Raw genomic sequence first — 105,569 nt, forward strand, 5'->3', positions numbered from 1 at the left:
ATTTGTTTAATAAATAATAAATAAATTTCAGCATGTTGAAGAAGTTCTCCTGAATATGAAAGCAAAGCAACACAAAAATATGAGGAGCTGAATAAACAAGAGTTATTACAGACTTTTGTGCAGCTTTGTAAATCATCCAGCTTGAATACATATACACAAATACAGTAGTTTTGCCATTACTATAACGGCCTTTAAGTAAATATAAAAAAGAAGTCACCATTAGAGACAATACGTAACTTTAGCACCTTTCATCACAATACAAATGTATTTGTTCCTTCCAAAGACAGCTATACACAACCACTTACCACCCTCTTTATAGTTAAAACTATAAAACCGGGTTTTACAGGACAGAATATCACCTCATCGCATGGCCTGGGCTCTAGAACGAGCCTGAGGAAGTATTCCTTCCTCAGGCCCTCCGTAACTGACCTCCGACCTCCGTAACTGAATTGAATTGAATTGAACTGAATTTAGTTGAATTAAGTTGAATTGAATTGAATTGAATTAATAGCAAAGAAAAGTATTCTCTAACGGTGGTGCTGTAACTTGGCTTCATCAACTGTGGGACTGCATGAGGAAATTCAGGAATGGCAGAAAAGTATTGTGCGGGTAGTGGGGGATATGCATGAAGACAGGGAAACAGTGGTGAGGTGTGCGGTAGGAGTGACAGATATGTTCAAGGTGGGAGTGGAATTACATTTGAGCCACTTCTTGTTTGGAATACTGATGGACAGGTTGACTGACAAGGTCAGGCAAGAGTCTCCATAGACTATGATGTTTGCAGATGGCATTGTAATCTGCGGTGAGCCTAGGAAACAGGTCCACAAGTGTCTGGAAAAGTGTAGATATTCACTGGAGAGAGGATGCATGAAAGTCAGTAGAAGCAATGCAGAATATGTGTTTGAATGAGAAGTGAAGTTACTATAGTTTAAATACAACAGCGGTGAAGAAGAGAGTACAGACAGGTTTTCATCTGAAGTGAGCTGGATGGACAAGATTAGAAATTAGTATATCAGAAAGACAGCTCAGGTTGAGGCTTTTGGAGACAAAGAATATTGAAGATGGAGCTGCCATCCAGGATGTCAGAAAAGATTCATGGGTGTTGTGAAGGAGGACATGCAGAGAGCGGGTGTGACAGAAGAGTATGTTAGAGATAGACTAAGGAAAAACCTCCAGAGCAGAAAAATTAGTGTTGAAAGTTCCAAAAACTGCAGTTCTTCTAGTGGTCACTTGGCTGGTTCCAAAAGTTGCCATGATGCATGTTTCTATATGTGACAAAAATAGCTTTTTGTCACGAACTATTTTTTTGTCACTAACTATTTTTGTGTGACAGCTAACTAATAATTAATAACCTTGCACTCCCACACTCTTGTACAAATACGGTTACGTTTTGCTCATAAATGAATAAACAAATAAACCAAATAACCTGACTGAAAAGGTAAAGGTGATGTTTCTAAATGCAGAGATGACTACCTCTATCTTTTAAATGCAGTCTGTGGTTTAAACTATCAGAGAAATATGTCATAAACGAACAGTGTGTAAACTCATTTCATGATTCAGTTGAATTATTAATACCAACAACAAAACACACAAAATGATTCCATCCATCAAATCACTTGTGAAATATTGTTATAAAGTGCTATAATGATGTTTCAGAGAGAATCCGGTCTGGTCACCGACAGGTACTAGAACCGGATGTGGTGTGGCTGATTATTTTTTCGGCCCCAGCAGGGCATGTGTAAAGCGGCAGAGTATATAAAGGTATGAGCCAGCGTGGCCTCTGCCAGCTGAACATCACGGTTAGAAAAGAGGGGGCTTGCTTTGGAGCTTTCAGCTGTCCGGCGGCACTTCCTGTGAGAATTTAACGAGCTACAAGGTGGGTGTTTGTTTGAAATGATACGCTGCGGCGTCTGTAGCGATAAAATTTGAAATGACGACAATATGAAGGCAAAGTTCTGATCCGCTAAGTGTCTGCTCTTTTGACACGATATCTGCAGGAAAGTTTGCGTGGATTTTTAATCGGGATTTGACTGCAGCATGAGGAACCTTGAGCCAAAAGCTGTAATTCCCCATTATATGTTGTTTATTAAAGCCCATTCTGCTAATATTAATCCCTGACAAGTCAGCAGAACAAGTGAGGCTAAAATGAATCACGTGGATGTTTTAAACAAGGATGTGTAGTTCAAATAAAATGTACAGAAACCATCTTTTTGCGCATGTTGTTCGTGTTGTGGCGCTTTCTGCTTCTGCTCCTTTCATGATTCATCCAGGGACAGCCGGTTGTTCAGTGGCCGGGATAAATGCATTGTCACGGGGTTGGCGGCTGCCCAAACTCTTCTGTCCACCCAGCCACTGTTTCTACTGAAACACTGCAAGCTACAACAGGATCTCTTCCTCTCCAGCTTTGATGTTGTGGTGTGTGTTGTTTTTTTTGTTTGTTTTTTTTTGTTTTTGTGTTTTTTTCATAGCAGTGTGGAGCTCAATATGGTGCAGCTATCTCCTTCACCTACCCTGGATATCACCTTTCCACCTGAGAACTCAAAAGGAAGAGAAGAGGACTCGGTCACTGATGGTATCCTGAAGATGGGCTCACCTGCTGGGTTGAACACTCTGCAGCTCAACATGGAAATCTCCACTGCTTACTACGGCTATGAAACCTACATAGAAGATGGCCTCATCTGCCTCAAACACAAAATTCGCAACCTAGAGAAAAAGAAGGTAAGTTTCTGACAGAGTGCTGTAAAAGTGGGCGACTGCTGTTTGTGACGCGTATTGTCCCCGCAGCTGAAACTGCTCGGCTACAGGAAGAGACTGAAACAGGGTGAGGTTCTAAACAAAGATCAAATGGTGAGTCCAACGAGTTGTGATTTCTTAAATGAGCTCTGTCTCTAGAACCTGCACTGGTGATTTGATCTTTCGATTTCCATTTTAGGCGGCTGTGGAAAAGTATGAGGAGGTGCTGCACAACTTGGACTTTGCACGAGAGCTCCACAAAACCCTGGATGGCTTGACTCAGAATGTAAATGTCTCTTATGCCCTGGGTATTAGGTTGCTTGTGCTGTGTTTGGCTCCAGTGCATTAGACAAGAATATCCAAAATTACACCTGGTAATTTAATGATATTGGTGGGCTGTAGGCTGCCCACCCAGTTAGAAGTTAGAAATGTAACCTGTGCTTTTTCTTTTGGTTTTGTCTTTCCTTTTGTTTTGATGTCGATCTGGTCTAAAACTCCAATTGAACTGTACTTTGTAAATAAATGCACTTTCATGACTTCATATCCATTATATAAATTAAACTGTTGTATAGTCAGAAGTCTCATAACTAGCTATAGAATTTGAGAACTCCTTTAATCTTCCCCTGCAGCTGATTAAGGCCCAGAGGAAAGCCATGAAGAAGGAGCAAGTAGCTAAGGTGGAGGAAGAGAGGCGACGTTTGGCCACTGTACTCCAGGTCCAGCACCTCCTTGCTAGCCTGCAAAAGGAGCATGTCAGGAGAGACCTTTTGGCCGGCCAGAATCAGGCACCATGTGTTCCAGGCCAGCAGCTACATAGTCTGAGCCAGCTCACCACCTTGCTTGGAGTCAAGAGAGATAACAGACTGAGGTGAGAGTGACCGTAAGATGGTTAACTTCCATCTTTGAAGATGACGTAGCAACTGCAATGACTAAAACTTCTGACCCAAGTATTTCACTTCTCATTGGTTATGTCACAATATTTTCAGGAGGCCACAAATTCTGAGCCAAGTTTTCTGCCCTTCTTGAGTGAAAGTTGAGTGTTGACATAGAATTTTTCTAGTTAGTCAGGCATAGGGTGGCTAGAATTTTAGGATATAGCTACTGACATCTCTTTTCTGTTTGCTGTAGTTTACAAGAGCAAATGGAGCAGGCGGCTCTGGCCTACATGGACCTATTGGAGGGAAAAGACAAGCCGGTGGCTGGATCCTCATGTGAGTGCAAAAACCAGAAAGATCTTTAGAGCTCCTATAATTCTAACATATTAGACCCAAAGCCCTACAACCAGCTGCAAAAAGCAATGTCTGCAATTCAAAGAACAGCAAGGAAAAACTCAGAGCAAAATATTCATAAACCTCCACCTCAGCCTGTTGAAGGCGTTTGGAGTTTTTTTTTTTTTTTTTCTCTAATCCACAGCATTTCAGTCTTTCCGTTCAGGGTATACATGGATATTCTTGATTCAATGAGACTTATTACTTCACTCCAAGAAAGGATCTCGATATAGTTTGAAGACAGTTTTGACCAAGAATTGTAGGGCTTGACTGACGGATGATTTGTTTGAAGTACCTGCATTGACACGGAGTGTGAATGGCAACCAAGCAAATGAGTTTTTCCTTTCACTCTCAGGATTGACACTCACACAGGCTACCTCCCAGTGAGTCAAACTGAGTGTACGTCTATAAAAATGAACTATTTTGACCATAAGACCGTACGCTTACTGACTGTAACACTTTTTTTTTCATTCTGGTTTTAGCCAGTTGGTTTCTGTGCATATAGACTTGCCTTACTAAGAATATCTTCCCTACTACTTGCCTCTTTTTTTCCTTTTCAGTTAAGCAGTTGAAAGCGGAGCTCACCAGGCTGTTGAACTGCGAGTACTTCAATTGTCTTCCACCTCCTCCAAGCAAGACTCCGGAGGTGGTCCTGAGCCCAGCCAGCCACACTCGTAAGATTCCAAAATTACATTTCAATAGCAACTTTTCAGCCATGAAAAACCTTGCATGTGTTACAGGATCAGTGTTTTATGTTTTTATTTTGTAGTTTCCTACCAGCAGGTTGACCAAGTTAGTGTTTTGGTGGTCCTTGACATTGTTTTGGTGCTTCCTGAGTTTCCTGTCCAGGAATTGAATCAAACTGTACTGTCTTGGAGATGCCCGTGCTAGTCCTTGTTGTGTTGTCTGTAAGCTAGAAGGATTACTCCAACCAGAAGCTGTAGCAGGCAAAGAACAACTTCATGTGCTGAAAAATGAGTTTGAGTCGATCTGCAATATAAGACTGTATAGAGAGGGAGCTGAGACATTTCAGACTACGGCACCTCCTGGCTTTGATTTCTTGCTTGTTTAGACTGCGACTTGTGGCCGTCTACATTCCTTTTGTGTAGTTATATTGTCATCAGGTGTCCCACCTAGGCTCCTGTTTAACAGTTCTGAGGGACGCTGCAGTTTGAGTTTAGAATGCACAGCTCCGAGGTTAGTTTTGACAGTGTTGTGATCCCACTCCCACCCTGTTTCTGCAGCCTTAAGCTGAGCTTTAAAAGGCATAACTACATGAAATGTATTTCTGTAACTGCCATATCTTCCCTGAAAAAGTTGACTTCCATATTTCTTTTTCTGTTTTGCCCTGTCAGCCATACTAAAGTCAAAATCAAATGAAGTTTCAAAGGAGGTAAGCCCAATATTCATTTAGGGTCTCCCCCCCCCTTTTCCTTCGACTGCATTTCAGTGCTTTATATTCAAACAGTTCCCAATCCACTGCTGTCGGTTGTATGACAGTTTTTCAATAGACTATATGTGAGTGAGACGGAGAAGGAGCAGGACCCTCCTGACTGCTGGGATACGGAGCTCCCAGATGAACCTTCATCACCGCAAACTGCAGTCCTCAAACCATGGAGAGGAGCTGCCACTTTAATACCTAAAGTCATTCCATCCACCACGAGGAAGCCGTCTGCAGACTGCAAACTGGTAAAATATAGTCAAACATTTTTGCTCTGCAGTTGTCATTGCAGATGACGAGTAAAACTGGGTGACTTGAAGACGACTATTCATTATATTAGTATCCAGAATGAATCAAACGGAAGTATAACATGATTTATGCATTCCTCTTCTCGTGGTGAAGAACAGGCTGTTTGTGAATAACAGCTCAGTAGTTGGAGAGAATAAAACGAAGCACTAATGCTGTAGTTTAGCAAAGGTAACATTCCAGTGACTGCATTACTTTGGGGGAGGGGACAGCGAAGACTTGCTATTATAAGGCAGGACTGCAGATATACTGTAATTCTCTGGGGTGAGCGCACTTATTGAAAGTAGTCAGTTTATCTTAAATTACAATAACTGATCTGCCAGTATTGGCTCAAAAGCTCAGGTGATTAAAATCATATTCTTCCCAGAGGAAAGAGAAGAAGGCCAAACAAGAGCAAAATTCAAAGTTGGTGAGTATAACAGTTGATCTTCACCAGACACGTGCATGATGCTCTGTAAATATTTTTAGGTGTACAAATGATCCCCTTGTAATTCCTGACAGGTAGTTGGCATGGATATACCTGTGGAAGTTTTCAGTTCTGCATCTGCCTTACCTAAAGACCCCATCCTGAGAAAACAACACCTCGAGGAGCTCATGACAAAGATCCATGGCTCCTTTAGTTTTATGCAGGTGGACTTTGGTTTGCAAATTTGTGTGTGTAAATGGTGGTACTATTGTATAGTGGGGGGTTTTTCAGCTTTGCCAGTGACTGAAAGTTTATTGCTCTGTTGTTTTGTTTTTTTGTTTGTTTGTTTGTTTTTTGTTTGTTTTTTTTTAAATGCTGTCCTGTTCAGGACTCTCTCCTAGATGGTGAGAGCTCGCCTCCAAATGACCAGCTCAGACTGAAGAGACAGCCTTCTGGATCTCCCTCTATTCTGGGTAAATTGAGGAAAAAATTAACAAGATCTATAATCCTCAGGTGTCCCAAAGTGCTTTATCATATAAAATGCAACCATTGAAATGGCATAGATAAAAGCAAGACTGCACAGGTGGGGCTTACCTTTTTAAAAGAAGCTTATCAAGAGTCAACAGAGCTTAAGTTCAATGGAAGGAAGTCCTGTTGTCCTTGTCTAGGCAAAGGCACCACCAACAAGCATTGACCAACACAGCTTTGCACTCTGGCAAGATCTCTTATAGTTTTCAAAGTACTCTTTAATGATAAAGGTATGTCTTTGCTGCATTGGCTGTGTGTTTGGGATCATTGTAAAGCTTGCTAATGCAGCGGCGATTATATTACATCATGAGAACTATCAAAGATCAATTTGGAAGGACTGGGTACTTAAAGAGAAAAATTAGAACTTTTATTCTCATTGTAGGGTTGCTTGCACAGCGAAATAAGGTAGCAAGACCACAAAAGTGCAAAAGTAAAGAAAAAATGATATAAGAACACTACACGATGTTTGTCTTCCAGGAAGCATTGTGGGGGCTTTGGTCACAAAGGATAGGGATGGAAATTGCACATCTGCCGAAATATTGCACAGGGAATGTAATGAATTGCAGCAGCAGCAGAGTGATTGTATGAGAGAGGTCTGCTCACTCTTAATTTGCATTCATGGTTGTCACAGCCCACGGGGAGAAGCTGTGTGTGTGTGTGTGTGTATAGATAGATAGATAGATGTTAGGATGGAGGTGGTCTTTTATAATAGTCTAGTCTTGTATAATTACACCAACCTTATCTAGATTGTGTACAAAAGATCCAATATAGTTTTATTTAAATGTAAAAATTAAAACAAAGAATCTAAATTGAAAGAAGCAAACCTGGATGGGAAAAATCTTGGTGGCTGATGATCTGGTGTCACTAGTGAGAGGGGCCGGTGTAGTAATCAACTCACTGAGAGAGTTTCAAGGATGACTACATGGAATTCCATTTTGTCAGGGTTGAAATGGATGAACTTGACTAGTGTTGGAAACGTCACCGAAGGGAGGCTTTTCGAGTGTGCTGGACCTTACCAGGTGTACAGGTGATTGTCATCGTGGCTGGCTGTGGCTCAGGGGGTATAGCAGGTTGCATTCTACTTGGGTCAGTGGTTTGACTTCCCAGCTCATCTAGTCTCCACATCTATCCTAGGGCTAGATGCTGAACCTCAAATTCCCCCGATCCAGTTGGTGGTGGTGTGATAAAAAGCCATTTGAGTACTCGGTAAACATGTGCTCATCATTTAGCGTGGCAATACTACTATGAAGGTGTTGAGCTGCTCTAGGGAGGTGAGGGATTAAGACAGAACGGTGAAATACACTGAAAAAAGATTCAAATCTATTCTAAACGTAATATTCAGAAAAGCTCTTGCTGGCCTGGGTGTGGCCTATAAATGTACTAGCAGTATATGCAAATGTGATTTGTGTTATGTTTTAGCAGTTTGTCTGTCTTTGAGTCATAAAAAGAGAAATATTGCTTAGATTTTTGGAATAAATTTCCTAATATTTATTTATTTTTTTTTGTTGTTGTTGTTTTCCATCTCACCTAAACAGCTAAAGCAGGTTTGAGAAGCCCAATTGATGTCCTACCCAAAGCGATGCATGTAAGGAGCTCTTTTCCTTTTTAACAAAGCAGGTGTGACTAAAAATGAGAACCATTTTTAGTTGTGACATATCCACCTTTCCCATATTCAGTCCACTCCACTGCCCTCCAGGCTTACGGAGCGCAGAGTCAGTCTGACCAATGGAAATCAGAGCCTGGAGACCTGTGACATAGAACTTTCACCAAAGGACCTACCTCATGTAAGGAGCCATTCGTTTCAATATAATGTTATGCTCTGCATTCTGTGTGCCTCTCTAAAGCTTTCTTGTCAATCTAGGAGTCACTCCAGTTGGCTGAAAAAGAGATTTTTCCTTCACCGCCACTGTTTCGCCAGGAGTCGACTGTCTCCAGCAATCTGGAGGAAAAGAGCTGTCCTAGGGTAAGTGAGCTCAGTTCAATTCAATTTTATTTATATCACAACAAAAGTCGCCTCAAGGCGCTTTATATTGTACAGTAGATCGCTCAGCCATCATCAGAGAGAACTTCTTCTGTGAAGTGTTGCCAGAATACTTCATTTTGTTTCTTTTAACCTTCCCAGACACCAGTAACAGATTCAGGGAAGCAGTCGCCCTGTAATGGGGTAACATCCTGCACTTCCACCCCCCCTCAGGGACAGACTTTCTCTACACCGCCCACCAGGCGATCTCTGACCTCTGCACAGTTTCAGAGCATCCAGTCAGTAAGTTTCATCAAAGTGTCATTCTGACTTTGATCATTGGTGGATAAAGTCAAAGTGCAGGGCTGCAGCTCCCTCTCTGAGATGCGATCCAGACAGTGTTCATATAAAAAGAAATGAGGTGAGATAAGATCTCCCTGTATGCAAGAAATAGAAGAGCTGAGACTTCTCAAACATGGTGCAGCTCAGGATAAGAGATTCTGATTAAAGATCTTGTGGCTTCAGCAAATGGGTCAAAGGCTATTAGTGGGTATTATATCTCCATTTTACTGGGTGTCTGAACAGGTGTAGCTGTTCCAGCTGTAGTCTCTGGGTGTTCACAAACTTCAAGTTGGTGGAAGTCTTAAGATGGAGTAATTTTTTAAGAACCATGTGCATAAACCATCATATTTAAACTTAAAAATTGACATCTCATCTAAAATATTTTTGTGGTTCAGTTCTGGAAAGTAAGATTCTAATATTTTAATAGTTTGTGGTACTATTAAACACCCATACAGCTTATGGATGTATGAATGCTAAACAAGCTCATTAGCCTACATCTTCTCAAAATGTCTGTTTTGTGACTTCCAAAAAACCCAGCTCCTCAAGGTGTTTTTTGTTTCTTTTTTCCTCAAGTAAAGAGCTTTAATGCATCTGGAGACGATCTGACTTCAGTCTAAATCTGAATGGGACCTTCAGTTTGTTTGGTGTCCATTTTCTGCTTTCTGTAGGTCTTCAAAGTGAGCACCTCCTTAACTCAGACGGGGGAGGTGAACTATAAACCAGATTCTGTTTTCACTGAGCCCAGATACACCACTGCCAGCACCCAGACACCACCTGAGTTTGCTCTCTCAGAGGAGGAGGCACAACCAGGTATGTTGAGTTTTGCATTCTTGGCTTTGTCACTGTTAGACCGGTTGTCATCATCTGAGATGCATTTTCTCTAGTGTACCAGTCGGATTACTTGGTGGGTAATGGTGGACAGATCTTTCAGTCTCCAAGCCAGTCGGGTGGTGTGAATCGACCTGGCCAATCATACTACACCAGAGGCTCTGTGAGAGGTATGGCACGTGGTGGCAAGGCACTGGCTCAAACCTTTCGCTCCTCTGGGTGGCAACGAGGTATTGGTCTTTTGTTTTTGTTTTTTTGTTTTGTTTTTGTGGTATTTTTTATTTTTTGTTGTGCGTTTCCTCACCCCACCCCAAGCTGTGGCTGTGCCTCTGTGCAGAAGGGCTCGTCCTGTTAAAAGGGAGTTCTTCTTCCCTACAACCACAAAATGTTTGTGTGAATGTTTTCTTTAATATTGTGGGGTTATGACCTTCTCATCAAGCATCTTTGTGAACTGGCACAATTTAAACTGAGGTTTTCTTAAACTGGTTTCTGATTACCAGGAGGATCCTACATCTCTCCAACTCATCTCAGGGACTCTGGTCCCCTCTTCTATGCTGCTAGAGTAAGTCAACCTTCTTCTTTTTTCTTTTTTTTTTTTTAACATATGTTTTATAATCCCAGCACAAATGATGGATTAAATACGGCCATAAACCAAAAAGGCATTTCATTAAATGACCCAAGCAAAGGATGGGGAAACCTACTTGACAAGCAAATCAATTTATTTACAGAATTGAAGCTGCTCACTAAGTAAAAGCACAACTTATTCAAGTCCTGCAAGTTTTATACTAATCTGTTCATGTGGAAAGGGAACGAATTGTTTCTATATGGGGGGCAGTTTCTTCTGTAAGCACAACCTGTTCTGAGGAAGTTTGCAGCTTTAAAATTCATAATCAAGTAGATCATCAGAAGGGGGTGGGGGGGTGTGTATACACAGTAGGCTGCAAAATTGCAAACAGTTGTGGGATATGTTGACTATGTTGGTTGCCATAACAAATAATCATCAGCACTCACCAAAAGCTTTCAACAATGCCTGACTTGGTAAATTGAGCAACTCTTGTGTTCAAAACGATGTACGACATCATGGTTGTCCTTTTTGTGTCTGCGTGAGTCACTGTTGTGCTTCTGTGGCCATTTTTCTCAGGATTCAGGGTACCAGCACAACTACAGGCGAGGAGGGAGACATAACAACAGTGGTAGGAACCAATGATTGTCTTTTCTGCTACAGCTTCCATTTGTGAGAGACATGTTGGTTTGACCTTTAACCTTTGACTTGTCCACTTTGGTGTCATCTGTCCAAAGGACATTGGCCCTTATCAATTGGGCGTAAACACAAGTCTGGGTGTTAAATCATGTTTACAAACATTCAAGCACAAATCTGTGTTTCAATATTTTCATACCTGAATTTGTTTGAAGTTTACAAACAAACTTAGAGCCTCAGACCAGTAATGATGGTAGTGCAGCTCCCTCATGGATGCAAACGGGTGACACGAGTTCCACCAAAGTGAAGGCAGTCCCTCTCTTCACATCTGTTTTAATTGATTTCCATTTTTAGATTTGGGTAGTCGAGCGCTGCTCATCTTGCTTGTTGTAACGGAATGCCTGGCATTTTTTTTTTTTTTTTTTTTTTAATTTGAAGTTTGGTGCCACCAACATTTCCACACCAAAATTCTCAAATTTGGGATTTGATATGTTGTCTTCCTACAGTTAATAATTATCTGCATTTAAAAGAAGGAAATATAAACATGGCATTCTGTTAAGTGTAGTTTCAACTCCACAGCAGCCTGGAGTGATTCTTCTCAGGTGAGCAGCCCAGACCGGGAGGGAGCATTCACAATTGTGGACTCGGGTCATGGGGATTCCCTGTCTGTTTCCACTGTGGAGGTCCCACTCACTCCACATGGACACCACCACACCGCCTTGCTGCCTATGCAGCTCTACCCGCTCTCCCAACCCTCCCAACCTCTGCGAGTGGCCTTCACTGCCTCTCGCACTGCCAACTTCGCTCCGGGAAATCTCGACCAGCCGATTGTATTTGACCAGCTCCATAGCAACCTAGGGGAGATGTACGATACCCACATTGGCCGCTTTACCTGCCCTGTGAATGGAACCTATGTCTTTATCTTCCACATCCTGAAGCTTGCCATCAATGTGCCGCTCTACATTAACCTCATGCGCAACGAGGAGGTGATGGTGTCGGCATACGCCAACGATGGAGCCCCAGACCATGAAACAGCCAGCAACCACGCCATTTTGCCGCTTTTCCAAGGAGACCAGGTGTGGCTCAGGTTGCATCGTGGAGCCATCTATGGCAGCACTTGGAAGTACAGCACCTTCTCTGGGTTTCTGCTGTACCAGGATTGAATAGCAGTCAGCCTGGTGGCGTCTTCTTCCAGTGTGTGGACTGTTTGCTTTGCATTGAATGGTGACTGCACTGACGTTTCAGTATTGTGGTAAGGCTGCATGCTAATGCATAAAACTTGTTCACAACATGGGTGAGAGTATAGATTATACACTTTGACTACTTACACAACTTGCCTGTTTTCAAATGGAGTCTGTTACCAATTGACAAACCAGGCAGATGGCCTTCTCCTAAAAATAAAAATCATTGTAATGACTTGTGATGATCTACCACTTTGACTGATACAGTTACACCATCTGCTGTAAAGCGTCACCTGCGAGAATGGAACTATTTTGTGCCTTTTTGTTCAATGAATGTTTGCATTGACCAGATGCTAACCTCCTGTTGAACTAAATGAATGACTTATCAGGTGAATTGACAAACTGTATTTGCAGCACTTTGCTTGATGCTGTGCTCCTATGCATTCATTCTTACTGAGGAAAAGATTGTTCTTGGTGGTGGGTGTGGTGTCAAACACTAAAGGCAAAATTGTAGCACTAAGTCTACTGTGAAGGTATAAAAGAGGTCTCTTGATGAAATAAAAGATGAGCAGTGAAGTGTCATGTTTTGTTTTATTTGTTTAATTTAAGAAAAATTCTTGTCATCTTCATACTACAGTTTGCAGGAGATGCATTAAAAGGCAACATGAACCCAACATTGGAAAACTGAAATTGCCTCAAAGCCACAATTCACAAAAAAATGATCACTTTATTTAGATAAACCTTGCATTTTGTACACCCAGTTTCAGACCTTTCCTCATAAACCCTGTAGAAAGCTGTGCAGGAACATCCCGGTAGTTCTGCAGTTTGTATAGCACCAACACGTCACCTTCTTTTCCCATTAGGATGGTCTGTTTTTAAACTTCAGCAGCTTGTGTTGTCCTTTTCTGTGGACTTGCTGCCATGTGATTCGCTCTTTATGCTGATGTTCAGATCTCTTTGGTTACATTACTTACTGGCTCTTAAACAAACCTGTGTTACTCGTACCATCAGTTCTCCAGTTCAGAACTGAAGAAGCCTCCTGGGTGAGAGATGAAATGTCTTCACAAAACTTAAAAAGGTCCAGTCACTTTCTTTAAAAGCCCTACTCAAGTACAAAGAAAAATGCTCTATACAAACCATTCCAAACATGAGTATTAAGTGCCTCATTAAACACAAAACCACTCGTGAGTGGTTGTAAAGTTGACGCTTATAAGCCTTTCACAACAAAATCAGCTAGCAGGCCACAGCCAGGATCCACCATCAGCTAGTTGGCCCAGCCAGCAGACCACAACCAGGCTCCACTATCAGCCACCAGGCCCAGCCAGCACCAGCCCCAGCCATCAGGCCACAACCAGGCTCCACTATCAGCCACCACGCCACAGCCAAGATCTACCATTAGATAGGTGGCCCAGCCAGCAGACCACAACCAGGCTCCACCATCAGCCACCAGGCCCAGCCAGCAGGCACCAACCAGGCTCCACCATCAGCCACCAGGCTACAGCCAGGACCCACCATCAGCTAGCAGTCACAGCCAGGCTTCACCATCAGCCACCAGGCCACAAACAGGCTCCGTCAAGAGCTAGTGAAGGTACAGGAAAAGGCAGGCCCAGAGTTAGCAAGCCTCAGGACTGATTGAGGCTGCAGTAAAAAAGGGGCACAAGTATTGAGAAGATGCCGCCTAGAGGAAGTAATACCAATGAGGAGGAACTGGAGGACATAAAGAAATCTTTGAACTTTATGTCAGAAGAAATAACCATTGCAAAACAACAAAAACTGATAATCAACTTAATTGAGGATATTAAAGTATTAAGAAGGCAAAGTGAGGAAAAGGACAAGAAGATTGCTATGTTGGAAGTACGAGTGGCAGAGTTGGAACAATATTCGAGAATAACAGATGTAATAGTAACGGGTCTGGGAACCAAGCACCAGACATATGCACGGGCAGCAGCAGAAGAGAGAGGGGAGCCGCCTGAGCAAGAGTTGCGCTCCCTGGAAGAACAGGTAATGGCCTTTTTCAATAGTCAAGGCACTGAAATGGACAGAAAGGACATTGAGGGGTGCCATACTCTTCCAAGGAAAAACAAGAATCAAAAACCTGCCATTATTATAAGATTTGTTAATAGGAAGCAGAAAAAAAAGCTACTGAAGCAAGGAAGAAAGTTGAAAGGAACAAATGTGTATGTTAATGAACACCTAATCAAGAAAAACGCAGATATTGCAAGACAAGCAAGATTATTAAGAAAACAGAAGAAAATACAGTCAACCTGGACATCAGATTGTAAGGTGTTCATTAACTTAAATGGAACACCGGAGCAGGCAAAGGTCTTAGTCATTAAAGAACTGACAGAATTAGAAAAATACGGCTGATAAAATGTAAGGCAAAGCATTGGGATGGTCGATGATACTTTCAATGAATTGTCAAATTGGTTGGTACTTGGCTTAGACAAAGTATTGTTAAAGATGATGGTGTGTGGATAATATATATAATAAAGTCAGATGTCTGACAGATTTCAAGTAACAAATCAAATGGATGTTGAAAGGGGGACACTGGGGTATGATAGCAATATAGATCCTGACTGTAATAGTTTTACCAAAATGTTAAAGGACTAATTATTATACAATGGAACAATTTAATAGGAACATAGAGCGGGGTAAGAATATAATCATGGTTTATTTTAATAGTAGAAGTCTATATGCAAACTTTCAATTTATTAAAGAATATATAGCACAGTTTAATCAACCATTTGATGTGATAGCAATATCAGAGACTTGGATAAACACTGGAAAAGAAGAAGATTTTGAGATAGAGGGATATGAATTCCTTCACTTAGATAGGACTAATAAAAAAGGAGGTGGGGTGGCACTCTATGTTGATAAAAATTTAAGGTTTGAAAAAATGAGAAGAATGACGAAGGTGGTAGATGGAGTGATGGAATGAATAACAGTGGAAATAAATGTGAAAAAACAGAAAAATATGATTGTCAGTTGCATATATAGAACACCAGGGTCAAAGATTGAGACTTTTAAGGACATTATGGAGGACTTATATACAAATATCAATCAGAAAAAAATGTTTGTTTGTGGAGACTTTAATATTGATTTATTGAACCCAAATCATAATAAGAGCATTGAAGAATTTATTGATTCAATGTATTGTATGGGATTATTTCCCCTGATAACAAGACCGACGAGAATAACCACTAATGGTGCAACTCTATTAGATAATATTTTTACAAATGTAATGGAAGAAAATATAAAAAGGGGGATATTGATAAATGATATAAGTGACCACTTACCAGTTTTTGTAACTTATGACTGTTGTTATAAAGTTCATAGAAATGAATGTAAGATGATATATAAAAGAATTAGAACAGAAAAGATAATACAGTGTCTCAAAAATGAGTTAATAAAACAAGATTGGACTATTGTATATAAACACAAGGATGTCAATAAAGCCTATGAGGCATTCTTAAGCATATTCATGGCCAATGTTCCCTCTAAGCTGCGCACGTGCGCAATTGCGCACTGCTGGCACGGTCTCTGCGCACAGAAAATCTGCGTTGCGCACAAAACAAATCTAACCTGAATTGAAATTAGAATTAAAACTTTAACAATTCTGTTTTGCAGTGTTAGTCAGTAAGTGACTGGCTGCTCCTGTATGAGATTAGAACGATGCCACCTTATCCTATAGTCCAACCAATAATGCGATTTACATTCGTATATATGCAGCCAATCAACGTCGCTGACAGGCTATGACAGCGTCCTTATGTGCCGACACCGGTGTTTTAGCTAGCAAAGCGGCGTGGCTGATGTGCAGTGAAGCCACGTTAATGACAACGTGTCCAACCATTGGAGATGTGAGCAGGACAGACGGAACAACTGACGGGAAAAGTGTGGACTTTATACCAGTTTTTAAATTGTGTTGATCGGCCACGTAAAACCAGAGTTATGATAAAAATATCTGCAATGTTTGGTTTTCTTCCTGAATACTATCGTTGTTTATATTTACTGCGGGAAGAAACGGTAAAAACGGCGTTTTATAAGGAAAACGCTCGAAAGCCTGTGAGCAAAACCAAAACACCCCCCCCCCCAGCCTTTCCTATTCGTCGAAAAAAGTACCGTGTCGACCAATCAAAAAATGATATGGCAACGTGGCATCTAGTTGTTAAGAAACGGGGGGAAGTTTTAGGAGTGACGGCGGTGTTCTGAGATGTGAGAGATTTGAGACGGTTAGCGCAAATCTTGTGTAGTTAGTGTGTAGTTAGTGTGTAGTTAGTGTGTAGTGTAGTCAATAGTTTTGTTGTGTGTGTCAGAACAATGAGGCGGCTGCTGAGTGTTACAGGTGTTACAGCAGTGATACATCTCCTGTTGTCAGGCCTGCAGGTATCAGGCTGTTGTTCTCCTTCATCTCATAGTGGACAGAAATGATTTTTTGGAGTGGCACAAATAATTTGTGTGGCATCAGATTTGATGCAGAACAGCTGATTGTTCTGTAAATAGTTTGAAATGTTTGTTTAAAAACGCCTTGGCTGCATAAAAAAAAAATAGCTGCAAAAAACTTTGTTGTTTGCCAAACTGAGTTACTTTTTTGAAGAAGTAACTATATAATTAATTGCCCAACATTGGTCATTATATACTGTATTTGGCAGACAGAGTTACAGACTCTCTCCCAGACCACAGACTCATAATACAAGTCAGAGCTTTATTTAAAAAGAAAGAAAGTTGTGTTTTCAAAATTGGAGTTCAAGTTATTTTTACTTCCAATAGTGTTAACATCCTACACAGGTCATGAACAGGATTTTTTACATTTTCATTGTAAGTGGGCTAAAGCAGTTAATTAAAAGTAGTCTAACATAAATGTAAATGCTGTGATTTGATTATTTTAATAAACCATGTAACTTGGATGGATTAGATGCTGGCGTGACCACAGTGCACACGTCTGATGTCGCTCACAGTGGTCCAAGGGACGCTCAGGGAGTTTGTGTGTTCGCTCAGACACGTGAAACATTAGAGGGAACATTGTTCATGGCCTTACTAGAGAAAAACAGCCTAGTCATTGAAGTGAACAGGAAAGATAAGTATGCAGGAAGACCATGGATGACGAAGGGACTGCAAAATGCCTGTAAAAAAAAAAAGAACACCTTATATAGAGAATTCATTAAAAAGAGAACTATAGAATCTGAAAAGAAATATAAAAAGTATAAAAATAAATTAACTAACATAATGAGAACTTGTAAAAAAGAATACTTCATCAAAAAGTTAGAAAATAATAACGATAACATGAAAGGGAAATGGAATGTATTAAATAGTATAATAAAAAATGGACCAAGGACTAATGACTACCCTGGGTATTTTATGGAAGGGACAAATACTATTAGTAAAATGAACGAAGTAGTAAATGGATTTAATGAATTTTTTGTAACTATAGGGCCAAAACTGGCAGTGGAAATAATTCAATTCAATTCAATTCAATTCAATTTTATTTATATAGCGCCAAATCACAACAAAAGTCGCCTCAAGGCGCTTTATATTGTACAGTAGATAGCACAATAATAAATACAAAAAATAAATAAATAAATAAAGGTTGATATGATAGAAAGGGAGACTGGAGGAAACATTGAAAGGAATGCAAGTTCAATGTTTTTAAGAGCAGTGGAAGAGAAGGAGATATATGATATTGTCAGTGGACTTAAGAACAAAACGAGTACTGACTGTCATGATATTGATATGGTAACGGTAAAGAGAGTAATTGATGGTATTGTAAAACCGCTACAATATATTTTTAATTTGTCTTTCCAGGAAGGGGTTTTTCCACAAAAAAAGAAAGTTGCAAAAATTATTCCCATTTATAAATCAGGTGAAAAGCATTGTTTTACATATTATAGACCAGTGTCGGTACTACCCCAGTTTTCTAAGATACTGGAAAAACTATTTATAAAAAGATTTGATAGCTTTGTGGATAAACATGGATTGTTGGCGAATTGCCAGTATGGGTTTAGAAATAATAGATCAACAGTTTTGGCATTAATGGATTTAATGGAAGAAATAATAGAATGTGTGGATAACAAGAAGTATGCACTTGAAGTCTTTCTAGATCTAAAAAAAGCATTTGATACTGTTGACCACAAAATTCTAATAATCGAACTAGAAAAATATGGGTTTAGGGGTGTGGTACTGGATTGGATAAAGAGCTATGTGATGAATCGACAGCAATATGTACAAATAAGTGAGTTTAAATCTAAACTGATGGATACTGAATGTGGAGTACCTCAAGGATCAGTATTGGGTCCGAAAATGTTTATTATGTATATAAATGATATTTGTAAAGTATCGAAGATACTAAAGTTTGTAATTTTTGCAGATGATACCAATATACTTTGTTCAGGTGTGGAATTTCAACAGGTTTTGGAGGTGATCACACAGGAGTTAGATATTAAAGAAGTGGTTTGATAGAAACAAATTGTCATTAAATTTAAATAGAACAAAATTTATGTTATTCGGAAACTATAAGAAAAACATTAACATTGAAATTTGTGTTGATAATGTATATCTCGAAAGGGTTAACACCATAAAATTTCTTGGTGTGATCATTGATCTTAAGGCCTGTTGGAAATCACACATCACTTATGTGAGGGGAAAGTTAGCTCGGGGCAATGCTGTCTTGGGGAAAGTAAAACAATTTCTGGATAGGAAAACATTGTATATGTTATATTGTGCTTTACTATTACCATACATGAGTTATTGTGTAGAGGTTTGGGGAAATACATATAAAAGTAATATTCAGACTATAATCATAATGCAGAAAAGGGCGTTGTGTCCTTGGGCAAGACACTTCACCTACCACCTACTGGTGATGGCCAGAGGGGCCGATGGCGCGATATGGCAGCCTCGCCTCTGTCAGTCTGCCCCAGGGCAGCTGTGGCTACAACTGTAGCTGCCTCCACCAGTGTGTGAATGTGAGAGTGAATGAATAGTGGAATTGTAAAGCACTTTGGGTGCCTAGAAAAGCGCTATAAAAATGCAATCCATTATTATTATTATCATTATTATTATTGTTAGACTAATAAATCAGGAGGGGTATAGGACTCACACAAACACACTTTTTATTAAGACGCAAGCTATAAAATTCCAGGATCTGGTGAAGTTTAAAACAGTGCAAATAATATATAAGGCAAGGAAAGGGATGCTCCTAATCCAATGTAGTGTAGTGATATAAACCAGTTTAAAATAAAACTCAAAAAACAAATTTTAAATAAGTATAAGAATGAAGAAAATGCAATTAACCCAAGACAGCAGTCAAAGTGATGTTTATTTTTTTCTTCTGCAAATTAGCAAATCTAAATACAGTTTTAGTTGAATATGAGAAAATATTTTTTTGTGATGTTATGTTCTAAGTTAAAGGCATTGTATACATTTTTGTTGTTCAAATTTAGATGATGAGGATGTAATCCTGAGGGGGTAGGGCTAAATAAGTATATACTTCTGCCTACTCCTTTTCAAACAACTGCATGGAAAGATTTTATGATATGTTGGTGAATGTATATGTTTGAAATAAAAATGAACTGAACTGAAATTGTGTTGTCCTGCTCCAGAATCCACAGAACTGATCTCCATTGCTTATGACATTCCACACTTACCAAAGATGTCATCTCAAACAGGTGGTGATATAGAGCTACACGTGAAGTACACTTCTCAAACAAGTCAGCTAAACTTGGAGGGTACCAATCTGTCCAGTTAAGAAGCATAAATTAGCATTTTACTTGAACGAGTCTGAGGAGTCAACATTGTGCAGCCAGTAACATCATCCAGTATAATCAGTTTGGTTTGGGACAGTTTGCCAAAAAGTACTCTGTCTGCTGTTAGATACCAGGAAGAAATCCTGAGATGTAGACAGACAGGAACTCCATGACACACACACAAAAAGCTGGTTATGGAATTTAACTTAGTTTTATGCTGGGACCAGTGCTTTTCACATGATCAGAGTTTCCCGTACACAGAACAATGAAAAGACATATCAAATGTTTTTTACTATGGAGGTGATACACACATCCAGATGACACAAATCAACTAGTTAAACTACAGGCATCCATAATTTGCTACTTTTAAATTCCGACAACTCTGAGTTTATTGCACTTCGGCCTAAAAATCTTTTAAACATGATGTCTAATGAGTCTCTCTCTTGCAAGCAGGTAAAGCACTGCATGTGTTATATAACTATCTGTGAAGCTGAAAAAAACCCTCCGGAGAAATTCATTAGCTACAACAGGATAACAAGATTACAAAGAGGATTTTTGGCAACATTTTTGACTGACATGAGATAAATACTTTATTTATCCAATAAGCAATACACATGCAAAATAAAATAAGCAACAGCCAGTGTAACCTCTACTAAAACTTTGCTCAAGATTAGCAAGCAACTGAGTCTAAAAGTGGTGCCTTCCTGGCTTTAAATATATTTTATTTTATAATATTATTATATTTCAAAATTATACATGTCACACACACATCTTAGACTTGGGTGTTTTATTGAGGAACAATAAATATCAGTAGAGAGCAGTCAGTCTCAATGCTGACATGAAATGCGACTACTAGGGTGGATGGTCATCTTCCACATGTCGTCTCTGGTGCCGCCAGAAAAATAGTCCGTACATAAAGAAATCCAGGAAGAGGTGGAGGAATCCACTGCTGTGCTTTGGAGCTGTCAATAGTCCCACAGGTTAATTACCAGGGGCACATTAATGAGATATAGTGGTTACTTTAAAGGTGCATAGGATGCATCGACTTACTCCACAGGTTTGTCCGCCATAAAACACCAGTGCTACTGTCAGACAGTCAAAATCAATATAAATTAAAAACACAGGAAGGCAGGATGTGTTGCCCATCACATACTCCGTTCTGGAAACAGCAGAAATGCAACCGTGTCCACATTTTGTCGTAACAAAGCAGATACACTCCACTGCTATTTATAATCCATTAGAGTGCCACATGAATACAGCTGAGGCTTAAATGACATCATGCGTTGACAACATGTACACCAGAAAGTATCCATTTAGTAAGAGGCAACACTTGCAAAACTGCTAATGCTGCAAAAGTTCAAAGATAAGACATCTGCCCAAAATACACATTTCTAGACATTTTACTCTCTGCTGCCAAAAAATATTTAAATTTTGAACACATTTAGAGGAGGTGAAACAAAAATATGGCGCGTTCCTTCATGACACATTTATGGACCACAGAAAACAAGGTTAACAATTCTAATTGTGAAATTCATCCATTTATGACAAGTCTGCGGTTTACATAAAACCCCCTTTTAACAATTAAAGAACATTTAGCTTAGCATGAATACTGGAAGAAGGGACAATTGGCTAGTTTGCTTTATTACAAAGAATAAAATCTAGATTTTAAAAAGTGTATAAACAGCCAGTGCTATTGGGGCTGTTACACAGGGACTAAAAACGTAACCTGTGACTGGCTTGAAGTGGGACTTTACGGGGAATCATGACACATACACAAGCATGAAAGTTGTTAAGACCATAAACCTGCTACTTCTCGCTTCCTATGCTTTAGTACACACGTCAAAGATGGTACGATACTTTTATTGCTATTCTGTTACTTTTTGGGTAGATGAATAAATAAGTCATAAAAACAATAATCAATACTAATTTGTGACAAATGGGTACTATTACATCAGTCGTGTTTATAGTAACGTCATTTTGTGAAGTAAACATTCTAAAATTTCAGGTTATTCCTGATGTATGATATGAATTATGCAGTGAACTGTGTATACTGATTATTGTTTTTGTTGTTTTGTGGAAAAGTTTAATAACTGCCAGGACTTTAATTCATTAATGTTATGCTTGAATTAATTTCTGTCGTATATTGTTAATGTGTTAGGTATCTCCATAGTGTAGGGGTTCACACTTTTGGCCCACACACGCTGGTTTCAAGGAAAAGGCATAAATCCCTTGGAGTGCATCAGGAAGAGCATCCAGTCTTTATAAAAAACAACAAAAATCTGCCAAATCTAATATGTGTTTGCAACTCTTTCTGAATAAGGGAGCTTTATATTGTTATACGTTTCACAAGATTCCAGGCTTCAGCCTACTCATACTTTCACAACGAGCTGACATCAGCCTGTTTGTGTAGGCTCCATAGAGCTTATGCCCAATTAAAATACAACGGACAAACAGGAGTCAAAAGGCTCATTTCACACACTAGATTTAGCAAGGGATCTACACAGAAGGGTCAACATAAGACAATTGAAAACATTTTCTTTTTTAAATGCTATTAGTAAGCCTCAGAATAAAGACACAGAGCTGGAAATGAGAAGAATAGGTCTACTTTAAGATGATTGGATAACAACCATGAGGAACGGCTGAAATTCATTTTTCATTCTTAGATGAGCCTGTATGTTACAGTTTAGCTGTTACTTAGTTGTTGAAACTGGCAAACTGGCAAGAAATCATAAATGAATTTGTGTGTAAGCAGATAGTGTAAATGAGTTTGTAAGGCACACAGCCTTAAAACTTGATCTTAAATGCGTACATCTGTGAAGTGAGACGTAGATGCATAATGTAGGTAGGAGTTTAGCCACAGGTTAAACTCTTAAAACTGAGTCTGTCATTGAAAAAATCCTTATTCTATTGTGTCAGTGATCCCTCAGTCTCTTCATGGCATCGTATTCTTTCTGTGCACAAAAGCATTCTCGCTCACGCTAACAACAGTTAGGTTGATGGTACTATAACCAACAGCTACAGGTAAGATAATGCATCTACTCGTACCAACTGAAGGGGGCTATGCTACACACAGCTGTTACATGTCTGCTGCTACAGTTATGTTTCTATGCTGTCATTTCAGCATGCACTCAATTTTTTGTTTTTCTTCCAAGCAGCCATATTTCAGTACATCAAGAGAATCGATAAGGCAGAACGATGCTGTGATTCATATTAGCAACGACAATCCTGCAGCCTAGAAAAGACCTTAAAGCAAAAACAATATAGAAAGTATTTTGATGCATGCTCAATCATCAAGGTAAGGAAATCCCACAAAGCGGATTCTGTTCATCTGGACGTTTCGTCACTCATCCAAGTGACTTCTTCAGTCGTACGTTTGGCCACCGCTACGTCCAGATGAACAGTTTTTGGGAATATAAAAAGTAGTTCCCTCAAACATGACAGTGAATAACTGCTTTGCAAAAGTCTTTTTGAAACAGATTTTTGACTTACAGCTTGAGTTTTATATGAGCAGGAAGCCAAACAGTCATTTTCCAAGTGTACTGAAATGACATAGGATACATGGAAGGCAGGAAGTGCTTCTAAAACCTGATATGTCTGCAGAAACTTGTGCACTGTGATGAACAGTATTAGTTTATCAAGTAAAAAACTACAGATCCTTGGTCTGGCCTTAAAAAGTCTTTGAAATTCACAGGAAGAGTGGAAATACTGCATCCAAGCTCATGGCTCACCCACAAATTTTAGCATCTCCCATGAAGAATCAAGCAACATGAGAACATGTGGAACTTTGGTTCCCAAATTGTCCTTTCAATTTAATGTCCTCCAAACCCTATCATCCATCTAATCCCAAGGCCAAGGAGCTAACAGTTAGACGGACAGAGTGAACTGAAGAGGAGGACAGAAAAATAACCGGAGTCCTGTGGAGCTAAAGGTTGATGCCTTTGACCAGTGAGGCTTCCAGTGTGATGGAGAAGTCGTGCAGTGTCTCAAGGACGCTTATAAGGGTATTGAGAGTGGAAGGGTCTCTGAGCATTGCTGTGTCCTCATACATTTGCAGGATCACTGGACATTCCACAAGCAGGGGGAGCCACTGGGGCAGCAGGCGGTCTCTGTGGGGCAACCAGTGAAGAGAAATGAAGCAAAATTACTATTAACTGAATTATTGCAGATCAGAATTATTAAAACTTCACAGTTTATCACAGTTTAAATTTCAATTTTTAATTCAATTTAGTTTTTAAAAAATGTTAGTTTCAGTTTGGTTTGATTATTTTTATTCATTATGTCACAAGATAAAGTGCCTCGAGGCGACTGTTGTTGTGATCTGGCACTATATAAATACAACTGAACTGAATTAGTTTCAGCTTGAGCTACACAAAGCCTCCCATTGCTGGGGTGACAATCTTGACCACACTGACAGAGACTCAACCCAAGGACATCTCCTGTTTATTGTTTAGTTTAGTTTTAGTTGAACACACAATATGATTTGGTTTTGTCTTATTCAAGAGTCCAGTTTAATTTTCATTTCAGTGAACAATATTTTTCTGCATACCGACAGTAGTTTTAGCTTTAGTTTTAATTAACTGTAATAATGAGACAGACAATTTAATATGTGTAGTGTGAACTGAATTAACAAATAGTAAATGTGTGTGCTTATGCTATAACAATATGATAAGTAAGCAGTTATGTAAATACGTGTAGAGTCTGTGTCAGTTAAATGTAGTAAGAGTTAAATCAACTTAAATGTTAATCAGTGGTGAGACTGCAGATTTTCAACAGGACTAAAAAGATAAGCAATGTGGATTACTGGGTCTGGTATTGAGATGAAGCATGACAGGTGGAATTCTCCGGAGGCTCAACAGAGGGCCGGCAATGAAGGCAGAGACTTGGAAAAGAGGCCAGAAGCAGACAAGCTGAAGCCCCTCTGGAGAACAAAGGAAACCCTCAGGAGTCTTGAGAGCAGGCTGTCCATAAGAAGACAGAACAGGAGCCCAGCAATGAAGACGGTGGACTACCAGAGATGACTTGGCCGGCGATGGTGAGGCAAGGCAGGGAAGCAGCAGCTACGGCAGAGGCCATCTGGTGGCCAAGCGGGAGGCCAGCAATGCTTGGGAGGAGGCCGAAGACAAGGAGAAAGGCCAGGAGACTGGCAGCTGAGGGACAGCCGAGCTGGTAGCTGAATTTAAAGCAACTGATGGTGAAGCACAACAATCTGCTAGTTTTGAAAGTAGCAGCCATCTGGCTCAGACAACATGGGACCCTCTGGCTCGGCTTCTGGCTGCTCATGTTCAGACTGTGCAGGACCCACTGAAGGTCCCCTCCCTGGCTCCCTGGCTCAAAGTACTATATCATCTCAAAAGAGCACTTTGCGCTTAGACTGTGGGATTACTTTTAGTTCCGAGGGCATTAAAAGTAGAATGGGAGGCAGAACCCTCAGCTTTCAGTTTGGATTCAGGAGAAAAACAGGCTTTCTACTTAGATTAAGCTTAAAACTTTCCTTTCTCATTAAAGTTGTAGTTGGGGCTGTATCAGGTGACCCTTCTTTAATTATGATGCTAGGCTCCTAGGGGCTTCCCATGATGCATTGTGCCTTTCTTCTTCACTCACCATGTATTTATACACCACTTTGCATTTAATTATCATTAATTTCTGCCTCTCTTCCACAGTGAAGAGAAGCAAAGTAAAAAAAAGAAAACAGGCTAAGTGTCACGGTGCTGGGCCTGTGACCCAGTGTTTATGTGTGCTTTAGTTATATTCTTTAATTATTGTAATTCATGGGTTTTGGTTCTGCTGTGTTATATTTTTAGTCCTAGGATTTTGGTTTCTGTCATTTTGCCTGTCTCGTGTTCCTCGTCTTGTCACACTTGTCCTCATGTTCCCTCTGTCTTCCTGGTCAGCCATGTCTCTCTGTCTCAGTCCACATCTCTGTGTTATACTTCCTGTTTTATTTTGGCGGTCCCTTGTCTCATGTCAATGTATCTAGTCTTGCTTCCTTTCTCTTGTTATGGCTAATTAATCCCGTTTCCCGTTCCCTGATCACTCTGGTGTGTGTTTAAGCCCTGTGTTTTCCTTGCTCTGTGTCATGTTGTACCCTCACCATGCTGGTGGTTTCCCGTCTGTGTTCCTGACTAAATCTTAGTTCATGTTTCTTAGTATTTAGTTCTGGAGTCCAGTTTAATTTCTAGTTTTGAGGTTTTGTTTTTTTTTGTTGTGAATGAAAGCTGCTATTTGAGTTTCACTCTTGACGTCTGAGAGTCCTGCATTTGCTGCCAGCCACACAGCACTCTCCTCGACAGTGAGCATTTATTCTGTTCTGTCTCCCCTCCCCTAGATGAAATCCAGGACAAATGAAAACTTCTGACCACAATCGTGACATGTTTTTAATATGTCAAATTTCTGATCAAATAATCACATATCAAAATATGCTATTAGAGTCCACACCTGAGCAGTTCACAGTTCACTGACCTGGCTCCGAGGCAGACTAACAACTGGAACTTTCCGTCCTTGCCGATGTTTCTGGAGGTGGAGTTGATCGCATTGAAGTAATGACAGAGTGACTGACAGGTCATCTTCATGGCCTCAGTGGTCTCCTGAAGGTCTCCCATCTGGTCAGCTGACTCCATGTAGGCAACAGCCTTCTCTGTAGGGTTTTAGAGGAGCATCACACACTGTATCAGTTTACTTAAAGCTCTCTGCTTCCTTACACTGTTGTGTAACAGCTCAACAAACTGAGAACACTGGGCTGAAGGCTATGTTACCAATTCATTTGAAAGCCCAGATTACACAAAAAGAATTGTAAATGCTGTATAATCCTCTACAAACATGTATAAAAACCATGACACATGAATAAAAAGGTATTACAATTTTTTCTTTAATCCAGTAAAACCAGTACACATTGTAACACAGTTTACTAGCCCTTGATTTTCTGCCATGGGCCAAACTAAACAGTTTTCCTCATCAGCAGTAGAGTGTGCTGTCTCTTCACACTCACCCACAAAGTCCCACACAAACACAGTCTTCTGGAAGAGCCTGGCAGATTTGAAGCCATGATGGAAGAACTGTTCCAGAGCCGCAACCAAGCTATTCTCCCCGCACAGCAGAACAGTCAGACTGCCTCTCTGTGCAACACACATCAACACGTCAATGCACAAAAGCAAGTTTGACATTTGGCAAGTGATACTGTTACTTTATTTGTCTGTTACTTAGTACACACATATCTGCTAGTTAGTTCTATATGGGCAGATGTACAGTGTAACTAAGCTTGCTTGTGTGAGCAGGTAACTTGGGACTCCACCCTATCATCTAAGTGGCTTAACACTTTTTGCTATTTACGCTATTCCGATGAATGTTGGAGTACCTCTGAAATTTGATTCAACAATGTGCTGTGACAGACTGTCACTGAAGAGAAATAACTACAGCCCTTTGCAGAGAAAGTCTCGTGGGAAACCTTTTAGTTTCCTTTTAGACTACACAACTTGAAAGATCATCACTCTTTCAGACTTTCTATGGTCAAAGCACAACTTTACTTATGGAAGCATAATGAATGCACTCCCTGATGGAAACAGGAAAACAGAACCCACGCTGCTCAGAATTCACAGACAGCATGGCACTAGTTAAGCACGTACTCATTAGAAAAGGATTTCAGAGTGCTGAAAGTCACTGACCTCTTTCTCTGGTTTGTGGAAGTGTTTGATTATGTTGTTCACTGCCTCCCCAATCCCCTCTTGGATTTGTGCTGAATTCAGCTCTAGAATGGGGAAAACATCTGCATCAGTACAGACTGCTATAGACCTCTGAATTCTGACAGCCTGAGGTAGCAGCAGCTAACATGTCTGCAGCTACCATCCTTCCTGGAAACGCTGCATTTTTGAGCTGCAATGGAAGTCTGAGCTTTAAACCACTTTGAGTGCACATTTTAAGAATTACCTATATAATTTAGTGCCTGTCAGCTTAAACAACTACTGCAGAAAGGGTTTTTAAAAAAGCATTTAATGGAAGCCTGGCAGTCTTATTTTGATGATATTATGAGATAAAAGATCTAAAATAATTAAAAGATCTATAGAGCCTTCTGAAAGTGTTTAGTGAGGTAGTGGATGACTGAGTAACTGCACACAGACCATCTTTTGTTCCTACTGTGGATAAAATCTATTTAAAATACTGCACTTCAAATAGCAGAGAGTGTGGTAAAACCTGTCAGGAAATGAAAACATTTCATTCTCAGTATTAGAAATTTCCTGTTGTGTGAGAACGCTGACAGTTACTGACTGGTATCTCGTCCGGTGAGCGATGTGATGCTGATGCGTCTGCCCTGGGAAGGTGAACGCTGTAGCGGGGGTGTACGGCAGGCCCTTGCAGAATCATCCTCTCCGCTGGGCAACACTAATTCCCCAATTAGGACCCTTTCCAGGCTGCCGTCATCCACACCCTTACCGAGCCATCGACCGCATGGGAACCTGATGGACAACAAAGTGCTGAGGTTACACATCGACGCTCTACATCTGTTGACATTTTTTTATTTGTTCTTCTGATTTTCAGTGGAGATATTTTATATTTGACTTGCTGTCAACAAACACGCAGAACTAGTACTTGGTGTGCATCAGAGGATGATGTACTAAATGTGGTTCAGACACACAGGCAGGCGAAATTTACACATTTTTCATCCGTATATCAGTTTGTTCTTTCTCCACACGTCTCTGCTCTGATCTTCTCTCGTTGTCTTTTGCATGTTTTATATTTGGTATTTTTCAGTGTCTTGTTTCTTTTCTTGTCTGCTTTTTGACGTTATGAGAAACAAACAATTTATAGATTTAATATTTTCTCATATTGGGTTATACAAACAAAATTTACCTCCAATATTGTCAGTGAGCCACACATTCCAGTTAATTTAACAATCATTTCTCTATAATATAATATAATGCTGAATGAATATGCCTTTTTTAACTCACTAACAAGAAAAAACACTTTTAGACATTAATTTTCATTTTAAATTCATCAAAACTGCAGAGAAACAGCAAACTATTAAAGTGCCCAGCGTGTGACACGTGTGTGCCAGCAGTTACACTCATGACAGGACGGTTTATCGGCTGGTAGTTACACTCTTATTGGTCTTAATGTTGTCTGAGTTCTACAACAATCTAATTTGGCTGCACAGAAAAGCATGTGAGGGAAGTTTGCTAAATGAGTAACAACAACAGAACAAATCAAAGACAGGTCCTCTACTCACCTGTAGGTGTGTCCTGTGATCTCATTCCGCACCATCACACAGTCCACCAACCACTTAGCCAGGAGGCCGGCATTATCGTGACCCAGCTGCACCGTGGTGAGCTTCCCCAGGTTCTGACACTGAACACAGAGAGCACCTAGTTAATCAATACAATATCAGATCCTACTCTCTTTCATTACTGTGAATGATATACTTGTCTGTCTCTGATTAATTGAGTTATTTGGGCACAAACGTTTTATTTTTATTTATTCATTTATTTTTTTACATTTCCTTCAGCATATTTTCCTAATAGCTCCAGCAAAGACACACAGAGTACAACTTCAGTCAGCACTCAAGTACGCAGCACATTCTGGCAGGGTAAAGGACCAACTTTGGGCAAGTCAAACACAGAAAAGAAAAGCAAGTATTTCAAAGGGATACGGTTGATGATGGGAGATGGAGCTGTGGAGCAAGGGCTTTGCCTAACCTTGAATATGGCAGAGATGTGCGTGTGAGGCCTGAAAGCAGACTGAGGGAGATGGAAACATACGTTAAGACACAAAGAATGGACAATAAAAAGATAGACTACAGAACCAAAACATCACTCATGCATGCAAACTAGACTTGGCTCATAGAAATCCTACGTGTATGATTTGACACTGTAAAACAAAATTGATTTCTATTAAACTGCTACAGAGATGGAGTTTGTATATTGGAGTGCACTGCATAGAAGTGCAACTAGAGGGCGGTCTTCACATTTAAATGACCTGAACTGTAAAGCAGTAAACAAAGTGGCTGAATAGTCAAAATATGACCTACATCATTTCATAATCAATCTTGCTTGATGGAAAATTTCTTGAGGTAAAAGGAGAATTCTTTAGGGCTTAAGAATTGACCGATCCTACAGTAGACTGCTCAATGATGTGATGACAGATGCTGCTGAAACTGACCACAATTGGTTCACTTTTAGAACTAAAAAAGCAGCTTTAAATGGGGTTCTTAGTAAGGATGGGCGATATACTCGCCCAGGTGACTTTTTTGTATTTTTTTGTGAATTTATACGTTTTGTTTGGAGGGAATACTTTACTTTCTTTTCTTGTTTGTTTCAGTATTATTACAGCTACTTTTTGGATTATTCATTTATTTAAGATGCACCAAATCGCAGAAAAGACTTAACGTTACGTCAAAGATTTATTTTTATGTTAGCTGGAGGAGACATTTTATTTTTAACGTACTTTGTGTTTAATTTTGTATTTGTTGTTTTGTCGGGTGTGTAAGACGGATCAACACTGGAACACAGTTATAGTGGGGAAAAGAAGCCAGTTTCTTTGTTTCAAATTGTGGGTTTTTTTGTGAGGTTTTTAAAATGTAAATAATGTAATAAAGTTTTTGTTTTTTTCTGAACATAGGCTACTGCCTTTCTTTCTTTCTGTTATGAGTTTAAGCAAATGAATCGCTGCATTTGGGTGCACTCTGAGGAGGTTGCATTTGCCTGCAGCTGGAAGACGGTGCTGTTACAACAGCGCTATTATTTTTTCCATTGGCTGCTTCTGCTAGGTTCAACCAGCATTATTAGCAAACTTACTCATGGACCAATAAATAAATGGCTCTTGTAAAAATGATCAGCGAAAGGCTCGGCCTATCGTCGATGGTCGATACATTCATCCACTCGCCCAACCTGAGTTCTTAGACCTGCGAAACTCCTTTGATCGTGCAATATGGACACAGAGCAGGAGAACCTTCTCCAGAAGTTATGGAAACTAACTCTCCAAAAAATCTTCCTCCAGTCCAATATTGCCTATTCAAGAAATGCTGAAGCCAATGCATATCACTTTATGTTTTGGAGCCTTCTCCCGAGACTTCTGGAATGAAGTATTCTCTTTAAACACTGGCAGCATGTGTATCTACATTACCTTTAAGAAACACTGATTTTTGATTACCGTGCCTTTAAATAAGCTGGAGTGCACCATGGGATGTTTGACAAACGGTGACAAGGAGTGAAACATAGAAAACACAAACTTAATGCCTGCACACAACATCAAAGTGGCTGACAGCATGATCAACTTGTGGGAGGTCAAAGGTCACAGTACTCACGTCAAAGGTCATTTCTAATACATTCTTGGGGATCTGCATGATGCCTGAGTCTCCCAGTTCCCCTGAGACACACACCCAGGGGTTGGACGTGGTCATAGCGTTGCTCAGCTTCTTGATGGGGATGATGACGACTCGGTATGGGATCACTGCCAAAAGCAAAGGCAAAAGAAGCCTTACGTGTTAAATCTTTAATAATTGCAGTCAGCTATTGATCCGTAGCTCTATGGATAAAGTAAGTGACATTTTTACTGTAAGGCTTCAGTGGGTTGTGCAGGAGGACTGCAGAGCTTTACAGCAGTTTGACGTTATGTCATGCCATTATAAACAACACAGATGACCTCTTTTTATAGAAGTGCTGCTGACACACAATTTCAGTTCCAATATACATTTATATGTGTGAGTGTATATATACAGTTCACAAAAATAGACATTGATATGTGACATATTTAAATGCAAAATTCTATTTCACTATATGCTGTTTCTAATCACCTAAAGCTTCTCGTCTTAAAACTCCTTTTGTTCAAGAAAAGCATTGCTGTGGGTGGCCAGAGGTCAGAGGTTATGTGTAGCTGATGGAAAACTCACTGATGGTGGTGAAGACACTGGTAAAGCAGAAGTAGTCAACAGCGTTGAGAGAGAGCAAATGGAAGAGGAACTGCTCCTTCTCCTCCTCACAGCGCAGGAAGGCGTAGCGTTTGTACAGCTTCCTGTGGCGGTCATTCAAGTCAGGTTCAGATACAGCAAAGTACATCACATCTCCTCTCCTCATCAACATCCACTGTTTTTGCACCCTTAGATAACTTTTTATTTTTGTTATTTAGTTATTATCTAGACTAACAGTTTGAGAGCCCTAACCATGAACTTAATCACTTTTGTTTTGTTTGAATGGGCAAAATGGAGGAGTGCAGGGAAGCCTACAGTTATACTTCAGCCTACAGTGTGGAATTCTTTATTACAAGTGGGAATGTTATTCAGCCAGATGGACCTTTACCTTCCGTAAATGAATACGGCAGAAAAATACTCCCAGCGCTGCATTGGTGTGGCTCAGGGTGCTGTGAGTGCATCTTAAATGTGCTCACTGCTGCCCCCTGTGGCATGATCAAGCCACACATAAAAAGAGCCACTTTCTCCCACATTATATAAAACGGAGGGTTGTGTACAACTTTGTGTCATGTGTTTTAACTGTATGCATACCCTAACTGTGAAAACGACTGCAAAATTTATGTTTAATAATGCACAACATCTAAATATGGAGGTGGGATTCAGTCATCAAAATGCTTACTTGGTTAAGGCTTGTCGCGACAGCAACTGTTTGAGATGCTGAGAGAGCAGCTTCTTTTCCAGGGACAGGCGAATCCAGGCTCTGGCTCGGCCAACATCCGTCTTGATCTCTGACATACTCTGGATATGCCTGGGACAGACGGAGAAGAAGAATAACGCCGTGGTTTTAAGATGAAGGAAAAATTGTTATTTACTTTAACTTCAGTTACTGATTTTATACATTTTCACAGATGCATTTCACCAACACGGACATACAAACTACTTGTTTACAGTATGTGCAGCAAGTATACTGTATATAATATAATGTTTAATACTAACAGGAACAGCTAAACAGTGGTATTCTAGTCTACCTGTTGTAGAAGAAGCTTGGAGAGTGCAAAGGATTTATGACAACAAGTTCATACCTCATATCCTGAATGAGAGACACACGCAGAGAAGGCATCGCTATGGAGCTATCAGACTTCCTCCTCTCAAGAATGTGAGGCGCTACAAGGAGAGATGAATTTTTTGTTGATGCTTAAACATGTGACTGAGGCTTTCGAGCTGCGTGTGTGTAAGTGTATGTTACCTGGTGAGTCAGCCTGCTGCGCCAGCATCTCCTCCCGGGCCTGATAGTGCAGCAGGTGAGACCACAGGGCAGACTTCCCCTGAAACATCACAATTAGCATGTCAGAGAGCCGAGGACAGAAATGACACACATTACAGCAGTTATTGCACCGATGGATGAGGCATCACATTATACACAGACAGAGAGGGAAGAACCTCAACATCCAATGTCTATAGCGTGTTGAAGAAAACTAACATTTGTGCAGCTCTGTATATATCTTTATTTCAGTGTGTGTGTGTGTGTGTGTGCACGCGCTGACCTGTTTGACCTGCAGCCCGTGGCTCCAGATTCTCTCTAGCAGGTCACACAGACTGGCGATCAGAGTGTTCTCCTCTAATCCAGTGATGCTGGCCTCACCATGACCCAGCTCCACAGCCTCGCGGCCCATCTTCTCCACCAGCATACGCTTGGTCTACACACCCACATACAATCAGAGGAATCACTGTGATATATTATGAACATGTGACTTTGATTTTAGATACTTAAAATCTAAGGCATATGACATATCCATGTAACTTATCCCCCAGTAATATTAAACACCACTGCATTCTGTGGATGGACGTGCCTCTTTATCATTTCTTATGATGGCTAAATGGCCAAACTGGAGTAGAAGAGCCTTGCTTCGTATTGTGGAGAATTTGTATTTTAGTTGAGGAGCTTTTTATGTGTATGGGTGAGGAGGTACTCTATGCGACACACTGCAGTTCATCGTTGAACATTATGGGAGTCATTTTTGATATTTTCAATGTTTTGTATCAGTGGCCTTGCAGTTGGGTAGCACTGTCTATTACATATTACAAGGGTAACAAGGGGGAAACAAGAAAGTAATAATGTGGTAATTTCAAAGTTATTACCACTCATTCACCATGGTAGTTTCTGTGTTATAAACAGGAAACAGAGCTGCAAAATGCAAAACTGCCCGTTTCTATTTAATAACATATTAATAACCAGGTAAAAACCCTTTAAAACAAGCTTTAAGAATAGTAATGACTACCAGGAAAAACCTGTGGCAGTTTCTGTGTAATAAGCAGCAATTTAATACTATGGTCATGATAGCTGATTAAAACAAGCATCAGGAAATCTGTAATGAACTGGAAACACTTGTGCAAAATGTCAATAATTAGGTTTAACAGAATAACACTTATGAATACATTAGATTCACATGGACATGAACCGAGAAGTATAAACCGTATATATATATATATATATATGTATATATATATACGGTTTTCAGTGATAACATTTGTAAATTAAGGACAGAGAATGAGTGCACGCATGAATCAAGAATCATGGGTCAATTCTAAGTGCAGCAGCATGTTGGGGTTCTATGTTTCACCTTCATGCGACACTCCTTGAGCAACCCTTCCACAAACTTCCAGTTGGTCTGGGCGATCACGGCAGGCGACAGGTCGGAGAGTTTAGGCTGTCGCAGATTCTTCCCGAGGCTGCGGGCCTCCTGCATGTACTTCTGAAGTGCAGACGAAGATGTTTAGTGAGATTTAAATAACAGGCACTGAAAGTGACATTCTTTTGTATGAATGTTTGCAGTGAACACATATTAGAGGTTGAGGTAAGCATCCTCACTCCTGTCACAATGTCACAAATACGTGCCTTCCTTATACACTGTTAATAACCTGTTCTAGTAGTTCTGTGACTGTTAATGGTAATTTTGTTCATGTGAGACACTTCAAGGAACTTAAGTGAGTTAAGTTAAAGGAGGGGAGTAAAAATCAGAGGAAACCTGAAAGAAAGGGTGTGTTGGCAGGAAGTATCACTCAGTCTGGAGCATAGGATACCAAATTCTAAATTTTTCCTATAATGAGCTCTGAGTGCGTCGCTGAAATGAGAAATCTATGCTCTTACATCACTGTTCTCGCAAACAGAAGATTTCCCGCTGCTGCTGTTTCACATTTAAAGTGTTCAAAACAGAACATGACATGAGCTTTAGCTGGAAATACTGTCAATTATGTATTTGATGTCTTTCTTTTTTCCAAATAAAAGGTACAGTGTCTAAAGTTTTAACCACTAGATGTCAGTAGAGTGCAGACTGCGGTTAAATGAATTCTGTTTTTTTACCTGTCCCAGTTTAAGAGGGAAATTCTAGCTATGGTGTCTGCTGTAGGACAAACAACTCAGGCTGCTGTAGTGAATGTAGGGTGTCACTCTGCTGTTTACCTCAGCTGTCAATACGCCTGCATGTGTATTTACTCTGAAGGAGGCTGTACAACTTTGTGGAAGAGTCCGATATGTGTTGATGAGTCAGTGCAGCTCATGTCTGCGATACTGAGGCAGGTTTTTTATGACACTGAAGCCTAACATTGGTATACTGATACTGATAATCTTGGCTGTCAACTGTCTGGATACGGGATGGTTGCATTTCATAATCTACTCACAAGGACAAATTGCAACAATATGAAGAAAAAATAAGCTTGTTTATGCACGTTTTTGTGTTATTGCCCTAACTTCAGTTCAGGAGACGAGGCTTCAGGTAAGAAAGAAGAGGATGGCATACATAAATACATACATACACATACATGAAATGATAACACGCATTTAGGTAAATCTCGACCACTGTGTTCAAGACGGGAGGGCAACATGGTGGCTTCCATAATTCGGTTCCAGGTCCAAAGTATTTTTGATGGATTCACTCTAAGTTTATGAGAATGTAAATTTGTTGAAACACACAATTACACATGAGTGCAACTTTTATTCCTCTTTAATGACCTAAAAAATTACTTGCAGTACCTTAAAAGTGAATCTCTCTGGATTTTTGACTGTTGCACAGAGAAAAAAAAGAATTAGAAGATGTCACTTTGATATGCCCAAGGCCTCTGCAGCTCACCAAGCCTAACAGCCCCTCAGATATGCAAAAAGATGTTATTTTGCTTGTTTTATTCTTGTTTTCCTTTAGAATTTTTATGTTTTTTTACTATTCAAAGCAAGGAATTGTGCCTTAGAGAATGTGGGAACCTCGGAAAAGTAGGTGGAAGTGAGGGTGGAGGCTATGAGAGGGAATCCAAAACACAAGCATCTCCTGCACATACCAGGCAGGAAGCAGAAGCAGATTTTTTAGGTGGTTTGACAGGAGGAGGGGATGCATTGTCCCACTCCCAAAATGCCATGGAATTCTGTAGGACCAGGCAGCCCTCCACCTGCTCGAGGAGGAAGAGCGGTACAACCCGACCCCAGATGGACCGGAACAGGACACACAGCCAGATAGAAGACGACAGAGGCAAAAGAATGGAAAATAAGAAGACAGTGAAGGTAGCATGTGCATAACAGAAACCAAACAAAGAAAGCTCAAACAAAAGGAAACATAAATTTAGTTACATAACAAAACAAAACAATAACGACACACTTAAGCAAAAACTAAAGACGAGAGAGTTAGAGAACAGTGGAGAACAGGGAGCAGTCAGAAGGATGGGCTTTCACCTCTTTCAGGTCATTATCAAGGGTTAGATGTTCCGTTTGTTGTCTGTGGCGATCTTTTCTGCGCTGAGCTGTTGTTGCTTTGTGACACCACCTGCAGACCAAATACACTGTGAACATACTGTATAACCTTTAACTATCTATCAGTCTGTGCTCCTGTGAGTCAAACAGAAGGGAGAAGGAAGTCCATGAGTTTGATAAAGTTACTTTAAGACTTGAAGCAACAAAAACATTTGGCTTTAACAGTAAAGCAGTTAATTCACAACAGTTTTTTATTTTTTTACTTCCTCTTTGATTTGAACAGTATTTTAACATTGATGATATTATTACGAGCAGCTTAAAAAAATCCTATTTTCAGCAGTGCAAACAGATTTGTCAACATTTTTGAAGTTTTATTTGTTATGTATCACTGATTATGGAGTGCCACACGAATAAAATGGAGAAAAGGCAATAGGATCTGAGCGCGTCTAGCTCCTCCTGCTTGTAGTCAATAGCGGTTTTCCACTGGGCTTTCAGTTACATCTGTGTAACCTGTGGAACCACTCTCTGTTGAACCTACACTCAAACTGTACTAGAGTATTCTGACAAAGACAGCCTTAAGGTTCTGGTGTCGTCTGTGAACGAGTGGAGGCTGACTTACTTGTTAATGCTTGGTCCTGTGTTGAGCACTTCGGTCTGCAGTTTGGGGAAGAACCCCTGCTCGTACTTCCCCTGACCGATCTTCATGTCCAGCAGGTGTGGGTGGATGGCCGTGTGGTCAATCTTCATCAGCCGCTTCTCAATGGCCTGAGCTAAACAAAAGACGGTACTGATTCAGACAACGCTGTAAGGAGATTGAAATCATCACGGCATAGGTGTCACATTACTGAACGTAATTTCAGATTTAAACGCCGCAGGGTTGCACATGGATTTATGTGTCTACTGATTCCACCATCTAGATCGCATCTTATCTGAACACACACACACACACACACACACACACACACACACACACACACACACACGCACAGAGAACACGGGAAAAAGCTGCAGTTAAGATGTAATATATTGAGTCATATGTCGCAGTCCTTCACAGATAATTTTTGCTGCAAAGAGTGACTCGGCTTCGTGTTTTTTCTATTGCTTCTGCCAGTCTATACCAAGATGTTATGCAGCAGTGACTCTGAACTGAGACAGCCTTTTATCCTTTTGGCTCTGGATGGGCTATAACTCTTATTTTAAAAGATGACTGAAGATAATAACACTTAGTGACATGCTACAACTGGATGTCTTTTATTGATGAAACGTTGAAAACATACAGGAGGCTCTCTTACTACTCGGTTTATCTTGTCTGTTACTGAAGCAGTTGCATTTTAGAGCGCTTGGTGTCACTTTAAGGCTGTACTTCGAAGCAGGCTGTTTATATATTAAATCACAGCATGATGTGTGATGTTGTGGTTCATTCTCTCTAGAGACCTGGTCTGACTGACTCTTCCTTGTTGATCCTTCTAAAGATTAAACATCATCAACAGCAGCGATTGCAAACACACTCCATCTTCATCTGTCATGTGTCAAATCTGACTACAGTTATACAAAATGGGTTATACTGTCTCTGACTGAAGTCCTCAGAGAGCAGGTGCAGTGCAATGGAGTGTTCTCTGAGTGGAGGCACTGGAGAGAGGCAGGCAGAGGAAAGGACTGTCCATTGTCTGCATAATTAAGTATGCAGACCATTGCAAATGAAGTCAGCCTTGGCAACTACAGTTCACATGGACTGGCCTATTAGTGCATGGAAGTCGGAATCACTGAACACACTGAACCACGGCAGCTCACTTGTACAAACAGTGTTAGATATTATCTTAAGCTGACATGTGAAGAGTTATAAGCCACTGTCTGCAGATGTCAGCAATGATCATGAGAACTGGCAGGAAACCAGAAGAACACCAAAACTATCAGAACATTGTGCTCCCTGCTTTTTTTCTAATTCTTGTGTCATTTCCTGCATTTTGAACATGCTACCAAGGCACCAGCCCACACTTCATCCAAGGGAATTATTTCTAGAAGCAACAACTGGTCTGATAGAGATTACCCCTATCAGAGATAGAGACTGAGAACCTTCACAGACATACCCCTTATTATCTTCTACATGTTGCCAAATTCCAGACAAGGCCAGGTTATTATTCTTTGCAAATGTTAATAAAGAGTTTACATGTCTGTGAAGGTTCTCAGGTCATTGTAGTCAAAGGAGTTTGCAAAGAAAAGCGTCTGGACTTCTTTAAGTTCAGACCCAGCAACACACTCAGACAGAAACTGGTTCACCCGAAAGAAAAAACTCCAAAACACAGACTGAACAACGTGGTGTATGCTGTACAGTGCAGTGAGGAATGCCCAGACCTCTACATTGGAGAGACCAAACAGCCACTTCACAAGCGCATGGCACAACATAGAAGAGCCACCTCCACAGGACAAGACTCAGCAGTCCATCTGCATCTTAAGGATAAAGGTCACTCTTTGAGGATGCCAATGTTCACATTTTGGACAGAGAGGACAGATGGTTTGAAAGAGGAGTGAAAGAGGCCATCTATGTCCACTGTGAGCGACCATCTTTGAACAGAGGCGGTGGTTTACGACACCAACTGTCTGCCATCTATAATCCAGTTTTGAGTTCCCTCCCCAGACGCCTTAACGCCCACTCACATCCTGGGCCATCTGACCTCAGGAAATCACATGACAAGGTGGGGCCAGGTTTCACAATGAGCTCACCCGAAACCCTGGCTGATTAGGTCCCACACCCACTTTCACACCTTGGCGCATGTGATTAGAGGATCACCAGGGGGTCCTTTGTCCCTCCTTGGGGGGATACTCCCACTGGGTTTAAATCTGGGACTCTCGGCCATTTGACCTTAGAACTGAAGAAGCTTCTCGGATGAGAGGTGAAACGTCTTCAAGCAACTTAAAGAAGTCCAGACGCTTTTCTTTGCAAACTCCTTTGACCCAAAGAGTTTACATGTTTTAAATGGGCATAAAGGGGCAGAAACTCTGACATTTTTTTAAACAGGTGCCTGATAGGATTAAAAATGCTACTACAGACAAAGGCAGAGTTAATGCACTTTAAAACTGTCTGACAATAACGAATAGACAACAGATTAATGGGTAACTTAGCAAAGAACCAATTTTAAATTGTGTCTTTAGGACTTTGATACCGTTACCCTTTGCAAAAAGTCATAATTTATTTTCCATTTCTATAGTTGAATCACAGTTTGACCGGCATTAAATCGTCTTTTGCACCATCAAAAAGATCCCAAAGAGCTATTAGTTATGTTCTTAAAAACATTAGAGTTGGAGACAAAAGGACTAAAAATGATCTACAGCAGATGAATAGTATCTCAAAATTATATCTTAAAGAAACTGAAAGAAATCCAGCAAAGACCTGCCCTTCAGTTAATCCGTGCACTATTTCCCAAAGTCTCAGTGGAAGAACATTTGTTAAGAAGCAATTCTTAAGGAATGGAAACAGGAAGAAAATGTTACGCTTTGCCAAACTATGCTGTAAAGCGGGGTGGGAGTTCTGTCATGGTGCAGGGCTGCATTTCAGCCAGTGTGAAGGTGATCTTATCTAAACGAATGGAATTATGAAAGCAAAAAGTACAGTCAAATTTTTATGGACAGTGTTTAACAGACAACAACTTCATTTTTCAGCAAGACAACGATCACAGACCTCAGCATTGCTGAAGCAGTATGGGATTATGTTGACAGAAAGGGAACAACAGGCACCAAACATCCAAAGAAGAGCTGCAGCATGTCCTTCAGGAAGTCTAGATAACTATTCCTGAAGAATATTTAAAGAAATTCCAAAAAAAGCATAGAATAATTCTTTATTCTTCATGTGATGAAGAATAAAGACTGGCTTTCAAACTTGATAAGAGTTGTACAAACATCTTCCATCTATGTTTGCACATGGTTTACATGGTAACTGCTACTTTACATCAATCACTGACCTAATTCCCATTTCATAAGCAAAATATAAAGAAATGAGAGATGTATCAACATTTTTGCATAATCTAGCAAACATTACTTACATATACCACCTCTTCCACTGAAAGTAGGCACTGGAAAAGACTTATCTCACTTCAGCGAGAAAGTTAATTAGCCTAGAATATTTTCATTTTCACAACACATGCTTCTCAAACCAACAATCTGAACCATGTTCACACAGAAATAAATCTCACACACACACTGAGCCTTCCCCATCTGAGCTTACCAGACTCTTTGAGGATGGAGCACCTCTGGTAGCAGGACGATCGGAGACTGGGAGCACGGATATTATAGAGGCGTGCCTTGTCAATACGAGTGTCAAAGACATGGAGCATAGGCTCCTTCTCCTCCCACTGAGACATGATCTTGTTGTCGATGAAGGTGGCAAACATCTGTGTCTCAATGAAGTGAGACAGAAAGGGAAGGTAGGGCTCTGGCTGGTCTGACAGGAATGAAGCCTATTCACAAGAGCATATGTATTTTCAGTACTGTGCAGCAAAGAGCAGCTTAACGACACTAATTAAAATCCTTTTCAGTTCAATGTCATTTATATAGCATCTTTAGTAACATTTTACATTTTAAGGTAAAGACAGCACAATATGATAGAAAAACCCCAACTATAAAACAATCCCCTACAGGCAAGCACAGGGAGAAAGAACCCACTTTTAGACAACGTTGAATTTGTTCGTAATAAACAAAGCTAACCTTAAACCACAAATGCCAGGATGTCTTGGAAAATGTAAATATAGAATTTTAACAGAAAGGAAAACTCTTAGAATAAAATAAAAACAACACAATGAAATAAATAAGTCTAATCAACACTAAACATTGACTGAAAATATGCAGACTGATTCTTCAGTTTAAAATATCGTCCCTTCTTACATAAAATATTTTAATAGGAAACAGTAACAGGAACTAACAGGTTTCACCAACATACAGATTAAAGAATATAAAGTCCAAATAGACTACACTGTCATTTCTTCCAATTATGGATGATCTCCAGCTGATTCATGACGAATCAGCTGGCTTTTCTTATCATCCACTGTCCTTCCCTGAGATATTGCTCTTCTTTTCAATTGTTTGTTTGCTTTTTAAATCACTACCAAGTGAGATGAACTACAACTTATTTTGAAACTGTTTCCTCCTGTTTGTGTCATTTTAGGAAGGTAAGCTGCTGTTTTTCAGTTATTTCTTGGTTAGGTTATATTGCAGTCTGTTTGTTATTTTGGCCTCATGTTCTTTTGATATAATTTTGTACTTCTGTCTAATAATAACTAAAACATCTTGGGACTTGGAAAAAAGGATGCCTTTTTATTTTGAGTCCCATGATTCACTAACGAAGGCAAACTGGTAACTTTGTGTACAACACTTATTTTCCAATAAGGTGAGAACTTTTTACAAACATATTTCTGACTGAGGCCCAACAGGAAAGAAAAGCTTCATCACCTTGTCAAAGTTGTGCATCTGCTCCCTGTTGGTGAGCCAGGACTCCAGATCAGGAGCGCTCTGGATGACAAATGATTCATAGTCTGCAAACATGGTAGTGAAGCGGCTGGCGAACACCTCCCTCAGCTGAACGTTTAGTTTGGCGTTTCTTAGCTCCTCTTCTTCACCTCCTATTTGGTTTCCTTGCCCCTCGGTGGGCTGACTTTTGACTCCAGCCCTCAGGGCGTCCACACGTGCCACAGTCACCCCAGTGCGTTTAGTCAGTGCCTGCAGTCTCTCCAGTGTAGCATTTCCCTGCAGCAGCTCCAGCACCACTAGCTCCTCTCCTGCCAGATTACCATTACGTCCATCGTCCTCTAGCTGTCGAAGGGTGGCAGATTTGCGTTCCCTTCCTGGGGTGGACGAGGTGCTGCCAGGACTGGAGCGGGTCCGGGGTGGGGCGCCAGTGTTGGCAGAGATGCCAAAGCTTAATAGCACCTCAGTGAGCTCCTGGATGAATTCGGTCTTGTTTGGGAACTGAGGGAAGTCCTCTGGAAGCTCGATGGAGTGGTTGTCAATATCCACAAAACACAGGTTGGCCTGTGAGAGGAAAACACATTTTTATTAGGCTCTGAAATACATGCTAATGGTGCATGTTTCAGTTCTGGGAAGTACTGTGCCTGTGATGTGCATTCTGTTGGCACAACAAGTGAATTCAAATGTGTTCATCACAGACACTGGATACATGTGTCTTCTGTGCACTGTAGACAGGAGAAACAGCTGGTGGAGGCAGGATTAGTAAGCACCAATCATTTTTAGGAGGTATGATGGTTGCTGGGATATGGAGTGTTGAGAATATAGGCCAATGGAATAACAGCATATACTCAGACATCAATCCAAATCTCATATAATGGAATTAGCTTCACGCCTCGTGGGGGATTAAAGCAAAACCTCTGTCTTAAAGAAACACTAAAAATGTAGAAATGAGCTTTTACATATCACAGAATACAGCCTGCTAAAGGACCTCCTGATTTAAAACGTTTTACAAGGACTATAAATTTAGCCAAACAGACAGGCTTACACCACAGCTGGGGGAATTTCTTAGTTGTTAATTGATTGAATCTCCACATACAGAAATGTCCAAGTGCAATTCATGTTTGCTGAATTCTAAATGTAGTAAATCTCACTGAGCAAAGTGAAAGAAGGTTTGGGTGAGAATATTGAATGAGTGTAAAAAAAGATATTGAAATTAGGAGAGATGTACATGAAGGTTTTTGAGATGGCAGTAAGGCACATGAGCCCATAAGACTTCAAGCAAACAGACACAATAAAAAAACACCCCAACTTGTTTTACATCTGGCAAAAAACAAAAGATCTGGATTAATAAACAGGGTTGTTAAAAAGACGAACTCTGGCTACATTTCTCTCCCTCTCATCATCTACTCTTTGTGTGGCTTTTCATTTCTAGGTCACATCCACTTCAAAGGCAAACACAGGGACAAACACAGGGACAAACACAGGGACAAACACAGAGACAAACACAGGGACAAACACAGGGACAAACACAGAGACAAACACAGGGACAAACACAGGGACAAACACAGAGACAAACACAGAGACAAACACAGGGACAAACATTGAGACAAACACAGGGACAAACACAGAGACAAACACAGGGACAAACACAGGGACAAACACAGAGACAAACACAGGGACAAACATTGAGACAAACACAGGGACAAACACAGGGACAAACACAGGGACAAACACAGGGACAAACACAGAGACAAACACAGAGACAAACACAGGGACAAACATTGAGACAAACACAGAGACAAACACAGGGACAAACATTGAGACAAACACAGGGACAAACACAGAGACAAACACAGGGACAAACACAGGGACAAACACAGAGACAAACACAGGGACAAACACAGGGACAAACACAGGGACAAACACAGAGACAAACAGAGAGACAAACACAGAGACAAACACAGGGACAAACAGAGAGACAAACACAGGGACAAACACAGAGACAAACACAGGGACAAACACAGAGACAAACACAGGGACAAACACAGGGACAAACACAGAGACAAACACAGAGACAAACACAGGGACAAACATTGAGACAAACACAGGGACAAACACAGAGACAAACACAGGGACAAACACAGGGACAAACACAGAGACAAACACAGGGACAAACATTGAGACAAACACAGAGACAAACACAGGGACAAACATTGAGACAAACACAGGGACAAACACAGAGACAAACACAGGGACAAACACAGGGACAAACACAGAGACAAACACAGGGACAAACACAGGGACAAACACAGGGACAAACACAGAGACAAACAGAGAGACAAACACAGAGACAAACACAGGGACAAACAGAGAGACAAACACAGGGACAAACACAGAGACAAACACAGGGACAAACACAGAGACAAACACAGAGACAAACACAGAGACAAACATTGAGACAAACACAGGGACAAACACAGAGACAAACACAGGGACAAACACAGGGACAAACACAGAGACAAACACAGGGACAAACACAGGGACAAACACAGAGACAAACACAGAGACAAACACAGGGACAAACAGAGAGACAAACACAGAGACAAACACAGGGACAAACAGAGAGACAAACACAGGGACAAACACAGAGACAAACATTGAGACAAACACAGGGACAAACATAGAGACAAACACAGGGACAAACACAGAGACAAACACAGGGACAAACACAGAGACAAACACAGAGACAAACATAGAGACAAACATTGAGACAAACACAGGGACAAACACAGAGACAAACACAGGGACAAACACAGAGACAAACACAGGGACAAACAGAGAGACAAACATAGAGACAAACACAGGGACAAACACAGAGACAAACACAGGGACAAACACAGAGACAAACACAGGGACAAACAGAGAGACAAACACAGGGACAAACACAGAGACAAACATAGAGACAAACATTGAGACAAACACAGGGACAAACACAGAGACAAACACAGGGACAAACACAGAGACAAACACAGAGACAAACACAGGGACAAACAGAGAGACAAACATTGAGACAAACACAGGGACAAACACAGAGACAAACACAGGGACAAACACAGAGACAAACACAGGGACAAACACAGAGACAAACACAGAGACAAACACAGAGACAAACACAGGGACAAACACAGAGACAAACACAGAGACAAACACAGGGACAAACATAGAGACAAACACAGAGACAAACACAGAGACAAACACAGGGACAAACACAGAGACAAACACAGGGACAAACACAGGGACAAACACAGAGACAAACACAGAGACAAACATAGAGACAAACACAGGGACAAACACAGGGACAAACACAGAGACAAACAGAGAGACAAACACAGAGACAAACACAGGGACAAACAGAGAGACAAACACAGGGACAAACACAGAGACAAACACAGAGACAAACACGGGGACAAACAGAGAGACAAACACAGGGACAAACACAGGGACAAACACAGAGACAAACACAGGGACAAACACAGGGACAAACACAGAGACAAACACAGGGACAAACACAGGGACAAACACAGAGACAAACACAGGGACAAACACAGAGACAAACACAGAGACAAACACAGGGACAAACACAGAGACAAACACAGAGACAAACACAGGGACAAACACAGGGACAAACACAGAGACAAACACAGGGACAAACACAGGGACAAACACAGGGACAAACACAGAGACAAACACAGGGACAAACACAGGGACAAACACAGAGACAAACACAGGGACAAACACAGGGACAAACACAGAGACAAACACAGAGACAAACATAGAGACAAACACAGGGACAAACATAGAGACAAACACAGGGACAAACACAGAGACAAACACAGGGACAAACACAGAGACAAACACAGGGACAAACACAGGGACAAACACAGGGACAAACACAGGGACAAACACAGAGACAAACACAGAGACAAACAGAGAGACAAACACAGGGACAAACACAGGGACAAACACAGAGACAAACACAGGGACAAACACAGGGACAAACACAGGGACAAACACAGGGACAAACACAGAGACAAACAGAGAGACAAACACAGAGACAAACACAGGGACAAACATAGAGACAAACACAGGGACAAACACAGAGACAAACACAGAGACAAACACGGGGACAAACACAGAGACAAAACAGGGACAAACACAGGGACAAACACAGGGACCAACACAGGGAGATTCTCCAGTCTTTTCAAGCAGGGGCTCCTGTGAGGGGGATAAGGAGGAGGAGAGGAGAGTTAGAAGGGAGCTGTGGGTGATGCACAGGGGCATCCTGCGCTGAACTGGATAATTAACATCCATATGTAAAGTCCCAGATTAACGACCCAGGGTGATGATGGGGGTGTGAGCAAAGCCAGAAGCCTGAAAGAATAGATTTTCTGCTTTGTCAGAGCCTTATCTTGCCTTAACACATAAACACAGACACACACAGTAGCTGTAACCCACCCAGCACTGGACTATACAATGGTTAAAATCCAGGACACATTCACCTCCTCACTGTCTGACTGAGGCTGAAAAGCGACGAAGCAATAAAAGACTACTTGCCTTGAGGTGAATTTAAGGATAACAAGGAAACTGACTGTTTTTCATTTAATTATTTTATATCAGTTTATTTATATGTCTATAGTAAAGGGGATGATACAGTTAAAAAAACATCACTTCATCCAATAGAGAAGAACAGCACTGTAGCATTATAAAGCATTAAACCTGCACGTTAGGCTTTTATAAACATAAAACTACAATAAATACAAAGATGGAGATAGCAGAACAGTGACAACATAAAGACTGTATTTCATTCAGCTGAGCTGGCTGCTGTGTCCTTATAGAGACCTGATCAAATGGAACCATTATTAATAAAGTTTGATTCAGTTTTTGCTGGTTTAACAAGTAAAATGAGTGCCATGCTCTTCTGAATGTGCAAGTGTGTTTGTTTTGCGTGTGTGTGGTTAGACTTAAAGAAGGTTACTTACACACCTGAACAGAAACTAGAAGATGTGAAATTATAAATTAAGTCCTAAGTTATTACAATTTCCTGTTACAAGCTTTCCAGTTTGGGTGTTCCAAAAAGGAACATTTTTTATAAAAATACAGATGGCATCCTGACCTGGTGTAAATGCGAAAATCCTAGGTGACATCTTTCTGGAGTTATCGTGTTCACAACAGTTTCAGAAAACCTGACCTCTGACCTCTTAGGTGGGACATAACAAAGTACTTTGTTATTGTATTTATGTAGAACTTTCAGGTATCTGTATTTTTTTCTGAAAACTTTTACTCCCTACATTTTAAACATGGCTGTTACTCTAGGTTTATTTAAAGGGAATAATGTTTTTTTAAGTGGCATCCAATGTTTGCACAAACATCAACAAACACAGAGAAAAGAGTGAGAGATAACTTCAGTCAGAAATAAAGAAAGATGAGAAAGACAGGACAGGAGAGGAAGAAGAGAGGCGGGATTTAAAGGTAAGGACGGCTCAGTAACACATAAATGAATAATTTAAGACATTTTGTCTTATAACTTGTGAAACAGATCTTAGATCTTGTTGAAGTCAGTTTTGTAAATCCACACAGAGCAGCAGATCAGCTAATCACAGCCTGTACACAAAGGAAATCTACTGACACTCACATTAGAAATGACTGTGAGCTGTGATTCTTTTCCCTGTGCTGAGCCACAGCACATGCTGTATCTCACTTTGACCCCTGACAGTACTCATGTGTGAAGGCAAAGTCATCCTTTTGATTCAGTAATTTGACTTTTACCAGAGTATTTTTACAAGTATCTGCACTTCTACTTAAATAAAGAATGTCTGTACTTTTTCCACCTCTGCCTGGCCTAAAGGTCAGATTTAAACTAGTCTCACATTTCTAGGAGATGCACCTATGACCTAACAGTGAAAATCCTTCATTCTCGAGTTACAGCGTTCACAAACTTGGGTGCCTTCTGACCATTGTTGATGCAGTTTCATGAATCCACAGCTTGATCAAGCCCAGTGACAGAAGCACCACACACCTACAGCACTCAAAGGACCTGTGGCCAGCATCCTGTGCCAGACCGTAGACACCAACACTGGTACCCTGCCTGGTAGGTCCCCTGGTCGATAGTAATTAATATTATACAGCTGGTTTTAATGTTGTGGCTTGTCTGTGTATTAAAGCTACCCAGGCTGATGTTGTACCTCCTGAGGAAGCTCAAGTTTGGAGCGGTCAGTGCCCTCTTTGGACTGCAGGCCCATCAGGTAGGGAACAGGTGCATCTAGGAAATGAAGGAGGGAGGCTGGCAGGATGGGAACATAGACGTGCTGCCACTGGAAGGGAAATAGGAGGGTGGTGATGCCCTCTGCCACCGTCATCAACCGCTGGTAGTCTGAGAGACACAGAGAAAGAACTGTGATGTGAGACAACAGCATTACGGCGACACGTAGTTTCATGTCGTCTGTAAAATTGCACTCTGATGATCCACCAAACACCACACAAGCACTGCTACAGTGTTTCTCCAATAAATGATGTTGCACTACGATGTGTCTGTCTAATATGGCTGTAAAGATGTATTTCCAGTGGTTTAACAACATTTTGTGAGAGTTGTTGATTCCAGTAATTTGAATATATCTTTCATCTTAACCTTTAAAATTGAAACAAAATGAAAATTTCTTTAGATAATTTTAGACATAAAAAACAACAACAACTCTATTTTTCTCACAAATTTGTGATTTTATTAACTTAGAGAATATCCTAGTTTTTTCAAAGTAGTTTTGTGACTTAATATTAATAAGTGGTAAAATGACCCCCTTTCCACAGTCCCTGTAACAGCTTTTGTAATAACCTGAATCGCTCTAAAACACATCAGACTGAAAACAGTGCACACGGCATTTGACTGTGGTGGATTAAGCTGCTTACACTTAACAGTTTATTTGAGACTGAGGCAAAATACACTTCAGAGTACAGAAAAGGATTTTGGCTTTTGAATTTGAATGATTTTTAGGCTTCAGCGGTACAACATGAATAGTGGCACTGATGGCAAATAAGACAAAAGTGCCAGCCTTGGGCGCTGATATTATAAACCTGTTTTGCAAAGTCATGTCAATTTCCTATCAATATAGATATGACTTTCTTTAACCAGTATCAAAGACACCACGCTCAATATTCAGACCATTCAGACATAAAGGTTTAAGATGATGCTCTCCTCTGTACGGCTGGTTTTACTGCTCTACACTGACTACTGAACTGGGCAGATGAGGTGAGGGAGAAAGAGTAACAGGTTTATAAAATACATAAAGCAAGAGTATTGAAGCACACAAGGGACTTCAATCAAGTGATTCAAATTGAAAAGGTGAGTGAGTTGGAGTGCAAAACCAAAGCAATTACAATCTGATGGATTCTTTTCAATCTCTTTGTCACATATGTGTCTGTGAGTGAGTGTGTGTGGGTAAGAATAAAGCCAGCCTCTGCAGGCTGGATCTAATAGTGAGCTCAGCAGCAGTTTAATCAGATTTTTATTATTATGGCCTGAGTGAAAAGTCCACTTGGAGGAAACAGAGGTGAGAGGGTATCAAACATTACTAAGGTTTCATGAATTCATCCATCCTCCCCTCTCCTACGGCCCACTCCTCCTGGCTCAGCCGGCATCTCCCGATCTGTATGTGCACCTTCACTGAAGATACATTAAGGTTTCCAAAGCCTTAACCACAGTCTGCGTGAGGGAGATACAGCTGGTTCACTTATCGGAGAACGTTCGTTTCTATAAGCAGAATGTATTTACAATTGTGTTTAAATGTCTATATAAACACACACACTCATAAACAATTATAAGCACAGCTGCTCTAAAGGCTTGTAGGTAAGTGTGTAAAATACATGTTAGAAAAAATGTCACACACTCAAATTAAAAAGTGAGGCAATAGGTCTTTTTCTTTTGTGTTCGGAGAATTAGAGATGTCTAAAGAACCAATACTTGCGATTCCTCTCAAAGGCAAATTTCGGAATCTGAAATAGTACTTGTTGTTTTTTTCTGGTTTTTTTTACTAAGGTAAATACCACAGGCAGCAAACCAAGGGTGCAATTGTTCTGAAACTGAAGGGGGCAGCATATACCTACATGTACAGTATTCTAGTCTATTCTTAAATGAAGAACAAGAAGAAGAACGGCAGCTAGGAGCACAGGAGAAACTGGCTCCACCTAGACTCATTGATAAAGGCAGTAAGAGTTGGCTGACAACTGATTTGCTCCTCACATACAAGGTCTTAAATAATCAGGCCCCATCTTATCTTAATGACCTTGTAGTACCATATCACCCTATTAGAGCACTTCGCTCTCACACTGCAGGCCTACTTGTTGTTCCTAGAGTATTTAAAAGTAGAATGGGAGGCAGAGCCTTCAGTTTTCAGGCCCCTCATTCTGTGGAACCAGCTTCCAGTTTGGATTCAGGAGACAGACACTATCTCTACTTTCAAGATTAGGCTTAAAACTTTCCTTTTTGCTAAAGCATATAGTTAGGGCTGGACCAGGTGACCCTGAATCCTCCCTTAGTTATGCTGCAATAGGTGTAGGCTGCCGGGGATTCCCATGATGCACTGATTCTTCTTAGGTCACCTTTTTCACTCACTATGTGTATTATTGCAGGGCAATACTTTACAATATAAAGTGGCTTGAGGAAACTGTTGGCAGTCGGAGGCAACTGAAATTGAACTGAACTGAACTGAACTTGGTTTATGTGTGAAAGCATGAACTTAAACAGACTGATCATGTTAAACTCTCCAAAGTGGCTGAATTAAAACAATTCTGCAATGACAACCGATGTTATAGACTCATGACCAATTATCACAAAGGCTTCATTAGGTTTACAAGGAAATTACTTTTTCAAACAGAATAAAGTAGGTCAGCCTATTTTCAGTCATTATTTAAAAAGTGCATTTTCTATTTACTTAAGTAAGCTTTGTATAATATACAAATTTGTTTGATGATCTAAAACATGTAGTTGTGACAAATATGCAAAACACTAATCAGGAAGACGGCAAACACTTTTCTGATCTTCATCATTGTTAAGAAGCTACACAGACAGAGTTACTAGAAGTTACTAAAGCTGCTACCACAGCAGATACTTGTGTATGTTAAATCGCTCGTGGCATTCAAAGCCCTTCGTACACATCATGATACTGGGCACTATTGGCATACTGGGCCATATGGTACCGAGTAAAATGTGGGGCTAAGTTGGCACAGTGCTCAGGTTTTCCCACTGAGTTTGGGCCTACTTTTTAAACTGTGGCTCATATATGAAGATTACTGTTCATGCAAATCTAAAATAACTGCACTGAATCAAAGCACGATTTACAGGTTGGCTGTAGCTCAAGAGGTAGAGCTACTACTAATCAGAGGACTGGTGGTTTGATCCCCGTCTGCTCCAGTCTGCATGCCAAATATCCTTTGGCAATATTAACCCCAAGGTGCTCTCTGATCCGTCCGAGGTGAGTGTTAAATAGAAAGCATTTAGGTGTGAATGAGCCATAAGGAAACATTCTTAAAGTGAAAATCTGAGTAATTAATAAATGTTTTTGTGGGAAAGAGAGAAGACAGGTTTTGAAGATCCTACCTGTAGGTGTGTGAGCATATTTTTCATATGTCTGTACATGTTCAAAGTTTCTCCTTTGTGTGGGAAACACAGCAAGTAAATCTAACAGAAACACTCCTGTTTTTTAATGTTCCAGCATGTCTCGTCCTATCTGCTCTCTTTAGCTTTAAAATAACGCCTTAATAAGTTCAGCTGTTCTACTTTAGTCATTAACACTTGCTGTTCTAATCTGACTTAAGTGGTGAGGTGCAGTATCTCATAAATTCCCTCCTCTTCCCTTTACTCACACTGACAAACTTTAAACTTGCTAACTCCGATATATTTTGGAAAGCCCCAGCAGTGACAGGGCTCAGGGATGCTGTTGTTGTTGTAGAACTGAAAAACAAGACGAAACAGGTCGAGTCATTGTGAAACTGTAACGGTGCATTAGGGACTGATAAAGACCAGTAGCTCAGTCTCACAAGGCAAGAAGTGAGCAAGTCTGTGGTAAACAGCTGTTACTGTCAGGAAGCAAGTTGTCATCCCATGACAAGTCAAACACGCTGATTAATCACACTGTGTGAAAACGTTAGCCTACTGCTCTGGATAAACGCATACTATGCACCTTAAACAGCAATCAGACGAACACTTCTTGTGGAGGTCAGGACAGGAAATTACAGTCTAACTTGCACCAGTGCAGTGTTAGTGCACATAGGGACCTGGTTCTGTCTGATGCTTTTTAAGCAGTTCAGGCAATTTCTGTGGGAAGAAAACAACTGCAGATAGATTCTGAAGGTGTATCTACAAAACACCTGTGAATTTCCTGCAGTGGTCCCATCAATAGCCAGTGAAGTCAGTGGTTCCATCTTTGGGTAGAGCCAGGGATTGATCCACCAACCTCTAACTTTTAGCATCTACACATTTTTGTTCTTTCTTTGACTGGTTGCCAAAGTCAGAGACTCTGAGTAGGAATGTGAAAATTAATAAATAATTTCACTGCGTGCTGTACTCGTATAACTATGCATGTGACAAATAAAGAACCTTCAATTCTCTCACTGCATATCTTTGGACTGTGAGAGAAAGCACACAAACACAGAAAGACCCTGGCCTGAGAGTGGAATTGAACCCAGGACCTTCTTGCTGTGAGCCAACAGTGCTAACCACTGTGCCACAGTGCTTAATACTAACAGATAGCTTAACAAAATGAATAAAATCAATAATGACACTAGCACTGTTCCATGTTTCCCTGCCTATAGCCCCATTAGATATGAAGTTTGTATATTTCTGTACTCACATAACTACTCAACTTTTTTGTTCACTCATGTTTGTGCAATCTGTGCAGTATGTAAAAAGATGAGTAATATGCTCATTTTTAATCAGTTTGTATTATCGAGTATTATTATGGATTTTCAAAGAAATTAATTGCAGAAACTGTCCTAATTCATGATTTCATATCCTTGATTTTGAACTTGTGGCAGAAACAAAAGTACCTATAAGCATGTTAAACTTTTCTTTATTTACTTAAGTTAACCATTAAATGTAGCAGTTCAACTGCAGCTTAAACACACAGTCTTTCTGGAATTTGCACTCATAAATTAACTTTGACGGTAATCTCAGAACATGCTGAAACAAGGAAATCCCATTGACATATGCCAAGAATGTGATTACAGTTATAGTGTCTTCATGACTTTACAGAGGAAAAGGTTTTTATTTGCCTTTAATTTGGAGCGAAAACTTCAGTGCTTGTTAAAGTCTGTCATCATTAAATCAGTCAGTTAAGCACACTGTCTTTGCAGTCATTAATGTTATATCATATATGTAATTTGACACTTTAATTTCAATTTTTTTGTAATGCAAACATTTTAAATGCGAACCTCATGTTCTCGCAGCAAATCTCCTTTGCAGAATAAATGTTACTTGGAAAGGCTACAAGAATCATCTTTACTAACAAGCTCATACTAAAATGTGTTGAAAACCCTTTTCTTTACTAAGAACAATACACAGTAAGGTGCTTGATCAGATCCAGAGAGTAAAGATGCCAGAACAATGGAAGCCGATAAGATTTTACAAATGTAGAAAGGATCACTGGGACAACTTTAGCATTTATAGTGAGGGAGTCAGGTTTTTAGTCACTCGCATTGATAGCAACTTCAATTGCTTGCCTGAAAGTTGAGAAATGTCAGCAGAGTTTGTTCTGTCTGGACAGATAACTCATTATGCCATTTTATCAGAATCCCATTTAATCAAACATGACTCACAAACTAAAGAAGGGTTTTTCTCTTCATTTATTTACATGAGTGATTTCTACTTGCCTACAGAGAACCTGGACCTCTTAGAGGTAGTTTCTGATGGCTGTCTGAAAAGCAGTTATGAATGCCACCTTTAAAACTGGCCTTTTTGATTTGGAATTGTAGGTCTGGTGTATGAGCTAACAGTTTCTTTTTGCATGACTCATCCTGCACAGAAGATAAACAAGCTGCAGAGAGAGTGCTGAAGCTGCACTGAAACTGCAAAAGAGTATGAGTGAGGAATGTAGGACAAATGATGATCTCAGTCTACACACTAGATTTTCTGCATTTGGCTCTAATACTCTAACACAGTGAGGAACGCACACACTGCCAAGACTGTGTCTCACTGCAGCTGTCAATAATAAATGAAAGGAATCCTAGAAGCAGGAAAATCTGATCACTGTGCATCTGAGTGTGATATGCAGATAAAGCCTCGTTACAGTGTTCTCTGTTTTCATCTGCTTTTGAGTTTTTACTGTACAAGTTTCTTATGCTTCTCAGCTTCAAAGTATAGAAAACAAGGAACAGTATGTTTTAAACCAATTTTCTCCACAGACATCCGCAACTTCTGGCATGTCAACCAGACAGAAAGTCTTACAATAGCTTCCAGTGGCTAAAAGGTCTCAAATTAAGGAACAACATCATAGCATAACAGAGTGAAGACAAAAATGTATCCACTGAAACCTCTGAAGTTGATTAATTTAATTTAATTTGATTTCATTTTTTTTTCTCAAAGATATTTTTATTAAGATTAACCAAACAGAATATATACAAACACATTTATAGCAAGCATAACAAAAAAGAAAACATCGCAGAGGTTGTGAAAGGAAAAAAAAGAATATTGCAATGTGGTCTTAGATTCTCAGAAAGAACAGAGCTAAACGTAATTATTGTTAAGGTTGCATAGTTAAATAGAGAAATATATATGTATGTAGAATATATAAGAATAAATAAATGAACATCTACATGCAGGCTCGTCTAAGGAGTTTGCAAAGAAAAGCGTCTGGACTTCTTTCAGTTGCTTGAAGACGTTTCACCTCTCATCCGAGAAGCTTCTTCAGTTCTAAGGTCAAATGGCCGAGAGTCCCAGATTTAAGCCCTGTAGGAGTATCCCCCCAAAGAGGGACAAAGGACCCCCTGATGATACTCTACCTAATCACATGAGCCAAGGTGTGAAAGTGGGTGTGGGACCTAATCAGCCAGGGTTTCGGGTGAACTCATTGTGAAACCTGGCCCCACCTTGTCATGTGATTTCCTGAGGTCAGATGGCCCAGGATGTGAGTGGGCGTTAAGGCGTCTGGGGAGGGAACTCAAAACTGGATTATAGATGGCAGACAGTTGGTGTCGTAAACCACCGCCTCTGTTCAAAGATGGTCGCTCACAGTGGACATAGATGGCCTCTTTCACTCCTCTTTCAAACCATCTGTCCTCTCTGTCCAAAATGTGAACATTGGCATCCTCAAAGAGTGACCTTTGTCCTTTAGATGCAGATGGACTGCTGAGTCTTGTCCTGTGGAGGTGGCTCTTCTATGTTGTGCCATGCGCTTGTGAAGTGGCTGTTTGGTCTCTCCAATGTAGAGGTCCGGGCATTCCTCACTGCACTGTACAGCATACACCACGTTGTTCAGTCTGTGTTTTGGAGTTTTGTCTTTCGGGTGAACCAGTTTCTGTCTGAGTGTGTTGCTGGGTCTGAAGTACACTGGGATGTCATGCTTGGAGAAAACTCTCCTGAGTTTCTCTGATACACCGGCTACATAGGGGATGACAATGTTGTTGCGTCTGTCTTTCTTATCCTCCCTCGCTGGTGTCTGATCTTCTTTTCTGTGCCTCTTTGCTGACTTTATAAACGCCCAATTAGGATAGCCCAGACGCTTTTCTTTCCAAGCTCCTTGGACTACGATGACCTGGATGACTGAGAACCTTCACAGACATACATGCAGGCTCATAGAGCAGTGATGAACTTGGGCTCAGGGCCTGAAGATTTGCAACATATTTCAGCAGGGACCTTCACAGCTGTTTGTATGTTTTGCTGGTATCGCTAATCAGAACAGATATTTTCCAGGCTTAGACAGGAAATCAGATCCCTCAGCCAGTGCAAGTGCGTCAGTACAGAAGGATTTTGAATTTATCAACTTAAATATCAAATCTCACATATCCTCAGACAGAGACATGCTTAAGTCCTGCTCACAAGCAGTTTTAACCCTGTCGATAGCAGGGCCTCTCATGCCCACCAGCATGTAATAGATAGCAGATATTAACCCTTTCTGAGTTGGATGCAAAGTTAGGAACATTTCTGCTGTCTTCAAAGTACCTCAGGAAAGGTACTGAAGAAAGTGTCTAATCTGAGGATGCATGAATAAATGTGATTTTTCAAAAGGTTTTATAAAAGATGCAAAGTCATTATCAGTGAACAAATCATTGAAGCACCTAGTGCTCTTGAAATGCAGGATTGCTTAAAGATGGTTAGAAAAGGTCCTTTGATGCGATTGGACTCAAACGAGAAAAATCAGTCAGACAGAAGTGTTTTGTCATCTGAGCCCACATCCTCACAGTGTGCCAGACCAGAGGATTATCTGTGGAGTGGAGATACAACTATTGCCAACATAATTTAGCTCCACTGACACCCAGGACACTGAATTGTCCCGATTTTGGAAATGAACCCAAAATATGCTGCATCGCATATTAGCTGCCCGTAAACTGGCAACATAATAATCTATGATTCACCCCAACCAATCACAGCAGATGGCCCCGCCCCTCCCTGAGCCTGGTTCTGCTGGAGGTTTCTTCCTGTTAAAAGGGAGTTTTTCCTTCCCACTGTCGCCAAAGTGCTTGCTCATAGGGGATCATATGATTGTTGGGTTTTTCTCTGTACCTATGAAGCACCTTGAGGCGACTTTTGTTGTGATTTGGCGCTATATAAATAAAGCTGAATTGAATTGAATAATAATGATTAAAAATGAAAATGTGAGATTATCTTACAGTGACCAAAATCTAGGGACCACAGCAAGTCTTCCAGGTCCTGAGGCAGCAAAACAGCCCCAGCACCATCACACTACTACCACCATATTTTACTGCTGCTATCATGTCCCTTTTCTGAAATGCTGCATGATGCAATGGGACACACGCCTTCCAAAAAGTTCAACTTTTGTCCCGTCAGTCTCCAAAGTTACCTTTGCTACCGGTCGCAGCAGATGGCCCCACCCTTCCCTGAGCCTGGTTCTGCCGGAGGTTTCTTCCTGTTAAAAGGGAGTTTTTCCTTCCCACTGTCGCCAAAGTGCTTGCTCACAGGGGGTCATATGATTGTTGGGTTTTTCTCTGTATTTATTACTGTAGGGTCTAATTTACAAAATAAAGCACCTTGAGGTGACTGTTGTTGTGATTTGGCGCTGTGTAAATACAATTGAATTGAACTGAATTGAAAGTATTTTCCCACTTTTCACACAGGGCCATGTAGGGTTGGATTTTTTCCCCATTAATAATAATAACCCTTCATTTAGAAATGTACAAACATAGAAAAACATAGGAAATCAGGAAGGGGGCAAACATTTTTTCACACTACTGTATTATGTTACATTGACCCTTCTCAATTGTTCATATATATAAGATATTACTGAAATAAGGTAAACTGAACCTGACGACTGGACGTTTAACTTATCAGTGACAGGAAGTTTGCAGAACATGGTCAGGATGAGTCATGTTTTTTTCTACCATCTACAACTGGGTTCTGAAGAACGACTCTGTTTTTGATTCAGCAGCAAATAAAACAACACAGTGTAACAATGTCCAGGTCCTATAGCATGTTAAAATGTCCATTGAAACTTTGTTGAAAAGGACATTTAGAGAATAGGTTAATGGAACTATCTAACAATGTGTGGTATACTTGACACAGCCTGTCCAAGAAGTCTTTGTTCTGTATGTAGAAGCAATTCAAACTGTAATAGCACCAGAAATCCAACAGCATGTGTAGAATGTACTTACCCTGTGAGTACAGCAGGATCTGCATCTCCAGCAAGGTGCAGGTGAACACCTGGACCAGGTTTTCCACGCCTAGCAGAGCAAAGGCCTCTGCCAGGGGGAAGTCGGCCAGAGGCAGCTCTCCTGGCCCAGGCCTTTGGCAGACAATGGGTTCGTATATGCCGTGGAATTTGAGTGAACGCCCCGGAGCAGGCAGTGGCACCTCGTACAGGATGTTGTAAACGTAGCTCTCCAGTGGCAAGGGAGGTGTGGTTGCAGCTATAACAGCAGAGTGCATCTGTGCAAGGAAGCGGCGGCAGGCGTGCATGAAGGGCATAGGCGTGATCAGACACAAGGCTTTGGACACATAGAGCGTGTCCCGTGACGAGTCATAGCTCCCCGCTGCACGAGATAAAGACGATGAGGATGATGAGGTGGGGGAGTAACCATCATCTAAACTGCTGGCTAGCGAGTCCATGCTGGAGGAAGAAGAGGAGGAGGAAGAAGTGGCATTTGTTTGCTCGGCATTGTGCATCTGGTAGAGAGTCTGCATAGCAGAGCAGATCTGTGGGCTGGTCACCTCCTCATAGAAGGTGTGAACGAAACCATATGTTCGAGATCCATCTTCCTTGGTGATGATGAAGGAGTGGAACTGAGGCTCGCGCTGGTCTGCCTGTGTCCTGAACGACAAACCTTTAGGCATACAGAGCTGCAGAGAGAAAGGGTAAACAGAAATCACTGTGTCAGCTCTAATTCACTCACACTGTAATTAGTTATGGGTCCATAATCTTTAATTTTTCCAGATCTCATAGGTTTTTCAAACACCGGTAAAAATGGTGCTTACAATTAATTCCACAGCTGAAAATCTTACAAGAAAAAGGCAGCGATTCTCTGCTTGTTCATTCTCAAATTTGAATTTCTGCCATTTTATGTTTTTGTTTTCCATTTTATTGTTATAATGAGTTCAATAAGGAAGATCTATGGCCTCACATCTGTCCACTCCAGCCCTGCCAGCTAAATCTGAGCTTTATCACTTCCATTCATGCCGCGTACTTTAAATCTCACTGTGTCTTTGTGCAACCCACGTCCTCCCTATCTCCACCTCTCATCACTCAAGCTCCATTCAAGCCACCTTCATCTCCACCAACAGCGTCTAGGCTCCAGGGGGTCCTCCCCTAATCCTTTTTACAGCTGGGGTTCAGTTTTGCCGAGACAGGAACCACCAAACGTCTATCTATATTCAGTTCATTCTTTCTAATGGTCTGTCCTTATTGAACTGATTTGTTTGTTGCTGTGACAAAACAAAATACCTGAATATGTTTACTGAGGAAGTCTTTCATGGCGTCTTATACCACATATCCACTATTTTTAAGAAATGAGGAGATTAATCATTAAATAAATTACAATTGTTGGAATTTGCTAACTCTCTACAGCAATCACATGTCATATGATTACTATACACTTGTTGCTTTCACAGCCAAACTCTATCAGTTATTGTCATCACCAGGTTTACTCGGCTGCTGAGACGAGGGACACACTGTGGAGACAAGTCTCAAGTCACCATGTCTATGCATGAGTACATGCACACAAACTGTTATCCACAATAACTGTTTTCACAATTTGTTGACACTTTGAATTCTTTTCCTTATTGTGCATTCTGAAAGGCATCTAAACAAATATTTAGGCCTGATTGGATTCTCCATGGGTCTTAATGAGTACTCGTAGATCATTTCCTTTCCACACCCATCCTGCATCTGACAATAGTCCATAACATTTTTATTCCCTTTTGTTGTTTTCTACAGAACAATTGCAAGCGTTTTGCCTCTGAGTTCAGTCAGTAATGAAAGATAATGATATAATTCATGACATCTGGCAAGTCTGTCAAATAAGCATTAACCAGGCTGCAGTACAAGCCTGCAGAATGAACCAGGAAGCAGTAACAATCATTTAACTACGCGAGTGAGGAGCAACACAGGATATACCGGCTGGGTGTTCATGTAGGAGCCAATATACTTATGAGCTCCACGATGTAGCAGTTAAAGGACAAAACAACCTAATTTAAATGTCTTCCTGTTTACAATACTGATGTGAAAAAGAAATGAGGACAACAGCAGTTCAACCTAAGCACATGGTTTAATGTTTACGGCACAGGAAAACTGCTGAGACCTTTACAGGGTTACTAAACTGTAGAAGAAGAGGCTGTATGGAGCTGTAAGAGTGGAAATGTGGCAAAATAAACACCTGAAATACCTTAGAGAAAAGAAATACTGTAGAAACTGTGTATAGTACCAGTGTACCATCTAGTACACATATATACATACCAATATCACCAATACAAACCAATATCTTGCATGGAGACACTTCAACACTGCAGACTGAAGACGCCGGGGACTGAACCAGTTGACAAGATGTTCTACTGAATGAACTTTATCTGCTCACAACAAAACGTCATACTTCCACCACCCTTCACCAATCCACAGGTAAAATGACGATATACTCTATTGCCACAAGTATTTGCTTGTATTGCCTTCAGAAGCATATAAACTTGAGTGAAATCCCATTCTTAGTCCATAGGGTGTAATATGAAGTTGCTCACTCTTAGCAGCTATAACAGCTCTTCTGGGAAGGCTTTCCAAAAGGTTTAGAAGTGTGTTTATGGAAATTTTGGACCAATTTTCCAAGAGCAGATTCGTGAGGTTAGACACTGATCTTGAATGAGGCCTGGCTTACAGTCTCCACTCTAATTCATGTTATGGAAGCCTGAGGTCAGGACTCTGTGCAGGCCAATCAAGTCCTTCCAAACCAAACTCACTCATCCAAGTCTCTATGGACTAGTGCGCAGTCATGTTGGAACAGGAAGGAGCCATTCCCAAACTGTTCCCACAAAGTTGAGAACATGAAATTGTCCAAAATGTCTTGTAATGCTGAAGCATTAAAAGTTCCCTTCACTGGAACTAAGATGCCGAGCCCAACTCCTAAAAAATAATCCCACACCATAATCCCCCCTCCACCAAACTTTACACAGTGCAGTCGGACAATCACAGTTTTCCCGACAACAACCAAACCCAGACTCGTCCATCAGATTGACAGATGGAGAAGTGTGATTCATCACTCCAGCGTACATGACTCCACTGCTCTAGAGTCCAGTGGGGGCATTCTTTACACCACTGCAACCAATGATTTGCATTGCACTTGTTGATGTAAGGCTTGCAGTCAGCTGCATGGCCATGGAAACCCGCTCCATCCGCTCGTTGACTTTTACTGTTAGCTTCCTTCAAGCTATGCAGGTTCTCCGTGATACTGGTTTAGCATCCAAAGCATTGCTGCTGACAGAGGTCATAGTAAATATAGAGCAGGACAGAACTGAACAGAACAGATCAACCCTACTGATTGGCTCATAGTTACAAATACCTGTTTATTCAGGATTTTAGGTATATTGGACCAATATCTGAACCAAATATTGGATCAAGCAAAGTCACAACTAGAGAAGCACAGAAATATTTTCTGGTACTTACTTAACTTTCTATGTTGTTGGTCACAGATTGCAACTATTCAGAGATCCAGTTCTGATTATGTAAAACGTACTTAAAGTGCAAGAATGGGAATACTATTAGTGTAATTATTATAAAATGATAGAAAAGGTTTTGAAAATCTTGTGCATGCTTTTGAGTGTGCGATTTCTGTGTCTGCAGAGCATGGGTGAATACTCATTTTGGTGTATTTATTCTCTTTACTGACAGGACCATATCCAAAAGAAGTGAGCAAATCTCCCTCCCTCCCTGCTATAAATACATGATTTTCCTTTGCTCCCCTCCCAGCAGAAGGCTAAAGAGGAGGAGATGAGAATCCAGGCAATTCCAGAGACGGTGAGATGGTACTGGGATGAAGAGATGATGGAGGTATGTAGGTAGAAGAGGAGATTTAAATAAGGAGCTATAATGATCAGAAAACATGCAAAAAGAAAGGATGATATTTCTGTCATTAAATGCCCTTGACGTGGCATCGGGTTTCAGCTGTTGCACTGCTGCAGAATGGACTGTTTCCATGTCAGTGTAAGGAGAGATGCATGGCTGAATTATTTAAAAGTTGTGATGGTGGGTGAGGTGGAAAAAAAGGTGTGTACTCTCTATCCACATGGAGAGTACACACCTTTGTTTCCATCACAAACACTGCGCTGGTCATGCCTCCTTCATTCTTGTCCTGCTGTCACATGTGGTCCATCTCCGCTGTCTAGGACTACAGCTGGTGATGGTAGGATTTCTTCTGGTCTGCTGTGAGTTGCTGGAAGCTGGAGGGCTGCTCTAAACTTGCAGCAGGTGGAGAACTAGCTGACAGCCCAGTACGTTGGGCTCACCTATGCTTCAGAGCAGAGCAGGGACTGCCATCATCAAGTTTACTTTTGCATACAAAATGAGAGATTCACTTGAAAGGCGATTACACTACTTAGAAATTTATTTATATAAAAGGACTTTAAAAATATTTTATTTGCAGAGTAGAAACTCCCTTTAAGGCACATACTTGTGTGTGTGTGTATATATACCCACCTTTGCCACCGGTAGAATGTAAAGCCGTATATTCAGTACATAGCCTGTCCCTTTTTAACTGTTGTGTTCATCTCCCTAGATGTCTAAAGACTTAAAACTTAAAAATCTAATATTTCTTCATCTACATGTGATTCGTATCTGTTCATAGATGTCTGGTATCTCTATCCCAGATACTGTTTGGCAGTGTGGAACTCTTTCCTTAACAAGATTTTAAAAAACACCTAAATTAAAACCATAAATCTGCCACAGTCAGTACAGCTTCACACGTAAAACTCTACAAAATTTTGGAGGGGATTTGTATTAATTGCTTTGTTACCCACAATTCCTTGAGGCCCAACTGTGTTTTAAATCAAAGCCTCAAAGCCTTCTCCCTCCGTCTCTAGCCAAAACCACTAACCACTAGCCAAAGCCCCATTTCCTCTAGAAATGATCCTATTGGGCTCTTCCTGCCATATTTTTGATAGAATCCATAGTCTGCTTTTCTTCAGTTCTGCCTATCATTTCTCTAGAAATCACAGTCCATACCATGTTAACAGCATCCTGGTCGAAGGGGTTCCACTCCACATTTTCTGGATAGCGTGCCAGAACTTTGGACTTGAATGTCCTCTTCAGGGGACTCTGCTCAAAGTTTTCACCTGGACAAATAAGAAAGGAAAAATAAAAAGGTTATAATGCATCAACAAAAAATAAATCAAACAACCTGGGCCTGAAGCTGTAGAGTCGTGCTCCAGATCAGCTGAGCTCAATGCCAGCCCACCTCATTTTTAGCTCAACTGATACCCAATTGGCATGCTGTTCACAAATAGCAGGATAATGTTTGCTGGTGACTCTGTAGGATGCTTGGCCACACACTTTCACCTCAGCTCCCCCAATGGTTTTTCTGACTTAAGGAATGCCAGATCTGTTATAATTCATGCCTACTTTGTTCTGTGAGGGGCTATTGCTGCTAAACTCGAGGCTTTTCTGGTATGCTTGTCATGTATGCAGGTGAAAAGGCAGAGATGTGTTCTTTCCCCTCTTTAGAATTTGCAAGAAGGTTTTGGGAGGTTCCAGAAAATAGGCATATGATTTTACAAACACATTACTCCAGATTACTCCAAATAAAATATCAATCCTATTTTGAAAAGTGGTCCTGGCAGAGTTCCAATTATGTTGGACATGAGATACAGAAGTAGAACATAAAGCTTAGCAGAATCAGTAGCACTGGCTCAGTAAACCAAATGGACAGAATATCTCTGTGAGCGACTGAACTGCAACGCAGATAACACCAAGTTCACATTTGTGCAACTAGAAGCTGGCAAGTTCAGCTCTGCAGTGAGCTTTCCTGAAGATGCAATCAAAGGAGTTTTCAAAGAGATTATTAAATACTACATAATAGAGATGGACCGATCCGATATTATGTATCGGTCCGATACTGACCTAAATTACTGGATCGGATATCGGAGAGAAATAAAAAATGTAATCCGATCCATTAAATATCAAAAAAGCACCTCACAAAACATGCGACACGGCGTAACTCGGCTCATAACCGTAGCACGTCGGAGCAGTGTGCTCACGTTATAGAGTGGCTGTGTGTATTTGTAGCCTCGCTACCAAACCAGCATTTCATCTCCGAGGAAGTTATCCCAGAGAGAAGTAAAGCAAGTGTGTAAGTTCATCTCTGAATGTTTGTAAAGCATACCCGACCGACCGATATATGGAGCAACTGCCTCTCTCTCTCTCTCTCTCCTGCTGCTACTTCAATCATGAAACTGATCAATGATCAGCTGATCGGCTTTTCTGTCGTGAGTCCGTCTCTCTTCTTTGTTTTTGGCCCACTTTGCACCAGAAAGAGGAAACCAGCGGCTGAACAACAGCAGCACGTTTAAGCTTGATAAGCTGTTGTTAGAATGTATTTAATATTACTTTCTAGACCAGGATCCTTTTCTACGTAGCTGACGGCTGGTAACTGTGCAGGGGCGGATCTAGCAAAGTTTAGCCAGGGGGGCCGATAGGGCATGAACAGGGAAAAGGGGGCACAAAGACATACTTTTCTTTCTTATTCTCATTTAAAATGTCTCGCTTTTAATAAATAATTATCCGAATCTTACACCCAAAGTTTTAATCTGATGTAAAATGTATAGAAGTCCATTACTGTATATAGTAACTGTTAAGTCTAATATACCCTAGTAAGCTATAGTACTTTTTCCTTTGGGAAGGTACCATCTGTGCACTCTGCAATTCTGTTGAAGAAAGATGTTGAATCTATTTAATTATTCTTGAAAAATAATTTATTTCTGTGCATTTTTTTTCACCCTGCATCAAATTAAAGTTGATTACGTCAATTAAGCATCATGAGGTGGAGGGTGGGGGGTGGTTCCCTATGTTTTTTTTGCTGGGAGTTTGCAACCCTATTAGTTAGGTTGCTTAATATTTCTGCTAAGTACTCTTTAAAATACCAGAATAGGGAGGATGGAGCAGGTTTAAGTTTATTAGATTGATCAGTGTTGCTGAACTATGAAATATTTTGGGTGCAGTGTATTTTTTACATACAGGTATAACAGAATAGCTTTAGTGTTGTTGTTTATTTAAACTGGAGTATGAACTTATACAAAATGCAGCAAGATATTAAAAAAACAGTTTTATTGATAAAAAAAAAACAAAACACTATATCGGATTCATATCGGTATCGGCAGATATCCAAATTTATGATATCTGTATCGGACATAAAAAAGTGGTATCGTGCCATCTCTACTACATAACAGAAAAAAACAACTCAACACTCAAGTGGTTCATAAAGGAAATAAATATATGAAAAATCTCAAATAGAAACAAATGTTCTCAATTCTGGCTAGCTCAGTCCAGTTCCAGTTAACTCAGTTCATTCACAAAGAAAAAAATCTGCTCTATATTTTGGTAATCCTCTGTCAATTCAAGTCTACATCATAGAATGTAAAATACCCCACTTTGGGTTTTTAATCCACAAAGGGAACCCAAAACAAGGAAATTAAAATCCCCAAAAGTTGACTCAGTTTATCTGGATGTAGCGTTTTCAGTGGGAGAAATGTTTCGTCACTCATTCTTCAAATCTCCCAGGGCCTCTTCACTAGCCTTTGTAGCAGTTTTCCCACCACCTTATGGTTTTCTGGCTTCTATTTCTGGCTGACCTGAGACTTTTGTACATACTTTTTCAAATCCAAACCTATTCCTGACCAGTATACCAATGTTTGCATCCTTTAATCGGCTTTGTATCTGCCAAAGCGGCCGGATGCAGCGTCATCAAGGAACGACTGCAGAAGGGTCTCCCGGAGACAATCTGATATGCAAACTTGATACATGGTTCTGTGTGGAAGCTGTAAGACTCTGCAGGCCTTGTCTTCCAGGATGGTGAACTTGGTAGCCTCAGTCACAGTGAGATTCCCGTCATCTATTTTAGCCCGGTAATTTTTTTGTATTTTTGCATCATTCTGGTGGGAGCTCCATTTGTCCTCATCTGATGATGAAACATGCGTGCAAGGTTCCCCTTTAACAGATAATATGCTGGCAACCTGGGATGTTCCATTGCTGGCAGGGTCACTAGGGGCTCTGGATAAAGCATTCAGCACAGTGTTATAATTTCCTGTAGTCACCTGTAAAGGCGAACTCCTGCAGATACAGGATCCAGCAAGTGACTGTGCAGATCGCTTTTGGGTTTTGAACACCCAAACCAAGGAGGAGTGATTCAATTCAATTCAATTTTATTTATATAGCGCCAAATCACAACAGCAGTCGCCTCAAGGCGCTTTATAATGTGCAGTAGATACAGAGAAAAACCCAACAATCATATGACCCCCTATGAGCAAGCACTTTGGCGACAGTGGGAAGGAAAAACTCCCTTTTAACAGGAAGAAACCTCCGGCAGAACCAGGCTCAGGGAGGGGCGGGGCCATCTGCTGTGATTGGTTGGGGTGAGAGAAGGAAGACAGGATAAAGACATGCTGTGGAAGAGAGACAGAAATATGAGATCAGACAGAGAGGTGATCAGTAACTATAGTGATGTGTCTACCCTCTAGGTATCTCCATTTCTTGAATGCCCACACTACAGTTAGCTCTCATTTTCTGTAGTGGAATAAATGCTTTTTTCAGGCCATAGGCCAGAATTTCTCTGCATAATCTACTTTGTTTGCACAAACACAACTCCAAGTCCATCATCACTGGGATCTGTATACACCACAAAGGTTAGGTCAGGGTTGGGATGGCCTGAGATATCAGACATTGTTTAAGGGTCTCAAAGGAATGCTGACATTCTGGAGTCCAATTGACTTTGGGTCCTTTTCACTTCAGTGGCTCAGCAATCTGGGAGATACCAAACCTGTGATACCAGCCTGCCATTCCTAATAGCTGGCGTTTTTCATCTTAACAGTGAGTTTTCCCTGCCTTAATTTGTCTAACACAGCCCAAAGATCCAAAAAAATGCTCTTCTCAGGTTGGAGAATAGATCATAAAATTATCCAAGTACAAAAAGCAGGTCCGACCTCTGAGATCACCCAAGGTTATCTCCATCAGCCTCTGGAAACTAGCTGGTGCGTTCCTCATTTTGAAGGCATAACTTTGAACTTTGAAAGGCTAAAGGGACAGGTGAACACTGTTTTGTCAATGCTTGGACACTGACTGTTTAACGGGCACCTCCTGGGTGACAAAGATTTTATGAGTAAGCACTTCTGTGCATCCTGTCTTCCCATGCATACATCCCTGTTTTTATCAAGTTAACAAAAGAAGTGTCTCTTTTACTGCTGCTTACAGCTGGGAGACCTCAACTGCTCTCCGCAGGAGCTCTGCATCAATGTTACTCTACTCTAATAAAAGCAAGCCCTTAGGGCTCATGGCCAAGAAAAAACAGAGTTGCACCCCCTCTCCCCAATCACCAGGTATGTCCACACTTCCTCCAAAATCAAACCAATCAAACTTTCTTCTAAGTTGACTCAATACTGGGGATTTTTACTCATCCCAGTAGGATATGCCTGGCACACCTCACTCAGAGGTGCCCAGGGGTCATCACTGACAAATGCCCAACAAGACTCTAAGACTCTAGGATACCAGTTGAGGCAGCAACTTTTATCCAGAGTGGGCACCTAACTCTTTTCTGGTTGAACCATAGCCTCAAACTTGGAGGTGCCAATTCTTATTGATGCTGCTTCATATTCACTTGGCTTTAGGGCTGCTCGATTATGGCAAAAATGATAATCACGATTATTTTCACTGAAATTGAGATCTCGATTATTTGACGATATTTATTTAACAATAACAATGTATTGAATAATGGCTTTAAAGATTGTCAAAAAATAATATAAAATAGTGTGCAAATACTGATTACATTGCAATTGTTTGCAATATAAAAAATAAATGAAAAATGTAAACATCTATGTTTAGTGAACTTCAAAATACTGCACAATATTTGATCCACGTCTGACTCCGCGAACCCATAATGTTTCCTCCAATGTTCCCTCAAATGTTTCATGTGTCTGAGCGAACACACAAACTCCCTGAGCGTCCCTTGGACCACTGTGAGCGACATCAGACGTGTGCACTGTGGTCACGCCAGCATCGAATCCATCCAAGTTACATGGTTTATTAAAATAATCAAATCACAGCATTTACATTTATGTTAGACTACTTTTAATTAACTGCTTTAGCCCACTTACAATGAAAATGTAAAAAATCCTGTTCATGACCTGTGTAGCATGTTAACACTATTGGAAGTAAAAATAACTTGAACTCCAATTTTGAAAACACAACTTTCTTTCTTTTTAAAAAAAGCTCTGACTTGTATTATGAGTCTGTGGTCTGGGAGAGAGTCTGTAACTCTGTCTGCCAAATACAGCATATAATGACCAATGTTGGGCAATTAATTATATGGTTACTTCTTCAAAAAGTAACTCAGTTTGGCAAACAACAAAGTTTTTTGCAGCTATTTTTTTTTTTTAATGCAGCCAAGGCGTTTTTTAAATAAACATTTCAAACTATTTACAGAACAATCAGCTGTTCTGCATCAAATCTGATGCCACACAAATTATTTGTGCCACTCCAAAAAATAATTTGTCCACTATGAGATAAAGGAGAACAACAGCCTGATACCTGCAGGCCTGACAGCAGGAGATGTATCACTGCTGTAACACCTGTAACATTCAGCAGCCGCCTCATTGTTCTGACACACACAACAAAACTATTGACTACACTACACACTAACTACACACTAACTACACACTAACTACACACTAACTACACAAGATTTGCGCTAAACGTCTCAAATCTCTCACATCTCAGAACACCGCCGTCACTCCTAAAACTTCCCCCCGTTTCTTAACAACTAGATGCCACGTTGCCATATCATTTTTTGATTGGTCGACACGGTACTTTTTTCGACCAATAGGAAAGGGTGGGGGGTTTTTGGTTTTGTTTTTGCTCACAGGCGGAGAGCGCTTTCGAGCGTTTTCGTTTTTACCGTTTCTTCCCGCAGTAAATATAAACAACGACAGTATTCAGGAAGAAAACCAAACATTGCAGATATTTTTATCATAACTCTGGTTTTACGGCCTATCAACACAATTTAAAAACTGGTATAAAGTCCACACTTTTCCCGTCAATTGTTCCGTCTGTCCTGCTCACATCTCCAATGGTTGTACACGTTGTCATTAACGTGGCTTCACTGCACATCAGCCACGCCGCTTTGCCAGCTAAAACACCGGTATCGGCACATAAGGACGCTGTCATAGCCTGTCAACGACGTTGATTGGCTGCGTATATACGAATGTGAATCGCATTATTGGCTGGACTATGGGATAAGGTGGCATCGTTCTAATCTCATACAGGAGCAGCCAGTCACTCACTGACTAACACTGCAAAACAGAATTGTTAAAGTTTTAATTTTAATTTCAATTCAGGTTAGATTTGTTTTGTGCGCAACGCAGATTTTCTGTGCGCAGAGACCGTGCCAGCAGTGCGCAATTGCGCACGTGCGCAGCTTAGAGGGAACATTGGTTTCCACACCACGGAAGTCGTTTTACCTCTTTTCAACCAACGGCATTCTTTCTTCAGCAGCCATTATCCTCTCCTCTCCAAATAACTTCTGCTTAGCTTTCCGAGCTTCCCTCGGGTCCTCTTAATTGTTGTGACGCGTGTTCGAAACGCAGAGAGGTGCGCTCGATTTGCCACACGGAGCAGCGCGAGAGTAAAGCACGAGGGAGGTGCTAATAATCGGCTCAGTCATTTTTAATGATCGTTGAAAACCCAGATCGTAATCGAGATTAAAATTCGATTAATTGAGCAGCCCTACTTGGCTTTATCTAGGAATTCTGTCCATAAAGATTTTGAAAAGAATCGTGAGAAAAGGGCAGCCCAGTGGAGTCTACTACCCACCAGGAATGAGTCCGACTCTCAATGTGAACCAAGGTCAACAGTTGTGCAAAGAGTGAAAGGTTCGTAGCAACGGGACAGACACTCCAAGTCCATAAAATACATGGTCACCTTGTTCCCACACACATTTCAATATCCTCAAGAGGATAAAGAGTTGGTCCAGCATTCTGTGACCAGGACGAAAACTAAGTTTTTCTGCCTGAATCCAAATTCGAGTAACAGACAGACTTTTATTTCCATTGACCTGATGTAGACCATCCCAGGGAGGCTGCACCTCAGAGCACTGTCTCCAGTCTCACTGCTTAAAGACAGGAGCCAACACCCCAGTCTGTCAGTCCAGGTGACACTGCAGAGGTGTGTCAACCAAAACAGCCCTACAACATCCAGGGCCACCTCGCCCCAGGAACCCTACCACCAACAAGTTGTCTAGTGACTCCCCAGGCTCGGCTTTTTCTACAGAAAACATTTCAGTTGGATTAAGGAGGCTCGACTATATCCTCATTTGAGGTCAGTAGCACCTCACGCTCACCATACCATGTAAATAAAGCACCGTTTTCCTCTCCCAAGTCACCTGACTGTTTGCCAGAATTGCTTTGAGACAGATCAAAGTATTTTTCTTTTCCCATAACAAAGTCTTCCTACACCTAAGTTTTTTTCAGTGACTGCCTGAGCTGTGTTCCACTTGGCCTGCAGGAGCCTGCCAGCTGCCTCCAAAATCTTGCAAGCTAACCAAGCCCGATAGGAGTGCTCCCAGTGGTACTGCATTGTGCATCAAGGATAACATTTACAACAATCACTAAAGCAACATCTAATATACAAAGGAGAGAAACTTGGAAAAACCTGGTCCATTCTGCTCTCTCATACCTATAGACATTTCCAAACCAGTACATTTGACTGTGTACCCCAACTGCTTTACTATAAGCCTGTTAACTCTAAGGCAGAAGAGAAGAGAAGAGAAGAGAAGAGAAGTCAGGCATATGCACAATAGGTAGGTAGAGGCATGAGCACAATAACTCAAAAAAAAAAACAATAACCCATTTTAGCCATGAAGACAAGAGGGACTGATTTGGATAACAAGTTCAAATAAGCTGACCTACATTCAGCATTGTCAGTTGTAGAATGCACACTGGAAATGAGAGAGAGAGAGACTAGCTAAGAGGATGAAATGGATTGAAGACTGTAATCCACATGGAGGTGATGAGGTGATCCACAGGGATCTACAAAGCACAGGAATGTTGGCCTAATACAAACAGATAGGGCCTGACATGATTTCTCGATCACCAAAAGGGCCAAAAGTTTAATTTGAAACTAAATATGTGGTACTATGTGCCCTGTGCTATCTGGACAATTTCATGCAGGCCTTTAAACTCCCTAAAGCTGGTAAATAATATTAACCTAAAACTAAAACTGTGAAAAGATTTTAATGGACATAATCATGACTATATTTTATATAATGAACACATTTTCTTAGTTCTATTCAAATGTGTTTAATTCATCATAATTCAGGAAACACAGTAAAGTATGACCAGATAGGTCACAAGTTGCTGATGTGCAGAAAGACCAATTCAAACATGCAAATACAGGTAACAGGTTTTATAGCTAACGCTGTTAGCATAATATTGCTGATAAGTAACAACTGGTATTATAAGTGGAACTTGCTATACTGAGTTTTCATTCCATGAGTACATTAGTACACTAGTGAAAGAGACTGTTTGGATTAGAGAATTATATGAAGAACATATACAATAATACAAAACACGTGTCATCTCATCTCACATGAGACACATTATTTTTTGGGAGCTGCAAAAGATCAGACTGCAAACAAAGAACATTACTTTGCAAAATATGCTGGAAATCTGTTTGAACTAAAGGTAGAAACAAGATGCTTGGATGGAAATTACTGATGCAACTGCATGAAAAAGCAGGTCTTTAAACAAGTGGTTAAAAACTTAACCCAATCTCTAATTTATTATGTGACAATATTATGCAGGCTCCCAAAGAGTCACACGGTAAGGTTACTTTAGTTCTTGTTATTGTTAAACTAAAGTGTTAAGCAGTCATGTCATAGTTTTATTTAAAATTTCCATGGAAAACAGAACCTAGGCTACTTTGACTTATCCCATGTCACGGCGTATACTCTGCCGCTGGCACTGTTTGGTAATAGATTCATACTTCAAATTAGATAGTCTGTCATCAGTGAGCTCATTGGAAAATAACTGATTGGTGACATCAATAAATACTGCTGCCTACAAAATGCAATCACTGAAATTAACAATTTTTTAAAAAATATAGCGATATAATTTTGAGGTTATATCACCCACACCTAGCTTATCTAAATATATTTATATAAAATATTTATTTTAATATACAACAGTCCAGTTTATTTTCCTCATAAGGAAGTTGCTAAAAATCAATACTATATGAAATGGTTGACATTACACACACTTAGAGAGCAGTTGAGTGAGAACAAAGCTGGCTGCAGGAAAATAATGTGAAGTGTAAGCTCAGAATCGAGGAGTACAGGCAATGTGTTTTACCTGCAGGTGCAGTATCTGGATCCCTGCCTTGGCGGTCTGCTTCTAGCCACCGGTGCAAAGCTAGAGGCGAACCACATGCAGCAAGACATGGAGCAAAAAACACAGAAAAACAGCGCAATGTCATAATAAATGGACACAGAAAAGCAAATTAAATGCATGAAAATGAGGTAAGCATGAACATGACACAATAGATGATAGCATGCCATTAAGGATGCAGCACACATGCTTCAAATGGAAGCGGTAACATTGTAAAACGACACTTTTTGCCTAATAAGGACTCGAACATGACAAAACAGAAACAAGAGATTAAACTAAAATGCTTAGATTCATGTTAGTGACCTCTTTTTTGAAGCTGTGGGTGAAACTCGAGGTTTAGTAACACATTCTTGGGAGTCAAACCAAGCAGCATATCCAAAATCCATCTACAGAAGCAGCAACTGTAATACCATATTTATATTGCAGTCAAATAACTTTACCAGTTTCACATAGAAGAGACCACAGAGATGACAGTTCATATCTGTAATGTAAATTTGACAGTGTATAAAAGTGACTGTCGGTTTAAGTGGCAATCCCAAGAATTCTACAGAGTGAAGTAGCGCTGATAGACGTGGTTAGCTGTTGTTGACTTACAAAAAGTGTTGCAGTAATTTATTTCAGTGTGACATGCCCAACCTGCCAAGAACTGTGGCTGATGGCAGAGATGATATTCAGCTGAAGGGTTTTATTTATATTAATCTAAGAGGACAACATATATATATATATATATACATATATATATATATATATATATATATATGTATATATATATATATATATATATATATATCATGTGTATGTAACGTGTATGTTAAATGTGGCAGTGGCAGCAGAAGTACGGTGGAGTCATTATAATGGAAAATTGTCAATTTTGACATTGTGTCCTACATTAAAACAAATTCAAACATTTTTAATTTTAATCACAATTATTTTTTTACTTTAATTTCTTTTTTACTTAAATTTTTGGTATTAAAAAAACATGTATTAATATTTTCAGGATGAGGTCATCATCGTCATCCTTCTGTTTGATTCTTCAGAATTTTTGCTTTGAGTCCGACTGTGCAGGGGATGAAGTTCCTGCCACAGAAGCCACGGGTTGTTTATAAAAATGTGTAAAAATACGACAAACTTTTACATTTTATATTTTAATGAAATCAGATTTAGTTTACAGTAATCTTACGATATTTGTTCACCTGAAACTAGACTAAAGCTAAAAGAATGTAGATGCCTTAATTATTACTAAAACTAAATGACATTTTAGTCAAAAGACTATGACTAAAATTAAATCAAAGTTTGCTGTCTTCCAGCATGCCTTCTTAAATCTCTGCTGCTTTTTTAAAGATATTTTTAAATATCAACACAACATTAATAAATCAGTTTGCTCACTTCAGTGCTACAGGAGTCCCCACATCTGCAAACTTGTCACTGCGCTCACTTTGTAAATACCAGCAGCACTTTTTTCCCCAAAAAAGAATTTGCACTGACGCAACATGCTAGCAAATCTACTTAGGTTGGAAACTGAATTGGATCAAAGATTAGAGGAGGCACTTTTGTGAATTAGCAAAGTTATTATGAATTAGCCGATCTACAAAGTTAACACAAAACAACAGGTTAAAAATGACAACTAGGCTGTTTGGTTAGTGCCCCGTAGCGTGTTAGATTGATGTGATTAAATGCAACTTACTGCATCTTACTTTTTTTGGCGTTTTTTGACATACTATGTGCAACTCACATTTTTGTTCCTTTTCTTTGTTTTAAATTCAAAATTTTAAAAGCTTTTCCATGACCTTTAGCTGCTTACTTGCTACAATAGACTGAAGTTCACACTATGTGCATTTGCTGTTCTCTCTACAACACTATACTCTTATCTGACCTTTTTCCTTTACTGCTGGGAGCATGATCTGTAACTGTGCATCAGCCAATCAGTGACACAGATGCACAGTTACATGTCCCCATCAGTATTATGTAACTCTAGAACATGCATTAGTGTGCACCGCTGCAGCTTCCTTCTCTGTCACTGTCCTGTCTCTTCTGATACATGTCTGCTTTTACTGATACAACACATGTGCAAGTCCTACTACTGTGTTTCTTCCTGAAGTTGCAGCAGTAGTGCTGTACTGTTGCCTTAATGATCAACTTTGATTATAGAGTCAGAGTAATGTGCTTTTCATCAATCATATCTTTAAAACAAAGCATGAACTCTTTGGATTTTATGACAACTGTAGGATGTTATCTCTTTGTAGAATTGTAACGGAACAACACTGCTACACGTAAATAATGTGTGGAGCTCATAGACTACTTGTTTTTGTCAGTGTTTGATTATTTTTAGTAGAAAATGTTGCGAAGCAAGCAAACTATAGGTTGACAAACTGGCCCTGGACATGTCTGCATTGCAGATTGAAGCTGTACTATAACTGATTAAGTGTAATTTTACAGTCAAATAGTGGACATGTCAATGTCCACAAAAAGCCATGTCGTCATTTTGCACTGGAGAAGCATTTTTCTTTTCCCCTTTGCACACTGAGATCACAAGGCCTGAACCGAAAGTCTCTCCAGTCATTCTGTAAAAAAATCAGGCGTCACTTGGTTCAATTGTTGGGTAAGTAAGAAGTGGAGTGAACTGTTCTTCTTCTGCCGTGTGACAGGAAAACCACATACACAGTGCTTGCTGGCATTATCTCTTTATTACATCATGGTGCCTCTTTCTGTTTGTCTCTGTTCACTCCTATCAGCCCATGATCATTTCCCAGGCTTCCTTCATATAGAAACGTTCAGAGACACACAGAGTAAACACAGCAACATTTAAAAAATACGAAAACTGGGGAGCTAAGGTAATATATAGTGGGTTGTGCCTATGTGGATTACATTGACATAGTGAACAGAGGCAAGCATTTGCACTGTTAAATTTTTATGTAGCTTTAATGCACATAAAAAACAGCTGCTTGTTTAAGTGGAAATACATTGATGGGGTTTGTTTTGCACTAATAAAGTTGTGGAGTTGTAAAGTATTTTGTCTCGCGTCAATTATATCATCAGTCCCTACCATTGGTTAGGATGAGTTCATTCTGCTGTTTAACAAAATGTATCAACCATTTCAAAAACAGCAACAAATAAACAAAACAAAAAGAGAAGAATTATAAAATGTTCTAAACCTTTATGCTATGTCACAAAGCAAAGAAGCAATGGCTGATTGAAGAGTTGAACACAACTCTTGGTGAATTTTGCAGTCTGAACAGAAATTCTAGACACTGGATGATATAAATATAAATGAAAGGGTTCAATTTATTTAGCAGACTGCATTTATTGATAATATGTAGTGTGGTACTGAAAGCTGCAGAACTCATTGTTTATTAAAAAAGAAAAAAAAAAAAAAAAAAAATTATATCATCAGTTATATCGTTATCGCAAATTTTCAAATGTATATCGTGATAAATATTTTTGGCCATATTCCCCTGCCCTAAAAGCAGTCTGGGAAACAGTCCTCAGCCCAAACCAAACACTTGATGACTTGATTTGCTCAGTCAGTCATTATAGGCCGTGCTAAATAAAACATCCAATTCAATTCAATTCAGTTTTATTTATATAGCGCCAAATCACAACAAAAGTCGCCTCAAGGCGCTTCATCAAGTCCATTTCGTAAACTTTGGTCATTCTAAGTGCGAGTATGATCAATAGCTGCCAGGGCTGCCCTTTGTCACCGGTTCTGTTCATAATTTTTATGGACAGGATTTCTAGGCGCAGCCAAGTGGGGGAGGGCTTTCACTTCGGTGGCCTCAGAATCTCATCTCTGCTTTTTGCGGATGATGTGGTTCTGATGGCTTCATCGGGTGAGGGCCTCCAGCTCGCACTGGAACGGTTCGCAGCCGAGTGTGAAGCAGCGGGAATGAGGATCAGCACCTCCAAATCTGAGGCCATGGTTCTCAGCCGGAAAAGGGTGGAATGCCCACTCCGGGTCGGGGATGAGTTCCTGCCCCAAGTGGAGGAGTTCAAGTATCTCGGGGTCTTGTTCGCGAGTGATGGGAGAAGGGAGCCGGAGATCGACAGACGGATTGGTGCTGCGGCTGCAGTGATGCGGACGCTGCACCGGTCCGTCGTGGTGAAGAGGGAGCTGAGTGTAAAAGCGAAGCTCTCAATTTACCGGTCGATCTACGTCCCTACCCTCACCTATGGCCACGAGCTGTGGGTAGTGACCGAAAGAACGAGATCGCGGATACAAGTGGCAGAAATGAGCTTCCTCCGAAGGGTGGCTGGCCTCTCCCTTAGAGATAGGGTGAGAAGTTCGGCCATCCGGGAGGGGCTCAGAGTAGAGCCGCTGCTCCTCCACATCGAAAGGAGCCAGTTGAGGTGGTTCGGGCATCTGACAAGGATGCCTCCTGGGCGCCTCCTGGGTGAGGTGTTCCGGGCATGTCCCACCGGCAGGAGGCCCCAGGGCAGACCCAGGACACGCTGGAGAGATTATATCTCTCGGCTGGCCTGGGAACGCCTTGGTGTTCCCCCGGATAAGCTGGAGGAGGTGGCTGGGGAGAGGGAGGTCTGGGCTTCTCTGCTTAGGCTGCTGCCCCCGTGACCCGGCCTCGGATAAAGCGGATGAAGATGGATGGATGGATGGATGATCAATAGCTAACAAGTTATTATACTCGCTCATTTACTCAGTTACTTTTGACCAAAGTCCCAACCAGAAGTCTTTCATTATCCATTGATAACTCTGTTGTCACACCGCTCTTGTCACATCGTGTTTAGATTACTGTAATTTTCTTCTCTATGGTCTACCTCATTAATCTCTCCATAAATTGCAGTTAACAATTAATAACCTCGCTCCTCCATATCTATCCGATCTTCTCCATACATACTCACCCCATCGTACACTTCACTCTTCTTCAGCTTCCCTTCTGTCAGTTCCACCTGCTCGCCTGACTACCCTGGGACTCCACTTCCACCAGATCTCCAGACCACAAACTCTCTCACCACTTTTAAATCACATCTCAAAACCCATCTATTCAGCATTGCATTCACCTGATTCTGTCTTAGTCCATTTTTACCTTGCTTTTGTTTTTCTTATTTACCTTATGTCTTAATTTTATTTTGCCATGTTTTATTATATTGTATTGTTGCTATTGTTCTTGTGCTATTGTGAGGTGACCTTGAGGGTCTTAAAGGCACCTATAAATAAAATGTATTATTATTATTATTATTATTATTATTATTATTATTATCATTATAATACTTTTTATCTGATTGACATTTTTAGGCAGAAGGAGTGGCTCAATGCAGATTTTTGTAGATGTTAAAAAAAGATATGATGCTTTCAATTGGGGCATCCTACTGTCCAAACTAGCTAAATTTCATTTTGTTTAATTGTTTGTTTGGTCAAATAGGAGTCAGCAACTTATGATTAGTCAATCTTTTTTGTTTTTTTCACTTTGTGAAAAATAAAAGATATTTTAAAATATCTTTGATATTACAAGCATATTTTACAAGCATCAGTTGTTGGACCTTTATTGTCTCGGTTATTTATTAATGATATCGATGAGAGTTGCATAGGAACTCAAACACAGTACATCGGCTAGACTCTTCATGCATAAAACCTAACATTTAAAAAACTAAACTAAATTGTAAAACGAAACAAATAAAACCCAGCAGTTTTTGAGGTTATCACATGGCTGCATGTTCTGGATACGTGAGTGAAGAGAGGGGCTGAGCTGTCAGCCGATCACTACCTTGTGGTAAGTTGGAGGATGCTGGACGGACCTGGCGCACCCAAACATACAGCAGTAACGTGCAGATCATGAATATAAAATATATCTTAGAACATGCTAATAAAAAAGGGGTACAACAGCACATCGCCTAAAACATCTAAATAATCTAATCACTGCAGAAGAAAGGCATCATGGAAAAATGAACTTTGAGTAAAGTGTGGTATAAGTTATTCTAAAATTTAAAAAAACATAAAGACTAAAGACTGTGAAAGACCAAACTAATCCCTGCCTGCATTTCAAAACTGATAACTAAGATAATGTTATGAATATTATTAGAAAAAGTAAAATCAAGTTTAATCAACTTGGTACTTTATGTTCCTTGTTCCTGAACACTATATACATTTAAATGTATTTATATTTAAAATACATTACTTCTACCTTGTATAGTTTACATTTTTTGTCTGTTTCTTAGTAGTATTGATGTTAGGTTATGCTGCATCTGTTTATTCCTGCTCTGTCCACCTCGCTGCTGGAATAATGTGAATATTCCCCTGTGGGACAATTAAATGCTTCTTTATCTTATCTTCTCCTGACAAGTATCCCATAATTTCCATTAATCGACAAACAAACAGCCAATTCACTCTTCCACAAGGATTCCCAGAGTGTAAGAGCTAGGATACTATGTGACACACAAAGCATCATTAGACCCACAAATTATTTAAAATGCCTCTAATTACATGAAATCGGTCCCAGGAAGATACCGCTGGAATACATATAGACAAGTGAGATAAAACATGTTCCTAAACACACACACACACACACACACACATATATATATATATACAAGAAAAACAGCATAATCATGTTCTCCCCAGACACTGATGAATAATGCATATGGAGCCTATTGCCCTGGCAACCAGGTAATCAGATGGCCCACTGTGTCTGTGTGTGTGTCTGTGTGTGTGTGTGTGTCTGTCTGGGATCACAGTCAGGGTGCATGACTGATGGGCTTTGTTCCTCTGTGCCGAACTATGAAGAGGCTGTCAACATCTCACCTGCAGCATGAAAGGTGTGCACCCATGGATTTGGAAGCCGGGCTGCACCTGTCACTATTCTTAAACCCCGGGGCTTTTATGTCTCATACTACAGCATAATACATAAAAAAGGATCCATCTTGCATATCCCGGATGTCTCCTGAATATCTAATGTAAATTAGCCCCTTTCTACACAAAGTCTATCATATGTAGAAGTAACAATGTATCATGGGGATACAGAACAGTCTCCAGTCTCCAATCACAACTTAAACAGATACTTTATAACTAATCTCAGCTGTTTCTTTTGTCCGAACAGGACGAATCAACACTACACCAGCTGTCACAGCACATCTAAGCTGGAGAGGAAATTCAGACGAACATTCATTAATACCTTGAAGGAATATTAGCCCCTGGCATCATATTTAAGACAACCGATGCTCCACAGTTTGGAAAGTGTAGTGGGTTTCATTTAATTTCATTCTTTCACAGCTTCAAGTAGCTTTATCCATTTTTCAGTGTAACAGGGCGCACTGTTTTGCAAAACATTTGCAGGATGATTTTGAGTTTGTTGCTGCAGAACTTGTTGCAGGAAACATTTCTCAACTACGCCTCCTCCTTTAAACTACATGGCTTTCACAAAGATGTCTCACATATGTCCCAACTCAATCAAACTTCCTCTAACCATAAGTCTACTCTGGAACAGTTCTTTTCTGCCAACACTACATGTTCCTCAGTAGATTTTAGTTTAGTCTTTAGCTTCTTCCTGTTGCAAGACTTCAGTCTGTTCTCCGGGGCACAGATCCATGCTCTGTTCATCGCACAGTAAAATGCCTTCAGGCAATTGTTCCTTTGATTTGGAACTATACAGATAAAATGGAATGGAATTAAATTCCAATTAGATTCTAACCGTACTGAACTCATTCAGACAAACACAGAGAGTCTTTGTCTTCCCTTGTCCATTTGTATTGTGTGGACAACCAGCATTTTGGGGCTCTTAGGGTGTTTTCACACACATATAGTTCTGAATCAAGTGATGCGCTTGCAAACTTGTAGCTTTTTCCTGTTATTTGGTTTGTTGTCCACAGTACACAGAAAAATCCAAATCAACCAAAATGCGTCACTACAAACCACGTGAGAATGTTCAGTCCACTCACTGTTCAGGTGTGTTTGGGGTAGGAACAACAAAATTAAATACAGGAAGAAGGTGCTGTGCTCTGGACAATTAGACATTCCCGTATTGAGAATATAAAGCTATGTCTCCACATGGTCTCGGTGCGGCTGTTGTCCATACCCGAGTTCACACCGCACCAAGGGGATTTAAATGGACTAAACACAGCAGGTGTGAAAACACCCTTTGTCCAACCAGTTTCCCTGACAATGGTTGGCAGGCTGGCTCATCCTTTTGGCTTGTATAAGCTTTTGTAGGGCTTCAATCAGCTGTGTTGCCAGTTAAGTAGTCTTTGCTACACATTTAATTAATTAGCATTTGCTACACAAATGCAAGAACAGCACTAATAGAAAATCTTTTGTCTTTTTCATTTGTTATTTTGTGTTTGTGTTTTTAAAAGTATTCCATCAGTTCTGCACTTATCCGTAAGTGGAGTGGAGAATCTTTTATTTTTAAACCAATGCAGCAAAGTATCTGAAGTATCCTGGATTGTTAACTAATAAAAAATTAAACTGTAATACAGTTGGTTTTTAATGTGAATTAGCTGAAACAGTAGCAGCTGTGTAGTACCAATTAGATGGGGTTTTTTAAAAAGGGGAAAAAAGTGCATAACAGCGTTTATGATTCAAGGCTTCTTTTCTCACTTGATTTCAGCTATTCGTCCATTCATCCATCTCTCAAGTCAGACGAGAGTTCATCTGCTGCTCCAATAGCGTTGCACACATTCCATGACCCCAGTGCTCTACAAGCAGCACCTGCTACATTTGGGCAGCCACACAAACATCTCATATGTGCATGGAACACAGAATGTCTCTAAACGGAGCCAGCGCCTGCTGTGCTGAGCTCAGCTGCCAGCGACTGGCACTGACTGGGTGAGAGCAGCACCAAGTCCGTCTCCTTGGCAACAATACAACTACAAATGGGGATTGTTGTTGAGGTATCAGAGGGAAAGAAAGGGGAGCAGGGAGGAGGTCAGGCTAATAAGTTCTAATCTCTTAATCATTATGGGTTATGCTTATAAGATGAGGCCTGCAGGGGGCACTACTGAGTCTGTGTGTACAGTGTGCCAAAGTGTAGGTCTGTAGGTGGGGATGCTAAATTTGATATTTAATCAAATTTGAAAAGATTAGTTTGCAAAACCGTAAATTTGACTGTGGAAAAAATAAACAGCAGCACATGCGTCCACGTGGCAGTTGCAGTGATATGACAATACAATTTTTGGGAGGGTGTGGGGAATACCATTCAAAACCCCCCTTTGGTAGAAGCACATATTTCAATGGTTCTAAGGTTGTTGTTCTTTTTTTTATTTGTTTTAGTGAGTAGTAAGCACCAATAAGCTGTCAGTGCTCCAGTGTAGTGCTGGGCGATATGACGATATATATCGTGTGGACGATAGAAAAGTGTCTATCGTGCCATTTGTCTTCTATCGTTTCTAACCCAAATTTTATAAATTATTACATAAAATATATAACTAACTCTTTACAACCGGTCGGAGCAGGCACACTCCGTTTTGCCTTACTATTTTTAAATCCCTGTAGAACTGGAACCACGTAAGGTAGCGCAATAATTTTTTTTTGCATGTGAAACCAGAGGAGTTGTACTTGCATCTAATGCCATTAGCTTGCCCGAGGTCACGGTTTCCTTCCACATATAGCTTTGCAAAAATTGCATAAAAAGCACTTGCAGCAACAAAAACATAATATTCCAAACTTGCAGCAACAAAAACATAATATTCCAGAAACAGGCTTTGCCGATGTTCATAACACTTCCTACGTTGGCATATACGTCAGCGCGAACTATCGCATGTCCGCTATTACCTGCCCGAAACCGGATGTGACGTCATTTTCGCGAAAGGGCCTTTTAAGCCTATGTTGGTGTTTGTAAAAGTCATGTTTGACTTTATGCTTTTCTGTATCGTTTCTGGGATGCTTAGAACTCAAATTATAATTATAATATTTATTTTCATTTTTCCTGTAGTATATAAAAATTAGTGTATCTCAAAATTTTCTCGTGGTTGGAAACTATTTTGTGCAACTTTTTTGTGTTTAGAGTTTTGAGGGATACACCTCTTAAATTTTTCTAACTAGAAATATATGTAAAAAACAAACAAAAAGGATTTTCAATTTTTTTGTAGTTTATTGCACTACAATTTTTTGCAATTTATGTAGTTACTATGGACTTAATCCATACATATTTTTAAAATTTGGGCTATAACAGTTGTATTGATGTATGGAAACTTGAAATGCTCCCACAAATGGCACTACAGCATGTAAAAACATAAAGATAAGCTCTGGCGGACTTGGTTCTATGGTAGGTCTTAAAGGGTTAAATAGACTGTGGCAAATATATTAGTGTTGTCTTCTCACTATACATACTCTTAACTTTATGCAAGAGAAAATAAAGTATAAAAAAATGATATTTTTTGCCAAGAAACTCGGTCTTGTGGTTTGCGACCTGGTGCTGCTATACGTACACCTGGATTTGCGACATGCTTTATGGTAACTCAAAACAAAGACTGCACCCTCTCCACTCGCTGTTTACAGACTGCGTACTTTCTAGATGACCACGGGTCAGGTGGTATATCGTGATATATATCGTTATCGTGATATAAAATAATTCATATCGTGATAAATATTTTTTCCATATCGCCCAGCACTACTCCAGTGTACTACAGTGCTCTTGTGTACCAGTGACTAGGCTCAGTTCAAACAAATGTACTTAAATACAAGTTATTTGGATGCGTCACCACTTGTCCGTCTGGACGGAGACTCAAACTCTCACCCTCAGATTACAGGAAGTTGGTTAAGATGTTCAGAAATGACTCAGAAACCACCACGGCTCAAGCCTGCCATGAAATGGAAACTGCTGGAATACCAGCATCACGACTTTTGTCGCCATACAACGAGAGAGTGCCAGTCATGAAAAAAAGAAGCCCCTGTGACAAAATCAATACTTTTAAGCTCAACTGAAATTTACAGCTACCAACATGGGAAAGTGAGGCGAGGTTTTCAGACCAAAGAACAATCTACCAACTGTCAGTATAACGTTGGTAGTGTCATATTGTGCAGGTGTTTAGCTGCCAGCGGCAGTGATACATAATGAAGAAGAAGAACTACCTCCAAATTCTTCAACTTCACCTCAAGTCAATAGTTGGGTGGTGTTTTCCTAGAGGACGATGATCCCATCAAAAATGTTTTTGGAATGAGCAAAGCAGGCTAGCATTAGGTTTCTGGAATAGCCTGGTCAACTCATTGTCATTGGTAAATGGATTGGTTCTTATATAGTGCTCTTCTACTATACTTGAGGACTCAAACCACTTCATACAATCTGCAGTAGATTTTTCAAGTTCTTTAGATCTAACATGAACACACATTCATACTCCAATGGAAGCATCAGAGAGCAGCTTGGGGTTAGTATCTTCCAAGGATTCCAAGGATATCTGGCATGCAGACTGGAGCATCCAGGGATCAAAGCACTAACTTTCCAATTAGTAGATGACCTGCTCTACCTCCGGAGCTACAGCCACCCCTTGTTTGGAGACTGATGAAATCCTTCACAGTCACGATGAAGAAGGAAGCATTTATATACACAAAAAGAGACAAGGACTGTGTCCGGATGCTGTGGGATTTGGAAGGGAAAATGCTAGCCTACAAGTCCTTTTATCTCTGCTAAGCTGTCGGCACCACAGTAGCTTGTGTCCAGCATTCTTTACTTATGACACAGCTGTGTCGGCACACAGCCAAATGTCGGGCTGTGAGGGGTGGAAGACCTTTGCTGAAACTACACAACAACCATCCATCAGTTTACTACCAAGTCTGTTATGGTATCCACCACATCACTGCTGAACCAGTAAGAGTTCAACTGAATTCTGTTTTATTTATATAGTGGCCAGTTCACAAGAACCGTTGCGTCAAGGCACTTTAGATTCTATCAAAAGAGTCTACAATATTAATAAATAATTAATAAATTAATAAAGAAAACCCCAACAATCACGTGGTGGTGAACCAGTTTTGTTCATGTTATTTATCTTTGGTCCTGCTGTGTTTTGTTGTTATTTTGCTAATAAATTAATAAACACCAATTCAACACATTTCTATATTTTTATTTATATTTCAGGAGGATTTTATTATTTATCTTCAGGAGAATGTCAGGCCTGATATTGCCTTGCACATAAAAAAGATTCTCCTGGAATATAGCAAGTTTATTTACAGCTTATTTATCATGTACTATCAGATGCTTGAGTCAAGGTATTGGGGTGGTTTTAAAAATGGAAAAATTGGATTAATGTATCCTTCTGTGTGTCAGAAAAGTCTTTGTTTCTAGTTGTTTCTAGTTAAATTTTTTAATTGAAAATATAAAAATAATGTCACATCTGCTACTAGCTGTGTTTGAAAGTGTACAATAAACCTGATGATACAAACTCCCAATAAGCTTGCAGTTGTTTTCTGAGGATAGGGAAGTAATTTGCAACTTATCTCAAAAACAACTGAAAACCTGGCTGTCACAATAAACATAGCAGTGTTGGCTCAATATATTTTATGTATTGATCTGTTGTACACTCCACTGAATTACTCAGCAACTGAATAAGCCAGAGGCACTGAGGCACATTGTTACAGTGATCTTTAACAATCTAATTTTTTCTTTCCTTGTTTGTTTGGAGATTTCTAGAAAATTTGTTTCATCATAATTCTTGTTAGTCAGATCTAAAATAAAATAGCATTGTTTAGAATTGCAATGTGCAATGCCTGTGGGCGTCATTGCTTCATAAAACAGTATTGTTGAGATGAGACAATAGCAAAAGTGGCCAGCAGGTGTCCCTGTGGAGAAAGGCGCCCAATTGTTCTGGAAACTCGATACAATTCCAGCAAAACTGCTTCAAGTGTTTCAGTGTTTCACAAAACACTGCTTTGTCCATCACTAGGGAACACACAAGGACATGTTAGTAGACACTCTGACAAAGGGAAAGGGGAAACTACAACTATATATAAACACAAATATACACTCTGGGGACAATCAAGAGAGCAGACATAAGAAGATTGTGGATTTGTGTTATCTGGGCATTTTCACATTTTTCTGTTCCAGGTGCTGTATGTTTGTTTTTCTTTGTGCTATATCCTTTTATTACATCTTCTCCTATTTTCTCCACCCTTCCTTTTTTCTGCCTGTCAGCTTAGTCACTGTAATACTACACATATACTGTAATAACTGAAATAACAGTAATGGTTCTTTGGTAGCTGCTTAATTAATAATAGAAATGAATAAATACACAGATAAACAAAACACACAAACAGATGGAGAGTTCATCTTGAAAAACCAAAACTACATTTGGCACAACATCACATTAGGAGTATAATTTTGTTTGCAAAAGCTGCCAAACGAGAATTAGGATTAATTTTTTTTTTTTTTTTAAAGCAATGTGGTAAAAAATAACTAGTGGTGAAACGAGGTGTGCAGCAGCCAGGATAAGCTTCCAGGTGAGCAGCTCAAGAGAATACCAGTGTGAGTGGATCCCATTGATTGATACATGAGCTGCTAGTTAATATATCAGAAGGTCACACAGGCAAACGGAGCCTGCCAGCTAGAAGTGATCTCAGTGAGTGAGTGTGTAGCTTAACACAACAATACAAATAACAAAACTCAGTAACTAGAAATCTCAAACTGAGCTGCAAACAACCCAAAGGTGAGTTAGAAATCATCACCACGTTTGCAAAAAGCATGATTCCAAGAGGATTGAAGCAAACAACTTTGTTCCCTTGACTGTGCCTGAAATCCACAAAACTTATGAACAGAGCTCTCACTGCAGTTGTAAAGGGAAAAATATACCTTTACAATGTTTGGTAAGTGTGACCAGGATGAAAACAGCATTGTTCCTCCTAAATATTCAAACTCATGATGTCACTCATGATCAGCTGTGTATCTTGTGGATTAGGACCTAAATACAGGACTTGGGAGACAGGAAGTGAACTCAAAACTTAGTTCAAACATTGGCAGAGCAGGGAATCCAAGTGCACAGGACAAGTGACAGAGGTGACTCAGACAACACATTCAAGCACTGGATAACAAGAGGAAAGACAACAGGTGAAGATAACTAACATAAAACATCAGGAGGAAGTTATACATAACACAAAACACAAAGAACAATCGCTGTCAAAATAAAACAGGAAGTAATATACAGCTAAACTTGGGGACCAAGATCAACTTGACAGAGGAGAAATGGGCACACGAAAACAGAGAAACAAGACTGGAACATAAAAAGGGACTAACTAAATACTACCTAGCAGACACCCAACCCAAAAATAACCTCAGATGAAGGATTGCTGAAAGATATAATAAACAACACGAAGGAAAATATAAACAATGCAACCAATGTTGCCAAAACCAAAACAAAACAGGAAACAAGACTAAAACACATCCCATCACTGGCTTGATTATCAAAGCCAAAAGAATAAACTTACAATGACACATCACTTCATGTTTAACGGTGTGTAAACGAAGCATGGCAGACCCGACAACATGTTCGCACTTTTCAGCACGCTTTATTACAGTTTTCATTTCTGACTCTCGGCTGCAGCTTTTCAGCTGTCAGCCACACAAACCAACAACAACTTCAGTCAGGATGCAGTGCAGACAGGGCAGGCGTGATGAGCTGATGCAGCTCCGGTGTGTCAGCCTCCCGCTCCGGCGCCACAGACTACGCCCCGCCACAAATTAAGCCATTGCTAAAAAGCATTTTAGCAAAAGTTTACAAAAACATTTGATGTATACATTAATATATATATGAGGTAAAAAGCAAAGCTCCTTCAATCTGTAGTCAGTCTGAAGAGTGACTGCTCTGGCCGCCCTGTTACATCTCATAGGACGACTATTATGAAAACTACGATGTAGAGAGCTGACTTTGTAACTGTGTGTTTCTTTGTGTACATGTGTGTCAATAGTCAGCTGTTAGCATGGCAGCTGTACCCACCGGGATGTGGTGACAGTGATGTTACTGAGGGGGGAGGGAGCTCCCAGAGAAAAGGCAGGTCAGAGGTATCCGTGCAGCAACTGTGCATTCATAATGATATTTAAAATATCACAGCACAAGACGGCTTCAAGTAAATAAGTGTAAACTTTATTCTACTCCTTTCAAACATGTAAACTGTGTGGTATATAGAGTTATTTTTTCTTCTGTTTACAATATATTCTGTTGTTACTTTATTATTTACATTTACATGCTTGAAGTAAAACAGTTAATGAGTCGTTAATGTTCATCCAGATGCTCACAGAGGAAAACTAAAAGGCACAGTTTGGGCTTTAAAAGAAGAAACCTGATTCCTACAGTCCATGAATTTCACTTCTAGAACCAACCATTAAAATCCTACGGTTGTAAAAAGCTCCCTAAAAAGCACCAGTTGGTCCAAACTGCAGCAACAGTGAAGGGCGATGGTGGAGGTTCAGAGTTTTGAGCGGGGGGGGGGGGTTCAGAGGGAAGAGGTGAATGCAGGTCTGGAGTTTGTGTATGTGAGAGTCCAGAGGGACAAAGCAGGGAGAGCATTCAGCCTCCTGACAGCCTGACCCTCAGCCGCAATCTACTCCGCTGCGTTTTTGTAGCTTTTACCAGCAGGACCCAGAGCAGGAGCCATACCACACAGTGATGCGGCTGGTGAGGATGCTCTCAGTGATGCCTATGTAAAAGGTGCTCATCATGGGGGTTGAGGCTCCCGCTCTCCTCAGTTTGCGGAGGAAGTAGAGTCGCTGTTGGGCTTTGTTGACGGGTGATGCTGTGTTTTTTGACCAGGAGAGATCTTCTGAGATGTGCACACCCAGGAACTTGGTGCTGCTTACCCTCTCCACAGCAGCACCATTGATGGTTAGTGGGGTGTGCAGAGTGTGAGTTGTCCTGATGATCTCTTTAGTCTTCTCCACATTCAGGGAAAGGATGTTGTCGCTGTTGTATTTTTAAGATTAGGCTTTAAGCTTCCTTTTTCTTTAAGCTAGTTATGCTGGGACCAGGTGACCCTGCTGAAGGATTTTCCTTGATGCACTTCCCTCTTTTATTCTGTATGGGTTTTTGATGTTTCACCTTACATAAGGTATTGTGCAGAGGCCTGGGGCTATAACTGTAAAAGTACATTACATTCACTTTTACTCTACAAAAAAAACAAAAAACAGTTCAAATCATCCACAAAGCAGGTAATAGGGATCATTCAAAGATGTGAGTGTGCGTGCTACCAGAAAAAGCTTTTATGTTTCTGTGCGTGGAGTGAAGCTGGGGAACAGAGTATGGGGTTGAAGCAACGTCCAAACATAAAGCAGTTCAAAAAGAGTTATAAAGATGTGATGTTCATGAATGTCTCTGTTTAGGAAATGTTACTCGTGCTTATTGGATTGTACAATTAACTTTTCAAAATGGGAGGTATTGGTGTGGAGACAAAGTTACCGAGTCACATGATGTGGTGTATATATTACATTAGAAATATGTTTGTTATTATTACTGCAGATTATCTCAGTAAGCAGGCTGATTAAGTATTGACCGATAATTTATGGCAAAGGGGTGGGATTAAATAAGTGTGTACTTCTTCCCACTCCTTTTTGATATGTAACTGAATCAGAACAGGTGATACTGAAATGTGTTAGCTTTATTTTGTCTAACATTTTTTTCCTTCTTTTCTTTGCTAAGTGAACTTTGTATATTGTTTACATGATCGAAATAAATCAACAAACAAACAATTTATGTCATAAACTTTTGTCTGCTGTCTCTCTACTCCCCTTTTCTGTCGGTTTAGCCTTCCTGTAAAAAGGAGTTCTTCCTTGCCACAAATGCCAAATTCTGGCTTATAGGGCATCGTCCAACTTTTGGGTTTCTCTCTCAGTTATAATGTTCAGCCACAGTAGCAAAGCTAGGTGAAGGTACAGCATAAACCACCTTGCAGTGACTGTTGTGTTACTCACTTCAACTGGAGCATTATTTACATCAATATGAACATTGCAGTTCTCATTCTTCATTTTACATTTTTCTGATAATATCTAAGAAAGTAGTGAAATTAATTGTTGTGAATTTAATTACACATCCACAAAAATCTTTATTTTTAACAGAAATAAATAATAAACTAATTGTAATGTAATGGTAAATACAGTGGCACTTGTAGTGCCCTTTTACTCAATTTGAGAACTCAAAGTGGCTTCGGTTCAACTATTTCTTAATTTCAAGTTTTGTTATTAACCTCCAACTATTTTCATTCATTGAGTAGTTATTTTTATTTCATTTCTTTTCAGTCACTTCCATTTTGCTTTTTTTAAATGACTTTTTTGTGCACAGTGTACAGTCCCTGGATGAGAACTGTTTGTCATTTTCTCTGGTAATGTGTTCCATTCTATTTGTGTGTTAAGCTCCTGTCCAAGAACTCTTTATGCGTTTTGGTTTAATACTAAAAGCACTACAGGACATCTACAGAACACAACAATAGCTGACATCACAGATAATGGAACCCGCTAGTGCATCCTAATTAATTAGCAATAAAATACTAATTAGTAAATATATCAAGGATAAGGATATATAAGTAGGGATGGGTACCGATATCCAGTTCTGACATAAACAGTAGTAACCAGACCGAAAAGCAGCGCACATTTCGGTGCTTTATTTTTTCTTTCCTGAGATGTCATACACTTTGGATTCTAGCCAATCATTTTACCTTTACCTTTTAGTAGGCGGGCCCAGGTACGTGGGTTCTTTTAGAGCAGAGCTACAGATTAAAAATGCCCAAGGCGAAGCGGTCAAAAGTCTGGCTGTACTTCACAGCAAAAGATGCAAACTCAGCAGCCTGCAACAAGTGCTTTAAGGTGATACTGTGCAAAGGAGGTAACACCTCGAATCTGATGAAACACCTGGCGATGCATAGCGTTTTTTTAAAAGCCGAGAAATGCACCGTATTTGATAGCTTGCTGCGAGACCTCACACCGAGCACATCTACTGCGGGTGTGGTAAATCTCCATTAGCGAGTTAGCGCGGATCGCCCCGTGCGTGGAGCTGGACAGTGCTTATCATTTTGCAGAAAAAAGGAGACTGCTAAAAATAAAAACATAAGAGGTTTTTGGACAAAGTTTGTGTTCTCCATTCTTTAAGCACCGGTTCAAGCACTGTTTAAGCACTGGCACCGTTTCAAAAGTACCGATTTGGCACCGGTATCAGATAAAACCTAAACAATACCCATCCCTATATATAAGGATGTAAACACAATCTTTTTTGGCAAATGTGACAAAAGCAACATTCTGCACTGTCCGACTTAATAAACAAGATGAAGCATCACACAAAAACAAGCAGTGATCCAAAGCTACAGATGTCTGATGGAGTTACAGCCGGCCTCATGGCGATACGGAGAAAAGACGGTGAAGTGTGGGAGATGTGCACAAAGCACGACAGAGGGATGAAATGAGGGCAATACAGACTAACTTTTCAAAGTTTGATTTTCATACTCACTAATTTGCCTCTTCTTTAATAAATAATTGCTATTACAGTTTTTTCTGAACGCTTAAACCCTAACTGTGATTCGTACGGCACAATTTCTAAAACTATTAATACTTATAGCAAAACCACTCACTGAGTTTGCAAAACTAAAAGCACAAACACTGCTTTGCACTCAGTTTGCCATTTTGTAACACACACTTTGCAAACCTGTAGCTACAATCCACTGCACAGCACTCTTTTTGCAGAACTGTAAACACAACTCACTGCTTTACACTCAATTTCCAAATTATCAACACACTCCTAGCAAAACTATACACATTTATGGCCATTATTTACACTATTTTATCAACTGTCTGGCACACTGTCACATGTGACAACTTCTTTAGATAATTAGTTCACTTTGCAATCAGCCTAAGCACTATAATACAGGTAAGCTGTGTGTGTGGAGTACAGTGGAGGGAGCAGGAAGAGTGAGAAGTAGAGGAGGCCGAGGAAGAGGACGTGGAGGTGAAGAAGTAGGATGAAGAGGACAACAAGGACAAGGAGGAGCAAGAGGAGGACGAGGAGGGGGGGAGAGGAAGACGAGGAGGGGGGAGAGGAAGGGTAAGAAGAGTAAGAAATAGAATTGCTGATGACATCAGAGCTACAATAGTGGACCATGTAATCAACCATGGAGTGACCCTGAGGGAAGCTGGCCAACGGGTTCAGCCTAACTCGAGCCGCTACACTGTAGCAAGCATCATAAGGACATTTTGAAATGAGAGTCGGTTAGTACAGTCACTTTGTACTAAGACTTGTAGCACTGCCATGCTAATGAGAAACACAACAATACCATAGATGTAAAAATACTGAAATTGTTACTTTACTGAATTGCTAGACGACCAGATGCTGGGAGCAGAGGAAGCATGTTCACTGCAGACCAAGAAACCCATATAGTCAATATGGCGATTGCAAATAATCCTATACTTGGAAATAAACACTTGTGTTTGTTTTGATGTGTGTGAATAAACACCAGTACCAGAAGTTTGGATTCCTCTATGCTTACGGATCTATGACAAAAGTATGAGCTCAAACTGACATGGCCTACCTTGTGCACAGAGAAAGCAAAAGCCAGATGTGTTTTTTATTCATACCATCAGTGTGTAGTTGGTGCATTGTGTGCTTAGTAGATGATGGCTTGTGTGTACTGTTTGATACGAAAACACCATTTTTACGAAGGTGTGAAGAGTTAATCTAGCTGTGTTCGCTTTTGCAAGAGAACGACAATGTTTTGATAATTGGGTGACAGGTTTTCTTATTTGTGTGTAGAGTTTTGCAAAAATAGCCAATAGTTACAAAAAATGTGCTTAAACAATCAGAAAAAACTGTAATATGATGGCTTGTGTTAACTGTTGGATACGAAAATACCATTTTTACAAAGGTGTGGAGAGTTAAGCAAAGGTTATTCGCTTTTACAAGAAAACTACAATGTTTTGCTGATTGGGTGAAGAGTTTTCTTATTTGTGTACAGAGTTTTGCAAAAATAGCCAATAGTTACAAAAAATGTGCTTAAGCCATCAGAAATCACAGTTAGGGTTTAAGCATTCAGAAAAAACTGTCATGTAGAGCAATTTTCCCAACAGTGTGCTATTAGGTCAGCCTGCTTTATCTAAATCTTTTCCCAGTTAGGCATAAGCATCTGGAATTTGTTTAACCATAAAACTTTAAGATGAACCACAATCATATTAGTCATGCACAACAAAGCCCTATTATGTGGAATGTTGGTCTTAGTGACAGCACCTACATCCCAAAGAAATTGCCTGGTTCTGCCGGAGGTTTCTTCCTGTTAAAAGGGAGTTTTTCCTTCCCACTGTCGCCAAAGTGCTTGCTCATAGGGGGTCATATGATTGTTGGGTTTTTCTCTGTATGTATTATTGTAGGGTCGACCTTACAATATAAAGCACCTTGAGGCGACTGTTGTTGTGATTTGATGCTGTATAAATAAAACTGAATTGAAAATTCCATCTGAGCCTTCAAGCACAATGACACAATGGGTAAACCCCTGTGGCTCCATTAAACCCTAGAGTACTGTGAGCGTCCTGAGGCTTAACGAGGCTTTACCTGGAAAAGACATTATAGAAAAAATGGAGCCATGATAACAACAGACACAGACAAAGAGATGTTTGTTCAAAAGACTGGTGAAAAACAGCTGGTGTGTGTGTGTGTGTGTGTGTGTGTGTGAGTGAGTGTGAGTGAGTGTGTGTGTGTGTGTGCTCTCAGTGGGTAAAGTGTATATGTATCTTTGTGCTGCCTTGACACTAACCTTCGAACTACACTGGAGCATAGAGACACAGCTCACTGGAGCGCCCCATGCAAATATGCATTCTGGGTGAAACTCTAAGAAATGACTGAAAAACATCTGTCCACAAGGGATTCAACATGATATTCTGCTTTCCATGCCACAGATGCAAGCTTAGACAAAGCAAACAAAGACATTTAAAACGTCCACCTGTGTTACCCGTAGCACCAAGTTATATCAATCTAAAACTGAAGAAGAAAACTAAATATAAAAAACCAAAACAAGACAGTTGATTTTGTGCGTGAGCCCAAGTTTTTGAAGTCTTAAAAAATAACCCTGATATAACTGTGATGTCGTCTGGGTGATCTAATACCAGCCATTGAGAGTAGAAGGTTATACAACAAACTGCTTTATGGAAACACTTGAGTGAAGCTCTTTGCAATTCACCACATCTTAAGCAAAATATTTACTTCTCTAGCTGCTAAGAGCTTTACTATGATTACTATACTTACACCTTATTTATAAATCGTATTTCTGTTTATACTTCAATGCAACCAACACCCTTACCTCTTTAAACTGTATTTATTATAACATTATTTAGTATAGTTCCAACAGCACCCCCCACTCAATGTGCAATATCACTGATCACACTGCACCTCTCAATGCACCTGCTAGTTAGATGGCATGTATGTGTATGTATATAGATGTAAGCGTGTATGTGGAAATATGTGTGTGTATGCATGTACGGATGCAAATATGTATATATACATACATGTATGTATGTGCGTGTATGTTTGCAGGTGTATGTGTAACTTGTACATATCTTTCTTGTGTAAATGTAAATTTGTCTGTTATTGTGTAAATACTTGCGCTATTGTGTACTTCACACACATGGAGAGATGCCAAACTGCCTTTCACTGTTCTTGTAACAGTGACAATAAAAAGCTATTCTATTCTATTCTTGTATCTGGGTCTGTAGCTTCCTGAACAATGAACTAAAAATGTAATAAAACAGCCTAAAACATTTTATAGGTTGCAGTTTTTAGTGGGTTCATCTCTTTCTGTGACAGTAGTCACAGACTGGAGAGATTTTTCTTCAATTTTCTCACCATTTATTTATTTATTTTTTTAAATCCCTCTTCATCAGCTTCTCTCCCGATCAGTCTGTGTACCTCTCAGATTTGACCGTTTTGTCACGTTTCACTGCTGCACAAACAATCCAAGCCCGTCTTTCAGAAATAGCAGCTGAGTTGCTGTAATCTGCCTTGATAAGTACACCAACACCCTAATTACATAACCTGGTGTTGCTTTAAGGGTAGGAGAGAGGGCTTTATTTGACTGAATGTGGCTCGAGCTCAGTCACACAGATTAAAACACATTTAACTAAGTGGGAACGGTGTGATGATGGAGATTTTGGCTGTTGGGGAATTTATGTGGGCTGTGACATAATAGGACAATCCATCAAGGTACTTATGCTAACAATGTGGGATTAGTAGTGTTTACCAATCATCTGTATTTAACATTGTAAGATTAATAGAGACAGCTGATAGAAGCTGTAGTTTTACATCAGACAATATCAAGGTCAAGGAATGGTTTCAAACTGGTACCAGTTATGGTAGATCAAATTTCACAACAGAAAAGATAGACAGAGAGAGAGAATACGATATGAACTGCTATATCTGAGAAAGGTCATGCTTTTGTTTATTCAGCCTTATCACACAGACCAGAGGTCAGTAGATGAGTTGGAGCTCATTCTCTGAAAAATCAAAGTCCAGTTCAGCTAGTAAAGGGATCAGGACACACACACCCACACACACACACCCACACTGTGGATTGACAAACGAGAGGATGTGGTTTTCACCCTAGAAAACTCTCTTAAAGGAATTTACTGAGATGATTCCCACTAAAGGTTATATCACAAAGCATCAAACACAAGAGTGGAGACAGGACAAGGCTAATTAACGGCATAATAACCGCTCTAAGGTAACAGAGCTTAATACACTGTGAATGTCATCCAAAAAATAATGTGGATGAAAGATAAAATAAAAATAAAAGAAGCCAAGTGTGAGAATAGGATTATATAATTCTATAAGAGCAGAAAGCAATCAAAAATGACAACTTACTTATTTAAAAAGCATAAATACGCAAGTCTCTGGGAACACTGTGACTTCATAAAGGTAAAGTGAGCTCATTACACATTCTGACAGTCTCATATGACAGGCTTTATGGTGTTTGTATAAATTCTTTCAACATTTTCTGGTATCCATGAACAAAACAGCTACAGTGAGGTGATGTCAGCAGCAGCTCTAATCCATCATAAGGGGTCTTAGCTGCCACTGGGCAGTCTATCACAGTTATGTAAGGAGATTTACAGGCCCTCTGCCATAACACCACAGTCTGCAGTTACCATGATGAAGTTTATCAGAGCCATGCTGCCTGTACATGTCCCCTGGCTGTAATATGCTGGAGCATTATATTTAAGATCAATGAAAACTAATTTGGACTCATTAGTCAAAGCTTAGCTTTCAGTGTACTCTGCTCAGCCTCTTTTTTAGTTAGCTCCTCCCAGTAGCTTCTGTTTAAATTAAGGCTGTTGATTTTTTTCATTGCTAACTTATTTTTCTGTCAAAAGTGATAGAATGACGCACACACACACACACACACACACACACACACACACACACACATGTGAATCAGTTGATGAGTAAACTTGTAAACTTGTAGCTTTTTCCCATGGTTTTGGTTTGTTTCCACACAGAGAAAAACCCAAGTGAACTCCAATCGAACCAAAATGCGTCACTAGAAACCACTGCTCATTGGCCAGAAGTGTCTGAGGAGGTAGTAACAACAGTAAATACAGGAAGAAGATGCTGAGTTGTATCGGAGAACATAGTCAGAGAATTTCCATTTATTTCACACGTGAAATTGTAAATGTATGGATGCTTCTGCCAACAACCATTGCTGTCTCTCTCTTCAGCTTCCTTTTTAACTCTTCAGTCTTGTGCATGTTTATTCCATAATTAAATGCGCCCGCTCTGAACAGCTGCAATCAAAGAAAACCTCAAACCTCTATACAAAATCAGCAACAGAAATCAAAGTCAGTGGAGCTGACTCATCATGTTCATGTCCAACTACAACTGTTGCAGACATCTACAAGAACCAATCTTTTCGGCTTTCACTGCCTCTTTTGTCTCTTTAAGGTCACGTTGAGAGAGAACATATGGAGCTTGGGGTTAGAGGTCATTTCAAGAGAGGGGCTATGAGATGGTTGTTCAGACCTTTCAAGAGCAACTGCTCACTTTGGTTTGAGAGACTGAGAGGGGTTTGCAAAGGGATATTACTGCAACAGCTCCCAGCATTCTTTGATGTTGGCAGGCCCCACTGACTCCCACAAGCAGGCGATCGATCATTACCGCACCCCACCCCCTGACTCTTAACTTTGATTAGCAGCCTCTCATCCAGGATGGGGCCCCATATCTCCTGACTCTTTGCTTGACACTCTCTTTGCTTCCCTTTTATCAATGAAGAGCTGTTCCAAACAGTAAAGTGTCATTTATACCTACGCTGTAGGCTGAGTCTATGTACAGCCTACACACATGGCCTATGCCATTGCCAGCATTTATATCTGTGCAGTCCAATGCAACATGCTGTTACATTTCTAGGGAAGTGCTCCTCAGGTTGTAGGATTTCAGAATGGTCTGTGGTTATGATGTAACTATAGCAAAATTTAACACAGAATTATAAATTCCCTGTAAAACTAACAATCTAAAATCCAAAGGGCTAAGAAAAAGACACAGCAGCATTTTTAAAGGTTAAATCAAATATCTGTGAGCAAGATCTAGGATTTCATTTAACACTGAACATCCCACACAACTATGTGACACGCGTAGACTCGAGAGGTGACAATTATTTCATAGTTCACAATCCCATAGAATTCATTTTATCATTTCATTTGTTTATCTTCATGCTACTTGGTTAAGTCAAGCAAGATTAAACAGATTATTATTCCAGGAAATCTATACGGGAGTCTGACATTATATGTATGTTGGCCCAAAAATATAAATATAGTTAAATCACTGCTGAAAGGGATCTAATCTGACTGAGGAGAAACACTTCAAACGTCTACCTGAAAGCTCGATGGTAAGTATTCCACAAGTTCACCAAACAAAACCTTCAATGATTTATGGTTTTTCTGGATAGATCTTTTTAGCCAAAGGCAGACTTTCCACCAGCCTGAGTGAGTTTGGTGAAGGCATATGACAGTAAGTGAAGGAGGTACCATTTGCGCTCAGAATGGTAAATGAACTGGTTGTGATATCGTGCTTTTCTACTCAAGCATTTAAAACACTTTATACAACATGTCTCATTCACCCATTTACACACACATTCATACAAGCACATTTTTCTACATCTAAGTGTTTGTTGTTCTTTTGGGGAACGTCAGAACTCAGTCAGGAGAAAACTTTTGTTTCCATGTCAAGTGAGGCAAAAACATCCACAGTCATTAAAAAGTCCACCTTTAGTGACAAGTTTTATAATAAGAGGATGCTGTTGGTCAAACATTGAAGGAAGCAGAGTGGAGTCAATAGCCTGAGTGTGTGTAGGGGAGTAGAGGAGGCACTGCTTAGGCCTGGCTGTGTGTTATATTACAGAGATGTGCTCAGTGTAGCCTGGAGGAAGTGTCCAAACAGATTACTCTAAAAAGCTTAACAACAGGCCGGCCATGCTGACAGAACACGAGGCAACAAACTGGGGACAGCAAAGTAAAAGAGACTGAGGCTAGAAGAGAGGAGGAAGGAAGTAATGATGCGTGAAAGAAAGAAATCCACATTCAGAAAGACTAAGATCTGTAGCAAAAGCAAGCATGGCAAAAGTGGAGTCACTGTCCAAAAGGACAAATACTCGGAAAGAAAAAGGAGTCAAAAATTCTATTTGAAAATGAGAACAATATTATTACAATACAAAAACTGCAGAGATGTTAGCATAAGAGCCTGTGCCATATAATCTGTCCATTACCCATGCACACTATTGTTAACGTGAGTCAACAGGAGCACCCATCACTGTTGTTAGCCCCTGTCATTAGCATACTTGTCATGTTGGCCGTTATGATGCAGTCTTTGTCCTGACTGCTCTCAGGCTGCTCTGGTGCAGACAGATGGTCCAGGCCAGAGGGGAGTTTTAGCAGTTTAAATCCCATTGTGGCCTGCAGCAGCAGCCCAAAGACACTCCCACCTCAGGGCTGTCCTGTAAGCCCCTGTGCTTCACTGATATTTAAACCTGCACTGAGCAGCTTCCAAGCTAGTAGCAAGGGAGGTTACTATGCAAACACAATATTAAGAGCCATAAATGGGTATAGAATGGCCCATTGGAGAAGTGAAGTCTCCCCGGGGATCGATCATACAGCATCCCAAACTGGCTGGTGAGGGAGGAAATCCCCAGGCATCTAACAATATGACACTATCACAATGATAGATTATTATTGAGATTTTTAACATTTTGCAATGCTGAGTATTGCAATAACATGTATTTCAAATTTATCACCTTATTTCAACTGCAAATCATGTTCTCACAGTTAAACTTTGTCAGTATCTGTTGAAGATAAAAATATCTTCATTATCAGTCATTTTTTGCTACAAAATGAGATTGTCAGGCATATCAACACTGTCACTACAACCTGCCATAAATGTTGCCATAAGATGAAAGTTCACATCATATATGTTTATCCTTTTTATAGCTGAGCAAGCTTAACATACACAGTTGAACCGGTAATGAAAACATTTTAGATACATTCCTGAAAACAGAACTGTCTTTAATAACCTGGAAGATTTAGGCTACGGGGCGATCGTGGCTCAAGAGTTGGGAGTTCGCCTTGTAATCAGAAGGTTGCTGGTTCGATCCCCGGCTTGGACAGTCTCGGTCGCTGTGGCCTTGGGCAAGACACTTCACCCGTTGCCTACTGGTGGTGGTCAGAGGGCCCGGTGGCGCCGGTGTCCGGCAGCCTCGCCTCTGTCAGTGCGCCCCAGGGAGGCTGTGGCTACAACGTAGCTTGCCATCACCTGTGTGTGAATGGGTGGATGACTGGATGTGTAAAGCGCTTTGGGGTCCTTAGGGACTAGTAAAGCACTATACAAATACAGGCCATTTACCATTTACAGGGGTCTGAAACCACCAGCTGCTTCCCCTCCACCAAGGGCACATAACTTTCTTACACTGAGAGACAGAAGAGAGATGTGCAAGCCGTGACCTCATATCTAAATCTACACGTGACAGCTCTCACCCCAAAGTTAGCTTGTCAGGCTGGTCACTTTAACTCCACAATCCCGCTGACCCAAAATGCATCTGGTGTTAGAATGCACAAACTATTTTAGGGCCTGTATGACAGCCAGGATGTATTTATACCCCTGAGGCTGAGTGGTGTGGTATGGGGTGTGGGCCTGGGCTGAGACAGTGACTTCTTACAGGAGAGATTTAACCAGTTAAGAAAAAGTTCCTCAACAGCTGATTGGTTCTGCAGATTTCAGCTCAAGAGCAGAAGATAAGTTTGACTACATTCAAATACTCAAAAGACCCCTTTTGAAGGATGCAGGAGGATGATATCAAGGATTGCCACAATAACACAGCGGCCAATGAGCTAGGATATACTACGCTTAGGATTGGCTGGTTACCAACAACTAAACTTTTAAAAAGAGGAGTGAGCATTCTCCAAGAGCAAATAAATTGTGCATGATGTTATTTTCTCTGATGTATAAATTAATGAAAATATAATATAATTAAAAATACAAACTGATACAATTATCCACACATGGACTTTGGTTTTCACCCAAGTCTGTGTGGGAAACACTTGTCTGATAATAGACACAGATAGCAGACATACAGGGAGGGCGAGAAGGTACTGCCAACTGTAAAAGGAGGTTGAGGCAGGTCTGCAGGAAGTTGGGCCCTCTTACTAAAACAATAAGTAGAGGGAAATAAGGCCACAGTAGCACACAAAAAGCAGGGAGGAGGGGAGTGGCAGCCTAAAAAAAGCAAAAACACAGCCTAATGTGGGTCACTCTGTTTGTATCTGCCTCTAACTTAGGGGCAAAGAATAAGTGGGGTGCTGAGATGCTGCATAAGCTTGACAAAAAAAAAATTAATATGTTGACATCAATCATTGCAATATTATCTTTGTGTACAACTGGAGATCACCAGATACCGTGGAAGCAGATCTGATTACAGATAGTCAGAGCAGCTATTTCACATTTTTTTTAAAAAAAATTCTATTCATAAAAGCAACACATTTAGTTTATTTATAAGAAAAACTGATTGGATTCCATATTCATCTTATCGTGATTTTCCTGATAAGATTTCTTCTTTTCACAGCCTGAGAGCACAAATAACAGGCTACTTTATTTAACTGGGATTTTTGATGGTAATAGTTTGACAACATGATGAGGCTATACTGCATCATCTTTCAGCATTTGTTGTGTCCTTGTTGGTCCCAAAAGTATCTATGATGAAATTACCAAAGATAAGCTATTTGGGCAGAACCAGCTTCAATGATTTGGGATGAAGGATTTCTTGAGCTGGTAGCATCTGTCTGATGAATCTGTTGTCATCCAGTGGCTCACTCTTAGAGCTGACTAACTAATGTTATGATTTTCATTTTTAAACAGCCCATTGGGAATCCTCACCAAGCTGGCTACTTCACCACTGATCATCTTTAATGAAGTTTAAAGCATAGGAAGTATATAATGTATCTTTGGTATAAAACTGTAGCTTCCCACCACAGCAGTTTTAAGTATATTTTTAAAATACTTACTATTAAGGGTTTTTTTAAACAAATGATGCCTTTACAGTTTGTATCTCAGCAGTGCAGCATCACTGCTGAGCAGACGGCCACAGTCAAGCAGTGTCTTTATTGAAAGAAAGGATAAGCAATTGGTTTATGAAACTCAGCGCTGAAAAGTTAGCAACAATAACGCCATTATTTCCCCTTTCCAATAAAATTTGAATATACTATATGTATATATGTTCAGTTTTGTTAGGGCTAGATTAACTTCACTCGTTTCACTTAATCATCCAGGCTTTAAGCCAAGTCACTTGTGTGCAACATGAACACATTGACTTTACAATTCATTACTTTGCCCCAGAGGCAAAAGTTACAATTCAACTGTGATGCAATACAGCAAGCAACTCTCTTGTTGATCCACAAAGCAAAGCTTGCCAAAAATCAAAGTGCACTCTTTTTAAAACTCCACTCTGGCTGTTACAGAGGGAGAAAATAAAAACTGAGGCCGTGAGTGAATGCATCTGACAAAAGCAAACATGCTGAAACTGAGGTTGGTGCCACTGAAGAGCAGACATCGGCTCTTCTTTAATAACCAGGATGAAAAAGATTTCTGTGAATAGGGATCCTGCCATCTATGTACAGGAATTACATGTCAAAAAATAAATTCTGCTGTGGAGACAATATCACCATCCACACCTGTGGTAGTACTGAATACAACTCTGCGTTTTCATTTTACTATTAAAACTCATACAAACAAACCGGCGAAGAACACGTAATGTATCCAAGCATGGCTTTATTTTGTTGTAAAAGTTACTTAAAATGTATAATTTTAAGCCACAACAAGCATCAAACTCAACATCGATTCATTTGGGAAACACTGACACTGAAGCTACAGAGCAGCTCTGAGATGTAGCACAGCACAGGAAGCCGAGATCAGATTATAGGATTCGGAAAAGATAGGTTACTGCTGATTTCTCAAAAGCTTATTACCTTAAATGACACTGGTTTCCGCTGCTCATATACTGTGATCAGACAGGAATGATGCATATCTTTATTCCGTTCACCTAATGTATAGACACTGCTGATTTGCACTGTAGTAACTCTTTGAAGTAACTGTTTCATTCCACTTATTTGTGAAGGTGTATATGTGTAACTCGTGTTTAGGATGTTTTGAAATCTCACTATATGTTACATAAATGTATTAAATGCTTTACAATAAAAAGTCAGAGCTCCATAGCGGTGGATGGATCGTTATAGTTAACAACACCGTATTAAGCGAGAGGGGATCGTTGAGGTTCCATTTGACTTTAAAACACGTTAATACCTCAAAAACAGAAAGAAGCCACATACCTGCTAGCTCGTCCGGTTCAAGTCCCGTTTCTGTGTCTATTCCACAAATAACAAAGTAGTGCGCGAAGCGGCAGGGCGCCGCGGCCGACCCCGCGGAGGTCCCGCTCATCCCGGCTTCGGTGAGCTGCGCGGTCCGTTCCTAGTTTTTCAAGCAATACATCCAAGAGGAAAAGGCGGGGGGCTAAATAAAATGCTCCAGTCTTTGATAACGCTCTTCTGTTACGGTTCGTATGAGAAAATGAAACAACACACAGTATAAGAGCTGCTTTATAAAAGTTACCTTTCAGTGACCGGAGCTTCGGTGCAGCTTCCCGACACAATACTAACTCTACGGGAGAAGAGAGCTGTGTGAATCCCCGCCTCGGCAAAGCTCGGAGGAGTCGACTGACGAGGCGGGATATTCAAATACAACCTATGGTCCTCATGTTCGTCAAGCTGATAGACTGCAACACACGGTTACTCGTTTAAATTATAAACAAATAATTAAATAAATACCCTACTTAAAAAATATGACTGACTATTTGCATTTTTGTAGGGATTTAAGGTCCTTTTCAAGACTTTTCAGCACAATTTAATAGTTTTAAAGGATCTCATCACCTATACCGCATATTATGTCACTTACATTTTCAAATAATAAAAAGTTGTGTCCAACTAACTTTTAGAGACACATAAAATCAACCTTTGAAAATGCAAAAGACAAAATTTTCTTCCGTGTAAAAACACGTAATATTAGCCACAGACAATAGTAAACTGCAGCGGATAGGGATTGTGTTATGAAAAACAACACAGAAGAGTTGTCTGTGAACGATGATTTTAATAGATTTCAATAGAAAAATAGAGTTCACAGCTTTTGGTGCATGTGTACTAAAACACACAAAACTTGTAATGGTCATTGACCCTTCACCCAGAATGGTAAAATCTACATGATTTATTTAACATACACGTGCTTGACTTCTCTGATAAACACAAATTTCTGTAATTGCAGGTCCTCAGATGTATACATCATCTCAATTTAATAATTCGGCTGAGTGCACTATATATTACGTTGTCTCCCTCTGGCGGTCAGATGGAAGGACACACAAGAAGAACAGCAGTTTCAACAACAGGTAGCTGGAGATAGTTTGAAATGGTCCCTTTTCAAAGTAAAGACAAATCTTTAAACTCTTCTTCTTTCCGCTGATCATCTGCCTCCATCTCCCCCTGTCTTCTGTCACACCAACCCTCTGTATGTACTCCATTATCCTTTTCTGTGATGTTCCTCTTATCCTCCTTCTTGGAAGCTCCATTTCCAGCATCCTTTGTCCAGTAATATCTACTGTCCTACAGTTAAATGTTTAAGTCTTACAAGCAAAAACATTTAACAACATAAATGCTGATCCCTCTCCTATTTAATCTTAATAACTGTACAGTACTCTGTTTTTGTAACAATTGTCCATGACGTAAATATTTTTTCTGTAAAAATTGTGTTTCTGTTTTGTGTCCTGTTCTGTTTGTATATGTGCTTTTTTCTTTGCTACTGTTACAACCAAATTTCCTCTTGTGGGACAATTAAAGAATTATTCTATTCTATTACAAAGTAGCTGGTAAGAACAACTCTCAATTCCAACTAACAGAATTGTGTCCTGTCCTTGTGAGTTTCTGTTTTCTGCCCCATGTTCTCGTGGATCTTGAACTTTGTTGCACTCTGCAATCAACCTTGATAAAGGTTAGGGGTTTTTTTTCTTTTAACCTGAGTTTTGAGTCCTGCATCTGGGGTCCACTTCCTGGAAAATGTTGTTTCGTGACAGAACAGTGTGAATGTCACATGCAGCTGATTGCTCTGATATAGCTAGCACATTAGATTAGATTAGATAAAACTTTATTAATCCCTTGGGTGGGTTCCTCCGGGAAATTCGGTTTCCAATAGCACAGCACCGACAGAAGTTACAGAATGTGAGCAGAAATATACCATATATACACATATATAAATACAGAGTACACATGTATACATTATGCACAGTTTGTTACCTTTTTGTACATAAATATGTAGAATAACTAAAGACAGAAGCTGTTATAGTGGTATTGGTGGTTTTCCCCATCAAAAATGAAATGTTTTTTACAAGCCATGCCTTGTACATGAGATCTGGGCACATCCAGATCATTGTTCACCTTTGACCTGCATGACATCAACATAACATAAATGAGGATATGAGTAGAGTTTATCCAATTTCAGCCAACAAACACTCTTTCATAAACTCCCCACCAGATAATGGCTTACTGTTTTTGCATTTTTTTTATTGCATATCACAGTACAACTTTGTTTCTTTTAAGTTGAAGACAATTGTTATTTTTTTTCAACTTATACACATATGTGTAGTGCAATATTTCCACTCCCCTGGGTGGTGAAATACAAATACACCCACCCACACATCAAGATGAACAGTAGAGGATTTACTTATTATTTTGACTGTAATATTTCATAAATATACAGTGATGGTGTCAGCCCGTTCGTTTATCTGCCTAGGAGATGACAAGAGAAGTTCTATCCTCGTTCTTTATTTACACACTGGAGAATCAAAAATTAGCAGTCTGCAAGCAGTTAGCTGCAGCCATCTTCCCAAAAGATACAAAACTATTTTAGCAGTTACACAAAGTTTTATATAAGAATGTGCATCCATTGATTAGTTGAAAAATGACGCAGGGGAAGAGCCATTGTTTAGACTTGGTGCTCCCTGGTTTGTTCTCTTCACGGTCTTTCCACATGGCAACAGTCATTGACCTTCAGTCAGGGATCTTGTCCTGTGTGGGAAAACTCCTCCCTAACTTGGTTTTTACCAGGGACATTTTATTTTCATGCTGATTTCAGCTTTAACCGACACAATAAAGTCTATTTCTTGTTGCACAGAACACTTCGTTATCACACCCAATGCCAAGGAGGGTTCTCCTGTCTAAACCTGTGTTGTATAAGCGTGTAGCACTTTACCTTGAACTCTCCCTAATGAGGGCCTGCTGTTGGTTATATATATTAAGCCCTGAACTTAATACAGGCAACAAGTAGTGGAATGCATAACAATGTTTAGTGCGTTAATGGCTGATTTCAAGTAAGCATTCCACCCTCCTTAATCCCTGCAGTATAAAAATATGAAAGTATAAAAGGACATCTTGATCATATATGAAAACATTTCTTCCTAACAATGGTTTAATCAAACCTTAGTTTTTAGGGTAAAAAAAACAAAAAAACAACAAGTTACACTGATCAGATTTCAAAGACTGGAAAGGAAGAAAACTGGTGAAATATTTGGACAGAGACAACTTTTTTCTAATTTTGGTTCTATACATTACCACAATGAATTTCAAATGAAACCACTTGGGTGCAATTCAAGTGCAGCCTTTTAGCTTTAATTCAGAAGGTTGGACAAAAACATTGCATATTTTTTGGACTGTTGAGTTCACCAGTGCTGTCTGTCTTTCTCAGGATGTACAAAGCTGTAGATTTTGCCAGTCCT

At 40.2% G+C, this 105,569-nt stretch overlaps 2 protein-coding genes across 9 annotated transcripts; one reads left to right on the forward strand and one right to left on the reverse strand.

Moving 5' to 3' along the window:
• The first annotated feature begins 1,706 nt into the window (after positions 1-1,706).
• On the forward strand, positions 1,707-12,767 carry caprin2 (caprin family member 2). Of its 5 annotated transcripts, none has more exons than XM_005475567.4 (21): positions 1,707-1,876; positions 2,469-2,718; positions 2,785-2,847; positions 2,933-3,019; positions 3,363-3,601; positions 3,862-3,944; positions 4,562-4,675; positions 5,357-5,394; positions 5,502-5,690; positions 6,116-6,157; positions 6,250-6,378; positions 6,543-6,627; positions 8,218-8,267; positions 8,359-8,466; positions 8,544-8,645; positions 8,805-8,945; positions 9,653-9,794; positions 9,869-10,042; positions 10,313-10,374; positions 10,954-11,005; positions 11,590-12,767. In XM_005475567.4, the coding sequence occupies exons 2-21, from the start codon at positions 2,485-2,487 to the stop codon at positions 12,171-12,173; spliced, it is 2,718 nt and encodes a 905-aa protein (XP_005475624.1). In that variant the 5' UTR covers positions 1,707-1,876; positions 2,469-2,484; the 3' UTR covers positions 12,174-12,767. The 5 variants fall into 5 exon arrangements, with proteins under 5 accessions (XP_005475624.1, XP_005475626.1, XP_005475627.1 ...); XM_005475569.4 differs by having other exon boundaries at positions 11,593-12,767; XM_005475570.4 differs by having other exon boundaries at positions 9,869-9,982.
• Positions 12,768-20,699: 7,932 nt separating this feature from the next.
• Positions 20,700-102,476, reverse strand: dennd5b (DENN/MADD domain containing 5B). Of its 4 annotated transcripts, XM_005475571.4 has the most exons (24): positions 102,365-102,476; positions 102,085-102,223; positions 72,308-72,367; positions 62,925-63,034; positions 57,880-58,564; positions 48,252-48,439; positions 41,995-42,573; positions 40,775-41,006; positions 37,175-37,325; positions 36,538-36,628; positions 34,442-34,573; positions 33,365-33,517; positions 33,067-33,145; positions 32,903-32,984; positions 32,500-32,628; positions 31,803-31,924; positions 31,218-31,363; positions 29,611-29,652; positions 29,145-29,263; positions 28,187-28,374; positions 27,586-27,668; positions 26,913-27,039; positions 26,387-26,561; positions 20,700-24,033 (listed from the first exon to the last, which is right to left on the reverse strand). In XM_005475571.4, exons 2-24 carry the CDS (start codon positions 102,191-102,193, stop codon positions 23,850-23,852), a joined length of 3,966 nt encoding a protein of 1,321 aa, XP_005475628.1. In that variant the 5' UTR covers positions 102,194-102,223; positions 102,365-102,476; the 3' UTR covers positions 20,700-23,849. The 4 variants fall into 4 exon arrangements, with proteins under 4 accessions (XP_005475628.1, XP_025755539.1, XP_025755538.1 ...); XM_025899754.1 differs by lacking the exon at positions 72,308-72,367; XM_025899753.1 differs by lacking the exon at positions 29,611-29,652 and having other exon boundaries at positions 102,365-102,475.
• Between the last annotated feature and the right edge of the window lie 3,093 nt (positions 102,477-105,569).

The sequence above is a fragment of the Oreochromis niloticus genome, linkage group LG17 (assembly GCF_001858045.2).
Source record: "Oreochromis niloticus isolate F11D_XX linkage group LG17, O_niloticus_UMD_NMBU, whole genome shotgun sequence".
NCBI lineage: Eukaryota > Metazoa > Chordata > Actinopteri > Cichliformes > Cichlidae > Oreochromis > Oreochromis niloticus.

Excerpts from the sequence above, each read along its gene's own strand:
- caprin2 (XM_005475567.4), top strand. The coding sequence starts at position 2,485 with ATGGTGCAGCTATCTCCTTCACCTACCCTGGATATCACCTTTCCACCT. Across the intron at positions 3,020-3,362 it reads TGGATGGCTTGACTCAGAAT|CTGATTAAGGCCCAGAGGAA; the intron begins GTAAATGTCTCT and ends CTTCCCCTGCAG. Across the intron at positions 8,646-8,804 it reads AGGAAAAGAGCTGTCCTAGG|ACACCAGTAACAGATTCAGG; the intron begins GTAAGTGAGCTC and ends TAACCTTCCCAG.
- dennd5b (XM_005475571.4), bottom strand. The coding sequence starts at position 102,193 with ATGAGCGGGACCTCCGCGGGGTCGGCCGCGGCGCCCTGCCGCTTCGCG. Across the intron at positions 41,007-41,994 it reads AGATGCACAACTTTGACAAG|GCTTCATTCCTGTCAGACCA; the intron begins GTGATGAAGCTT and ends TCTTGTGAATAG. Across the intron at positions 27,669-28,186 it reads GCTCACCGGACGAGATACCA|AGCTGAATTCAGCACAAATC; the intron begins GTCAGTAACTGT and ends TCCCCATTCTAG.